This window comes from Dama dama, chromosome 18 (genome assembly GCF_033118175.1).
Source record: "Dama dama isolate Ldn47 chromosome 18, ASM3311817v1, whole genome shotgun sequence".
Taxonomy (NCBI): Eukaryota; Metazoa; Chordata; class Mammalia; order Artiodactyla; family Cervidae; genus Dama; species Dama dama.
In genome coordinates this window covers 24,296,631-24,440,809 of record NC_083698.1, presented here as the reverse complement: position 1 = coordinate 24,440,809, position 144,179 = coordinate 24,296,631, and the positions used below count along the sequence as shown (strand labels likewise).

The 144,179-nt window shown below is 37.6% G+C and overlaps 1 protein-coding gene and 1 non-coding gene across 2 annotated transcripts; one reads left to right on the top strand and one right to left on the bottom strand.

The window, feature by feature from the left end:
* Positions 1 to 64,013: 64,013 nt before the first annotated feature.
* AHR (aryl hydrocarbon receptor) lies at positions 64,014 to 113,730 on the bottom strand. Its single transcript, XM_061165025.1, has 11 exons — positions 113,517 to 113,730; positions 102,173 to 102,360; positions 84,846 to 84,949; positions 79,784 to 79,873; positions 76,994 to 77,117; positions 75,934 to 76,064; positions 73,879 to 74,081; positions 73,094 to 73,203; positions 72,150 to 72,291; positions 69,808 to 71,035; positions 64,014 to 66,968 (listed from the first exon to the last, which is right to left on the bottom strand). Exons 1-11 carry the CDS (start codon positions 113,579 to 113,581, stop codon positions 66,834 to 66,836), a joined length of 2,520 nt encoding a protein of 839 aa, XP_061021008.1. The 5' UTR covers positions 113,582 to 113,730; the 3' UTR covers positions 64,014 to 66,833.
* LOC133073177 (small nucleolar RNA SNORD31) lies at positions 74,115 to 74,178 on the top strand. The gene has a single exon (XR_009696885.1). It is a non-coding gene; the product is annotated as a small nucleolar RNA SNORD31 (small nucleolar RNA).
* Positions 113,731 to 144,179: the final 30,449 nt, after the last annotated feature.

The following is a 144,179-nucleotide window of genomic DNA, read 5'->3' as shown; positions in this document are numbered from 1 at the left end:
ACATACGTACAACACATTTCATCGTGTTTCACTGGTTAGTGAGTTTTAGCAGATTTTATTTTATCCTGTAACAGCACCGTGATCAGGATTAGAGAATATTTCCACTCTAACAGAGCTTATTCTCAGGTCCTTGCAGTCTCCCCATCTCCCAGTCCTTGCCAGTCATTCATATGATTTCTGTCCCTATACTTTTGCCTTTTCTAAAATGTCATATAAATGAAATCATAGAATATGTGTTTTTTTTGTTGTTGGGATTTTTTTCTCTATCATAATTCTTTGGGTATTCATCCAAGTTGTTCATATATCAGTACCTTCTTTCTGCTGCTGAATACTATGCCATTGTATGATATACCTCGATTAGTTATCCATGGAACATTGATGAATATTTGAGTTGTGTCCAGTTTTCATCTGTTATGAAATAAAGATGCTATATAAACGTCTTTATGTAGGAATATGTGTTCTCTTGGTTTAATACCTAGAAATGAAACTACTGGGATATGTGATATACACGCACGCACACTAAGTCGCTTCAGTTGTGCCCGACTCTGTGCGACCCTGTGGACAGCAGCCCTCCAGGCTCCTCCGTCCACGGGATTGTCCAGGCAAGAATACTGGAGTGGGATGCCAGGTCATTCTCCAGGGTATATGATAAGCATGTACTTAATTTAATATAAGAAACTGCCAAAATATTTTCCAAAGTGGCTTTACCATTTTGTACTCTTATCAGCAATGTATGAGAATTGTCCATTGTAGCAATTATAGTGGATATGTTCTAAATAATGTTTGAAGTTATCTTTTCTAATGACATCCTTGCCTGGTTTTTGGTATAAAGGGAATTCTGGCCTCATAAAATGACTGAGGAGGAATTCCTTCTCTTACATTTTCTGGAAGAGTTCACTTTGTCCTGAAGTGTTTATTAGAATTCCCTGGTGAAGCTATCTGAGCCTGGCTTTTTTTCCCCAGGAAAAACTGTTTTCCTTTCTGTTTTATCAATATATGGCTGACGTACAGCACTGTATAAACTGAAGATGTGCAGCATAATGACTTGAGTTACATATATTACAAAATGATTACAAGAAAAGTTTATTTTTATCATCATATACAGACACCAAAAATAAAAGAATTTTTTCCCTTTTCTGATGAGAACTTTCCAGATCTACTCTCTTAGACACTTTCAAATAGATCTTCCAGCAGTGTTTGCTGTAGTCATCCTGCTATACATTCTCAACACTGATTCACCTTCTAACAGGAAATTTGTAATTTTTGACCAGCTTCATCCAAGTTTCCATGAGTTGGGAATCTTGCTTTGGGAATGGGGAGTACTTGTTGCTTTTCTGCCTTGAAACACACCTCCTCCCTTAATTGCAGATGCATTTTCTGGTGTTTGAAGAAAAGCAGAGGAAAGAGGGGTGTGATTTCTTGATTGGTATAGTTAATAGGGCACTAGTATGTGACAGAGGTTGAGATGCCTAGATGGGATCACCGACTCAAAGGACATGAATTTGAACAAAGTCCGGGAGGTGGTGAAGGACAGGGAAGCCTGGCATGCGGCAGCATGACTGCAGTCTATGGGGTTGCAAACAGCTGGACACAACTTAGCAACTGGACAACAGCAATAACCCTCTAGTTGTGGCAGATGACAAAAGCTGACTCTTGCAGAGTTCCTTGAACCCTGTACCCCCTTCACTTCCCAGACCTCCCACTGCCCCTGCCTGGAGTCCACTCCGTTTCAGTAATGGGTATTTCTGTACTCACGACCAAAAGCCCTCTTCCTTTTTGTGAGTGCTTGCAGCCAGTTCCCCACCTAGCCCATGGGAAATGTGGACCCTTTATTTACCAGTGGTCAAAGGAGAGCCCTTTATTTATTCCCTTTGCCTTCCAGGTTATTGCTCTGGTTTGAAATTTTTAGACCATTCCCAGCCCTACACTCCAAAGAAATATGACAAGTTCTTCAAGTGGTTCTTTCAAAACTCTCTTCATTGATTTGACACAAATAGAAAGACTTCCTTCCCCAACCCCATGGGAGAAATACATAACACATTTACTCGTTGCTTCAAAGTTATTACTACCTTCTTCTCCATGAAAGGATTTATTCTATATAACTGGATGTGGGTGATTGGTTGGACAGTTTAACTTGTGCACCTCCATTTAGGATCTTGGGTTTCTTGGAACTTTACTCGTTTTAGGGACTTCTGCCAAAATTTGGCAACAGAGCAGGTCTAATTTAATGTCCTATTCCATGCATAAACTGGAGACTCAGTGTTATGCATGGAATATCTAACGGTCTAATTGTGAGTTATTTATACCATTCTCCTTCATTATTAAAGTTAAACAGATCTGTCTGGATATCTAATTTAAAGTCCTGATTGAGAGTTAGAAATCTGTTCTCTTCTACATTCTTAGAAGTTTATGTATCATTTCAGCCTCAGGCTGAAAATATTTTAGAATTTTTTTCTGTGTTTGTTTTTTGATGATTACTGAGGTTTTCCTTTTTTGTTTACCCAGAATTATGAAACAATTGTTCATAAAATATTTTGCCTTGTATGGCTTTTTACAGCAAAAAAATTTAGGTAGACTCTTTGGAGAAGACCTGGTAAGAATACTTAAGAACTTAAAATTAGTGATCAGAAGTTTCTTTTGTATATATGAGATTTGTCTAAAATGATTTTCGATGCCTTGAGAACTTATGTGCAAAGAAGCATTGCATCTTCAAAGTAATCACTATAGATAAATGCTGTCATTTCTCAAAGTATTTAAAGTCTTACTGCTTCATAGTCATTTCTAATATAAATATGTGATACTAGTAAATATCATGCATACTTCTACAAGTATTCATAACGATCACAAGATTTAAACTAGACACAGTAGCTGATTTTAAAGTTCTTCTGTATTCCAATAGAATATTGTTAAACTTTAGTGTAAAGTGAAAGTGTCAGTCACTCAGTTGTGTTTGACTCTTTGCAACCATATGGACTGTAGCCTGCCAGGCTCCTCTTTCTCTGGAATTCTCCAGGCAAGAATACTGGAGTGGATTGCCATTCCCTTCTCCAGGGGATCTTCCTGACCCAGGGATCAAACCCAGATCTCCTGTATTACAGGCAGATTCTTTACCATCTGAGCCACCATCTTTACCATCTGAGGATTTTAAAGTTCTTCTGTATTCCAAATGGAATATTATTAAACTTTAGCGTAATAGCATTTGATATTTCAGTACTAGTCATATGGCCTTTATTTTGTAAAACTCTGTCCTTGTTTTGCATGACTCTTGAAGCTACCCATGACTGAACTAGGTTATAGTCTAAAACACTTATTTCCATACATCATAAGGAAACTCAGAGAATGACAACAAACCCCTGCCCATTAGCCACATAATTTTTTTCTTATAAAAACATTAAAATGCTTCTTCAGGTATTTTACTTACCTCTTGAAAGAGAAGAAGTCTTCCATTTCTTCTTGGCTAAAATCTATGACATTCAATAGGACACTGTACCAGCACCAACTCTTGGTTTGGTGACTTTAGTTTCTTCAAAATGTCTTAAAACTCAAGTCCCGGACCAACTGTAATTTTTTTTGGTTCTATTAATACTTGGATTTTATAAGACTCTCTATTGAGTTCTCCACAATGCACATATGTGACTTAAGACAGAGCTCTTGGTGTTAACTACTTAAATATTTAGAGAAAATAAATATTTTTCTTAAATTTTGATCATTTTCTCAGTTGTACTGCCAAATCAATATTGAATAGAAGTTGAATAAGAATTATCAAAGACCCAATTATATCTACATTTTTAAATTGAAAGAAAATAGACATGACTATTTCATAAGTTTCTGAAGAAGCAAGAGCTTCCTAGATTTAAAAAGAGTGGAATAAATCACAATTGAAAAAGCAAAAGATAAAATTTCTGAACTTTATATTTCTGGAAATAACTGAAATATATAGCCACTCTATTAAACATAGACATAAGCTAAGTAATTCCAGTGGGAATATTATGTTACTTCTGTTTTAGAACTGTTTATTCAGAATGATGAGAAAAATACTAAAATGTCTAATAAATTAACATTCAAAGAACTAGCATGTACTTCACAAAAGAGAAGATATAAAAGGGCATTTTGCATAGAAGTCTCTCCACTCAATGGAAGGGACATAAAAGTACATATAAAGATATGTTTACCCATGAACTTAACCAATTAAAGTTATAAAAAAATTCAGTGTTAGTGATATGTGGTTACTAGAGTACACTTTTGTGACTGTATCCAGGAACTATAATTTTAAAAACTTTTTGGGAAAACAATTTAGTAATGTGCATTGTTGTTGTTTAGTCGCTAAGTCGTGTCTGACTCTTTTTTGTAACCTCATGAACTGTAGCCTAACAGGCTCCTCTGTCCTTGGAATTCTCCAGGCAAGAACACTGAAGTGAGTAGCCATTCCCTTCTCCAGGGGATCTACTCAACCCAAGGATCGAACCTAGGTCTCCTGAATTATCAGGCAGATTCTTTACCATTGAGCTACAAGGAAAGCCCAATGTCCATTATAAGTCTTCAAATAATCATGTATTTCAATCCAGTAATTCACAAGTCTTGGACACCAAATGATAATTATAGTGCCATTTAAATGACAAAAATAAAAGCAATTTAAATGTCAGTGTAGAGAAAATGGTCAAGTAAATTATGGCACAGTAGCATGATGGAATGCTTTGATTCTACATAAAAAGATACATAATTTTTAGAAATTACTCTGCTTAAAAAGCAGAGTTGTCTGCAGCCTGCCATTTTTCATATCCCCACTTAGTAGCCATATGTCCGTGGGCAAGTGACATATCCTCATAACACACAATGATTGCCTTAATTTAAAAAAGGAGAAATTATTGACGCATTTGATTTAATAAAGAAGGGCATGATATCTGTGCTCTTGAAGTTAAAAATTCAACAGAGGACTAAAGAACAGAAAGAACTATTATTTTGGGCAAAAGATATTAATTACTAGCACAAGGAAAGTAGGGGATTTATCCAGCTGAGGAGGATGAGATGCTTAGCAGGGAAGTAGAATTTAGTTAATACCTGACTGAATTAAATTTAAATACATGGGAAGATCTTCCCTTTTCAGATTGTGACAATAAGGATAAAGGTAAGAATTGAAAGGAACGTTTGCCGGCAAATCGCTTGCACCAGTTGGAACCTATGCTACTTGGACGAAAATTGAAAAGGTTGTTTGGAATCTACAGTGGAAGGTCTTAATTATCTTCTGAAAGCAACTGGGTGTGTTCAGGTTTTTATTATCCACTATCTATTTAGAGGAGGCTATAGATGAAGTTTAACTCTCACTGAAATATTACCTTCTACCTAAAAATATTAAACTATAAAGCAAACAATATTGCCACAGGCCTTTGATTCTTCAAAATGAATAAATTCTTTTTTTTTAAGCAGAAGAATATATAATTACATTTGCTTTCATTTATTTTTATCTGAGGTACAGATTTTGTTTTCTTTTCATTTATTTTTTAATTGAAGGATAATTGCTATATAGAACTTTGTTGTTTTCTGTCAAACATCAACAAGAATCAGCTATAGGTATACATATGTCCCCTCCCTCTTAAACCTCACTCCCATCTCCCTCCCCATCCCACCCCTCTAGGTTGGTACAGAGCCCCTTTTTGAGTTCCCTGAGACATACAGCAAATCCCCACTGGCTATCTATTTTACACATGGTCATGTAAGTTTCCATGTTACTCTCTCCATATATCTCACTTTCTTTTCCCTCCCCACCACCCCATGTCCTTAAGTCTGTTCTCTATGTCTATTTCTCCATTGCTGCCCTGCAAATAAATTCATTGGTACTTATTTTTCTATATTCCATATATATGCATTAGTATATGATATTTATCTTTCTCTTTCTGACTTACTTCACTCTGTATAATAGTCTCTAGGTTCATCCACCTCATTAGAACTGACTCAAATGTGTTCCTTTTTATGTCTGAGTAATATTCCATTATACATATGTACCACAGCTTCTTTATCCATTCATCTGTCGATGGACATCTAGGTTGCTTCCATGTTCTAGCTATTGTAAATAGTGCTATAATGAACATTGGGGATATACATGTGTCTTTTTCAATTTTGGTTTCCTCAGGGTATACACTTAGGAGTGGAATTGCTGGGTCATATGGTGGTGGTTTTTTTTTTTTTTTTTTTTATTGTAGTGGTTTTTGTCATACATTGACATGAATTAGCCATGGATTTACAAGTATTTTATTCCTAGTTTTTGTTTTCATTTTTTTTTTTAAGAAATCTCCATCCCATCTTCCATAGTGGCTGTATCAATTTACATTCCCACCAACAGTGCAAGAGGGCTCCCTTTTTTCCATACCCTCTCCAGCATTTATTGTCTGTAGACTTTTTGATGATGACCATTCTGACTGGTGTGAGGTGATACCTCATTGTAGTTTTGATTTGCATTTCTCTAATATTGAGCGATGTTGAGCATCTTTTCATGTGTTTGTTAGCCATCTGTATGTCTTCTTTGGAAAAATGTCTGTTTAGGTCTTTTCCCCACTTTTTGATTGGGTTGTTTGTTTTTCTGGGATTGAGTTGTATGAGATACTTGTATATTTTGGAAATTAATCTTTTGTCAGTTGTTTCATCAAAATGAATGAATTCATAGTGAACTTGCTCACATTAGTAACTAAGGTCCTCTGGTATCTGATTGCACCTGACTTCCCCAGGCTCTGCCCCTGGTGGCCTACCATCAATCTCCTGAACAAATATTCCTCCCCACATTTCCAACTTTGGTCAAGAAACCCTTCTGTCCTCCTGCTTATCCTTTTGACTGCAATGCTGATTTAAATTTTTCTACACTCAGCTCGTGTGTGCCAGGTCAGTCCTCGGGGTGTCTCTGTGCTTCTTCCCTCCTAAGACATGTTTGGTCTGTTGTGTACATCCTTGAGATCCCTCAGTATTCTTGCCATGAGTGTATGTTTTGGGCCTGGTATTCATTTTGAGGAATCAAGAGTATATTTGGGTTCAGGGTCAGTTGTGATACTTCTTGGTGTCCTCTGTGGACAATCCTTTACACACAGTCAGTGTTCAGCTCATTTTTCCCAGAAAGTGCTTATTTCTTTGACCTAATCCACAAATGACTAAGCAACACTCTGGATGTACAAGAAGAACTCACTGCGTGGGCTCCATTCTGTTTCTGCTCAGGAAATAGACTTAATTTTCTCATGAAATCCATGTCATGTTTAGTTGTTATTAGTGTTTGTGCAGTTTTTATAAAACTTATAACACGGTCTAGATACTTAGCCATCATTTCAAAATAATCGTCATCAAACCAGGTTGGTTTCTAGTCTAAGGTTATCTCCTTGTATGATTTTTAGTGGTAAATGAAAATAATAAGATCTATATTTAAAACATTACTTGTTTTAAATGCACTGGGTATTTTATTTCTTTTTGTTGCAATGGTGAATGGTATTGTTTCCTTAATTTCTCTGTCTGTTTTCTCATTGTTAGTATATAGGAATGCAAGGGATTTCTGTGTGTTAATTTTATATCCTGCAACTTTACTATATTCATTGATTAGCTCTAGTAATTTTCTGGTAGAGTCTTTAGGGTTTTCTATGTAGAGGATCATGTCATCTGCAAACAGTGAGAGTTTTACTTCTTCTTTTCCTATCTGGATTCCTTTTACTTCTTTTTCTGCTCTGATTGCTGTGGCCAGAACTTCCAACACTATGTTGAATAGTAGTGGTGAGAGTGGGCACCCTTGTCTTGTTCCTGATTTCAGGGGAAATGCCTTCAATTTTTCACCATTGAGGGTGATGCTTGCTGTGGGTTTGTCATATATAGCTTTTATTATGTTGAGGTATGTTCCTTCTATTCCTGCTTTTTGGAGAGTTTTAATCATAAATGAGTGTTGAATTTTGTCAAAGGCTTTCTCTGCATCTATTGAGATAATCATATGGTTTTTATCTTATATCTACCTAAAGAAACAAAGGACCTATACATAGAAAACTATAAAACACTGATGAAAGAAATCAAAGAGGACACAAACAGATGGAGAAACATACCGTGTTCATGGATTGGAAGAATTAATATTGTCAAAATGGCTATTCTACCCAAAGCAGTCTATAGATTCAATGCAATCCCTATCAAGCTACCAACGGTATTTTTCACAGAACTAGACCAAAGAATTTCACAATTTGTATGGAAATACAAAAAACCTCGAATAGCCAAAGTAATCTTGAGAAAGAAGAATGGAACTGGAGGAATCAACCTGCCTGACTTCAGACTCTACTACAAAGCCACAGTCTTCAAGACAGTATGGTACTGGCACAAAGACAGAAATATAGATCAATGGAACAGAATAGAAAGCCCAGAGATAAATCCACGAACCTATGGACACCTTATCTTTGACAAAGGAGGCAAGGATATACAATGGAAAAAAGACAACCTCTTTAACAAGTGGTGCTGGGAAAACTGGTCAACCACTTGTAAAAGAATGAAACTAGAACACTTTCTAACACCATACACAAAAATAAACTCAAAATGGATTAAAGATCTAAATGTAAGACCAGAAACTATAAAACTCCTAGAGGAGAACATAGGCAAAACACTTTCCGACATAAATCACAGCAAGATCCTCTATGACCCACCTCCCAGAATATTGGAAATAAAAGGAAAACTAAACAAATGGGACCTAATGAAACTTAAAAGCTTTTGCACTACAAAGGAAACTATAAGTAAGGTGAAAAGACAGCCCTCAGATTGGGAGAAAATAATAGCAAATGAAGAAACAGACAAAGGATTAATCTCAAAAATATACAAGCAACTCCTAAAGCTCAATTCCAGAAAAATAAATGACCCAATCAAAAAATGGGCCAAAGAACTAAACAGACATTTCTCCAAAGAAGACATACAGATGGCTGACAAACACATGAAAAGATGCTCAACATCACTCATTATTAGAGAAATGCAAATCAAAACCACAATGAGGTACCATTACACGCCAGTCAGCATGGCTGCTATCCAAAAGTCTACAAGCAATAAATGCTGGAGAGGGTGTGGAGAAAAGGGAACCCTCTTACACTGTTGGTGGGAATGCAAACTAGTACAGCCGCTATGGAGAACAGTGTGGAGATTTCTTAAAAAACTGGAAAGAGAACTGCCATATGACCCAGCAATCCCACTTCTGGGCATACACACTGAGGAAACCAGATCTGAAAGAGACACGTGCACCCCAATGTTCATCGCAGCACTGTTTATAATAGCCAGGACATGGAAGCAACCTAGATGCCCATCAGCAGATGAATGGATAAGGAAGCTGTGGTACATATACACCATGGAATATTACTCAGCCGTTAAAAAGAATTCATTTGAACCAGTCCTAATGAGATGGATGAAGCTGGAGCCCATTATACAGAGTGAAGTAAGCCAGAAAGATAAAGAACATTACAGCATACTGACACATGTATATGGAATTTAGAAAGGTGATAACGATAACCCTATATGCAGAACAGAAAAAGAGACACAGAAATACAGAACAGACTTTTGAACTCTGTGGGAGAAGGTGAGGGTGGGATATTTCAAAAGAACAGCATGTATACTATCTATGGTGAAACAGATCACCAGCCCAGGAGGGATGCACGAGACAAGTGCTCCGGCCTGGTGCACTGGGAAGACCCAGAGGAATCGGATGGAGAGGGAGGTGGGAGGGGGGATCGGGATTGGGAATACATGTAAATCCATGGCTGATTCATATCAATGTATGACAAAACCCACTGGGAAAAAAATATATATAATAATAATAAAAAAAAATAAAAAAATAAATGCACTGGGTAATGTTTACAGTTTAAAGCAGCCCATTTGGAGACAGTTAAGTTTGGCTTCAGTTTTGCAGCTAATAGAAAAGGATGTATAAAACCAAGAAAAGGTCCAGTTGATAGTGAGAGGATACTTAATTAAGATATGTCATGATAAATGCCCTGAGAAGTAATATTGAGATTTATGATTGATCACTTTTCCTTTTATCCTTGATACAAGCATGCACATGAAACATTTGTAATTTCAACCCAGTTTCATATTTAAAATAGCAATGGCAAGCATTTTTAAATGACAGACCTCAGAGATTGGCAAGGGTGTAAAAAAATGAGCCCTTTCCTACATCGCCAGTGAGGGGGTTGATTGGTCCCGTATTCGGCAGCATAATTGAATAGTTATTGCCAGAGGCTTTGCATATCTTTCAATATAGCTGTCTTACTTCTAGGAATTTTTCCTAAGGAAATAACCCTGGGTGTGCATGCAAATGTAGCTATCAAGATGCTTGTTTTGTTCATTTTTATAATGTTTAGAATATCAAATCTCTATGCCATACACCAGGGAGTCCCCAAAAAACATAGCAACTAAAAGATACTTATCACTGAATGATTAAATAGTGATAAAGTGGCAGAGACCAAAATGTCCGGCATTTGAAATTCTGAAATTTTACAATGATTGATAAAAATAATTTATAACACACACACCATACACTGACATAGTGTTGTAGGTCAGTTATACTTTAAGAATAGACTTATAGAAAAAAAGATCAGATATGTGGTTACCAGAGGTGGGGGATGAGGGGAGAAAGAATTGAATGAGTAAGAGTGGTCAGAAGGTGCAAGCTTCCAGTTGGAAGAGTAAATAAGTACTAGGGGTGTAAGTTACAACATGATAAATGTAATTAAAACTGCTGTGTGCAATATATGAGGGCTCCCCTGATAGCTCAGTTGCTAAGGAATCTGCCTGCAATGCAGGAGACCCTGGTTCAATTCCTAGATCGGGAAGATCTGCTGGAGAAGGGATAGACTACCCACTCCTGTATTCTTGAGCTTCCTTTCTGGCTCAGCTGGTAAAGAATCTGCCTGCAATGCAGGAGACCTGGGTTCCATTCCTGGGTTGGGAAGATCCCCCTGGAGAAGGGAAAGGCTACCCATTTCAGTATGTGATATATGAAAGTTATTGAGAGTAAATCCTAAGTGTTCTTATCACAAGGGGAAAATATTTTTTCTTTAATTTTGTATCTATATGAGATGCTGGATGTTCACTAAACCTTTTATGGTAATCATTTCATGATGTATATAAGTCAAATTATTGTGTTGTACACCTTAAACGTATACAGTGCTTATATCAATTGTATCTCAACAAAACTGGGAGAAAAAAGATTCAGAATGGTTAAAAAAAAAAAAGAAGGAAAAGAAATTTAATAATGGTATACCAAAAATATTGAATTATAACACTGTAAATGGAGGAATTATGAATTTCATTGTGAGATTAGACATAGATAAGTAAGTGAATTACATCTCAGTAAAGTTGTTTAAAAACAAAAAAACTGCTATTTGGAAAACCATGGCCCATGGACCAAATCTGGCCCACCATGTGTTTTTGTAAATAAAATCCTATTTGAACAACAATGTGCAATGACACAAATCCTGTGAAAACAATAGCAGCAAAAAGATGTTTATCACTGAATGATTAACATAGTGAACAATTGGAAAAGACCAAATGTCCAGCATTTGAAATTCTGAAATTTTAGAATGATTGATAAAAGTAATTTATAATACACGCATACACACCTATATATACACAGAGCCACTGGATATAGCCACCTCATGATGTTCTGGGAAAATATTTTCTGACATGGAAAAATGTTCACAGTATGGTCAGCCCAATTAACAGACCTACAAATACTTGCTGAAAAACAAAAATGTGCCTGACGTTGGTTGTAGGCTCAACTGATAGAAAAATGTCAAGAGACATACTACAACCACAACAAATTAATTTCAGGTACTGCTGTGGATTATAAGGAGAATAAAATCAGGGTGATGTGATGAAGAGTGACAGGTAGGCTAGGGAGGGGCTGCTTTGTCTAGACAGGTCAGGGAAGGCCTCTCTACAGAGGTGACAGATGAATTGAAACCTGAATGAGGCAGGCACATGTATATCTGGGGGAGAATATTTTAAGCAGAAGAAACAGCAGTGGAAAGGCTTTACACAAAAATGAGATTAAAGGTCTATAAAGATGTATATCAAAATGCTAACTAGTAATGGGTATTTCCTACTAGTGAGATTGCAGATTCATTTTAGAGCAAATACTTTATTGTATTTGCTTACCTGTAATAGCCTACTTTTTTTCTATAATCAACACGGACTTTTAGTAAGAAAAAAGAAAAGGTAATATAATAATAAAATACCATTTTCATCTACATACTTTAGGTGGCAGTTTCCCAAAATAATGGCTTGCTTACAGTAAAAAAGATAAGGTCTTAATCTTGAAGATAGGTGGGGCATGCTTTTCCAGCTGTATGAATGAAATGGCCTATTTTATAGATCATTCTTATCTTGCTAGTTTCTTTGATTGGAAAGTAAGTCATTGAACCTAGTTAAGTGTTCCTATGGAAGCATGAGGGTAGCTTAGAGCTGCACATTTGCTGAAGAAACTAGTTCTGGACATACCATGATGGCCACACATAGCTCAGGGAAAATTTATTTTGGCTCAGTGTTACGATAAATGAAATGCATCCCACTTTATAAAATCAAAAACGAGTGGGCAGCAGTCTTTCACACATGACTGCCGGTAACACAAGTCCACATTTAGAAGCAACATGCTCAACACCATCTTCTGTATGGGACTTACATATAGTACCGACTCCTAGGGAGGAAAAATAAGACATCTGCTTTCTATTGATTCTGTAGGGAGCAACTCACTGAATCATCACATTTCTTTCCAGTGAAATAAGCACTTTGGTCTTTGGTCCATTTTCCGATAAGAGGTTAATAAATGATCCAAATGAAAATACACATTTCAAATCATGCTGTATAGTGATTCTGAGTTTCTTTTTGTTTAAATCAGTTTGACTTAATCTCTAAACATTGGTTGTTTGCTGTGGCAGCAGAGAGAAATATGATTAGAACCACACAGCTGGTTAATTCACTAAAGATGCAGCAGGTCTATGGAGAAAGGAACTATTCCTTTGCACATAATGTAAAGTTAATAGTGCAGAGGTTCTTTGGCAAAGAAGGAGAAGGTTTTGACCTCTGCTGCGCTAAATTTTTATGAGCAGTTTTACCACAAAATTGAAATTAAGTTATGTGTGGGATTTGGCTTAAGTGTACCTTTGGGGATACAGAAGAAGGGGAAGATGGATGTTTTGGAGGAAGACCAGGAGAAAACTCACTTTCTGTAAAGTTTTTCTTTACTTTGGCTCTGCCTGAGGGATTTTTAGGATTTATCTGATCTCAGAAGTTCTATCAGATTTTACCTTTTAATGAAAAGCAGGTTAGACTTAGAGTCCTAAGGGGCTCACTTGGTAGGAACTTTAATTAAAGTTGAAGGTTTGTAAGAATATTTATATTAAACCTCTCAGTCTTCTCATCTTTCTTTCAGATGCATCTACTATTTTTTAAAAGTTTTTTAATTTCTCTGAAGGAATGAGTCTATGGTTTAAAGCCATTTATAAAGCAGACAGAGCTGTGGGCTTTCTGTAGACCAAAAGACCTCACAGAGTCTTGGTAGGACAGGTAATAAAGAATAGTGTTTGCTTGGATTACATGGAAATCAAATAAAAATGCATCAGCTTAATATCTTGAATAATGGAATTGTCAGAACATTTGCAGTTATTTGGAAGTGCTAAAAAGCATTATTGTAGTTACTGCATTTATAAATAAAAAAGATTAGCCCTTCGGAAGGCATGATAAAATATGGTATCTCGCAAATGATGGAAATTCATAGAAATTGTAGAATCATTAAATAAATTGCTGATTTGGATCTATTTTTATAGAGGTTGCTAGAAATCAGTAAAGATTCAAAAAAACATTTTATTTACCCTCAAAAACTTGTTAGAATTAATCAAAATATTTGGAAAATGTAAACCAAATGAAGTAGTAGTAAAGAGAATAAATAAAACATCAGACCAGCACTAATCAGTTGGTGATTATTGTGTACAGTTATTAAAATGAGCAATCCTGCAAATGTTTTAAACTTTTTTTTTTTTTTGCTAACTGAAACCCTTCTGTGACTTATCCAAGGAGCTCTTGACAGTTGTATGTGAAACTGAAAAACTGACTGCATTTATAGTGAGTCTTTGGATAGTAATGAAAGGTATAGACAGCATTCCTTTAAATACATTAGTAAATACACAAAATATGTCCAGAAGTGGCCTATTCTCTAAATGTCATGAAAGGAGGAGCAATCTTCAGGACAGCCTGAAGTTGTGGACTATTTGTGTCTTTTTGCAGCAGTTGCATATTTATGTTTTCTTTTCAGGCTTGTCATAAAAATGCAGTATTTTAAACACACGTGTCAAATTAGATTTTTCTTTAAATAACTTAAATATAATGAGGTAGTTTGCCCACTACAAAGTTTTTTAGATCTTGGAAGAGGTACAATGATACCTTTTTTCTTTTTTTAAAAAAATCGAGATATAATTGACACAAATATGATTGTTTCACATATGCAACAATGATTCAGTATACATATATCTTGTGAAATGATCATCACAATAAGTCTAGTTCATATCCAGTATCATATCTAGTTAAAATTTCTTTCTTGTGATAAGAACTTTTAAGAATATTTGAAGGCACAGAAGAGAACCTTAAACTCAAAATATAACATTTATTTTAAAAGTTAATAAAGCTCACACAAACTGCAAGTTGTAAAGATATTTAGAGCATTTAAATAAAACAGAGGAGAAACTATAGTTTCAAAACTGTTTTGAACTCTCTTAATGATAAAATTATTAGAATTATGAGAAAAGCAATAAAATCTAATAGTAAAATCAAGATAAATTATTCCAACATCTAGAAAAATATTGTAACAGAAGGTTTTCATTGGTAAACTGAAACGCATCTCCAAATTGTAAAAGGCAGAATGCTGAAGGATGCTCCTGGCTTGTGAGGAGGCCTCCCTGGCCATGGGACACTCACGTGTAGTCCATGACCCGTGACTGCAGAAATGCTCTAAGTACCCAGGCATTGGTGTCAAAGGCAGACCAAATACTAGTAACATGTGGCCTGTCCTCTATTCATATAAAAAAGTAAATTTAATCTAAGTTCTGATATCAACTCCCTGTGCCCTATTGGATCCTTCAGTGCATTTCCTGGGAGGCAATAACAGTGCTTCAGAGCCTAACACTCTTAGGTGTTTTGTGCTTTGAAATTCTACCATCAGGTCACTGTAACATTATGTCCATAACTGATCCATTAGGCTCTGGTCCTAATAAATTTAATTATTCATTTAATTGAGTGGCTAACATTCCTTCTGTGACTAATGGTCAATTTTTCCATAATACGAATACTTAACTTTAGCCAGTTAACACATTCATATTAATCCTTTGGTCTCTGGGGAAGAAAAATAAAGATGCTTGACTGTTTTGTATGTAATTTGTGTGACCACTTCAGTTTTTTCCCCATGTTTAAAATATTTGGGGATATATATATAGAGAGAGTAACATAATTAATAGAAACACATTAATCATGGCAATGTACCACTCACAGAATATTAACATCTTAAAAAACTACATCAGAAGAAAGTGCTTTGGGATGAGTCTTGGATGAGAGGTTTTAGGATAAATCCTAAGAGCTGTGTGGTTAAAAATAGTAAAACCCAGTCTGTTAGACATTCTGCCCAGAAATTCTCAGAACCCTCTACTAATCTAGGGAGTACATTGTTAGAGTGGAGAGATGGACACTCATTCAACTGAGCTTAGTTAGTTCCACTTAAAGATAACCTGTGGTGGAGAGAAGGAGCCTGGGCAAGGGAGCCCTCTAAGTACCTGAACAGGCGGAGCTAGGGAGAAAGACTGGCCAAAGAGGCCTTCTGATCGCCAGCTACAAGAGCCTTGAAGAAACACTCGGACCGGGCCACAGCTCCTGTGGTGGACGCAGTCTGTGTCCCCGCACACTTGGCACCGCCAGGGTCCCCGCAAGCCAAGCAGCTGCGCCACCTTCATGCTCAACTCTCACAGGGGCAGAGCTGCCACAGGAGAAAAAATAAAAAAAGTCTTGCATCTATGCACACAAGGTCGCTTTGGTCATGTCCAACTCTTTAAGACGCTGTAGACTGTGGCCTGCCAGGCTTCTCTGTCAGAAAGGGAGTTCTCCAGGTTATACTAGAGAGTATTGGCCAAGATTAATTGCCATACCCTTCTAGAGCACTATATCTCCTGCTGCCCTGGCCGCCAACCCCCGAGTACCTGGTGCTGTCAGAACCCCTGCGACCCAAGCGGCTGCACCCCCTCCGCACCTGGCCCTCACTGGGGCAAACCCAAGTCCTCAGGGCAGCCTCGGGAGCAAACCCCAGTGGACAACCGACATGCAGAGGTGGAAATAAAACCACAGTTGAAACCCGGGGGCACTGTGGCTAAGGAAGAAGGCCCAAAACCTTCCCACCAGCTGTACAAGCTTCAGATTAAATCCACAAAATCAACAGGGCAGACTCTGTGTCTGTGGAATATATAAAAGGCCATTGAGAGCTCCCACAAAAGAAAATGCATTAGCCTGATAGCCGTGGACATTGGAGGCAAGAACACACAGGAGAGGACCAGATAGGACTCTGAGCTGCCCCCACAGCAGGTCCAGAGATCAGCGCAGTATTGGAGGGCATCCTAGGGAGATAAGGTGGACTGTGACTCCCAGCGTGGGAAAGGACTCTGACAGCAGAGACTCAAGAAAAACATTTATTATTCTTATTCTCTTACTTGTTTTGTAGATTCTTTTGGATCCCCCCCCCCAAATTTTTTCTCCCCCCTCTGTTGTAGTTGTTGATTTTATTGGCACTAAGAAATCCAGTTAACCTTTTGAGCTTTTTAAATTTTCTTCCTCAGTCACATTTTTTATTGTTGTCATAAGCCTCTGCCTGTATGTTGGGCTTTTGCAGTTCTGCAGAGTTTTCCTCATTTTCTTTCTTTTCTCTTTTTTTAATTTTAATTTTTAAAACCTATTATTATTTTTTCTACATTTATTTCTTTGTTTGCTTTTCCTACTGTTCTTTTCCCCTTGCAGTTATTCTTTAACCTATATAAATCTTCTTTATCAACCTCTATTTGCATATCTATTCTTTCTTTCTTTTCTTTATCTCCTTTCCTCTCAACATATTTGTTAGTTTTATTTTCATTGCCTTCTTCCCCAGTTGGCACCTTGCTTTAGTTTTGTTTTCCCATTTGTGCTTTTATTAGTTTTGTTCTGGCAGATGTAATTTTTGGTTTCCTTTGTTCACTGGGTCAATCTATTGTACTTTATTTTTGTTGGACTGTTTTGATTTTGCTTATGGGTGTATATGTATAATGTGTATATTCAGTCACATTTTTTATTGTTGTTATAAACCTCTACATTGTGCTTTTGCAGTTCTGTGGAGTTTTCCTTTATCTCCCCTTTTTTCTTTCTTCTTCCATTTTTTTCTCTTTTCTAAAATTTTAAATATTTAAGCCTATTATATTTTTTCAACATTTATTCCTTTGTTTGCCTTTCCTACTGTTCTTTTCCCCTTGCAGTTAATGTATAAACCTTCTTCTATCTCTGTTTAACTTTGCATATTTATTCTGTCTTTCTTTCCTTTCCTCTCAACATATTTGTTAGTTTCTTTTCTTTGCTTTATTCCCCATGTGGCACCTTGCTTTAGTTTTGTTTTCCAGTTTGTGCTTAAGTTAGTTTAGTTCTTAACTGGTAAATAATAATTTTTTATTTCCTTTGTTTGCCAGATCAATCTACTGTAGTTTATTTTTGTTGGATGGTTTTCACTTTGCTCATGGGTGTATATGTATATGTGTATATTCCATTATTTTAATTGTTATTTGCCTGATTTTGTAACTGCCATTTGTCTGGGGTTCATCTTTGGTTTCTCATTTTTGGATATTTGTTTTAGTTTCACTTAATGCCATAACAAACCACTTGTGGAATCTTCGTTCCTGACCAGAGATCGAGCCTTTGGAGTGGGAGCACTGACTCCAAGACCCTAGACTACCAGAGAACTAACCCTAGGGAGTATCAAATAGTGAGAACTCACACAGAGGAAACCACTTGAATACAAGACCCAGCATCACCCTGTGCAGGATGCCTCATTTAAACAATAAACAAAACAAAAATACAAACCCGATCATCAGCAGACAGGATTACACCTCACTCATCCTTGCCTATCAGAGGAAAAACAAACAAAAATTCAGCACAAATCTCACACTATACGAAGCTCACATAAACAAAACCACTGGATCAACCTTAGAGGTTTGAAAACCAAGAGAAGAAGGAATTCAACCTTCTTCAAGGAAAGAATTCAACTTTCTTTGAAGCCTGGGAAAAGGAGACCTCAAACACAATAACTTTATAAAAAAAGAAAAGGCAAAGATATACTACACAAATGAAGGAACAAACTAGAAAAACAGAGGTTCAAATAAATGAAGAGGAAATAGGAAAATTACCTGAAAAAGAATTCAGAATAATGATAGTAAAGATGATCAAAAACCTTGAAAACAAAATGGAGAAAATGCAAGAATCAATTAACAAAGACCTAGAAGAATTAAAGAATAAACATACAGAGCCAAACAACACAATTACTGAAATCAAAAATACTCTAGAAGGAATCAATAGCAGAATATCTGAAGCAGAAGAACAAATCAGTGAGCTGGAAGATAAAATAGTGGAAACAATAGCTGAAGAGCAGAATAAAGTAAAAAGAATGGAAAGAGCTGAGGATAGTCTCAGAGACCTCTGGGACAATATCAAATGCACTAACATTCAAATTATAGGGGTCCCAGAAGAAGAAGAGAAAAAGAAAGGGAATGAAAAAAATTTTAAAGAGATTATAGGTGAAAATTTCCCCAACATGGAAAAGGATATAGTCAAGTCCGAGAGGCACAAAGAGTCCCATACAGGATAAACCCAGGGAGAAACATCCCAAGGCACATGGTAATCAAACTAACAAAGACTAAACACACAGTAAGAATATTATAAGCAGCAAGGGGAAAACAACAAGTAACATACAAGGGAAACCCCATATGCTTAACAGCTGATCTTTCAGCAGAAACTGCAGGCCAGAAGGGAATAGCAGGATATATTTAAAGTACTGAAAGGGGAAAATCTACAACCAAGATTACTGTACCTGGCAAGGATCTCATGCAAAATTGATGGAGAAATAAAAAGCTTTTCAGACAAAGCAAAAGTTAAGAGAATTCAGTATCACCAAACCAGCTTTACAACAAATGTTAAAGGGGCTTATATAGTCAAGAAATACAACAGAAGAAAAAAGATCTGCAAAATCAACCCCAATTAATTAAGAAAATGTCAATAGGAACATATTTATATCAATAATTACTTTAAGTACAAATGGATTAAATGCTCCAACCAAAAGACACAGATCTGACTGAATGGATACAAAACAAGACCCATGTATACGCTGTCTACAAGAAACCCACTTCAGACCTAAAGACACATATAGACTGAAAGTGAGAGGATGGAAAAATATATTCCATGCAAATGGGAAGCAAAAGAAAGCTGGAGTAGCAATCCTCATATCAGACAAAATAGATCTTAAAATAAAAAAGATTACAAGAGATAGGAAGGACAATACTATTGATCAAGGGATCAATCCAAGAGGAAGACATAACAATTGTAAATATCTATACACCCAACATAGGAGCACCTCAATATAAAAGATTAACACAAATAGACAAAAAAGGAGAAATTGACAGTAAAACAATAATAGTAGGAGACTTTAACACCCCACTCACACCAATGGACATATCATCAAAACAGAAAATTAATAAGGAAACACAAGTCTTAAATGATACATTCGATGAGATGGATCTCATTGATATCTTCAGGACATTCCATCCAAATACAGAAGAATACACCTTCTTCTCAAGTGCACATGGAACATTCTCCAGGATAGACATCTTGGGTCACAAATCCAACCTCAGTAAATTTAATAAAGTTGAAATCATATCAAGAATCTTCTCCAACCACAATGCTATGAGACTAGATATCAATTACCAGAAAAAAACTGTAAGAAACACAAACACATGGAGATTAAACTACATGTTTCTACATAAGCAACAGGTTACTGAAGAAATCAAAAGGGAAATCAAAACATTTCTAGAAACAAATGACAATGAAAACACAACAACTCAAAACCTGTGGATGCAGCAAAAGCAGTTCTAAGAGGGAAGTTTATAGCAATACAATCCTACCTCAAAAAACAAGAAAAACATCTAATAGACAACCTAACTTTACACCTAAAGCAACTGGAAAAAGAAGAACAACCCCCCCCACACACACAAAATTAGTAGAAGGCAAGAACTCATAAAGATCTGAACAGAAATAAATGAAAAAGAAATGAAAGAAACAATAATAAAGATTAATAAAACTAAAAGCTGGTTCTTTGAGAAGATAAACAAAATTGACAAGCTTTTAGCCAGATTCATCACGAACAAAAGAGAGAAGAATCAAATCAACAAAATTAAAAAAAAAGAGAGGTTACAATAGACAATGCATAAATACAATGGATTATAAGAGACTACTATGAACAACTATATAGTAATAAAATATATAACCTGGAAGAAATGGACAGATTCTTAGAAAAGTTCAATCTTCCAAGACTGAACCAGGAAGAAACAGAAATTATGAACAACCCAATTATAAGCACTGAAATGGAAGCTGTGACCAAAAATCTCCCAAAGAAGAAAAGCCCAGGACCAGAGGGCTTCAGAGGAGAATTCTGTCAAACATTTAGAGAGGAGCTAATGCCTATACTTCTAAAACTCTTTCCTAAAATTGGAGAGGAAGGAACACTTCCAAATTCATCCTATGAGGCCACCATCACCCTGATACCAAAACCAGACAAAGAAAACATAAAGAAAGAAAACTACAGGTGAATATCACTGATGAACATAGATGCAAAAATCCTCATCAAAATTTTAGCAAACAGAATTCAGCAACACATCAAAAAGCTCATACACCATGATCAAGCTGGGTTTATTACAGGGATGTGAGGATTCTTCAGTATATGCAAATCAATCAATACAATACACCATATTAACAAACTGAAAGATAAAAACCATATGATAATCTCAATAGATGTAGAAAAAGCCTTTGACAAAATTCAGTACCAAACTCTTCAAAAAATGGGCATAGAAGGAACCTACTTCAACATAGTAAAGGCCATATATGATAAGCCTACAGCAAACATTATTCTCAATGGTGAAAAGCTGAAGGTATGTCCCCTAAGATCAGGAACAAGACAAGGGTGTCCACTTTGGCCACTATTATACAACATAGTTCTGGAAGTAGTAGATACAGTAATCAGAGAAGAAAAAGAAATAAAAAGAATCCAGATTGGAAAAGAAGTAAAGCTCTCACTGTTTGCAGATGACATGATACTATACATAGAAAACCCTAAAGATAGTATCAGAAAATGACTAGAGCTAATCAGTGACTTTAGCAAAGTTGCAGGATACAAAATCAGTGCACAGAAATCACTTGCATTTCTCTATACTAACAATGAAAAATCAGAAAGAGAAATTAAGGAATCAATCCTATTCACCACTGCAACCAAAAGAACTAAATATCTAGGAATAAACTTACCTAAGGGGATAAAAGAACTGTACACAGAAAATTATAAGACACTGATGAAAGAAATCAAAGGTGACATAAACAAATGGAGAGATATTTCATGTCCCTGGGTAGAAAGAATCAATATTGTGAAAGTGACTATACTACTAAACACAATCTAGAGATTCAGTGCGATCCCTATCAAATAACCAATGGCATTTTTTCACAGAACTAGAACAAAAAAATTTCACAATGCATATGGAAACACAAAAGACCCTGAATAGCCAAAGCAGTCTTGAGAAAGAAGAATGGAACTGGAAGAATCAACTTTCGATCTTCAGATTATACTGCAAAGCTACAGTCATCAAGACAGCATGGTACTGGCACAAAAATAGAAATACAGACTAATGGAACAAGTTAGAAAACCCAGAAATAAACCCATACCCTATGGGTATGTTATTTTTGACAAAGGAGGCAAGAATATACACTGGGGCAAAGACAGCCTCTTCAATAAATGGTACTGGGAAAACTGGACAGCTACATGTAAATAATGAAGTTAGAACACTTCCTAACACTATACACAAAGATAAACTCAAAATGGATTTAAGACCTAAATGTAAGACTAGAAGCGATAAAACTTTTAGAGGAAAACATAGGCAGAACACTCGATGACATAAATCAAAGCAAGATCCTCTATGATCCACCTCCTAGAGTAATAGAAATAAAAACAAAAGTAAACAAGTGAAACCTAACTAAACTTAAAAGCTTTTCAACAGCAAAGGAAACTCTAAGCAAGGTGAAAAGACAACACTCAGAATGGGAGAAAATAATAGCAAATGAAACAACTGACAAAGGATTAATTTCCAAAATATACAAGCAGCTCATACAACTCAATGCCACAAAAGCAAACAACCCAATCAAAAAGTGGGAAAAAGACCTAAACAGGCATTTCTCCTAAGAAGACATACAGATGGCTAACAAACACATGAAAAGATGCTCAACATTGCTCATTATTAAAGAAATGCAAGTCAAAACTACAATGAGATATCACCCCACACCGGTCAAAATGGCCCTCATCAGAGAGTGTACAAACAATAAATGCTGGAAAGGATGTGGAGGAAAGGGAACACTCTTGCACTATTGGTGGGAATGTAAATTGATACAGCCACTATGGAAGATGGTATGGAAATTCCTTAAAAAACTAGGAATAAAACCACCATATTACCCAACAATCCCACTCCTAGACATATACCCTGAGGAAACCAAAATTGAAAGAGACACACGTATCCCATTGTTCATTGCAGCACTATTTATAATAGCTAGAACATGGAAACAACCTAGATGTCCATCAACAGATGAATGGATAAAGAAGTTTTGGTACATATATACACAATGGAATATTCAGTTCAGTTCAGTTGCTCAGTCGTGTCCAACTCTTTGCGACCCCATGAATCGCAGCACACCAGGCCTCCCTGTCCATCACCAACTCCCGGAGTTTACTCAAACTCACGTCCATCAAGTCGGTGATGCTATCCAGCCATCTCATCTTCTGTCGTCCCCTTCTCCTCCTGCCCCCAATCCCTCCCAGCATCAGGATCCTTTCCAATGAGTCAACTCTTCGCATGAGGTGGGCAAAGTATTGGATTTTCAGCTTCAGCATCAGTCCTTCCAATGAACACCCAGGACTGATCTCCTTTAGGATGGACTGGTTGGATCTCCTTGCAGCCCAAGGGACTCTCAAGAGTCTTCTCCAACACCACAGTTCAAAAGCATCAATTCTTCGGTGCTCAGCTTTCTTCACAGTCCAACTCTCACATCCATACATGACCACTGGAAAAACCATAGCCTTGACTACAAGAATCTTTGTTGGCAAAGTAATGTCTCTGCTTTTTAATATGCTATCTAGGTTGGTCATAACTTTCCTTCCAAGGAGTGAGCATCTTTTAATTTCATGGCTGCAATCACCATCTGCAGTGATTTTGGAGCCCAAAAAATAAAGTCTGACACTGTTTCCCCATCTATTTGCCATGAAGTGATGGGACCAGATGCCATGATCTTAGTTTTCTGAATGTTGAGCTTTAAGCCAGCTTTTTCACTCTCCTCTTTCACTTTCAGCAAGAGGCTCTTTAGTTCCTCTTCACTCTCTGCCATAAGGGTGGTGTCATCTGCATATCTGAGGTTATTGATATTTCTCCCGGCAATCTTGATTCCAGCTTGTGCTTCTTCCAGCCCAGCGTTTCTCATGATGTACTCTGCATATAAGTTAAATAAGCAGGGTGACAATATACAGCCTTGACGTACTCCTTTTCCTATTTGGAACCAGTCTGTTGTTCTGTGTCCAGTTCTAACTGTTGCTTCCTGACCTGCATATAGGTTTCTCAAGAGGCCGGTCAGGTGGTCTGGTATGCCCATCTCTTTCAGAATTTTCCACAGTTTATTGTGATCCACATAGTTAAAGGCTTTGGCGTAGTCAATAAAGCAGAAATAGATGTTTTTCTGGCACTCTCTTGCTTTTTTGATGATCCAGCGGATGTTGGCAATTTGATCTCTGGTTCCTCTGCCTTTTCTTTTACTCAGCCATAAAAAGGAATGCATTTGAGTCAGTTCTGATGAGGTGGATGAACCTAGAACCTATTGTACAGAGTGAAGTGAGTCAGAAAGAGGAAGAGAAATACCGTACTCTAACACATATATATGGAATCTAGAATAATGACACTGAAGAAGTTATTTACGGGTAACAGTGGAGAAAGAGACATAGAGAATAGATCTATGGACATGGCGAGAGGGGTAGAGAGGGTGAGATGGAACTTATGTTACCATATGTAAAACAGATAGCCAGCGGGAACTTGCTGTCTGGCTCAGGAAACTCAAACAGGGGCTCTGTATCAACCTAGAGGGGTGGGGTGGGGAGGGGATGGGAGGGAGGTTCAGAAGGGAGGGGATATATGTATGCCTATGGCTGATTCATGTTGAGGTTTGACAGAAAACAGCAAAATTCTATGGAGAAGGCAATGGCAACCCACTCCAGTATTCTTGCTTGGAGAATCCCGGGGACGGAGGAGCCTGGTGGGCTGCCATCTATGGTCTCGCACAAAGTCGGACATGACTGAAGTGACTTAGCAGCCACAGCATTAGCAAAATTCTGTAAAGCAATTATCCTTCAATGAAAAATAAATTAATTAAAAAAAAAACTACCTCAAAAAAAAGTGCTAACCAGTGGTGGATGCATGTAAGTATCTGGAGAGCTCACGTGCCTTCATGTTTGATAGAGAGAAGGTAAGAGGACTTCATTATTGGTAACCCTGGCTAACTTTCTTTTAAATTACCTTTTTAAACTTGACAATTTTAATGTGCATTTCAACGTCCTTTAGGTGCATATTCTTGGTCCAAATTTCATGATATTTTGAATAAACCTGTAACATTATGCATTACTGCAGATGTAACTGTGATTTAACAGCCATTAGATAAAATTTTTTGCCTTCAATGCTTGTCATTTTGAATATGGTTTTGATTGTGAGTACACCTCAGAGAATTTCAGTCCATTACAGAGATCACCCCCCACACACACTCCTATTATGAATTTCCCTTTCTGTAAGAGTCATAGAAAGTGTCAGATGGCGTGTTACTGCATGTCATACTTGGCTGCAGAGGGGATAGAAATTTAGCTCTTAATATTTAGCAGTGTTCATTGCTCAGTGTTGAACCTACCTTCCAGTTTAAAGAGATCCATTGTTTTGTGATGTAAATTCCCAAGTGGATAATTAGTTATTTTATCATTTGAGACACATGATCAATAATTTAAAAACAGAACCACGAAGAGGTAGAATGTCCTCTACTAAGCACAGCCCTGTTGTAATTTTTTTTTACTTTGGAAAATGTATCAAGTGTTCCCACTAATATTAGAGAACAGCAAATATCAGTTTAGGAGACACCCTTTGAACTATATGTCACCAATTTAAAAACTAACAATGCCTCAATTCTGGAAATGATAACCGAATGAAAGGTATCTTCAGGTCCTTGGAAGCACACCACCATGAGAGGGAGGGAAGGAAAATAGCTTCTTTGGGAAAACACAAGCACATCCACACACACATGGACATCTGCATAGTAATCATGACAATTCACTCATGTTCCTTCACACATGTGTGTATTTGTGCCTCTGAATGTTCTCATTGCTAAGTTTAGCTATGTATTTTCTATGGGCCTATTCATTTAGCTGTTTATCTAAGTCAATAATTTATGCAAAGCATTTCACTCTGTCTGTAACACCCAGACCAAACCTCTAGAGCACAGAACATTCACAATTAATGGGCTTCATGTACCTTTGTTTCTAAGCGTTGAGTTGTGTCTTGACTGAGGTTCATTTTTACTTGTCTCAAACCTGTAATTATAAATATTACAAGTGTAGTAAGTGTAACCAGGAAGAAGTTTGCTATGTCTATGAAAATTCAGTTTAAAGTTTTAATATGTTTTAAGAAGGGGAATCATTAAAAAATGCTTTTGATTAATTATGGGCAGAAAATTTGTTACAAGAGATCAGGGAATAAAATGTTAACATTTTATGGACATTCTGCACCCTGCTTTCTGTAGAAGTGTCTCTGAGTTCTTACTCCATTTTTTTTTAAAAAAATGGGGCTAGTAGTTAATTACAGATATGAGAAATATAAGAAAGATAGTGACAAGCTCTATCAGTTGATCTATTTCTAAGGAAAAGGGCTTGACTTTATATCAAAAGATCAATTAAAAGATGTATAATTTTTATGTTTTTAGTTAAAATAAAAATTTTAAGATGTGTGTACCTCATGTTTTCAGAAAAGTTCACATTTAATTGGATATTTTAACTAATCAATTACCTATTAGCCTGAATCTCATCACAGAAAAGTGCTTTTAATGTAATTAATTGATGCTGGTCCCATTCCACAAAGTATTTGAATCACCTTACAAAAACACAGATGTTTTTATAAAGTTATAGAAAACATATATATGTAAAACGTACAAAATATCATGTAAAAGTGTAATGTCAAAGCTGAGATTTTAAGGAGAAAAGGGAAAAAAGAGTTGCTTAGGCAAAATGCAGCTTTTTCTGATATTGAGAAAAATCTGATAAATAGCATATCAATCTGACATGGTTGTTTGAATTCTAAAATAGAGCTGAAATAAAATACAATTAAAAAACTCCAAAAGACTTTATGGCATGGCAGTATTTCAGTGTAAACTTCCAAGATAAGCTTATATGAATACCAGGTCCTTTCTGTGTATTCAAATTTACCAGAAACAGTTCATGACTTACATGGATTATCTCATTATTTGTCACTGCAATCGGAGTGTGGTTGGCATCATAGTACCATTTGAAAAATAAGAATCTGATGCCAGAGGCCAGGGTTGGAGGGTTAGCAAGCAGGAGCCCAAGTCCCAGGATGCCACAGCCCTGCCCAACATCAGGCTGACACTTACCTTCTCCAGTATTTTTATTCCATTCCACTGAACCTAGTCCTTGGACAGTTTTCCTGAATTGCTTTTGCTTAGATTTATAATCAAAACTGCTGGCCTATTAGAATCACCAGGGCAGTTTTAAAATATACTTTTGGGCTTTACACTCCAGCCAGAGATTCTGATTCAATTGTCTAGGGAGGGACTTGGCATCAGTATTTTTTTAAATCACCCTAGATTGAGACCTGTGGAGGTGATATAAGCATTTCTTTATTCTTAATGATAAATGATGCTTTGAAAAATAAGGTCCTGATCTGTATCTTCTGGGTTTACTGTCCCCTCAGGGTGTGCCGTAATCTTTTTTCTCCTCCTTTCCCTACCTCATTCCCATCCCAAACACCTCTGTGCCTTTTTATGACTGAGTAGTTGTATTCGATTGTATATATATGTACCACATCTTCTTTATCCAGTCCTCTGTCAATGGACATTTCTGTTACCTCCATGCCCTGGCTGTTGTAAATAGTGCTCCAGCGAACATTGGCGTGCACGTAATCTTTTTGAATTATGGTTTTCTCGGGGTACATGCCCAGGAGTGAGATTGCTGGGTCATATGGCAGCTCTATTTATGGTCTTTCAAAGAGCCTCCATACTGTTCTCCATTGTGGCTGCACCAATTTATATTCCCTGCAACAGGGTTCTCTTCTCTGCATACACTCTCCAGCATTTATTGTTTGTAGATTTTGTCACGATGATCATTATGACCAGTGTGAGGTGATACTTCATTGTAGTTTTAATCTGCATTTCTCTAATAATTAGTGATGTTGAGCATCTTTTTCTGTGCCTTTTGGCCATCTGTATGTCTTCTTTGGAGAAGTGTCTATTTAGATCTTCCACCCATTTTTTGATTGGGTTGTTGTTGTTTTCTTGGTATTGAGTTGCATGAGCTGTCTGTATATTTTGGAGATTAATCCTTTGTCAGTTGCTTTATTTGCAAATATTTTCTCCCATTGTGAGGGTTGTCCTTTCATCTTGTTTATGGTTTCCTTTGCTGTATAAAAGCTTTTAAATTTAATTAGGTCCCACTTATTTATTTTTATTTTTAATTAGTCTAGGAGGTGGGTCAAAAAAATCTTCCTGTGATTTATGTCAAAGACTGTTCTTCCTATATTGTCCTCTGAGAGGAAATATTAATGCATATATGTAGAATTAAAAAAAAAAAAACAACAACAGAAGGAACAAGTAAAGAGAATGAAAACAAAATCAATAGCAGTAATTTGGGTATTTATTACTTTGTTTTTCCTCTAGAATTAATTCTTTGATTATATTTACATTCATTGTAAATGCTGTGATAATATCAAAGAAAATTTATAAGAAAATAAAAAAGATCACCCAAATCTCATATCCTAATGCAGCTATTTTGATTCTAATCATACCTACATGTATATATGTATTTCCATTGTAAATGCTTAATAAATGTAGGCTATTATTATAATTCCAAAAAAAACTTAGTGGTTTTAAACACCACCATCTCACAATCCCCTCGGATTCCATGGGTCAGGGATCTATCTGGACATGGGTGACTTATCTCTGGTCCATGGTGTAGGTTCACACAACTGCAGGGGACTTGAATGGCAGTGGGTGGGAATCATGAAGAGTCATCTTCCCTCAGGTCTCTGGGGCCCGGGCTGGAATGACAAGAAGACTGGCCAGCTGGGACTGTTACTGGTGCCTTCCACATGCTCTCTTCATGAACTCTGGGTGACCCCACAGCTCTGGATTATACGGCAGCTTAAGGCTCTGAGAACAGAGGTTCTACCTGACATTCGGTGGCCTTTCCAGCTGTGGACGGTCACTCTGCCTCCCATCTGGTGAACTCTATTGACTGAAGCACACACAGACCTGTTCGGAGCCCAGAGGAGACCAACACCCCACAGGTGCTTTAGACTCAAGAATAAAGTCTCTTTATGTCTCCCTCAAAGCACATAGGGCATCCCAGATGGCTCAGTGGTAAAGAACCCACCTCCCAATGCAGGAGATGTGAGTTCAATCCCTTGGTTGGGAAGATCCCCTGGAGAAGGGAATGGCAACCCACTCCAGTATTCTTGCCTGGGAAATCCCATGTACTGAGGAGCCTGGCGGTCTACAGTCCATGGATCGCAGAGTCGGACATGACTGAAGTAACCTAGCATGCAAAATACATAATGTCTACCTTAATGGGAACGATATCTAAATATTTGTTGAGCTAGTACTGCTGTTATACTATAGTTTAGAATGATTTTTTACACCTACTGGAAAATAATAAAACTGAATTTTTTCAAGTGCACTTTACTTAGCAAGCAAACTGTCTAAGCGAGCTCTCCCATGTAGTCAAAGCAGAGTATCAATAAAAAGATAGCTACACTATGATCTCAAACCCTTTTTTTATACATGTGAAACATCAATTATAAATGGGATCTAGATAAAAAGAATGGTTCACATCAAGCTAATCTAGAAGACAGATTAAAAGCCAAGGTTCTATGATATTGTTACTTAGCAATATCTTTGATAAAACACAGAGCAAAATTCAGGATTTTTAGGAATCCTTTTTTTAGTTTTCCTTTCATTTCCATGAAACAAGTTACAATTACAGGGCATCTCAATAATCTTTTCAGGAAGCCTGGCTCCTGGTTTTAATACAACAATGAAAAGTCCCAGATTAGTATCAGTACATTGGATTAAAATTAGTCAGTCAATGAATTTTTTTCCAGACCTATTCCTTATTTACTGCAACTGGTTTAGGTAATCAGTTGGCTCCCTACCAATTTTTAACTAAGTTTAGTTTGAAGTTTGTTTTAACACTGCAATACAGTGACTAATACCCCTCCCTCACAAATCCTAATCCCTAGACCCCGTGAATATGTTACTTTACATGATAAGGGACTTTGCAGATGTGATTAAATGAAGGAATTTGGGGTGGAGCGATTAGCCTGGATTATCCTAGGGGGCCCAGTGTAATCATGAAAGTCTTTATTAGAAGCAGACAGGAGACTAGATGGGTAACAGTAAACAGAAGCAAGAGGTTGGCGTGATATGAAGAAGTCATGAGCCAAAGAATGCAGGTGACTTCTAGAAACTGACAAAGGCAAGAAAATCATTTCTCCTCCAGTTCCAGAAGTAACTAGTCCCGTTAACACCTTGGCTTTAGCCCAGTGAGCTGATTTCTGGCCTTCTGACCTCTGGAACGATAAGATAATAAATTTGTGTTGTTTTAAGCCATTAAGTTTATGGCAATTGGTTATAATAGCAACAGGAAACTAATAAAAACATTCAGGATAGACATCTGTACCTTCCATTAGTTTGGTCCAAATACTGGTGTTAATATTGATTCCTACACTATCTACTTCATCACTGTAAAAATGTTAATGCCAGCTTTTGTTGGTTTAGATTTCTTTGACTACTTGAGAAAATACTGTATATGGCCATCTTGGAGAAAACTTTAAAGTCAAAACCCAGGATTAAAAAAATCAGATAAAGCCTGGCCCTTTTACCAAAGGATGTTTTGCTTAATCAAAGGCAGATTTATTGCATGAGTCTTAAACATTGAGCCATACTAAAACTTTCTAAAGTGAGTCAGCTTAGAAAATTGCAACTTGCTTCCCAATTTTTGGAGCATATCTACTGCATAAAGAAGTCAAGCAAGGAAGGAAATGATAACAAAGATAAAAAGTAGAAAAATTTTAAAAATAAATGTAATTCCTTTTTGAGCACAGAGAACTCTACAATAGGCTTGGCATTATTAACCTTTATGCTTTCCTTATATTCCTGAGATATGCTAAGTTGTAAAAATTAAGATAAATGATGTGGTGATGCCTGGCTTAGCATCTGGCACATGGTGGGTGTGTAAGTAATATTAGTAGAGTGTGAACAGAGGTGGTGTGGTGGCTACAGGGCAACAGGCTATTTATTGGAAGGTGATGGACGTCGTCCCCAGCTTAGAGCAGAGAGAGAGACGTCGTCCCCAGCTTTTCCTTTTCAGTAGAGGAGAGGGGAAATAGGGCCCCTTTAATCTGGCCCTGTGCCAGGGCCTTAAGCTATTAATATTAGCAACCATAAATAATTTGTGTTGACACTGACACACTTCTCAGCCATCCCGTTTTCATAATGTTAGTGAATCCACAAGCATGAAGTGAGTTTTTAAGTACTTGACCTATGTGTTTGACTTTAGAGCTCTCTTAACAGTGAGCTAACAAATGGAGTAACAAGCGATGCCTTTAGTAGACCATTGTTGTTCAGCATTTGCCAAAAGGCGGATGTCTGATTAATTGCTCTTTCTCTCTTGCTGTCTCTTTTGTCAATAGAGTATTAGTAAAAACATTTGTCACCAATACTGCAGTGAGAAAGCTTTTCTCAGAATCCTGTGGTGTCTGTTGTAAGCTGACCTACTGTCGCTGAATGTAAGTGCAAGCGGTCCCAGAATTTAGCTGGTTAACTAGAGGGTTGAGAAGCTGTGCATAGTGGGTGAGGAATTTTATCTCGAAGTGATGTTTGTACATTTGCACTTTATGGAAGACTGAAGACATTTCACACCCTAGCTGGATACTTCCTGATCTGGGGACCTGTTGGTGCCTCCACACAGCTCAGGTCTCACCTTTTCTAAGCTTGTACTGATGATGTTGAAGACAAGTACCGATTCCTCCCCACTCCCCACCACAGCAGCAAAGACTCCATCTTGACCTGGATTCTGAGATTTTGCTTAGCTGAAGTTTGAACCGTTAAAAAATGGAATTTTGATAGTATAGTACTTCACTATTGGGACAGAAAGAAATGTGACCAATACTAAAAGGGTCTTTCTGACTTAAATTCAGTGTATGACCTCAAGATACAGGAAGAGCTCTAAGATTCCTTTTAGATCTAAACGTGTATAATTTTATGTTTTAAATGAGTTTTAAATGTTAGTCATCTTTTCTAACACAGTACTATTACTTTTTAAAGCAGAGGTTTCCAGCTTTGGGTGATTTTGCCTCCTATGGAACATTTGGAAATTTCTAGAGACACTTGTTGTCATGACTGGTAGAGTGGGGCTACTGACATCTAGTGGGTTGCAGCAGACTGTTAGTGTCCCCCCACCCAATTCATATGTTTGCATACCTTATTTATTCATTCACATAACTGATGTGATGGTATTGGAGATGGAGCCTTTGGGAAGTAATTAGGTCATGAACCCCTATGATGAAATGACTGTCCTTGTAAAAAGAGGAAGAGTGCTAACCCTTGATCTCTTTTTACCAAGTGAGGATCTGAAGAGATAACTCTCTATAAACCAGGAAGAAAGCCTTCACCAAGAACTTAATCATGCTGGCACTCTGGTTGTGATCTTCTAGCCCCCAGAACTATGAGAAATAAATGCACTGTGTTTCAGCCACCCCATCTGTTATATAGAATACAATGTGTGTGCGTGCATGTGTGTGTGTACGTGTGTGTGTGTATTTCAGTTGTGTCTGACTCTTTACAACCCCATGGACTGTAGCCCACTAGGCTCCTTTGTCCATGGAATTCTCCAGGCAAGAGTACTGGAATGGGTTGCCATTTCTTTCTCCAGGGGATCTTCCTGGCCCAGGTATTGAACCCAGGTCTCCTGCATTGCAGGCAAATGCTTTACCATCTGAGCTACTAGGGAAGCCCCAAGGTATAACATAGGGTATCATGTAATATAGGGTGTTCTATTCTAGCAGCCTGAGCTAAGACATGACCAGAGCCCAGAGATGCTGCTGAAGAATTCTGCAGGGCACAGGACAGCTCCCCACAACCAAGAAAATCAATCCCCAAATGGCAGTTGTGCTGAAGCCTAGAAACCCATGAACGAGAGCCTGCAGGAGAAGGTTAGGGAACGCAACTTGTTATGAGCAAAAGCTCACAGTTGTATTTCCTGGGAATAGTTTGCTAGTTGCATAGCTGCAAGTTTTGCAATGTTGATTATTACTTAAGAGGAAGCAAAGCATGCTCCAACTGAATGGGAGAGACAGACGTGAACTTTCTGAATTACGAGGTTCCTCTGCCAAGGACACTCAGAAGTACAATTTGGGTGCTTACACAAATAGAAGACATTTAAATGTATCCATCCTCTTAATTTTACTTTTTTTCTGAAAAAAGCACTCACAAGAAATTCCATTTACCTTAGGCACAGCAAAATAATTTTCTGATGGGAACTCCTTACCATTATCAGGAAAGAATGAATTCTCAGTGGGAAGTCTTGCATACCTTTCAGCTGAAGACTGAGATACATTCCCACAAGACCAGGGTGTTGTCTAATACACACTTGATATTCGAAACTGTAGGTGGCCTATGTGAGTGCCACCTGGGAACTTGTTAGCAGTGCAGAATCTCAGGCCCAGCCTTGTCACAAGATGTGGGTGGGAGGTGGAGGTAGATGGCTAAGCATGTTCAAGATCAGGATGCACTGCTAGATGATCTTCATTCTATGGTAATCAAGCCCTAATTTTTGAGCCTGTGAATGAAATGCATTTCACTCCTCTCAAAATATGTGGGCATTTATTTATGACCAGTTCTGGGCTTCCCTGTTGGTTTCGATGGTAAAGAATCTGCCTGCAATACAGGAGACTTGGGTTTGATCCCTGGGTCAGGAAGATCCCCTGAAGAAGGAAACAGCAATCTACTCCGGTATTCTTGCCTGGGAAATCCATTGGACAGAAGAGCCTGGTGGGCTACAGTCTATGTGGTCACAAAGAGTTGGACACAGCTGAGACTAACATTTTCACTTTCTGTTGTATTGGGCAAATCAGTTCACCTTTTGGGCTTCAGTAGTCTCATTTTTTTGAAAAGAGGGAGTGACGATGAAAGGATCTCTAAGTTCCGTTCCACTTCTAACATTGTAGGAATTAATATAACTTTTCATCCAAAATAAATATCATTTATAACTGCTTGAGTTATCCTGGTGAATGTAAACTTGAAGAGAAGGTCTCTGGCCAGTACATACCATCAATGCACATAGAAAGAGACCCATGTCAATTCATAGCCACTGAATTTTTATGTAAAATATTCTACCTCCCACCTATTAAAGTCAGGGTGTGCCTTCTCTTGACCGGCACTTGGATTTGCTCTCTGTAGGAGCATTCCTTGCCTCCCTGGTTACCTGTATCCTGTGTAAATGAACCATGACCAAACACCCACCTTGGTGGGCTAGGACAGTAAACAATCTGCCTGCAGTGTGGGAGACCCAGGCTTGATACCTGGGTCAGGAAGATCCCTTGAAGAAGGGAATGGCTACCCACTGTAGTATTCTTGCCTGGAGAATTCCATAGACAGCGGAGTCTGGCGGGCTACAGTCCATGGGGTGGCAAAGAGTTGGAAACAACTGAGCGACTAACACTTTTACTTCAAGTAGCAGCCTTGTCTGTACAAGCAGGCTCCCTGTGCAATTCCTACTTGTTTCTGGTCACCCCACTTAAATCCCAAAGCAGAAGTCACCCAGCTGCTTTCTTCCAGCCTGTTGCACTTGAAAACAGGAAGCCTGGGTTTAGGAAGATCTTGCAAGACAACTCACAAAGAAGAAAAGTGTTTGCAATCAGACTTCTTTCAAGAGCTGCTCCTGGAGTGTGATTTCGGAGATGCTGGTTCGGCTTTTTGGTTTTGCACAATCCAAGAGACCACAAGATCACAGACACCAGCCCAACCACGGACACCACCCCACCTCTGAAGCATAGGCAGGGCGCTCAGAGTCCTTTTTCATCTGGAAAAGATTGAATAATTAAGCGGAAAAGTGAGATTTCTTCTTACTATAAATCAGAGCATAGAAAAATATAATGGTTTTTTATTGTCTAGGTAGCCAGTGCAAACTGCTCCATGATCTAGAGTTGGAAATAATGTCACATTTCTTCATTTCCCAAATCAAATTAGAACTGGGCCTAGCTACCAGCCATTAAATGAGCAAAACATCCAAATTAATGTCCTCACCCAAGGGCATTTAAGAACTCAGAGAGCCTTTGCAGGCGGTGAGGTGGGAGGCTTGGAGGGGTGGGCATCTGGACTATGGCTCCTGTAGACCTAATGATGGTCCTCACGCTGGGCTTTGCTCATACACACTCCACCTAGCCTTGCAGTCACATCCATGTGCAGCTTTCTGCCAGGGCCTGTTGGGTCTCCTCAGATGGGATAACCCACTTCCACTGTCCACGTCAGACCTTAGAGAAGTCGAGCTCTTCTACACCCCAAGCAGGAGAAAATGTCTTTCCTTCATTCCTTGACATGTCCCAATCTGCCTTCTATCATAATAGGTAGGAATTATAAAATGATTATTAATGTTTTGGTGCACCTTTGAACACTGTAGTAGGATTTACATTGCTACAATCTTTTCAGAGGGCAGTTTGGCTGTTATCTTTCAATATTTTAAATGTATATATACTTTATGTTGGATACTCCAATATGAAGAATTTAATAAATATCTCAAAGTATACAAAGATATACATATAAAGATGATTATTCCTTCCTTGTTTGTAAAATAGAAAAAAATGGTAAACAACCTAAGCTTCCATTAATAGGGGATAGTTGGATGATTTGTGGAATGTGTGTACAGTAAATCACTACCCAAACTCCTAGTAAGGAAAAACTGAATTACAGGCACAATCATTCCATAGAAAATACGTTAAGTGAAAAAGTTTCATACACCCACACACAAATGAAACAGTGAAATGATTGCATATTGAGTATGATAGTATATACATCAATGCAGCAGGCTATTAAATTTTTACAATTTAAAAATGGTAAATTCTGGAAAATGGTTTGAAAAAAATGAAACTTTGACTTTTTGTTTTATGCATTTCTTTACTCTAAACACTTTGCAACAGCAGGAACTACATTTGCAAGTATAGGTTTATATTTAGCTCTTTACATTGAAAATATGTTACACCTATAACCTGAAACAAATAATAAAGATGAACATTTTTTCATTATATAGTATTACCAATCCCACCACTGTTCTGTAATGAGCGTACTATCAGCCCTTACTCATTATGCATAATTTTTGTGTCAAAGGCCTCTCTTCTTGGTCTCTGTGTGAATAATTGTCTCCTTTCTAAGTTAACCAATCTGCTTGGTGATCTTTTACAACTAGGCTCCACAGAGCAAAGAACTATTTAATTATTCCAAGGGGCTATTGAAAAAGAGAAAGATACAGGAATTAGGTGTGCTCAGTCGTGTCCGATTCTTTGCGACCCTGTGGACTGTAGCCCACCAGGCTTCTCTGTCCATGGGATTCTCCAGGCAAGAATACTTTCATCTTGGGGGAAAAAAAACAATTCTTTGGTTCCTTCCTCCATTTTTTAATTGAGAGTTTGTGTTTTTTTTTAACTATTGGGTTTCTTTATATGAAATTTTATGAGTCTCATAAAAACTTTTCACTGTTGGGTTACTATCCATGAGTTCCATGTATAGCTTGGATATTAACTTTTCACTGGATGTGGGGTTTGACCTTTAGTTTCTTGATTGTTTCCTTTGGTAAGCAGAAGCTTTGTAGTTTGCTGCAGTCCCACCTGCTGATTTTTACATTTGTTGCCTTTGCTTTTGGTGTCAAATTAAAAAAAAATCGTTACTAAGGCCAAAGTCAAAGACCTTAACCACTTCCATTTTCTTTTAGGATTTTAAGAATTTCAGATATTACTTTCAAGTCTTTAATTCTTGTGTATGGTGTAAGATGGAGGTCCAGTTTCATTCATTTCATTTAGTTGTCCAGTTTTCTCAATACCTCTTATTTAAGAGACTATCTTTTCCCACTGAGTATTTTTGGATCCCTTGAAAAATATTAGTTGAGCATCTATGAAAGGGTTTATTTCATGGCTCTCTATCCTGTACCATTCATCAACAGGGCTGTTGATCAACAAGTATTTATACCAATACCACACTGTTCTAGTTACAATAGCTTTGTAATGTAGTTTGAAATCAGGGATTGTGATATCTTAAATATATATTTTAATCTTAACATCTTAAATATATTTAATCTCAGGATGACTTTGACTATCTGGTGTCTTTTGTGGTTCCATACATATTTTAAGGTTTCTTTTTTTTCTATTTCTGTGAAAAATGACATTTTAATGTTATAGATATTGTGTTGAATCCAGAGATTGCTTTGGGTAGTATGGCCTTCTTAACAAAATTCTTCTAATTCGTGAGCAGAAAATATCTTTCTGTTGTGTCTTCTTCATTTTTTTTCATCAATATCTTATAGTTTTCAGTGTATAGAGCATTCACCATCTTGGTTAAATTTATTCCTAAGTAGTGTATTATTTTTTTATGCTATTGTAAATGGGACTGTTAATTTCTCTGATAATTCATTGTTAGTATGTAAAAACATAACTGATTTTTGTATATTGTGTTTGTATCCTGCAAATTTACTGAATTTGTTTATTAGTTCTAACCATTATTTAGTGGACACTTTTGAATTTTCTTTTTCTAAAAAAAATGATTGCTTAATGGTTGCTTTACAATGTTGTGTTAGTTTCTGCTGTACAGCAGAGTGAATCTGCTAAATATATACATACACACACACGTATATAGACATATACACACACATACACACACATACATATACACAAACATATACTCACACATATACACACACATATATGCACATGTATACATGCACACACATACATATATACACACATATACACACATATATACACATACACACATATATGCACACATATACATGCACACACATACATACACACACACACATACACACTGATATATATACACATATATATACACACACACACACACATAGACACATAGACACATATACAGACAGATGTATATTTATACACACACACATACATACACACATATACACACACACATATATACACACACACATATACACACTCATGTATATACACATACATATATACACACACACACATATACACACAGACACATACACACACATATACACACAGACATATATACACACACACATACATATATACACACATATATACATACACACATACATATATACACACATATACACATGTGAACGCATATACACACATATATACATGCACACACATACATATATACCCACATATATACCCACACATATATACATACACACACATATGCACACATATACACACATAAATATATACACACATATACACACACATATATGCACACATGTACGCACACATATACACACTTATACACACACATACGCACACACATATACACACACGTATATACATACGCACATATGCACACATATACACACATACATATATACACACGTATATACACACACATATATGCACTCATATACACACACATATACACACAAACACATATATACACACACATATATACACACTAAAATACACACACATATATGCACACACATACATGCACACACATGCATATATACACACACATACATGCACACACATGCATATATACACACATATACACACATATGCACACATATACACACACATATATATACACACAGACACATACACACAGACACACATATATATATGTATACACACACACATATATACACACACATATATACACACATACATATATGCACACATATATGCACACATATGCACACACAAACACGCACACACATACACACACATATATACACACACATGCACACATATACGCACATACATATATACACACACATCTGCACACATATATACACACACATATATACACACTCGTATACACACACACATACACACTCATATATACACACATACATACACACACACACATATACACACAGACATATATATATACACACATACACACATACATATATACACACACACACATATACGCATATATACATACACACACACATATACATATATACACACACACACACACAAACACATATATATCTTCTCTTTTTTGGATTTTCTTCCCATTTAGGTCACCACAGAGTACTGAGTAGAATTTTCTGTACTATACAGTAGGTTCTCATTAGTTATCTATTTTATACATAGTATCAATAGTGCATATATTTCAATCCTAATCCTCCGGTTCACCCACCTTTCCCCTTGGTATCCATACATTTGTTCTCTACATCTGTATCTGTATTCTGTATTTCTGATTTGTAGTAGTAAGATAGTCTTACTATGTAAGATAGTATATACCAATATTTTTTCAGATTCCACAATATGCGCTAATATGATACTTGTTTTTCTGACTTCACTCTGTATGACAGTCTCTAGATTCATCCACGTCTCTACAAATGACCCAATTTCATTCCTTTTTATGGTTGAGAAATATTCCATTATATGTATGTACCACATCTTCTTGATCCATTCCTCTACTGATGAATATTTAGGTTGCTCCCATGTCCTGACTACTGTAAATAGTGCTGCAGTGAACATTGGAGCTCATGTGTCTCTTTGAGTTATGGTTCTATCAGAGTGTGTGCCCAGTAGTGGGATTTCTGGGTCAGTGGTAGCTCTGAGTTTTGCTTTCTGAGGAATCTCCATACTGTTTTCCATAGTACCTGTATCAATTTACATTCCCATCAACAGTACAAGAGTGTTCCCTTTTCTCCACACCCTCTCCAACATTTATTGTTAGTAGATTTTTTGATGATGGCCATTCTGACTGGTGTGACGTGATATTTCATTGTAGTTTTGAGTTGCATTTCTCTAATGATTAGTGGACATTTCATGCAAAGATGGATACAATAAAGGACAGAAACAGTATGGACCTAATAGAAGCAGAAGATATTAATAAAATGTAGCAAGGACACACAGATGGACTATACAAAAAAGATCTTAATGACCCAGATAACCACCATGGTGTTATCACTCACCTAGAGACAGACATTCTGGAATGTGAAGTCAAGTGGAACTTAGGAAGAAGCATCACTAAACAAGGCTATTGGAGGTGATGGAATTCCAGCCAAGCTATTTCAAATCCTATATAACTTGCACCTGACTATTTAACTTGCATGCAGAGAACATCATGAGAAATGTTGGTCTGGTTGAAGCACAAGTTGGAATCAGGATTGCCAGGAGAAATATCAATAACCTCAGATATACAGATAACACCACCCTTAAGGCAGAAAGCGAAGAGGAACTAAAGAGTCTCTTGATGAAAGTGAAGGAGGAGAGTGGAAAAGCTGTCTTAAAACTCAGCATTATAAAAACTAAGATCATGGCATTGGGTCCCATCACTTCATGGAAAATAGATGGGAAAACAGTGGAAATAGTGACAGACTTTATTTGCTTGGGCTCCAAATTCACTGCAGATTGTGACTACAGCCATGAAATAAAAATATGCTTGCTCCTTGGAAGAAAAGCTATGACAAACCTAGATAGCATATTAAAAAACAGAGATATTACTTTGCTAACAAAGGTCCATCTAGTCAAAGCTATGGTTTTCCCAGTAGTCATGTATGGGTATGAGAGTTGGACCATAAAGAAAGCTGAGCACCAAAGAATTGATGATTTTGAACTATGGTGCTGGAGAAGACTCTTCAGAGTACCTTAGACAGCAAGATGATCAAACTAATCAATCCTAAAGGAAATCAGTCCTGAATATTCATTGGAAGGACTGATGCTGAAGCTGAAACTCCAATACTTTGACTACCCGATGTGAAGAACTGACTCATTTGAAAAGACCCTGATGCTGGGAAAGATTGAGGGCAGGAGGAGAAGGGGACAACAGAGGATGAGATGGTTAGATGGCATCACTGATTCGATGGACATGAATTTAAGCAAGCTCTGGAAGTTGGTGATGGACAGGGAAGAGCCTAGCGTGCTGCAGCCCATGGCATCCCTAAGAGTCGAACATGATTGAGCGACTGAACTGAATGATTAGTGATGTTGAGGATCTCTTCATGTACCTCTTGGTCATGTATCTCTGTGTTTCCGTAGAAATGTCTCTTTAAGTCTCCTACCCATTTTTTGATTGGGTTGTTTTTCTTTTTTTTCTTTCTTTTTTTTTTTTTTTTGGTATTAAGCTGCATGGGTTATTTGTATATTTTGGAGATTAATCCTTTGTCACTTGCTTCATGTGCAAATATTTTCTCCCATTCTGAGGGTTGTCCTTTCATCTCGTTTATGGTTTCCTTTGCTGTGCAAAAGCTTTTAAGTTTAATTATATTCCATTTGTTTATTTTTGTTTTTATTTTCATTACTCTAGGGAGGTGGGTCAAAGAAGGTCTTGCTGTGATTTATGTCAAAGAGTGTTCTGTGTTTTCAAAACTCTGTGACACAGCTGGTCTGTGGCAGATTGAATTTTCTTTATGTAATAGCACAGCATCTGCAAATAGAGACAATTTTATCCTTTCTGATTTTGATGGCCTTTATTTATTTACTTGGCCTGATTTCTCTGACTAGGATCTCCAGTACTATACTGAATAGAAGTAACAAGACGGAGCATCCTTGTATTGTTCCAGATCTTAGAGGAAAAGTTTCAGCTTTTCAACATTGAGTATGATATTAGCTGTGGGCTTGTCATATATGGCCTTTTTTATGTTGTGGTACATCCTCTCTCCAGCAAGATGCTTGGAAGATTTTATCATGAAAAGATGTGAAATTTTGTGGAATGCTTCCTCTGTGTTGACTGAGATGATTATATGATCTTTTATTCTCCATTTTGTTAATGTGGTGTATCACAATATTTGATTTGTGCATGTTGAACCAACTTTGCTTTACTGGAGTAAATTCCAGTTGATTATGGTATGTGATCCTTCTAATGTATTGTTGAATTCAGTTTGCTAACATTTTGTTGATGGTTTTCACATCTATGTTTATTGAAGAAATTGTCCTGTAATTTTCTTTTCATTTCAGTGTCTTTGGCTTTGGTATGATTTTAACGCTACCTTTGTAAAATGAGTTTAGAAGTGTTCTTTCATTTTTTTTTTAAATAGTTTGAGGAGGATTGGTATTAATTTTTATTTAAATATTTGGTTGAACTTACAAGTGGCTATTTGCTGGAAGGTTTTTGATTTGTGATTCAAGGAGACTTAGTAGCAATTAGCCTATTAAGATTTTCTATTTTTTCATGAATCAGTCTTGGTAATTTGCATGTTTCTAAGAATATATCCATTTCTTACAGGTTGTCTAATTTGTTAGCATAATAATTGTTCATAGTCCTCTCTTACGATTCTTTGTATTCTTTGGTATTAATTACAATGTTCCCGCTTTCATTTCTAATTTTGTTTATTTGTGCGCACTCTCTTTTTCTGGGTTAGTCTGCCTAAAGGTTCAGCAATTTTGTTTATCTTTTCAAAGAACCAGCTCAGTTTCACTGATTTTTTTCCTATGTTTTTTTTAGCCTCTATTTCATTAATTTCATCTTTGTATTTCCTTCCTTCTTTTGACTTTGGGCTTGGTTCTTCTTTTACAATATAGTTCCTTATATTGTAAAGTTAGGCTGTTTATTTGAGATCTTTCTTGTTTCTTAATCTAGACATTTATCACTATGAAATTTATCTTAGAACTGCTTTTTCTGCATAGCATAATTTGGTATGTTGTGCTTTCATTTTCACTTATTTCAAAATATTTTTATTGCACTTTGATTTTGTCTTTGATCCATTGGTTGTTCAGAAGTGTAGTGTTTAATTTCCACATACTTGTGAATTTTTCCAGTTTTCTTCTTGTAATTGACTTCTTGTTTCTTATTATTGTAGTTGGAAAAGATGCTTGATATGATTTCAGTCTCCTTAAATTTATTAAAACAGAAGAATGTGTTCTGCTTTCAATAGAAATATACTGTAAATGTCTGTTAGGTCCATCTCCTCTAACATAGCTTGGGTTCATTTTCTTGCTGATTTTTTGTCGATGAGAACCTTTCACTGTTGAAAGTGGGATATTGAAGTCCCTTAGTACTTTTGTATTGAAATTTATTTCTCTTTTCAGATAAATTAATATTTTTTTAAAGATATAGTGTTCCTATAAAGGGTGCATGCATATTTGTTGGCATAATATCCTCCAGATGAATGGACTCCTTTATCATTATGTAATAGCTTTCTTTGTCTCTTGTTTAAGTTTTTTGGTTAAAAATCTATATTTTCTGATATAAGTATAGGTACCCTTGCTTTCTCTTGGCTTCCATTTACATGGGATATATTTTTCCATCCCTTGAGTTTCAGTCTATGTGTGTCCTTAAATCTAAAATGAGCCTCTTGTAGATAGCATATAGTTGATTCTTGTTTTTTGTATCCATTCTGTAACTCTATGTCTTTTGATTGGAGACTTTAGTTCATTTCTATTTGACTGTTGACAGACACGGATTTATTACCATTTTGTAAATTTTTTTCTGGTTGTTTGAGAAATTCTTTGTTCCCTTCTTCCTCTCTTGTTCTCTTCCTTTGTGATTTGATAATTTTCTATAATGGTATTCTTAGATTCCTTTTTCTTTACCTTTTGTGTATCTACTATAGGTTTTTACTTTGTGGTTAACATGAGTCTTACATAAAATATGTTATATTTATCACAGTCTATTTTAAGCTGATAACATTTTCAAGCCCATACAAAAGCTCTAAATTTTAACTCTCTCTGCATTTTGTGTTCTGATGTCGAAATTCACATATTTTAGCTTTATATATGGGTTTTCCTGGTGGTCAGCTGGTAAAGAATCCATCTGCAGTGCAGGAGACCTGGGTTCAATCTCTGTTTTGGGAAGGGCATGGCAGCTCACTCCAGTATTCTTGCCTAGAGAATCCCGGTGGACAGAGGAGCCTGGCGGGCTACAGTCCATGGGGTTGCACAAAGTCAGACACGGCTAAGCGACTAAGCACAGCACAGCAGCCTTTGTATATAAGTTAGCAAATTATTGAAATTATAGCTATTTTAATGTATTTGTCTTTTAATCTTTGTACTAAAGTTATAAGTGATTTCCCCACCCCCTTTACCATATTAAAGTATTCTGGAGTAAATTGTATATTTACTTTTTACCAGTGAGTTTTATACTATCATCTGTTTTCATGTTATTAATTAGCATCCTTTTGTTTCAGCTTGTAAAATCCTCTGTAACTTTTCTTGTAAGGCTGGTCTAGTCATGTTTGAACTCCTTTAGCTTGTGTTTGTTTAGAAAACTCTTTGTTTTTCCTTCAATTTTGAAAGGGAGTTTTGCAGTAGAATATTCTTGTTGGCAGGTTGTTTTTTTTTCACCATTCTAATGAAATCATGCCACTCCCTTCTGCCTTGCAAGTTTCTGCTGATAATTCTGATCATAGGGTTCCCTTACATGTAAAAAGTTAGTTTTGTCTGGCTGCTTTTTTTTTCTTCTTGTTTTTAACTTTTGACTATTTAATTATGATCTTGGTGTGGTCTCTTTGGATTCCTTTTATTTGGAATTCTGTTGGCTTCCTGAATCTGAAAGTCTGTTCATTTCTGCAGGTTAGGGAAGCTTTCAGTCATTATTTCTTTGAATAAGCTTTCTGCTCCTTTTTCTCTCCTTCTGGGATCCCTTATGGTTTGAATATTGGTCTGCCTATTGGTGTCGCATAAGTTCCTTAAGCTATCTTCATTTTTTTCATTCGTTTTTCCTTTTACTCCTTGCTTGGATGAATTCTACTGCCTGTTGTTGAGTTTCCCTATCTTTTCTTTTAGTTGATCTAGTCTGCTGCTAAACCCCTCTGTTGAATTTTTCAGCTGAATGATAGTCTCAGCTCTGTGATTTTTCACTATCTTAAAATATTTTCTGTCTCTGTTGAAATTCTTCCTTTGTTCATGCATTGCTGTCCTAAACTTGATGAGCATTTTTATGAGCATATTTTGAACTATCAGGTTAGTTACTAAGATCTGTGTCATTAAGATCTGTTTCTGGAGGTTTATCTTGCTCTTCTATTTGAAAAACATTTTCCTGTTTCTTCATTTTTCATGACTGTCTGTGTTGGTTTCTATGCATGAGATAAAGCAGCCCCTTTCCCAGTCTTGACCAAGTGGTCTCATGTAAGAGATAAAACTCATCAATCAGTCTGGCCTGACATCTTGGTTTTCTCTCAAGACTTTGTAGTTAACCAAGTAGCCGTCTTTGTTCTTAGGGATTCCCAGGAGTTGAGGGCATGCCAAAACCTGTCAGTGTCCCTAGAAGGAAGATCACGCTCAGGGCCTAGAATGTGGACCCTCAGGTGGAAGGGAATGTATGGAGTTAAGTCCCTCTCAAGGAGAAACCAGAGATGGGCATTTTTCCCCCTGCTTCCCCTGTATTGGATCCAGGCATATAGTTGTAGGGATTTACCTGAGATTGTCACAGTCTTGTTGGACATGTGAAGGGAGGCCCCTGGTATGCCATTACCTGACATACCAGGGATTTGCCCCTTGGGCAGCAATTGCAAACCCTGGGGCATAGACATATGTATAAGCTCCTGCCAGGGAGATACCAGTGACTTGGAGCAGGCTACCAGGAGACAATGAGAGAGGTGTTTGTTAGTTTCCATGGTTTCTGAGAACTTTCAGCTACCCCCCTATAGGTGCTAAATTAAAAGCCTACATTTTAGGCAGCAGCTTGCAAAGTATACAGATGGACTCCTTTGGGGGAAAGACTAGGAAATGCACAACTTTGTCTGCTCTCTCAGTACCAAAACCTGGGAGAATAGCTCTATTGCAAGCACTTGCACACCCGTTAACTATTTCTTTATTTGCTATATTTTTGTGGATCCAAGCCTTATTGGCCTTAAGAATTAGAAGTTTTAGGGAGTGTATACCTCAGTTGAGAGTTTTAAAAGTTGGGGTATTAAATGTTGGACAAACTCTTTGCTCCTCAAGGAGAATCTGGAAGTTAGGAGTTCCCTTCCAATTGTATGGTGCTGAGTCAGGTTATGGCAAGCATGTATCTCGGCTTTTCCTAGCCATTCTGATGCAGGCTATTTTCTAATTTGCCTGATACATAGGGGTTGTTCCCTAGCTTCAGATTTCTTTCAGAGGTAATCGCTTTTTGTGTAGCCATAGATCCAGTGTGTACATAGGAAGATGGGAATTCAAGAGGCTCCTCTATTGCCGTCTTGGCTTACCTCCCTGTTCATAATTATCTTAGTGGTTTATATCAAACCTTTAGATACTTACGGCTTTTTAACTGAACCAATTAAGGAGGGTTGAAGAATTTGGCTCCTCTATTGTGTATGATGGCAACATTATAAAACTAGAAAAAAATCTGCTATCATGAACTTTGCTGACATACATTCCAAATTGAACTATGAATGTTAACTGTTCACCCAGTATCAGTTAAGTCTGGCACCACAGCTTGTAGTAATCAAGAATTATTCGAACCAGAATTATTTTTCTTGATTTTTTACATGCTTTGTCACTTTATCAAATTACTTAAAAAAGAAGAAAATAAATTTGATTAAAATAAGAACACATAAAATAGTATAGCATGAGCAGAAAACTAAATGCAAAATGACAGCAGAGAAATAAATTGGAGTGAAAAGTTAATACAAGTTAGGGAGAGGTGAAAATAGAACACAAATATGCAGTCTATAGGAGCATAAATCATTGATCTAGCTGTGCCCTGACTTGGCTTTATGCTTCTTGGTGTTCAGAATAAAAAGAGACTCCATTATAATTTGATGAGGTGAAAACATGCTGTTTTCCTAGTTCTAATACTAAAAAAGGCAAATGGATCTTTTTTGAAGGGACTTAAATACAGTCTTTACTGTAATTGCCATAATATAGCTCATAAGACTGCTTCTCCTACTACCTCTCAAAAAAAACTAAAATCAAAACCTCCCAAGATAAGCTCAGTGAAACTCTTTCTGCATATGGTTCAAAGTAATAAGGCTAAACTACAGAGTTTTTCGATGATCAAGCTGGATCAAAAGAAAAGCTTGTGGTATTTTTATAGGTAATATAGAGAAGAGCTCCTATAGTGAGTACTTGAGATGTAGAAATAACATTCAACTTTCCACATAGTAAAAAGCTGGAGTCAACGAACCTGTGTGCTTAGACAGAGAAATGACAGATAATTTCAATGTGGATGGCTGTGTCATAGGTCTTCTGAGTCATATTTGTAAAATAAGGACTCTGAGCCATAGGTACAATCCAAGAGAAGAACCTGGGGTCTTTTACCATAGATCATATTTTTCTCGAAGTACTTTCCTTGGCATACTAACATCATGTAATAATGAGGTCTGAAAATGGTTCCAGTGTCAAATAAGTTTGATAAATATTGCACATCAGTTCCATTTCTTGGAAAAGTAGCAGTAGTAATACCTGGTAGTACTACACACACAAAAAATACTACACAGCACAGTAATACATTAGAGAACCATAATGAAGGAATCTGATTAAATTTTCTTTGGTGAGTGTTTCCCAAACTTATTTGATCATCAAATCCACATGTTAATATTTGGTGTGACTAATATTTTATAAAACAGACCCTGAAAAACATCTCGTAGTTTCTGATGACATTAACTCAATGTGTTATTAAGATTAAAACTACTTTAAAAAAAGTCATTGTGAAGAACATTCTAGGAAACAAAAGAGTAGATATTGATGCAGAGCTGCTGCATACCAGCAGCCAGAACAGGATTCTAGTACATCTACTTCAAACAAGTATAAAATGAACATAGGGCTTTCTCAAAACCCCAGAAGGCTAATGAAAATTTATATACTGGATGTTTAGAACATGGAAGGTAGTGAGAAGTCAAAATTCTTTCTATATGATAAAATCTCTTTGGTAACTTGATTTTTAAATGAATTTTCAAATGCTGTAGTTAGTGAATTCAGGGAAAATATGGGAATCTATTATCTCAGTGTTGTCATATTTTTAAAGTGAAGTATTCTCAAGATTTTTAAGTCCAATTGGAAATTGAGGATTTTTCCTTGATATATATATAAATATATTTATATATTAAATGCAAGATGACATTTTGTCAATGACTTAGTACAGAGGCACATGTTACTTTTCTAGGAACCATGAAGTTCTGTCAAGAGCAAAGAGCCATCTTGAATATTCTAGCTGATGTGACTATTGAGTGGGAGACATTTGTTTCATATCTCACTAGAATCAAGCAGAGAGACCTCTTGAAAGACTGGTCAGTCAGATGGCCAGATGATTCTTAAATCTGGTTATAATAATTTACATGGCAGAAGAAGGTCCTTTTAGGTAGTGCCTGCATGCACGCTAAGTTGCTTCAGTCATGTCAGCTCTTTGTGACCCCATGGATTGTAGCCCACTAGGCTCCTCTGTTCATGGGATTTTCCAGGCAAGAATACTGGAGTGGGTTGTCATGCTCTTCTTTATGGGATCTTCCTGACCTAGGGATCGAACCTGCATCTCTTATGCCTCCTGAGTTTGCAGGTGGGTTCTTTACCACTAGTGCCCCCACATTAGCATTAATTATCTCATTCTAGCTTCAGTTTCCTCAACTGTAGGGATTTCTCACTAGTCGTTCCTTAGCAGATTCCACACAAATATTCCTGCCCTGCTATCTGAAGTTTAACCCACAGTGTAGCAGCTCAACTTCAAGAGAAATTTTAACTGCTTGATGCATGTAGTTAAACCAGTGATTCAATTCCTGTTGTATCTTATTGAAGACCAAACTGAATTACTTTAAAAATTTTTTTGAACTTGGAGGTAAGGTGACTTCCACATCGTTTTTGATCCTACCAGTTACTGGCAGTGTGGGGTTACATAATCTTCTTGAATTCTTCTTTTTCCAAAACAGCACACCTTATTATATAGTCATTGGCAATTCTGATAATTGGTGTCCAAATACAGCACTGTGTGTCCAAATACACTGCCCTGCATTCAGCAAAGAAAAGCTTTCAGACAGTTCTGGGTCAGTTATTCTCTTTGAATGGTCTTTTCTTCAACCTATCTGTGTGATAACATCACGGTCTAGGTAAAAACGTGTTTTTCCCCCATAGAATCATAGATGCGTATTTGAAAATTGCATTCTCAAAATGGCTTTATTAATTTTAAAAGAAGAACCAACACTTAGCTGTTTATCTGATATTGCTTATATAATGTCTAAATTACTAGAGTAAAGCCAATCTTCTCCTCGGAATCTGGCCAATTTTTCAGGTTATTTGCAAAGACCAGACACATTCATCGGACCCTTCTTTAGAAACAAATGCAGGCTATAAGCAATGTATTTCCTGGCCTCTGATATGAGCTAAATATCTGGAAAAGGCAAAGCTGTAATGAAACTGTGCTGGCTGTGGTTTCCCATGTTTCTTTGCCATGCCCAGGCAAAACTGGAGCTTACCAGGCACCACCATCATCCATAAAGTGGAGGTCCTTTTGCAGACCCAGATGTAGCTGAGGTGGAGCGGAGGGATGGAGACTACTGCAGAGTGGCAGAAGAGAGGCAGAGAATGGATCTTCTATTTGTTTCTAGACATGATCATAAATGTAGTGTTAGTCATTCAGTTGTGTCTGACTCTTTGCCACCCCATGGACTGTAGCCCACTAGTTTCCTCTATCCATGGTATTCTCCAGGCAAGAATACTGGAGTGGGATAGCCATTCCCTTCTCCAGGGGATCTTCCCAACCCAGGGATCAAACCTGGGTCTCCTGCATTGCAGGCAGATTCTTTACTGTCTGAGCCACTAGGGAAGCCCTAATTATCATCAGACATGATAATAATGGGAGAGTAATTGTTTTCTTCCCAAATGCCTTCTTTGCCTTCTTAAAATCCATAACCACTGTATTAGTTTCCTATTGATGTAGTTACAGATTACCACAAACTTAGTGGTTTAAAATTTAATTATTTTTATCTTAAAGTCCTGGAGGTCAGAAGCCCTAAAATTAATTATCTTAAAGTCCTGGAGGTCAGAAGCCCTAAAATCAAGCTATGGACAGGGCTGCCTGCCTTCTGAAGACACAAGGGGAGAGTTGGTTTCCTTGCCTTTTCCAGTTTCTAGAGGTTGCCTGTATTCCTTGGCCTGTGGTCGTCTATTTTCAGGCCAACAGCAGAGTATATTCAAATTTCTCTGTCCTTCTGTCATCACCTCTCCTCTTTTGACTCTGACCCTCCTCCCTTCTTCTTATAAGGACTCTTGTGATCACATGAGTCTACCAAGGTAACAGAAGACAACCATCCCATCTCAAGGTTCTTCCCTAATAACATCTGTGAAGACTCTCTTGCCATCCAATCTGGGATTATAATGTGCACATCTTTGGGGGCACCATTATTTTATCTACCGCCACCATCCTGGTTGTTTTGATTGGTTTTTAAAATAGTTTCATTGTGTGTAAAATTGGGACAATGATATTCATCCCCTGGGGATATAAAGCCAATGAGCTAGCCTGGCTTCAGCCATCATAGCAAAACACTTAAATAGTGGCTGTTAGAAGATTTAACTTCTTATGTGTTCTTAATTCAGAGATGCAGAGTTGAGATTCTGCTCTTACTGCTGCCTGTTACCTGAAGAGGCCACTTTGCCCTCGGTTTTCTCATTTTTTAAATGCACAACTTGAGTTTTCACATCAACCTATGAGTAATGACTCAAGTTTCAATATAACCCCACCTATAAAAGAAAGGGGCTTCCCAGGTGGCTCAGTGGTAAAGAATCCACCTACCAATGCAGGAGCTGTGGATTCAGTTATTGGATCAGGAAGATCTCTTGGAGAAGGAAATGCAACCCACTCCAGTATTCTTGCCTGGGAAATCCTATAGACAGAGGAGCCTGGTGGGTACAGTCCATGGGTGGGAGGGTGGGTCACAAAAGAGTCAGACATGACTTAGAGATTCAACAACAACAACTTGAGTTTTCTCATCAGCCTGTGAGTAATGACTCAAGTTTCAATCTGACCCCACCTATGAAAGAAAGCACTTTGAACCTCCTCACAATCTCACCCACTTCTTTATAGGAGTGTTAAGGCACTATCCTGCATATATCCACACACCAGTTCTCCCAAGTTCTTTCTACTCTGGGCCCTTTTGGTTCACTCAAGTCCAGTAAAAAGAGCAGATAATCTGCAGAATAGGAACTCATAGAAGATACAGGAAAACTATGATTGGGACTATAAGATGAGTCAAAAGTCAAGTATTTCAAGCACAGTGCAAATAATTTTAAGTTCACAGTGTCAGAGAGAGTGATCATGATAAAATGTCATCACCTCTGTGAAAGGCAGACGAAATTGAAAATGTAATTTACAGTCATCATCCCCTCATTTGAAGGCTACTTCTGTGCTGAGCCAATCTGTCTCCTGTTAACACTCCCAAGTTTAATTGGCTAATATTTTCTCTAAAAGCACTTGTGGATAGCGTATTTATCTCTATCAGTGCACTCACTGACTGTATCTTTATAAGGATAATTTATGTCCTGCCTTAAAAGAATCTGTGGCAGCTGACATGAAAACCTAAAAAGTGTTGTCTAGAGGGAAGTGATGGATGAAGCAGGGAGAGTAGTCAGCGAGCATGCATGCTAAGTCACTTCAGTCCTGTCTGACTCTTTGGGACCCTGTGGACTGTAGTCCACCAGGCTCCTCAGTCCATGGGATTCTCCAGGTAAGAATGCTGGAGTGGGTTGCCATGCCCTCCTCCAGGGAATTTTCCTGACCCAGGAAATCACACCTGCATCTCTTACCTTCTCCTGCGCTGGCAGGTGGGTTCTTGACCACTAGTGCCATCTGGGACACCCAACGGCAGTCAAGCAGAAGTACAAATAACTTTGCCAGAAATACAGGCCAAGGGAAGCTGTTGTACAAATCTGAATTCTGTGCTTTCTGGCAGCCTGAAGAGGTAGATGAAATAAATTAGACAGGACTTTGCCTGAAGAGAAATCTTTTTTCTCAGTCTGAACTCTGACTTAGTTCTGCATCTCAAAGGTGCCACTGAACAAAATGATGGACAGTGGAAAGGGCCCTAAACTGAAATTTTTACCAAATTAGGTTGCCTTATAATGATAATGATAGTTGTGATGGTCAGGTTTGGACAGAAAAATCTTTTCTGTTACTTGGGTTTCTGTGAGAAAGGATGAACACTTCTAGCCTCTTGGCTTATCCCTTAATTTTCCCCTTGGAGAAAGGCTGGGTGGGAGATGGCCACAGTTCAACTTCCTCAAATATATGAAGCAAATCTCTCAATGGTCCTGGGCATGAGGAATTTGGTCCCTTTTTCCTTTTCTTGCTCTCTCTGGAACTGTAAGAGACAGTGACATGGAAAAGCAGGCTGGCTCTGCCCACTGAAAATAATCCCAGAATAGTCTACACAGGGGTCTAGATTAAAGACTGAGGAATGGAGTGGTCAATTCCCGTTTGACTCTTCTAAGTTATAGTTTCTGATAATGATGACATTTTCCTCTGTTACTTTTTTCTTATTTCTCAATAGCATCAAAATTCAGATGGAATAGAGAAGTGTTATTTTTGGTCTTGGTCCTGTAGGTTACCCACAAAAAATCTATTTCTTCTTTTTCCATAGAAATAGAATTTTTGCTGGGCAGATATTTGCAGCCAGGTATAATGTGAGGACTAAGTCCGTGGGTACCAAAGTTGGGTGGAAAAAAACGTATGCACGTTGTGACTTTAGCTCGTAAAGATCCTTGGCCTGAACAAGGTCCTTTCATCCCTTTCTCCGGGCAGGAAAAGGCAGTGGCTGGAGCACACTGAGGCTGGAAGAGTTGCTCCAGAAGCCTGGGCAGCCTTCTGGAGCAGAGCGCACATGCACTTACATGAGAAAAAGCCCAGTTTTGAAATAACTCATTCTTTGATCTCTTCATTATACCAAGCTGCTCACCTAACTCATTCCTACGGACTCCAAAGCCAATAAGAACTAACAATTCTTTAACACTGTTTTGGGGTTTTTTTTTTTAATTGTTTTATATCAACATGTAGTTGTTTAACAACGTTGTGTTCGTTTCAGGTGTACAACAAAGTGATTCAGCTATACATATCCATGTATCTATTCTTTTTTTTTTCCCCTTCTAAATTTTATTTTTTTATTTTTTTTAATTTTTTTTGCTTTTTATTTTTTTTTTTATTAGTTGGAGGCTAATTACTTCACAACATTTCAGTGGGTTTTGTCATACACTGATATGAATCAGCCATAGATTTACACGTATTCCCCATCCCGATCCCCGCTCCCACCTCCCTCTCCACCCGATTCCTCTGGGTCTTCCCAGTGCACCAGGCCCGAGCACTTGTCTCATGCATCCCACCTGGGCTGGTGATCTGTTTCACCGTAGATAATATACATGCTGTTCCTTCAAAACATTCCACCCTCACCTTCTCCCACAGAGTTCAAAAGTCTGTTCTGTATTTCTGTGTCTCTTTTTCTGTTTTGCATATAGGGTTATCGTTACCATCTTTCTAAATTCCATATATATGTGTTAGTATGCTGTAATGTTCTTTATCTTTCTGGCTTACTTCACTCTGTATAATGGGCTCCAGTTTCATCCATCTCATTAGGACTGGTTCAAATGAATTCTTTTTAACAGCTGAGTAATATTCCATGGTGTATATGTACCACAGCTTCCTTATCCATTCATCTGCTGATGGGCATCTAGGTTGCTTCCATGTCCTGGCTATTATAAACAGTGCTGCAATGAACATTGGGGTGCACGTGTCTCTTTCAGATCTGGTTTCCTCAGTGTGTATGCCCAGAAGTGGGATTGCTGGGTCATATGGCAGTTCTATTCTTTTTCAAATCCTTTTCCCATTTAGGTTATTACAGAATACTGAGCAGTTTTCTGTGCTAAACAGTAACTCCTTGTCGCTTATCTATTTTAAATATAGCAGTGTGTACATGTCAATCTTAAACTCCCAGTCTATTCCTCCCACTCACCCTTCCCCACTGGTAACCATAAGTTCATTCTCTAGGTCTGTTTCTGTTTTGTAAATAAGTTCATTTGTATCATTTTGTTTACATTCCACATATAAGCGATATCATATGATATTTGTCTTTGCCTGACTTACTTCACTTAGTATGATCATCTTCAGGTCCATCCATTATTTCATTCTCTTTAATGGCTGAGTAATATTCCATTGTATGTATGTACTACATCTTCTTTATCCATTCATCTATTGATGGACATTTAGGTTGCTGAAATGGCTTGGTTATTGTAAACAGCCTTGTAATGAACATTGTGGTGCATTATCCTTTTAAACGATGTTTTTCTCTGGACCATATGGTAGGTCTATTTTAGTCTTTTGAGGAACTTCCATGGTGGCCATACCAGTTTACATTCCCATTTCTCTGCACCCTCTCTAGCATTTTTAGTTGTAGACTTTTTGATGACCATTGTGATTGGTGTGAGGTGATATCTCATTGTAGTTTTCATTTGGACTTCTCTAATAATTAGCAATGTTGAGCCTTTTTCCATGTTGGCCATTTGTATGTCTTCTTTGGAGAAATGTATATTTAGTCTTCTGTCCATTCTTTGATTGTATTATTTGTTTTGATGATATTAAGCCTCATGAGCTGTTTGTAAATTTTGGAGACACATCGCTTGTCAGTTGCATCATTTGCAAATATTTTATCCCTTCTTGTGGTTGTCTTTTTGTTTGGTCTAGGGTTTCCTTTGCTGTGCAAAAGATTTGGAGTTTAATTGGTTCTCATTTGTTTTGTTTTATGGCCATAACTTTAGGAGATGGCTCAAAAAATATTGCTATGATTTGTGTGTCAAAGAGCATCTGTTTGTATCATCTTCTGTTTCTTTCATCAGTATCTTGTAGTTTTTGGAGTACAGGACTTTTGTCTCCTTAAGTAGGTTTTTTCTTAGGTACATGATTATTTTTGATGCAGTAGGAAATGGGACAATTTCTTTAATTTCTTTTCCTGAACTTTCATTGTTATTGTGTAGAAATGCAATGGATTTCTATGTATTAATTTGTATCCTGCAATTTTACTGAATTTATTGATGAACTCTAGTAGTTTTCTGGTGGCAGCTCTAAGATTTTCTCTGTAGTATCATGTCATCTGTAAACAGTGACAGTTTTACTTCTTTTCCAATTTGATTCGTTTTATTTCTTTTTCTTCTCTGAGTACCATGGCTAGGACTTCGAAAATCATGTTGAATCAAAGTGGTGAAAATGGACATTCTTGTCTTGTTCCTAATCTTAGAAGAAATAAATACTTTTAGCTTTTCATCATTGAGTATGATGTTAGCTGTAGGTTTGTCATATATGGTCTTTACTACATTGAGGTGTGTTCCCTCTATGCCCATGTTCTGGAGAGTTTTTATCATAAATGAATGTTGAATTCTGTCAAAAGCTTTTTCTGCATCTATTGAGATGATCGTATGGTTTTTTCTTCTTCAATTTACTGATGCAGTGTATCACACTGGTTGATTTGGAGATAATGAAATGTCCCTGCTTCCCTGGGATAAATCTCACTTGATCATGGTATATGATCTTGTTGGATTCTATTTGCTAGTATTTTGCTGAGGACTTTTGCATCTATGATCATCAGTGATATTGGCCTGTAATTTTCTTCTTTTTTTGTGTGTGGTATCTTTGTCTGGTTTTGGTATCAGGGTGATGGTGGCCCCTTGAGTGAGTCTGGAAGAATTCCTTCTTCTGTAATTTTTTGGAATAGTTTCAGAAGGATAATAGTTAACTTTTCTCTAAATGTTTGATAGAATTCACCTATGAAGGCATCTGGTCCTGGAATTTTGTTCGTTGGAAGGGTTACAGTCAGTTTCCATTTCAGTACTTGTGATCAGTCCTCTTTAACACTTAATATCATGTGCCAGTATCTGTGTGGAGCACTGCACGTGTGTTATGTCACCGGGGTCTCAGAAATATCCTCTAAGGTAAAGTCATTACATTCTCTTTTGAGGAAGGAACAAAGACACAGAAAGGTCAAATAAGCAACTTATACCCCACACACAGCAAAGGAGCAGAGTCTGAGTTCCAGCAGTGTCCCCTGCCTCGACTCTTAAACATCATGATGTCTTGCCCTTTACAAGGACTTGGAGCAGAGAACTGAAGGCAGGCTTTCTCTGTTTCCATGGAGAGTCAGAACAATGTAACTTGAGGATAGAAAATGTTTCAGGTTTGCCATGCACCTCCTGGCAAGCCCTGGAGAGGGGAAGGGCTACCCACTCCAGTATTCTGGCCTGGAGGATTCCATGGACTATATAGACCATGGGTTGCAAAGAGTCGGACATGGCTGAGCGACTTTCACTCACTTCACTCCCTTGAAAATAATTGAAATTATTTGAATTGTCTGTGAAGTTAGAACAGGGAGGCAATCAACAGAGGAAGGATGAGAATTTTAGTTAAAAGAGCATGCAGAACCCATCAGGATAAGTGCTGGAGACCACTCTCCGTGGGGCTCTTGTGTTTCTGCATGTGTTTGCAAGCAGAGGCACTGGCTGCTTTTGTTCTGAACCATCTTTTCAAGGAAGTTTGTATAGTGAACAGCTTGAGAAGATATTGAAGGTATTTCCCTTTAGAGCAAAGGGTCAGGCATGTCTACCACCATCTTAAAAGATTTGGGTTCCCTAAGTTCAGGGCTCCTTTCTTGTAACTGTGTGTAGGGATGTTTGTCTTGCCTTTTGGGGAACCAACACAAATGCATATGCTGGCTGCTATTACGATTCTAAGTAATCAACCACCCTTTGCCTCTGACCCAGAAATCATATGTCTTTTTGCAGCTAGTTAATGTGTTGGCTTGAATGTAGGGGAGAGTCTTAAACTATTCAGAGTTCTTGACAGTAAAGTAAGTTTTCTATTCCCTTTTAATTGCAATGAATCACTCAGTATTCAAAGGCAGTTGGTCTGGATTTTCTACCTGTCATTTGATTGAATAAGGAGAAAGGAAAGTCTTTAAAGATAATGGAAATTAACACCCTTGAAATAGATATTCATTTAGTCAGAATTCATGTTAACCCAATTCCAAAACACATGACAAAGTTCCAAAATTAGATTTCAGTACTTTCAAATGTGAACAAATATGTAGTCTAAAATGTTTTGAAGATACAGCATGATGGGGAAATGAAGTTGATAAATTTTGAGACATTCCACAAGGATTAGGATGTCCAACTTTACCTGAAAGGAGGGTGAAACTATAATTCTGAATAGAAAGAAAATAAAAATTTCATACATAGTGGTTAAAAAATAATATTATTTGAATATTTTGATTTCCCTAACTGGAGAATAAAACCAATCTCTTGTGTTGGGGAAAAATTACTGGTTTAGAACTCAAAATAGGTGAGATCATCTTATCAACTAATTGTGCAACTTCCACAAGATAGTATCTGGGCCTTGTTCTTTCTTCAAGCATAAAACAGGGGTCATGAAATACATCATTGTGAGGCTCACACCTAACATGGAAGTTCATGGAATCCTAGACTCAGAAGTAGAAGGAAACAGTAGTAATAAAGTGTAACGTTTCAGAATTTTGAATTATTTTCTCAACATAAATTCTAAGTGGTGTTTCTAGAGACAGGAAGATCATTACATTTCAATGAATCAGTTTATTTCATATCTAGAGATATTTCAATAATGGTCTTCTTTATATTAAAGTAAAATCTGTCGTCGTTATTCAGTCATGAAGTCATGTCTGATTCTTTGCAAACCCATGAACTGCAGCATGCCAGACTTCCCTGTCCTTCACTATTTCCCAGAGCTTGCTCAAACTCATGTCCCTTGAGTCAGTGATGCCATCCAACCATCTCATCCTCTGTTGCCCCCTTCTCCTCTTGCTCTCAATCTTTCCCAGCCTCAGGGTCTTTTCTGATGAGTTGACACTTCACATCCGGTGGCCAAAATATTGGAGCTTCAGCTTCAGCAACAGTCCTTCCATTGTGAATATTCAGGACTGATCTCCTTTAGGATTGACTGGTTGGATCTCCTTGTAGTCCATGGGACTCTCAAGAGTCTTCTCCAACACCACAGTTCAAAAGCATCAGTTCTTCGGCGCTCAGCTTTCCTTATGGTCCAGCTCTCAATCTGTACATGACTACTGGAAAAAACATAGCTCTGACTAGATGGACCTTTGTCAGCAAAGTGATGTCTCTGCTTTTTAACATGCTGTCTAGGTTTGTCATAGCTTTCCTTCCAAGGAGCAAGCATCTTTTAATTTCATGCCTACTGTTACCATCCACAGTGATTTTGGAGACCAATAAAATAAAATCTGTCACTGCTTCCGTTGTTTTCCCATCTATTTGCCATGAAGTTAATGGACCGAATGCCATGATCTTCGTTTTTTGAATGTTGAGTTCTGAGCCAGCTTTTCACTCTCCTCTTTCACCTTCGTCAAGAGGCTCTTTAGTTCCTCTTGTAACTTTTATCATTGATCCTGGATTAACTTCTGGACCATAAATGACAGGAATAATCTCTTTCCCCAAATTCTAGCTTATTAGTTATTTGAAGTAGGTAATCACATCACAGACCTCTTCTCTTTTTTAATCTATTAATCCCTGATTTCTATATATTTTTCTACATATAAGTCTGTGTTCCTTCAAATTCTGGCTGGCTTTAAATTGTAAGCTGTTTCATACAGGCCCATATACTTTAGACACCAAACAGAATTCTGTCCATCACTCTTCCTGAAAAATTTTTCTAGAAGTGGAAGAAATAGTATCAGAAAATGACCTCCAGGGGCAGTGGATCCTGTCCAAGGTGGTGATGGTGGGGCTGGAGGAAGCCAGAACTGATTCTGCCTAGTGGAATTTAAAAGTCTAAACTCATCAGCACAGGAAAGCTAATGGGGCCAAATTAAATTCTATCAAGCATGTGCACATACCAGGGGAAGAGGGCAGTTAAACTAATAAATGTGATTTTCTCAGTTGGGAGCCAAAGGATCAATTGGGGTCACTCAAGTTACAGTGTAGCTTGGGACAGGCCTCCCTAGTCTAATACTTATGTTGTAAGATTATCCTGATGGTTTTCATATATTAATGTAACATACATCTCATCAGAGGAGTTTGTTAAAAGGTAACCCTCAGAAACCATAGATTCATTCTCTAAGTCTGTGAGTCTGTTTCTGTTTTGTAAATACATTAATTTGTATCATTTTTTTAGATTCCACATATAAGAGATATTATGTGATATTTGACTTTCTCTGATTTCACTTAGTATGGTATCTCCAGGCCCATCTACATTGCTGCAAATGACATTATTTCATTCTTTTTAATAGCTAAGTAATATTTCACAATATTCATGTACCACACCTTCCATATCCATTCATCTATCTATGAAACATTTAGGTTGCATCCATGTCTTGGCTATTGTAAACAGACCTGCAATGAACACTGGGGTGCATGTATCCATTCCAATCATGTTTTTCTCAGGATACATGCCCAGGAGTGGGATTGCTGGATCATATGGTAGTTTTTTAAAGAAGTTCCATACTGCTTACCACCAATGTACAATAGAGTTCCCTTTTCACCACACCCTCTCCAGCAATAATTGTTTGTAGATCTTTTTCACGATGGCTATTATGACTGGTGTGACGTGGCATCTCATTGTAGTTTTAATTAGATTTCTCTAATAATTAGTGATGTTGAACATCTTTTCATGTGCCTCTTGCTCTCTCTATGTCTTCTTTGGAGAAATGCCTATTTAGATCTTTTATTTAGGAGAGAGAGGGGGACCAAGAGCAATAAAATATTATCATGTTACAGAAGCCAAGGTAAGAAAGTATCAAGGAAGAAAGATTTCTTCACTTAACATTTCTACAAATTGGTAGTAAATTCACACTGTGAAGATTTAAGAAATAGGTCAGTAATGGAGAAAGTAAGTCATAGCAAGCTGCTCCATTTAGATGTAGAACAATTAAAATGAATGAGTGAATGGACAGATGGAAAAAGAATGAATGAGTAGTGTGATTTATTGTCCTTAGAAGAAAATGGATGATGCTTGTGTGCTGGAGAAACCAACACATTCAATGTCTGAAAATGCAAGAAAAAGGACTAGGGAAAGTCTGAGAGGATAACTGATCGATAAAAACATAAAGGTAAAAAAGGAGGAAACTGATTATCACATCAGACTTTGTTTGAGTCAAGTCAGAGATAATATCATTGGAGAGTGTGAGAAGATGGAGATACCATGGATGGGGGATAGGGGTGGGATAGATCATAAAATGATGGGTTAACCAAGGCAGAAATCTTTTTATCTCTTATATGTAAGAATTCACGAGGTAGGCAGACAGGGTTTATTTTGTGGTTTCAAGTCACAAGGAACCCTGGCTTGTCCTGTTTTCACTTCACCATCCTAGTTTAATGGCTTCTGTCTTCACTGTTAGAAGAGCTGCTGAATCTCCACTGATCACACCCATGTGTGCTGGCTACAAAGGAAAAGCAAAAAAGCACAAAAGACTTGTTGCAGCTGCATTAGGTCTATTTCAGCACCCTTAGAAGTATCACAGAAGTGTTGCTTTCATATACTTGGCCAGATCTTATATTAGCTATACCTATCGATAAAGGAGTCTGGAAAATGTAGTCCTTTTTTTCCCCTCAGTGATCAGAGAAAAGTCAGGGTTCTCTTATAGAGAAAGAAGAAAAGATATTACTGATGTTAGGTAATTGTCAGTCTCTGCCAAAGACATGGTAAAAGTGTGTGTGTTGTTCAGTTTTTCAGTCGCGTCTGACTCTGCAACCCCACGGACTACAGCACACCAGGCTCCCCATCCTTCACTATCTCTGGGAGTTTGCTCAGATTCACGTCCATAGAGTCGGTGATGCCATCCAACCGTCTCATCCTCTGCTGTCTCCTTCTCCTCCTGCCTTTAATCTTTCCCAGCATCAGACTCTTTTCCAATGAGTCAGTTCTTTGCTTCAGGTGGCCAAAGTATTGGAGTTTCAACTTCAGTATCAATCCTTCCAATGAATATTCAGGACTGATTTCCTTTAGGATGGACTGGTTAGATCTCCTTGCAGTACAAGGAACTCAAAAGAGTCTTCTCCAACACCACTGTTCGAACACATCAATTCTTCAGCACTCAGCCTTCTTTCTAGTTCAACACTCACATCCATACACGACTACTGGAAAAGCCATAGCTTTGACTGTATGGACATTTGTTAGCAAAAGTAATGCCTCTGCTTTTTAACACACTGTCTAGGTTTGTCTTAGCTTTCCTTCCAGTTCAGTTTGCAGTGAGGCCATTTTTCCAGTTTTGTCACTTTGTCTAGCAAAACTGCTTATCAGGAAAAGAAGTGGCCCAGCTATGTGCACTGCTGATGAGTTTTGGCCAGGGCTATGGATTGGAGTGTCAGTTACCAGTAAGGAAGTAAGCAATTTCAGGGCACAAGCAAATGCATTGCTGACACCCTGATACTGAGGTCCAGGCTGATGGACTGAATAAGAACAATATGTAGTCACAGGGCTGGAGATCACAAGAAGGGCAAAGAGCTAGTTGAACAAAGAAGAAAGAATCAAGAAAGTGGAAGATGGTGTGATCAGAAAAGGAAATTTGAAGTTGGCAAAAATAAGGCAGTTAGAAATGCTCAAAGTTTGAGATGTGATTGTTTTTAGTTGGAATGGAAAAACAGATTATTATATTGATGTGTAAGAGTTCTGGAAACATGGCTAGAAGGATCATTGATAAGGATGATAATCAGGAGATTAAAATAGAAAGGAGCACTGGAGACTAAAAACCTAGATATTCATGAAATAAATAGGAAACAGAATGAGAAGGAACAGTACCAATGTAGAGACTTACCTACAATTGAGGTTGACTGGAAATCACAGGGAAATAGTAATCACGGACATTTATTCAGTACTTGCTATGTGACAGTTAACAAACTGTTTTTAATACAAAAATTATTTTTAGATAAACTATTTAAGAATAATTTTAGATTTACATAAAAGTTGTAAAGATACAGAGTTCCTTTCTTCTCTTCATTCATTTTCCTCTAAATTTAACCTCTTACATAACCATGGTACTTTGGTAAAACTAGGGAATGATACTGGTCCAATACTACCACCTAAATTTTAATTTGGGTTTCTGCAGGTGTTCTGCTAAAGCCTCTTTTCTATTGCAGAATGCAGTCCAAGATACTCTATTATATTTTGTATTTATCAACAGTTATGTCTCCTTAGCCTCCTAATCTGTGAAAATGTCTCAATCTCCAGTTTTCTTGACTGTAACACTTTGAAGAACACTCCCAGAAATCTTGTGGAATCTCTCTCAAGTTGAGGTTTCTCTGACATTTTCTCATGATTAGACTAGGGTTATGTGTTTTTGAGAAAAACGCCACAGAGCAGAAGTGTACTGATCATACCATTATATCTGAGAGGAACACCGTGACTTATCATTGTCAAACTCAACTGCTTGGTTAAAATGGTGCAGGCAGATTTCTACAATGCCAACTTGTAACTTTTTCCCTTTCTCTACTGTATTCTTTGGAAGCAAGAGGCTGAGTTTAGCCCACACTCAAGGGAAGAGGGGGTATTATTAGGCTCCTTGGAAGCTTAATTATCTATTAGAAGGCATAGTTATCTACACTCAGGATTCTTCTATTTGGAAGAGTTGCCCTTTTCCCCCGTTTACTTACGCAACCCTTTATACCAGCATGGATTCATGGGTATTTCATTCCTTGGTTTGTAATCCAATACTATTATTGTTTTGCTCAAATTGTTCCCATTTTGGCCTCCTGAGAACTGTTTTTACATAAAGTCTCCATGGAATCCCCAAACAATACAGTGGAGCATTACTGTTATCCTTATTTTGTAGAAACAGAAACTCAGGCTCAAAGAGAAGAAGAAACCTTCCCAGTGATTCACATCGTATGTGTGCTAAAGCCAGGAGTCTGACTTCAGTGTCTGAGTGCTTGGCTCTACTCTGCTGCTCTTGGAGGGAAGGATGCTCTATGAATACAGATCAGAGATAAGGTGTCTCTATCACCATTTCAGAGGTAAGATCTGTTTTTGAGAGGAGTCATCACAAAAGTAATAGTTGCAGAGAGGATGTGCTTCCAAAGGGTCAGTATGAGAATGAGAATGAACCACACACAGTGATCAGAAATGAGACTCTTCCCAGGTGGGAGGAGAGAGAAGTTGAAGGAATAATCGGATGCAGGGCAACTAATACCACAGAGTGAATGAAGGAAAGAAATTCATTGAGGCTACAATATATTTGGTTGCAGGGCCACAGAGAACCAGCCTATGGTAAGAAGGAAGTTAAGTGAACTACAACAGAGCAATGTAATGGGAGGAAAACAAGATTTCAGGAGCTTGACATTGTTTTAGAGAAAGGAGGCAGAGAAGTGATAAGGAAAGGGATGCAGAATTAAGTAACATTTTTTCCAGGATAGAGGATGACCTGTACACGGGTAAGCTTATAGGACAGAGAAAAGATTCTGGAAGAGGAAAATACAGTGATTCACAATGTTGTGTTAATTTCTGTTGTGCAAAGTGATTCAGTTGTCCATATACATACATTTTTAAAATAATCTTTTCCATTTTGGTTTATCATACTGAATATAGTTCTCTGTGCTATACAGTAGGACCTTGTTTATCCATTCCATGTATACTAGCTTACATCTGCTAACCCTCCTCATGGACATAAGAGAATACATTTGTCATTCCCAAGGGTGTGGGCGAGGGTTGAGGGAGGGATGCAGTGGAATCTGGGGTTAGGAAGGGTGTTTAATCTTGAAAGGGATCTTCTTCTCCCCCATTGGAGGTTGGCTTAAGAACAGAGGCCAATGGTACTGTCAGGGTCAAAGTACATAGTCTGAGGATATGCTGTGGGGTTTTGACAGTTTCAGTTGTATCAGCGAAATTGGAAGCATGGTCCTCTGCAGACATTGGGAAAAAACTTGGAGCAATATTCCTTAGTCTGGTGAGTAGCTAATAACATCCCTGGTCAGTGTCTGATAGGCTTGATAACAGGGGGACAAGTTGAAGTCATTCATGCTGATGGAAACCAATTAACTAAATGAAAACCGGCATCAGGAAGATGATTATCTGGATTTTTTCTTGGTTCTCTGAGATCAAATATTTGAAACAGAATGTATTACGCACTTTTTAGACAAAAAATAGTGTTAGTCTTTCTCAAATGTTCAGACTCAGGTATAATACGAATTTGCTATGTTACTATCAAGTTGTTATGATTAAGAATAAGTGTAAAATTAATGTAAACAATTGTTACTGAGAATGAAAACTTTTTCTCAGGAATTTTTCTTCAAATAATGCCAACTACAGAATTCAAGGTGAGTGTTTAATAGTTATGAATATAATACCAAAGGCTTAACATGCCATTTATATTTGATAGAGACATAAGTTTGGGCAATAACTTTTCTTACCTAAGCACAAAATAGAACATGGGTTGTATAAAATTTTTTTCATAAATTTTCTTAAAATAATGTCTATTAAAGTGGAATTAATACTACCACCACTAAACTGTAACACTGATTGTACAAGATTTAAAAGAACAGTCCATTGCAGAAGCATTTTAATCCATGCGTTTACTTGAAGTCTTTTTTTATATTCCAGTAAAGCCCAAAATATCCAGGGGAGCAGAACTTTGTAAGAAGTTTAGGAATTACTGACATAACCTATCCTTAAATATTATAGATTGCCTTCATCTGACGTAATTATAATACTATACTATAAGTGCTCATTTCCTTTATGTGGACCAAAAATAATCTGCGTTAAAACATACTATTCATACTTGGTGATTATTTTACTACCATAAATTATTGTATACAATTTTTGATAAGGATGTTATAAATCATATTTTAAACAAAAATGTATGCATGGCATATGTAAGCAGTAACATCTTGAAGGAGAAAACACCCATGAAAACATTTACCTAAAATTTAGTAATACTGAAAAACACTAGATTGTGCAGAGTAATGATTAAAAGCTACATGTAATACATTGGAACACTGGTAAATCTTCAGGTACTGGAGGAATAACCTGGCATAGGAAAAAGATCAGAGTAGAAACATCCACATCCTTAGAAGTGCACGTCATCTAAAAATAAATCCCTCAATATAGCATTACACAAAGATTCTTCCTTTGGCACTTAGCAATGCAGACAAAGGTATATTGGGTTTAATGTGATTTTATTACTAGGTAAATTTTAGTTAGTTTATATAGGTAAAAATATACAATATTGCTTTAAATTTTTTAAGTGTATACTTGATCGTCATCATATTCACATACAGTTTAGAAGCCTGCTTTTTCCCGCACTAAACAGTTCATTCAGTAACATGTGGAAGAGACTAACAAAAATGATTTAGATGAAGACTTTTCATGAAAGGTTTCAATGTAAAAATGGAGTATTAATCTGGACTAATATTAGTCTGGTCTAAATCTTGAGTGATTCCTCCTGCTACAAACAAATTATGAAATGTTTTAGACAAATTTATTTTTTTCAACACTTGAATTCATTGTCCAGGTTCAAAATTCTGTCAGAAAATGCATAAAACTGACTTAGCTACTGTGTCTGAAGTCACTTTTATATACATTGATTTACTAAAAAAAGAAAAGTAATGTATTTTAATACTACATTTCAGTTTGGGATTGCATTGTGTTTTTCTATAATACATGCAAAACATATCTATGCCTTTCAGCTGTCCTGTTTAAGTAAAAGAAACTCAGATGGTGGCACTTTTAAGTCACCCAAGGATGGTAAAGTTATTAGTGGTCTGATTAATTTGCTTTCTTAAAAAGACACAGTGATAAAATATGTTAAGACCCGAACAAGTTATTTATGTGCATATGTAAGATATGCACTATTTTTAAATGAAAGACTGAAAACATTTTACAAATATTGTTGTTCATTATAAACTATACAATGCACCATTTTTTCACTCATACCAATACTTTGCACCAAACGTTGCTATATTCAATCTTAACACTCCTCAAATATGAGAAAAACAAATAGTTTCCACTGTACTAAGAAGTGAAATTTATAAAGTCAACATACTACATTTTAAAGGATTACAGCTCTAAAACAGTTTTTAAAGAATTTATACATATTGAAATGGGTGCTTTACTTACTAAAGAGCTAAAAATAAAGCTGCTTCTCTTCATTTTAAGTTAATACACAGGGTTGCATTTAACAGCAGATTCTTTACAGGGCAACATTCAACTATTAAGGTGGAGATTTTAGTAAAGCTAAATGGTGATATATCTCTTACTTCTGAAAACTCTTGAAATTTTAGTGCTGTCCTCTTACAATAACTAAAAAAAAATTTGGGAAGATATTTCCACTTCCAAAATTTTTCAACGTAAGGCACACGGCAACATTAAAATCTAGAAACAACTAGAGTAAGTAATAAATATTTCTCTTTTCAACCATTATTTGCTCTTTACCTGAAGAAAGTGGGTGAGTAGTGCAGTTGAAACATGCCTAGATTAATAAAAATGACTGAATTTAAGAAATACCAATAATATTTGTGTGCAGAATGTTATTAATTTTAAAAAGAAAAAGTATATTTTATGTAAAATATATACTTTACATAAAATATACTCCCTACAGTGTTACAGGTAGAAAAAAGTGTGAGGCACTTACATTACCAAGGAGGGAGGAGCATATAGAGATTATCTTTTTATACAAGCACCAAACCACTTGTTTTAACCTCTGAGATAAAAGCAGAAGCTAAAAGTAAAAGGAAATAGTTCATATTTGGTACACTAATAATATACAAGTTCAAAACTCAAAGTATTTTATTTTAATCTGATGGAAGTAATTCCACCAGAGAAAAATTTTTCTTATTTAAAAGTGTCATAATATCTCCCTGAAAAAGTTCTGTATATTCTGTGGGATTATTTCAGAATACTGTAAACTGTAGATGGTATTTCACTCCTCTGTGAGAGCATACTATTCTAATGATGGTAGTATAGGTGATTAACTCCTCTTATTACAAACCAGATTTTAATGTTTTTATAACAGTAAAAATAACACGTACATCAATGCCTCCACGTGAACTTGCTGACATCCAACAAGGACAGTCTTATTACTCTGTGATGCTTCACAAACTACTCGAAAACCAAGGTGAGGAGTGGGCTTGGAATTACAGGAATCCACTGGATGTCAAATCAGGGTAAGGTCTGGCTTCTGATGGGTGAAGATGGGTGGCAGGCTGAGTGTTACTCATGCTATTTAATTCAGCTGGATACGTCTCATTTAAAATTGCTCCGTTCTGAAACTGCAAACAGCAACGCACCTTATTAGAACAGATCCTTCATACAGATTAAACCATAAGATAGGTGAAAATGTAGTTCTAAAATCTTTACCCTCCAAGTTATTGTTAAAACTCCTTTACTGCCATTTTAACTCATTCAGTGAAGACATATTGAACACATGTATTAGTTGCATTTGCAATCTTTCAGTTTCTCCATTAGATAGTATAGGTGAGTGATATCCTTGTCTCACTTTAGATGTGGCACTCCATACATTGACTGTCTGATCAATGAAATGCCTTTGGTTTGGGCAGGAACCACTGGATCAGAAAGTACCAGTCACGAACCACAGGTACTATTCTCTGTCCTAAGTAAGTCTGCTTTGACCAGATTGTATCTCAGTAAGATTTAGGTAGCAATAAACTAACTACATTCAAGATCACCACACTGGACTACAGATAACCTAGAACTTTCTGAAAAGAGGCAAGTTATGATTTGCAAGAGGTTTCTTAATATTCCTTACATACCTTACATACTATATACCATGGGTATGATTTCTAGAACCAATTTTATTCATAATATGCTTTCAAAGTACTACTAAAATTATTGTCCTAAGTATGGAAATAAAAGTTACCAAAGTAAAGTGCTTTATCTCACCTTTTAACAATGAAATTTAGTCTCATTTCCCTAAGTGCTACTGGAAAAAAAGGAGGGAGGGGAGGACCTTGAGACACACAGTTCTGTGGAATTACAGGAATAATTCCTGTTACTAATAATTAGTTAGTGATGGACAGGGAATCCTGGTGCGCTGCAATCCATGGGGTTGCAAAGAGTTGGACACGAGTGAGCGACTGACCTGAATAATTCCTAATACTTCTGTAGATTTTTATAGATTATACAACTTTTTGAATCTTAGTATAATTAGTGAAAGTAATAGATTATAATCATACCTTTAATTGCTTCAAATGAAATTTACCTTTCTAAAGCCTATGTAACATAAGGTTTCAGTCCTTCTAAACTTTGTCAAGTTTTCAAAGGAAGTTTTCAATAATTGCCCAGCAAAAGGTAGGTTTTGGATAAATTACTTTCATCACTCAATACAACGCACATCAGCAACTGTCTTTAAAGAGACTGTGTGCTAAGTCACTTCAGTCGTGTCCTGCCCTTTGGGTATGGACTGTAGCTTGCCAGGCTCCTCTGTCCATGGGATTTCCCAGGCAAGAATACCAGAGTGGGCTGCCATTTCCTCCCCCAGGGTATATTCCCAACCCAGGGATCGAACCTGTGTCTCTTATGTCTCCTGCATTGGCAGGCAGGTTCTTTACCACTAGCGCCACTCAAAAAAAGACTGTCTAGAGCAGTGCTAGCCAACAGAAATATAATATGAGCCACAGATGGAGTTCCGATTTGTTTAGATTTAATAACTCCTTTTTTTTTTTTTAAGTTGCTCGGTCATTTCCAAGTCTTTGTGACCCCATGGACTATAGCCCTCTAGGCTCCTCTGTTCATAGAATTCTCCAGGCCAGAATACTGGAGTGGCTAGCCATTCCCTTCTCCAGATGCCCTTCCCAACCCAGGGATCGAACCCAGGTCTGCTGCATTGCAGCAAGATTCTTTACTGTCTGAGGGAAGTCCAGTAACTCCTTGGAGGAATATATAGGTCCAGAATTCTTACTATTCATAAGGAAGTAACACAAAACAGTGGGAAAGAAAACACTGTAAGGAGCTGGTGCTAATGCAGGCCCTCTTCAGAATATAATTTTACATAATTCACTTTTCTACAGTTTACAAGTTACCTATCTGTGCTTATTCTGCAGCAATGTTGTGAGATAGACTGTAACTCATTGTTAAATTTTAATATACCTGAGCAATGTCAGGAGTAAGGATAAGAAAATTTTTCACAGTCTTTTTCTAGGGAGAAACTCATATGTAATCAGACAGACCAAGTGTATAAAAAAGGTCAGGGAAAAAACAGAAAGCTGCAAATGACATTTATAAACTGTTATTACAGTCTTATTGGGATTTGCTTCACAACTAAAATATACAACATGAACTCAATATTTTCTAATGGAAAAGCATAAAGGCAAGCATGAGACATTCCCGGGTGGTCACAAAGAGCAGCAATTATCAGGAAGCACTTTAAGTTATCATGGTGGTAGAAGAGTCTGAATGACACATTTAAATGATAAAGATAAAACATCCAGCTTGAGTCTTGTGATAGAAAGCCAGATAAGTTACCTTTCTTAATTTTCTTAAGATACCAGGGGAAAAAACTATTTTACCTTGAAGGATAAAATGAAGATAGAACACCGAGCCTAGGACTTTTACAGAGATCACCTAGGACAAAACTATTTGAAGGAAACACATGGATACTGGTTTTAACCCAGTTTCAACAGGAAGAGAGTCAATATTTAATAATAATAAGTATAATCTATAAAAACACTGAGTCACTGTTTATATACCTGAAAACGTAAATCAACAATGTCAGTTAAAAAAAAAAAAAAAGAGCTTTGAAAAAACTATTTTTAAAACCTTAAAGCCTTCTAAGTCAACATGTTTAAAAGGTCAGATTTTTAAAAAAATCAACATTATTCTAAACAGTTTACTTTTAATTAATTTTACTTGGTAATTTTACTTATGGATGTATTCATACTGCTTTCATCCTTGATTTCTTTAAAATATGATATACTTGTATCAGTAACGTGAAAGTACCAGCTTACACAAAATAGTCACAAATAAAATTAGAAACGTTCTCCCATTCATGCTACAGATAGAGGTTTAAATCACTGACAGAAAACTCGTAACTCACATCTATTTATAATGTATGAAGAGGCATTTGAAAGGACTCAGTTTGAGACCACTCACCTTGTTTACATATGCCTGTGAGCCCGGCGTGGTTGGGTTGTACGGCGTCTGCGCCAGCTGGCTGTGCTGGGGGTCGGGCTGGCACTGGTACATGGAAACAGCCCCGGCGTAACAAGTCTGAGGAGCTACCATGGCCGCCTGTGGATTCAGTCCATGCTGTTGGTTTTCAGGAACTTGTAAACATGAGACAAAATCTTCTAAATTAGAAGCAGTAGTAGGGTACGGGGCTGGTTCAAAATTGCCCATGGGAAAGTCTAACTGTGTACCCTGAGGCTGACCACAGGGAATCAAGTTCTGGGGGTAAGGCATAGGATCAAGCTCAGGTTTGTAGGGAAACTCTTGACTGGTCCCAGGTAAGTCTGCAAAGACACTGTACTGCTGGAGGTCCTGCTGAGGACAGTTCAAAGGCACGGACTGGTTAGAGTTCCAGTTTGCAAACATGCTGTTAACCTGCATGTGCTTCATTTTCTGACACAGTTGTTGCTGCGGCTCCATGGCCGTGTGCACCTGATGGGGCTGCAGCTGCTGCTGGTCTGATGGGAGCTGTTCCCGGACCAGACAGCTGGGGTTCAAAGCCAGGGACGGCTGCTGAGGGTACCCTGAACACCCGAAGGTGGGCTTATTTAAAGAGTCTTCAACGTAGGTCAGAATTTCATCTGTTAAGTCAATATCTCTGAAGTCATCTTCACTGGAAAAGTCAGTTCTGAAAAATTCCTCATTCTGTTGCATGTGCTGGATGTCTTCAAAATCAATGCCTAGGTGTTTCATAATGCTGTACAAGTCACTGTTTCTGTTATCTGCAAAGAGCCCGGCATGATCTCCAGAGAGAGTTGGGTTCATGTCCTGAGACTGGCTGATCTGCTCATGTTTCAGGATACTGTCACTCCCCATAGGTACAACACTGTTTTGCCAGTTACTGCACTCATTCAGAGAGTCACTGAAAAAATTCCTTTCGATAGGTGTACTAGTTGAAGCAGGACAGAGATAAATAGCCTCGTCTTGTTGCATTATGGCATTCAGGAGGGAATTGGGGTTGAAGGACTCCTTACTTAGAGTTGATGTGGCAGTTGACTCTTTTCCACCAGCACCATTTTTAGTCTTTATTGGTAAGGGATCCATTATGGAAGGAAAAGGGCTGCTTATCTCATATAGAACGGCGTCTCCAGTGGTAAACATAAATGGCAACTTCATATTGCGTTTGTTTAAGTGCTCTGTTCCTTCTTCATCTCTACAATTGGGCACAAGAAAGTTTGCATGTATTAGGAAAAGCTGTATCATAAACATTTCCAAAATAAGAAATTTTAAAAGAGAAAAACTAGCATGCAAAATACACAGTAGTTAAGTTTGCTAGAGGTGAACATAAATTTGAGAGAAATCTTTCTGATGACAAGTACTTAAAATTGTTTAGATAAATTTAGATAGAATTTGTCCCAAAATTTAATTTCACTCTCAGATTCCATCCCTACCTGAAAAAATAAATTCTGAATGGAATACAGATCCAAATATACAAGTGAGGCATGCTGAAATATAAAACTCTAAAGGAAAATTGACATATGAAAATTAAAATTTTTTGCATAGGAAAAGAATTCATAAGTCAGGTTAAGGCATGGAATAAATGTCATAGTTTCATATATACTATGTAGTGTGTATATGTGTAAAATTTAATGTTGGTATTGGGTAAAGAGCTCCAAATGGGTCTAACAACCTAATAACTAATAGAACAAACAAAAATAGCAACTGTATAAAAACATGCATTCTTGACAAGAGTATGTAGGATATTTTTTCAACACTGACCATACACTAGATTATAAAATAAGCCACAACAAATTTCAAAGGACAGAATTCCTTCAGGCTCTTGTCTAATGTTTGACTGTGTGGATCACAATAAACTGTGGAAAATTCTGAAAGAGATGAGCATACCAGACCACCTGACCTGCCTCTTGAGAAATCTGAATGCAGGTCAGAAAGCAACAGTTAGAACTGGACATGGAAAAAAAGACTGGTTCCAAATAGGAAAAGGAGTACGTCAAGGCTGTATATTGTCACCCTGGTTATTTAACTTATCTGCAGAGTACATCATGAGAAACGTTGGGCTGAATGAAGCACAAGCTGGAATCAAGACTGCTGGGAGAAATATCAATAACATCAGATATGCAGATGACACCACTCTTATGGCAGAAAGTGACGTGACGAAGAACAAAAGAGCCTCTTGATGAAAGTGTTTATTTCCAGTGTAAATTCTCCTAGAATTTACTTTAAGGTTTTCATGTAAGAGGATTTCTAAACCAGAGTGTTAAAAATAAAAAACCAAAACATGAAACATTCTAGGTCTTTGTACTTACGTTAGAGGTCTCTGAGTTGCAATGATATAATCTGGTCTTCCATTTTTATAAACTAAGCGTGCATTTGACTGCACCCAAGTCCATCGATTGTCTTTTGTAAGAAGCCTGAACACTATCATGCCACTCTCTCCAGTCTTAATCACTAAAACAAAAAAAAAATTAAATTAGCAAATCTAAAATCAAAACAATAAAGAAAATCTCTGTAATATTTCTGGATGTAATTCACATATCACCAAAGATGATAAATACACTGATGACGTCTAAGCAAAGTATATTAAAATGCATCAAGATAGTTCTTCAGCATTGCTGTTTTTTCCTCTTTCAGACTAAATTTATTATTTAAATGATTCAAGGAAAGATTAAGTCAAACAATTCAAGTAATATGTGAAACTATAGTTGGGGCAGGGGGGGAGAATTGTTTTCATTTTTAAAAGGGAACATGTCCTACAGTCTAATATTTGACTATACAATTTTAAAGTATAATCTGGGCTTCCATGGTGGCTTAGATGGTAAAGAATCGTCCTGCAACGCAAGAGATGCAGGTTCAATCTCTAGGTCAGGAAGACCCCCTGGAGAAGGGAATGGCAACCCACTCCAGTATTCTTGCCTGGAGAATTCCATGAAGAGGAGCCTGCTGGGCTACAGCCTGTGGGGTTGCAAAGAGGCAGACACAACTGAGCAACTAACACTTTCACTATATTAACAAAGCTATGAAATAAATTGGTGAGACAAAATGGCCATTTTCAGAGTAATGAAGCCACTCCACTCCTGTGTGGCAGCTAATGAATTAAGAGTGTAACTCCAGTTACTCACAGTGGTGTGATACTGAATAGAAGCTAATCCAGATAGTTCCCTTAAAACACTTTTACATCAGTAATAATCTGAAACATGTCCTAGCGTATAAGGTATTTTCTCAGTCAAGTTCATAAGAAAATACAACTTACTCCGGATATGGTACTCAGCACAATAGAGCATATCAGCAGCATGGACAAACTGATATCCTGAGCCTCTCATGCACAGCTCTGCTTCGGTATAGCCTAAAACAAGTTTTCCTCTGTTTAAAGGGAAAATAGCAACAAAATTAAAACTTAACAGAAAAGAAGTCACCGACATAAATTCTTTATTTTCTGCACTATGTTGACACTCAGAATTTCCCAACAGCAGGTAGAAATGAACACATTTCTGTAATTGCTCTTTTGCATATGTCTGCAAATTTCAGTGTTAGATAATTTTCATGGTCTTCATTCAGGAGAATAATCACTAAAGATGAGTCTAACAGAGTAGATTATACAGATGAAATACAAAATCTTTAATTATTCTAGAATGCTTTTACTCCATTTGGAGGGGCAGGGTTTCTCAAACCTGTATGCATTCCCATACTAGGGAGGAGAAACGCCCTAACATACTTTAGTTACTGAACTTCCAGGGTTAAAAGTCAAATTTTGTACAATGTAAAAAAGCCAGCAATAAATGGATACTGAGTCTTATTAATATAAACACATCATCTATAAAACAGAAATTGTGACAATACTGTAAGATATAAAATAAACGATCTGTGAATGTGATGAAATTATTTTCAAAGGCTATGCTACAAAGTATGAACTAATAATAGCTACTATAATGATAAACAAAGTTATAAACTATACCATATAGAAAATATGTACATAAGACAGACTTACTGCAATAAAATACACATTTGGTAAAATAAACCCGAAAAAGTTTCACTTACTTGGCATCACAACCAGTAGGTGTGAAGTCGAGTTTGTGTTTGGTTCTAAAGATGAAATTTTTGGTTCGAATTTCAAGTATGGATGGTGGCTGCAGTGGCGTAGCTACTGCAAACAAAGCCAACTGAGGTGGAAGTATTGATCCATCTTTCCCTTTCTTGTTCTGTCCATGAAGATATTTCAATCTCCCTTGGAAATTCATTGCCTTAAGAAACGAAAAGTTCATTGAGATTATTGCTGTATAAAGGTTCCATACCACCTCAGTCTGATCACTATGACAGAAAGATATTTTCTGAGCTGTGAGTTTGCCCTGGGGTGAAAAGTGACAATAGTGGGAAGCTGAGCAGGCATTATAGCCAAAAAGAAGCTTTTGGGCCTGGCTGGTCGTTTCTACAAAATGTCTGTTAGATCTTCATTGCATATGCCTGTCCTCTGGGGATGGGTGAGAGACTTAGTTCCCAATTTTTTCCAGGGGAAAGGAGTAAGCCACATTTCTGCTCAACTCCAGTCTGAAGTTAGGTTTGAAGAGAGAGCAAAGAACACATAATGGAATCCAGCTCTTGGAGAATATAAAAAATGGAACTTCCTTATACAACTTACCTGTTAAATTAGCATACAATCACTTCAGTTTCAGCTTTTTTAAATAAAAGTTTTGTTTTTTTAAACCTTCGAAAGATAAGTAAAATGGTTCCTTTTTAAAGGGTTCAATCAAGGCCATTTTCAGTGTTTTTGATAATTCCACAAAAGTTCACGAGGCTATCAAATGCTATTGTCGTTCCCTTCTTCCCAGGAAGCCCATTAAATATATCCTAAAAGATAGCATGAGACTGTCCTCAAGGGACTGCTAAGAGACCCACTCTTTGTTTTAACAGGTCACAATAGGAAGACCTACATAGTTTTCTGAGCTTGCAGCTGCCCAAGCATCTATGTCTAGCATGGGTCCGTGCACACTGCATGCTCAAAATCTATTTCCTGAACAAATGAATTGTGATAAAGTCAGCAAGTACACATTAATTATAAAATATACATGGGCTAGATTCCATAGCTCAGAGTATATTTCAAAACTCAAGGGGATCTTTTCTGTAGAGAGAAAACACAACTGTTCAAAAACACTAAAATGAATCCTAAAGCCATATAAAGAATGCAGACCTCTATTAAGATAAAGAATACTTTTAGAAGACCGAGGAAACAGACAATCATGACCATGATCAATTTGGTTGCTTAAAACAGTACTGACCAGGCCAAGGGATGACTCTGACGTCAATCTGACACCAGTACAAAGGAGAAAAGACCCAATTACACAAAGAAACTTCACCTAGAAATACAGACTAATTGCTCATCAGTACAAGGAAAACTATATCAAAGCACAGTTCTAATTCTGGGTAAGCAAAATTCAGACATAAACACACCAACAAAAATCATTTTGTTAACAGATCTGTGGTGGAGTGCACTATCTTAAGGATACAAATGAGAGCCTGGACGATCTACCTCCACTCCTAGAGTTCTCCCTTTGCTGATCATCCTGGGAATTCACACAGGATGTTGTGATGGAGTTCACTGGTTGTGATGAAGGTCACTCTAACACGAGAGTTCACACTACACGGTGTGTCTCACACCAGATGAGGATCCTGCAGTGATGAATATACAACCATATTTTTTTCTACATGGCAGTTACTCTAACCATGTGGAAAAGACCATGATCATATTTCCATCTGGCAGGAGTTAAACCCAAAGAGGATAATAAGCAGTCTGCCACCAAAAAAGTGCTACATAATTACCTTATACCTAACAAAGTCCAAAAGAAGGGCAAAATACAATGGCCCATGTTATTCCACTCAGTCTTTGTTATACTGCCTCCTAAAGGATAGAGACTCTGAGTTATGGAAGATATTTTCAAAAATCTAAAAAGACTTTTAAAAAGTTCCTTTCCTTTATAAAACTATTTAATTAAGTAGATTTTTATAACCTAAACTCAAATACATTCAAATTGGTTTCATTTTTCTTTTTAATTTTCTAAAACTTCATAGTAAATGCCAGTATAAGATGCTGCACCTTACCAGAAAACCAGATGAATTATCTAGCAGACACCTGAGTCGGCAGACGAAGCACCTCTCCATAAACGAAGAGTTCTCTGGAGGAATCTGGTCTGGGTTATAATACATGGCTGGCTGGGAGAGTCCATTAGCTTCTATAGAAATAAATAGCAACACAAAATTACTTTCCATTTTGCTAAAAATTAAGTGTTTGAATGGGCTTCTCAGGTGGTGCTAGGGCTAAAGAACCCATCTGCCAGTGAAAGAGACATAAGAGACACGTGTTCGGCCCCTGGGTTGGGAAGATTCCCTGAGAGTGGGCATGGCAACCCACTCCAGTATTCTTGCCTGGAGAATCCCATGGACAGAAGAGCCAGGCAGGCTACAGTCCATGGGGTCGCAAAGAGTCAGACACAACTGAGCAACTTAGCACAACACAGCACAAGTGTCTGAAGAGCTGAAATTTGTGTTCATTTCTAAACCAAAGCTATATTCTCTAATTATAAAAAAAAATCACTTTTAGAAGAGAAGCTAGTGAAAAGAAATTAAAACTTATTGAATACTTTTACTACATAGAACTTTATCTATTCAGCTGTTTTGATTTCTATTGAGCTATCACTGTCAACAATTTCTATATTTTCTAACACCTTTTTTCTTCTTTTTAACATTTTTACAGATGTATGAAGACATGGCTTTTGTTGAAAAAAGTATTTTTTAATCCTTCCATCTGCTAGTTTGCTTTTATATTTGGTGCAATTTAAACACAGAACAATATATACACACTCCAGAATTAACCTTATACATTCCACCCCCTCTTTCACAATAGTGTAAGAATTATTTTTATACACTCTATTACTGAGTATATGGCTATACTTTATCACTTGGAATCCATCAATGGCTGTCATCTCTCGAAGTCCTCCTTAGGTCATCAGGCTTCTTGTGACCTGGTTCTGGCCCGCGGCTAGATAGTCATGTCTTTCCCCTTCTTCCTAATCTTCACTGTGGAGTTCTATGCCCCTCAAGGTTCTCTGCCTCCTTTCAGAGAATTCAATTCCCAACACTACCTTTTGGTAAACATTCTTACCATCAATTCTTTGTCCAGAGTCTGGACACTGTTGAGGGTTTAATGACCAGTGCAGCTGGCGCTGAAATTCAGCTCGGTCTTCGGTATGGATCAGTTCATACACACTCTGATGAATGACATCAGACTAAAGAAAAAAGAAACAAAGAAATTAATAAGTAGTGCTGATTTTTAAAAGGACTTCCTTGGTGGCTCAGTGGTAAAGAATCTGCCTACCAATGCAGGAGACACAGGAGATGTGGTTTCAATCCCTGGATTGGGAAGATCCCCTGGAGGAAGAAATGGCAACCCACTCCATCATTCTTGCCTGGAGAATCCCAAGGACAGAGGAGCCTAGCGGGCTACGGTCCACGGGGTTGCAGTGTCGGACGTGACTGAGTGATACAGCATGCATGCACTGATCTTTAAAAATGTGGTTTATTAATTTCAAAACCTAGCTGCTAGATTACAGGGTGCTTTTTAGTGGTGAAGTATGCAAATCAAACAATTGCAAAGTTCTCCTGGAATTCAAGACAAGAAAAGCTAGAAAGACACAAGCACTCTAGCTGACAAGTCAAAGGTTATTTGCCATCACTTCCCCATGTGAACCACTTTTTAGTCACATAAGTCACCTTCCTGTTCTTTAACTGCAACACATTAGGGTCTGCTGATTTTTATTTATTGATCTTTTAAAATAGAGCCTCTTATACAGAGTGAAGTAAGTCAGAAAGAGAAACACAAGTATCATATATTAACACATATATATGGAATCTAGAAAAACAGTCCTGATGAACCTAGGAGAGAATGGACTTGTGGACACAGCAAGGAAAGGTGAGGAAGGGATGAACTGAGAGAACAGCACTGACATATATATTTGTCATGTGCAAAACAAATAGTGGGAAGTTGCTACATACCATAGGGAGCCCAGCCTGGGGCTCTGTGATGACCTAGCGGGGTGGGCTGAGGGGAGGGAGGCTTAAGAGGAAGGGGATACATATATATATATATAATTATGACTGATTTGCATTGTTGTACGGCAGAAACCACAGAACATTGTAGGGCAATTTTCCACCAATTAAAAATTTTTTAAAAAAATCCTCTTTTGACAAAACTTGTCTGAACATTCAGTTAAATTTGACTTCTCTCAGCCTGAAGTTTTATGTATTTCCTTCACTGCTAACAATTTTCCTGACATGAAATTTTGACTTCTAGTAGATTCCATAAGGCTAAGGGATTATGCCTTTACAAAGCTCAGAGTCTTTCCTCCACTTCTTGCTTCTTAGCATTTACTGAGGCCTTAGCCTTTCCACCATTAGTGTTCTAACTTTTTTATTGCAACTCACGGCAAGAAATATTTTCCATTCATTGTGTTTCCTATTTTATTTTAAGCAGCTAAAAAGAATGACTGGTGATCCTCTATATCAATTTCATCACCCACTCATGAGTCACGACCTACAGTTTTAAAAATGATGCCATAAACCACCATTAATGTCAGATATAAATGTTTTCTTAAAGAATATCCAGGTTAGGTGTACATATGAGGGAAAAAAAAAAACAGATTGAGAAATAGCTAGTCTTTTTGATTTCTTACCTGATATGAATCAATCAAATAATAATTAAGCTAGTTATGTAATGAGGTTTCTAACAGGTTTTTCCATGGACATTAATATATTTCCTTTAAAATTAAAAAATACTTAGGTTTGGTGTCAGGAGCCAGATTCCACCACTTTAGCCATCTGGACTTGAACCTTCCTATGAACCTTTGCTTCTAACATGAAGTCATCTCTATGCCATCCAGTACACAACTACCAGAGTTATCTTGGGAAATATAGACTGGAATACATGCATTCCCTTCAACAGAAGTATCTAGTGGCTTCTATAGTGTGTATGACATAATTTAGACCTCAGGCTGTCTAACAGTGCAGACAGTGTTATTCATCCATCAGTCGTGGCATCACCTGTTGAGCCTGTTAGAAATGAAATACATGGGCTCCACTATGACATACTGAATCAGATTATATGGGACTGAGGCTCATCAATTTTATGACGTTTTTATCAAGTTCTTCAGTGATTCTTAAGAACATTAGAAATTAAGAACTACTGATATGTAAGAATAGCGAGCATTCAAATGTACTTACGAATTGTTCCCACATCGTATTGGATGTTTTCACCCCTCAAATACACAGAACACCTTACAAATCCATATTGACTGTATACTTAGTAACATTAAACCAGACACACTCACCTCCTTCAAGGCCTTCCAGCCTACTGCCTACAGTATGGCTAGCTTTTCTTCTCTGCGTTCCCTCCACAACTGTCCACTCATCCGGACCCCACACTCTTTTCAGATTAAATACCATTTCCTTCAGGAAAACTTTTATAATCCATACAAGTCAGAATTAAAGGGATAAGCCACAGTATTTTGCTTGTACCTTTATATATCACCTCATTCATTTCATAGTTACCACTTGCCCTCCAATTTCCACAGCTGATTTGATGGCACATGTTCTCCTGTCTGCCCCCATCCAAACCCCATCTGCTCTTTCTTATACATAAGAATTCCTTATAAATGAAAGAAGAAACACAAAACCCATGAGTCACATGTACCTTTAAGGAACTTATAATGCAGTAAAATATTAAAAGCATAAAAATATATTAGCTGCAAACATATACTTTTTTATTCTATAACATGTATTTCAATTACATTTTTATCTAAAAATTATCACTTGTGTCCCTAAAGTATAAGATAAATAAAAAGTAGTAAGTTAATTTTCAAAAAAGAATTTTTTAATGACCTAAGAAAACTATATTTACCTGCTGAAACCCCAGGTAATCTTGTATGGTAGACGAAGCATAGAAAACCAAAGCATCTGTAGTGACAACCAGTACAAAGCCATTTAGTGCCTACAAGGAGAAAAGTTAGAAAATTAGTAATGTGACTAACTAACAATATTATCATCCTTTAAGTACTGACTTCAGTTAAGGTTATTACTTTTACTGATGAGAAATCTCTTAAATCATTAAAATGATTACACCCCCAAAATGCAGAGACACCACACCCCTAGTGGTGAAAAGAATCCATTCTTTTGATTTGGCCAAAGAAAATCTTAGAGCTCATTTAATACTCAATCACAATAACTTGAATAGAATATTGATTTCTTCTTCCTCATGCTTTATAGATTTTGTGTTTATTATACTGGACATGTTTTCTAAACATAATTGTATACATATCATTTGCTGCAATCTGTCACACTGCTTTTTAAAGGAAGATAGCATGTAAAGATGTTGATTAGAGCCTTAAAGTAATTTGATAGCAGAAAATCTCTGTGTAAAGATAGTTTAAGCACTAATGCAGTTTGAAATTTAGATACTCTCAATGTATTATAAAACATTGAAAACATTTTTATTTTAGAAAAGGAATACAAATGGACTATACATTAGAACTAATATATACATGTAAGACAAGTATACAGCAAATTGTTTCATTTAAAGTTAATATAATTACTAATATATTTAGGTTTAAAGCTATCATATTTTATTGGTGTTATTTCTATCTGTTAACCTATATACTATGCTACTTTTTCCACTTTGCCTCCTTTGGGCCAATTATTTTTTATTACTCCTTTTCCTTTCTTTTAGTTAAGAAACTATACTATCTTTTCCTATTCTTTTAGTGGTTGTTCGAGTCCTATGTTAATATCTCTATATGGTAATAAAAGTATTTAGATCACCTTAAGAATTAATTGTGATCACATCTTTTAAATCTCAAGCCCTCATTATTGCCTGCTTGAGTTCAACTCAGCACTTGTTTTTCTTCATGCTATATGTGCTGAATGTTAAACCCTCCTGAGACACTCTTTTCTGTGTAAAACGAGACAGGGAATGGTTTAGTTTAAGAGTCTCATATTTGGAGTCAGAATTTGGACTAATTCTTCTGTCTCTTACCAACAGTGTGGTTTTGTTAATTTACCCGTTCGAGCTTTAGTGAAAAACAGGCTCTTTATCAGGTGGATAGGAGGACGGTGTCTCACCTAACGCAGTGCCTGGTACAGATTGGCGCTCAGCTCACGTGAGGCACCATTGTTATAATACGCTGCTGTGGAAATGGGCAGGTCAAGTATTACCAGATCATGCTTTGTGAACTACAGGGACACATAAATGATAGCAAGTAGTTAACACGTAATAAAATGTTACACAGCAGACAGGACACAAGCTCAGAACTGAGATTCGCAAACGAACAAGCCGTCGCCGCTGGGCTCATGATGCCCGCACACTAGTAAATACCCGCACTGTCAGCCGGGGTGAAAGAAATACAGTGACTGTCTTCCTCTTCACTCCAATCCCTTTCACCTTCAGGATCCCTGGTCTACATTATACTTCTGAGAGCCTGATTATAGAGACAACAAACAGCACCTATACTCTTTAACAATCACTTTTCTAAATGGTTTTTATGTATTCAAGTAACTTTGAATTCCCTCAGCAACCCAAAGAAGTAGGTGTCACAGTCCAGTCTGTAAATCGAGGACACGGAAGTGAAGAGCCGAGAGCTAGGAACAAGCTGAACCAGAAGGGAGAGGTTGGCTCTAAAGTTTGCCCACTTAACATCGTACATCATATCATGATCTGCTACCTTTAAGCGTTGCTAATCACCAACTGTTGCATGGCTATAACTCACACAGTTACAACTGGGATCTGAGATCCTTGACTTCACATATTATGCCTTATCATGCCTGGCAATTTCCCTAGGATGAAGAATGGCAATGGCACCCACCAAGAACGAAAATGTCTAATGATTCAGTTCAGTTCAGTCGCTCAGTCGTGTCCAACTCTTTGCAACCCCATGAATCACAGCACGCCAGGCCTTCCTGTCCATCACCAACTCCCAGAGTTTACCCAAACCCATGCCCATCGAGTCGGTGATGCCATCTAGCCATCTCATCCTCTGTCATCCCCTTCTCTTCCTGCCCCCAATCCTTCCCAGCATTAGGGTCTTTTCCAATGAGTCAACTCTTCACATGAGGTGGCCAAAGTATTGGAGTTTCAGCTTCAAATCAGTCCTTCCAATGATAAACACCCCCCAAATTGAGCATTTTTAAATTTTACTTGGTTGTAGTAGGGTTATGTCCATTACTGCATTTTTTTTTGTTTTGAAAATATCTTCCTTCTAGACAACAGTATCCATTGATCATATATGCATATTATTTTGTAGAATATCATGTTTTCTGAAGAGTGGAAGAAATTTAGTACTTTCCAATAAGCTCATTAGTGTATGCCAGGAGACACAAAGATAATTTAGGGTATGCCAGTAACTTTTAGTTAACAAATGTTAACTGTCAGAAATAAATCAAAAAGCCCGTGGAATGAAGTTATACTGAATTACTATCTTAGCAAGTTAAAAAAAAGGAATAAATTTGGTAATTACATACTAACAAGATTATTATTGTTAGTCAAAATTTTCTGAAAATCATGTTGAGCTACACTTTCTATTTAATAAGAGAAATAAACTGCAATTAATACTGTTATTTATGATTTGAACTGCTGTTATTTCAAAAATGAAGCTGTAGATTTTAAAAAGCATAATATTAGGTATCAACAGTCAGAACATAAATACATAATGAAAAGATACAAAAGTTACTTATTGTTTTATTTTTATTCCTTATAAAACAGTAATTTAATCAAGAAAATAAGCATTTTAAACTTTTGTTAAATATTTAAAAATATTTTCTTCAAGTGCCTCCTTTGTTAAAACCAAAGGTCACCAAAGTTATAAGCCAAATAGTGTGCTGTACCTCTGGACATATCCTCTTTGGTAACTAGTTGATAACCACACATAATGGCAACTGTACATAATGAAATATCCCATCTTCACATGTCTACAATGCTTTTGGTCATCTACTTCATATGGGATAACAGGTACTGTCCTAAGTAAGGTCTTCCCAGATTGTGGTCATGCTAAAGAACCCACCTGCCAATGCAGGAGACCTAAGGGACAGGGATTCAAACCCTGGGAAGATCCCCTGGATGAGGAAATGGCAACACACTCTAGTATTCTTGCCTGGAAAATCCCATGGACAGAGGAGCATGGCAGGCTACAGTCCACTGGGTCGGAAAGAATCAGACATGGCTGAAGTGACTTAGCACGCCCTAAGCAAATTATATAGTATGTGATGCCTCATGCTGGAGAATAATCTACAAATGGCATAAAACAGAATTAATGACGGACTATTCATTTTAAATATCTAAATGCTTCCAATTTTTAGAAAATTAAAAAGTGAACAACAGCTTGCAGCAGTATATTTTTATTCTGGGCCCTTGACAGGGGATATGTTGACAATCTATCTAAATGTTCTAGGGGGAAAATAAAAATCACTGGCCCATAATTTAAGTCAGTTTAAGATAAGAAGTGTGAAGTATGCCACATTTGTCTATTTTCACTTGAGATAAAGAACTTCCTTATTACGTTACTACATAAACCGAGACGTGTTCAATCACATTGTGTGTGTGCATGCGCGTGCTCAATCGTGTCCAACTCTTTTTGACCCCCATGGACTGTAGCCTGCCAGGCTCCTCTGTCTATGGCATTTCCAAGGCAGGAATACAGGAGTGGGTTGCCATTTCCTTCTCTAGAGGATCATCCCGACCCAGGGATCACACTGGCATCTCCTGTGTCTCCTGCAATGGCAGGCAGATTCTCTACCACTGTACAACCTGGGAAGCCCGCTATGCTTAATCATATTAAGCAGCAATTATTAGAATGCTTTCCTGTGACCTAAGGGGTCTTTGTGTTTCAGCTAATATAGCAATACATAGAAATCCTCAGACAGAGTCAGGAGGATGACTCATGGTTGAATATATTTAACTTTCTTCTAACATAATGGAAGCAAAAGTTAATTTTCCCTATTAGGGATTTGAACACAATTATAAAATTATAATTTGTTGTATACAATTTTATAAATTGTTATAAATCATAATAAAATGTTATAAATTGTCAGGTTACACTTAAGCATTTACTGAATGAATGGAGTTACTGAAACTTACAGCTACTTTTTATCACAGTTGCAAATTAAGTTCACATCTCAGTTCCCTGGGTAGAATTAAAAATCCTTACGTAGAATTAAAAATTCTGTAGAATTAAAAATCTGTAATATAGTACAGATTACAGCATACATCTTTTTAATTTTGAGTTTCTTCTCTAACATTTTTAAATGGAAGTATAGTTAATTTGCAGTACTGAGTTAGTTTCAAGTGTATAGCAAAGTGATTCAGTTATGCATGTGTACATTCTTTATAGCATACATCTTCATTCTTTAACAGAATAAATACCTGAGAATTTAACTGAGAATCGAGCAGTTTATTGGATCCAAGAGAAAGAAAAATAGGAAAAGATTTAAAATACTTTCACAGACAAATCTACCAGAAACTCTCAGAGTTCTAATGCATGACAATAGGGCTGACAGAGGCTAAAAAAAGATCTATAGCATGTTGGTAAGTCATACACAGCTGCTAAAAGAAAATATAGTTACAAGAACACTGTTCAGGTTAAGAACAATTTTGAACTATTAAAATTATTTTAATGGAGCTATATTCCTAAAAACATATACCTAAAACCAATGTCTTAAATGAGAACCTTTAAAATGATCTAGAATTTCTTGCTATTTAAAGAAATGCAACAGGGAAAGTGATAACTGACTTCTAATAAATCTACTTCATAAAATTCCATTTAATCATGTACTAGCATTATACCACTACTGTAGGTCAGATGAAAGTGGTATGAATCACTGAGTCCTAAAGAAACTAGGAACAGTTAAAAGGCTGTTAACTAACTTTCCATTTATAATGGTTCTAATGAAAAAGAACTATATTTACTACAATTTACCTGTAGTAAGAATTCTCCTTCCTGCAAGTTCAGGCCTTCTCTGAATTTGGTTCTACAGCTGTCCTGGACTCCATTTCTGTCAGCTGGGGAGGACTTTAATGCAACTAGGAAAAAAAGAGGGAAGAACAATGATACAGTAGTTAATTTTTTTTTTCCAATTATTTTTATTAGTTGGAGGCTAATTACTTCGCAACATTGCAGTGGGTTTTGTCATACATTGACATGAATCAGCCATGGATTTACACGTATTCCCCCATCCCGATCCCCCTCCCACCTCCCCCCCCACCCGATTCCCCTGGGTCCTCCCAGTGCACCAGGCCCGAGCACCTGTCTCATGCATCCCACCTGGGCCGGTGATCTGTTTCACCATAGATAGTATACATGCTGTTCTCTCTAAACATCCCACCCTCGCCTTCTCCCACAGAGTCCAAAAGTCTGTTCTGTACATCTGTGTCTCTTTTTCTGTTTTGCATATAGGGTTATCATTACCATCTTTCTAAATTCCATATATATGTTTTAGTATGCTGTAATGATCTTTATCTTTCTGGCTTACTTCACTCTGTATAATGGGCTCCAGTTTTATCCATCTCATTAGAACTGATTCAAATGAATTCTTTTTAATGGCTGAGTAATATTCCATGGTGTATATGTACCACAGCTTCCTTATCCATTCGTCTGCTGATGGGCATCTAGGTTGCTTCCATGTCCTGGCTATTATAAACAGTGCTGCGATGAACATTGGGGTGCACATGTCTCTTTCAGATCTGGTTTCCTCAGTGTGTATGCCCAAGAGTGGTATTGCTGGGTCAAGTAGTTAGTTTTTAAAATAAGCAATTTCAAAGAGCTCTAAGGAAAAAAACCTATGTACACCAAAAAAAGAGACAATTTGAAAAATTTCTATCTACTGGTGCTGCAATGACTAAGTAAATAATCCTTTGCCAATGGGTGGTTTCTAATGTCAGTTGACAGATTCTTAAAGACAATTTTTAATGAGTTCACTATATGATTTTTGGCATATTACTTAAGAAGTTTCAAATAAACTGCTTCCCAGGTGGCATGACTGGTAAAGAGTCCTCCTGCCAATGCAGAAGACCCAGGTTTGACCCCTCGGTTGGGAAGATGCCCTAGAGAAGGAAATAGCAACCCACTCCAGTATTCTTGGAAAAGCCCGTGGACAGAGGAGCCTGGTGGGATATAGTCCCTGGGGTTGCAAAGAGTTGGACATGGCTGAGCACACGTTATCATTATTCAAAGAACTGCATGACATTGCTATACACACTCCTCTGGTTCTCATCTATTTAGAATAATAAGATTCCTCACAACCTAATTAATAAAAAAAAATTAATCTATCTATATATTCTTCTAACTTCTGTGAACTAGGGGTGGTAAGAGAAAGAATCAACCAAAACCCATTATTAAAGACATATATGTCCATTAAAGTTAGGATCCTCTAGTTTTAGGGTAAGAAAACTCAGTATTGTTATTAACTTCATATGAAATGTATAAATCAGCTCATGGAGAATTAGCATCTTTATGATGTTGAATCAGTCTGTCCAAGAACATGTATGTTTCTCCATTTGTTCAAGTCTCTATCTTTTGTCCCACTAGAATGCTTTGAAGTCGTCCACAGAAAAAGATTTGCACGTGTATTTTTATGTCTGTTCCTAGGTATTACACCTCGTAACGTGGCTTCTCTTTCATTAAGTGAAGTGAAGTCACTCAGTTGTGTCCGACTCCTTGCAATCCCATGGACTGTAGCCTACCAGGCACCTCCATCCATGGGATTTTCCAGGCAAGAGTACTAGCTAACTGCTTGTGGACTGCATATGTGAAGGAGAGGCGGATGGGATGGTGAGATGCTTACAGTAGGAAACAGCATGCTCTCAAGCAGCATGTATCACCACCTTCCCATCTCTCTCCTGTGTGTGTGTGTGTGTGTGTGTGTGTGTGTGTGTGTGTGTGTGCACGCATTTAGTCTGGGAGACAGCACAGCTGAACAGAAATAAAAACAGCCACCATTTACTTATTTAAATGGCGCATTTTTCTGAGCACTGTCAAATATTCTCTCAGTTAAAAAATGTGGACATTGGTATCACAGAGAATTGAGTTCAAATCTCAGCTCTGCCATTTCCTAAATGTGGGAGCTTTTTGAGCCTGTCTCCTGGTATGTAAAATGGTAATTTGGAAAACAAAAAATCACCCTGCAAGAGCTATTTCTAGCACAGAAGAACTCAATATTACTTCAGTAAATGGTAGCTTTAATTATTAGCAGTACTTCCCAGAGCTTATGGACTGCCCTGTTATAAAGTATGAACTTTTAAACACTATTATGATATCTTTCTATTTTGCTGATCTTTTTGTAACCTGTGAAAACCTTGACATTCTTTTTAAGATCTCTTACTTCATTAAATTTTAATGTGCTAAGGATAATTGGGCTCAGTGATAAACTAGAGATTTATTAATAACCAGATTTCCTCTCAGTTTGAGAAAAGCGTTCCATATAAAACATTTTCATGTTTGAAGTATATTTTCTGGTAAATCACCAACGCATGTGTCACATTTCAACTTTATGCCAAGTTCTGGCCTTTGCAGAACTTTTAAAACATGTCTCTGAAAGAAGAGGCCAAAACACTGGCCTCTGAATATAACAATTCCAAAAGGCCACAGAACAGATTTCCTTAGGCCAAAACACAGTTTGAGGTAAACTAACTGATCTAACAGTTCGCCAAGACCAAAGGAAAAGGCTCAATCTCTTCTCACTGAAAGGTAAAGGCAGAAAGGTTTTTCTCCCCTTTATATCCTGTTTCTCCCCTTTATATCCTGTAAGTTCTGTTATTTGCTTTCTAGTGGCTGCATTTGCTGGAATCCATTAAAGCCTCACAATGTCAGGGTTAACTACACTCTCCTACTTTTCCAAAAGCTCCAGCGTGAAGGAGAGGAGCACTGACAGAACTTTCTCTAGGCAAGAATACCGGAGTGGGTTGCCATTCCCTTCTCCAGGGGATCTTCCCAACCCAGGAATCGAACCCAGGTCTCCCACACTGCAGACAGATTCTTTATTGTCTGAGCCACCAGGAAAGCCCAAAATATACACTACCATGTGTGAAATAGCTAGCTTCTGGGAAGCTGGCATACTGCACATGGGGCTCATCAGTGGCTCTGGGATGGCCTAGAGGGGTGGGGTGGGGGTGAGGTGGAGGGGGGCTCAGAAGAGAGGGTGTGTATGTGTACTTATGGCTGATTCACTTTGTTGTGCAGCAGAAGCTAGCACAACACTGTAAAGCAATTATACTCCAATAATACAATACAATAAAAGGCAAAAAGGTTATACCAAATATTGGTGAGATTGGTCATTACGAAAACAAAATCCAAACCCTGATATTATGAAAGCAGCAAAGTCATCCTAAAAATAGATATGAATAGTGTCAAATTTACATGTCTAAATTTTATCAGGAATCTTTTAAAACTAACTTTCAATCAAAAGAATCTATGTCAGTTTCCACTAGCATTACCAGACCGCTGAGAAGCTGAATAAGAAATGAAAGAGGCCATTCATCTCAGTAACTTATTTGTTTCTGGTCTTGTATGGGAGATATCAGCCAATGTAATTAGACATTAGACAGACTCTGCCTTTAAGTAGGGCATATAAGCTATGGAAATAAAGAACCAGAAAAGAATGCCAAAAATATTAAGTACCAGCATAGAATTTAATTAAAATACTAGAGAAACTTGAAAAAGACAAAGTATAAACTCTTTCTAAACAACAATACTTACAGTTCTAACTGTTGGAGATAGGTATAACTACTGCTTAAGTAGGAAAAGTGATGAGTGCATTTTGGAGAAGGATCACTAGGGTTCTTCCAAAAACAAGCAAACAAGTACTTCTGTTGCTCTCATGTTTAAGGCTAATAATCACTTAAGAATTTAAGTAAATATTGTGCAAAGATGAGTCCAGGAAGGGCACACTCCCTTCCCATTCTCACCTAAAAAAATACTAATATGACTTTTTAGAAAACTCAGATCCTAGAGACTTGCCCCAAATTATGTAATTTTTGCCCTTCTATGAATCTGTCCTCCATTTCTTTATTTCATACCTACCACCTCTGCCTTCTAGAAGATGTATTAATTAACAATACTCACTTTCACATACACATTTCTTGCCTTGATTAGAAAGCAACAGAAGAGTAAGAAGCAGATGTGGGGAGATAACCTTCCTACCATCTGAGTGCCCTTCAATAATTTCCTTAGTAATAATGTGTGATACTCAGAGCTCACACTCTATGCCAACCTGTTTCCAAGTATTACATCTTATTTAATCTTCACAAGAGTGCTATGAGACTGGCCCTATTGTCCTTCCAGAGATTAGGAAATTGAGACTTAAGGAGGTTAAGAAACTTTCCCAAGGTTATACCTTGAAATGGTAAAGCCTAGATAAGAACCCAGATAGCTAGATGCCAAGGGCATGAGCTATTACTAACCACCTACCAGACTTCTCCCCCATGCTAACCACCTGTCATCTTTCCTTTCCTCATCTTTAAATCAGGACAGTGATACCTCTGGAGACAAATTCTTATGAGGGCTAAAATAGTATGTGGAGTACTTGGGTAATCAATCTGTAACTGACAGTCAAGTATAGAGAGAATAGGCTGTACATTGAGTTTATACACCCTCAAACCATGATGGCCGCTGACACTAAAAGTTAAACACCAGGATGACTGAGTGTTTTCTCATCTCTAACCAGGGAGCATTAATGAGTGTCTGACAGGACTGCTATGATGACTATAAACATAAATTTGAAGGTATTTCAAACTTATAAATTGTTATAAAAATTACATGCATAATCAGATGGAGAAGACACTTTAATCATCACACCCCTGGAATTAAATACATGGCAGTTTACAGAAACAAAATATACTATCTGAAAACAAGTCATGAGTCAATTTTGCTGTTGGGAAATCTCTGCCGTACTACACAGACCTTGTTAAAACCCTTCCCTCATCTGTAGGAACAGCACATCTTCCAGTCTGCTATAAGGCTCTGGCTTTAAGCATTCAGTGGGATATTAAGATAAAAGGCCACCACAATATTTCAACTATTTCCTCTTTGAGAGATCAATGAAACAGCTATACAAGAATTTAATTGATAATAGAATTTAGAGTATAAATATGTCACAGCATTATCAGATTGTAAGATTTTAATTATTACCAACTGATTCAAGTCTTTTCTCCATATTCAAGTATTATTCCCATGTGCACTTAACTGTATCCATGTTTCTTAACATGGCACTTTCTTTCCTTACATATCAAAGCTGAGATTTCCATTTCTCCCTACAAGCCAAATATTTCCTCTTCCTAAACATGCTCTGAACTGTTCTAGGAAGAAATTCATGGGGAACAAATATTGGCATGTAGTAAACTATACTTTGTATTTTGTTACTGTAGTTGGCATTTAAACAGAAGGATGTCATGATAAATGCCTTGCCAGGAAAAAGCATAAGTCTTTTTAATTTCTGTTGATATAAATTCAATTTCTTTTACAATAATATTTATCATCCCCTTTATTACCTCTGGCAGGAAAAGTTTAAGTTCTAGTCCCACATTCGTATGAGCATATAACAGAGCAAAACTATCACCAAAAATTAAAAAGGGCTAAATAATGCAGTATTGCTTGAATATAAGAAATACTATATTACTTAAAACTACATTCCCAAATTGAGTATGGATGAGTATTTACAAATAATTTCCAATCATATATCAGTGTACCTAAAGGGAGTTTTTTCTAGATCCTTTGAGGTAATAAGATATTTTGCTTCAGTAACATGAAGTTTGTTTTTTGGTAAAGGAAGTATTGCCCTTTTGTGAGAAAGAAGAAACTGAAATTTTAAAAAAAACCATGTTATATTCTAGGAGGATACATACATATTATATTTTCCTAAGTCTCCAGGAGACAAAGATGTATACAGTTTGGTCCTTTCTGATGATAGTCACAGATTATTTTTTTCTGACTGGCAGTTTCTACTCACCAAGGCAGAATAAAAGTAAATTTGGTTTTTAAAAATGCAAATGTTAGTTTATAATGAGTGAATGTAGGCTAAAGTGGTGGTTACTGTCTTTTTTTAGCAAATCTAAAAAAAAAACCAAAACACCATCATTCTAAAGTTGAAAAAGTCCTTAAAGTTAGATCAAGTGGAAACTATCTAACTTACTCTCCATCAAATGGAAACTGACTTTGAAAGATATTACTCAAAATTTTTCAGTTTTACATTTTAGCTACATGCAATTCTACTTTAACTACATGTGAGGCCTCTAATTAATGAAACCAACTAGTGCAATTAATTTACCTTTTCAGTGGGAACTGAGTTGCATTTGACTTTCCATGTAAATAGTGAAATTAAAACTGCATTCTAAGTAGGAGAATTTAATCAACCACAGCAGCGATTCTCAAACTTTCTCAGACATCAGAATCATCTGGAAGACTATTAAGACACATTGCGGGATCTCTAGAATTCTGATTCAGCAGGCCTAGTATGGGGCCCCTCAGTCTGCATCATTAACACGTTCCCAAGAGATGCTGAAGAGCAGGTACCACTGCTCCGAGGGACTCAGAAAATCAAGACTGAGGAAGTAACTCACAACGTTCTGGATCTCATTCCCTCAAATCCTCTAACATTATCATTCATCTACTTAAAGAGTTCATTATTAACATGAATGTCTTCAGGAAGGAATTCTCATCTCAATTTTATAAAGATGAAAGTAGAACCACAGAATTGACGACTAAAACACAGGGCAGTGACAAAAAATTCTCTATGTGCAGCTGACCTGTGAACAACATGCAGTTTGATCTGGGCAGGTCCACATATACATGGGTTTCTCCCCAGTAAATAACACAGCACTACATGATCCATGATGGGCTGAATCCACGGATGCAGAGCTTTGGATACAGAGGAACCATGGATGTGGAGAGCTGACTATAAGGTTTCATGCCTATTTTTGACTAATCTTCATGTTGTGCAAGGGTCAGTTCAGTTCAGTTCGGTCACTCAGTCGTGTCCGATTCTTTGCGACCCCATGAACCGCAGCACACCAGGCCTCCCTGTCCATCACCAACTCCAGGAGTTCACCCAAACCCATGTCCATTGAGTCAACTATAAACAATTTTAATTTCAGAATCTGGTTCACAAAGATCTCACTATTTAGGATAAATCCACTACAAACCTGCAACATCAGGCAGGCAAGCATTCATACTGTCCATGCTGAGAATATGAAAACTCTGTGGAACAGTGAGAATACAGGTCTAATCTAAAGCCACCAGGTTAGGTAACTGAACCACCTCCACGTCTCCTTCCTGTTGGTGTTTTCCTTACACGACAATCTCCCTCTACTGGGCCAGGACAGACGGGGGACCTGCCTCTGACACAGAGACTAGACACTATCAACAGCCCAGTGGACAACAGCATACTCGGTAAAGCTGACCATCAAAGCACTCTCACACCATGCGGGCAAACTTAATGCTGAATGAAGTGAAAGTTGCTCGGTCATGTCCGACTCTTTGCGACCCCATGGACTGCACCCTGCCAGGCTCTTCTGTCCATGGGATTTTCCAGGCAAAAATACTGGAGTGGGTAGCCATTCTCTTCTCCTAGGGATCTTCCAGACCCAGGGACTGAACCCAGGTCTCCCCCTTTGCAAGCAGATTCTTTACCATCTGAGCTACCAGGGAAGCCCAATTTAAGGCTAAAAGAATTCAATACAGACAACTTTAGATTCCAGTTGATCCAATTTTACTGTCTCTCCTCTCAGCCTCCCACTGTGGGCACCTGGATGGCTTAATGTTTTCTGTGGACAACCAAGAACCAGAAATTACTTCCTCTAGTATTATTTTTCTGTGGACTTTAGTTTCATTTTAGTTTATACTTTCAGGTGTAATTTTCTCCTTGACCCTCTAAGAACTTGAAACACCAAATGAGGTCATCTTTGAGCAAACATCACCATAATGACATCTGCTGAAACTATATCACAATTTCATGTTACACACACACACACATACACACACAGATGTGCTTTCCTCTCTCTCTGCCCATTCCTAAAACATTTTATCTTTGGTATTTTCCCTCTTATTCTATAGGCTTTCCCCAGGAATATTTTATTCATTTTCATGGTTTAAAACACTATTTCAATGACACTATGGTGACTCCCAAATTTAAATCTCCAGCTATGAACAAATAAATGAATTTGAGCAACAGATTAAAAATGACTGATCACCCCATGCACCTATGGTCAAAATAATCTATGACAAAGTGGGCAAGACTACACAGCGGTGGAAAGACAGTCTCTTCAACAAATGGTGCTGGGAAAGCTGGAGAGCTACATGTAAAAAAAAATGAAATCAGATCATTCTTTAATACCATACACAAAAAATAAGCTCAAAATGGATTAAAGACTTACATGAGAGACTGGATACTATAAAACTATAAAACATAGGCAGAACACTCTGTGGCATAAGTCACAGCAAGATATTTTTGATCCGTCTCCCAGAATAATGGAAATAAAACCAAAAATAAACAAACAGGATCAAATTAAACGCAAAAGCTTTTGCACAGCAAAGGAAACCACAAACAAAGTGAAAAGACAATCCACAGACTGGGAGAAAATATTTGCAAATGATGTGACTGACAAGGGATTAGTCTCCAAAATGTACAAACAGCACAAAATACCATCAAATACCATCAAAACAAATAATTCAATCCAAAAAATGGCCAGAAGGCTTAAACAGATATTTCTCCAAAGAAGACATAAAGATAATCAAGAGGCACATGAAGATATTCAACGTCACTAATTATGAAATGCAAATGAGGTATCATCTCACACCAGTCAAAAAGGACACATGCACCCTAATGTTCCTTGCAGCACTGTTTCCAAGAGCTAAGACAAGGAAGCAACCTAAATGTCATCAACAGAGAAGTGGATAAAGAGGATATGGTACATATATGCAATGGAATATTGCTCAGCCATTAAAAAGAATGAAATAATGCTGTTTGCAATAACATGGATGGACCTAGAGATTCTCATACTGAGTGAAGTAAGTCAGACAGGGAAAGAGAAATATATGCTATCCATTATATGTGGAATCTAAAAAGAAATGATACAAATTAATTTATTTACAAAAATAGAAACAGATTTACAGACTTAAGAGATAGAACTTATGGTTAAAGGGGATGGGGGGATAGTTAGGGAGTTTAGGATTGGTATGTGCACACTGCTATATTTAAAATGGATAACCAGCAAGGCCCTACTGAATAGCACAGGGAACTCTGCTCAATGATATGTGGCAGCCTGGATGGGGGAGGAATTTGAGGAAGAATGGATACGTGTATATGTATCACTGAGTCCCTTCACTGTCCACCTGAAACCATCACAACACTGTTAATCAACTATACTCCAATATAAAATAAAAAGTTTCAAAAAGGATACCACAAAAAAAAGTTGATCAAAAAGACAAAAAGCCATACGAGCATTAAAAAATAATACATATATATAATTACTGAATAAAAATGATTAGTGGTAGTGTTACTGTATCTCATTACAGACCCTCAAGGGATTAATTTTACATTATATGTGAAAATAGTTTCTAAAACACTATAACAGGGCAGACATATATTTCCATCAACCAACAGTGAAGTCTCACAAAAAGTCTCACAAAGTCTCTCAAACTAAAATTTAACTAAAGACATTTAAAACCTGTACTGGGAAAAAAAAAAAGGAGAGAAAACTACTAAAGTTGGGCTGGCTTTAGTATTTCCCCAGTGGTAATCTTCCTTTAAAAAGAAAGCTAACCCGTAAATTTATAACCAACTGGAACTGCTCATGGCCAAGCAAGTAAGGATCAAGGATCCCAGAGTCATATAACACTAGGAAATGATCAAAGAGAAAACCCATTAAAGCAGTAAATTTAAGAGACAAGAAAGAAGCAAAACAAATTATAAAGAACATAACGAGTGCAGGTTCTGATATGCATGTCACTGTGTTTTTAAAGAATACTTGCCAAAGCAAAGAAAAACACTCTAGATAAAAGTATCCTATATAAAATATCATAAAATGATTTTGTCATTTTATTTATTCATAGAATTTAAGGGCTTCCCTGGTGGCTCAGTCAGTAAAGAATCTGCCAGCAATGCAGGAGACTCGGGTTTGATCCTTGGGTTGGGAAGATCCTGGGGAGAAAGAAAGGCAGCCTGCTCCACTATTCTTGCCTGGAAAATGCCATGGACAGAGGAGCCTGGCAGCCTACAGTCCGTAGGGTCACAAGAGTTGGACATGACTTAGCGATTAAGCCACCACACACAGAATTTAATGCCACTTTTGCTGTAAGTTAGACTATCTGTGGAAAAGAGACATTAAATTCCTGACCCATATAGGTCATATTATTAAATATAAGAGCCAGGACTTGAATGTACTACACCCTGACTCAATAAGAAAGTCCTACCATTCTTTTCATGTATCCATGTTTCCATCTGCATGGATCTGATTATATTAAGTTCATAACTTAAAATTTAAAAGAACCTCTAAATTTTATGAGTTTATTTATGGAAGGTATCATGAATGTTAGAGTTTCATGTTTTCCGGTTCTGGGGAAAAAACACATAAATTACCATCTGAATACAATGGATAACGAAACAACACTATTGGATGATTTCAAATGTATTGATCTTTTAGGACATTTCTAGAATTAAGAAATTACACTTGCTATGATACTGGAAGTTTTGTGAATTACTTGGCCTACAGTATTTTTTTTAAAAAAGGAAATAAAGTTAGCATACAAATTCAGTGAATGTAAAAAACACATACAAACACCTTAAACTTTTACATCAACCCTTAAAAAGGCTCTATTACTTAGTTGGTTTTTACTGCTTGTTCAAGTTCATTCCTCAAATATATACTTCAAATATATATATATATACTTTTCAAGATAATGTTCTGAAATTGAGAGAAACACACAAGCTATAGATGAATAAACACAATAACTCTTTTTTGAAAACCTAATGAACTAGAAGTGAATTATTAAATGTCTACAAAAGGAAGACCAAGAAAAAAGCACACATAATTTCTAATTTAAAACAGTCTACCAAGATCCATGGTAAACAATGAGGTTGAATAAATTTTAGACCATCACATAACAGAAGTTAATGCTTCTCATCCTCTCTTCTCACAGCATTTTTAGACTCTATGAATTTAAAATATTCCAATGTGTAAAATGTTTATGCTTCATAAGACAGTGATTATTTAAGCATGCACAATGATTTATGACTCACTGCCCCTATGTTATCCAGTTTTATGTGTTGTGTGTACTAAGTCGCTTCAGTTACGTCGCTTTAGCTTTGCAACCCCATGGACTGTAGCCCACCAGGCTCCTCTGTCCGTGGGATTCTCCAGGCAAGAATATGGGAGTGGGTAACCAGTCCCTCCTCCAGGGGATCTTCCCAACCCAGGGATTGAACCTACGTCTCTTGCATCTCCTGCATTGGTAGGCGGGTTCCTTACCACTAGCGTTACCTGAGAAGCCCTATCTAGTTTTATAATAACCAGAAAACTGTCCCCTGTGACAGCTGCAAATGCAGAACTTTGAAATTACAAACTCAGATCCCCAGACTCACCTGTAGACACAATCACCTTTTTCCTGTTTCTAAGTTTTTCTTTCCACAAATTAAATCTGTACATCTTCACTGTAAAGATGTCATGAAGAGTAACTCATGACTGAGGTATAATGAAGGATGTAAGATTACACAGTTAAAGACTATATTTAAAGGGACAACGAGTACTATGGATATTTTACAGAAGGAACAATTCTACATGCCCTTGACACTTGCTATTGTCTCAAAGAAAGAAAACTTTTCTGCCTTTTTTTTTTTACTTCATTAGATATTTGCATTTCAACACAGAAGTGGGTTAGTCATTCTCATTAATTTTGAGGAGGGTTGTCAAAAAGTAGAATAGTGTAAATGATACTTACATGATGATGAATATTTTTTAAAATGATAATGAAATCTAATTCAACATTGTTCACAAGTTGAAGTTACTCTTACTAAGAATAAAGCATTACCATACTGATTCAGACTAGCTAACAAGCACAATGTCCACTGTTTGATCCTGGCTTTAAGAGATACAATGAAGGAGGAGGCAACCCTTTTCCTTCATGTCAACCAATTTCAAAGACTAGGTTACATGAAACCCCCCAAATCTAAGTTTCTCTTAATAAACTACTATTGATCACAGTCATTAAGTTATTTAACTTTTATTCTAAATATTTTCCATCTCAAAGGTAACATGATATTTGAGTTTAAAACTCATTTGTGACATAGGTCTTCCTTTTACTTTCTACTTTAAAAAAAATTAGAAAAGGACAGTTTAATTTTAACATCTGAAATCTGATAGAAAAGTATGACCATGATGTTAAAGATTTTAGGCTTTCATACTGACTTGCCAGGTCACAGGTCCACTTGGTCATTTTCTGTCCTGAGGCTTGCTTCTCTTGGATTTAATCTATCAAGCAGCAAAAACTGCACTTCCCTATGTTCCTATTTAATTACTAACATCAGAAAACAGCAATTCGGAATTTTTAGAATTTGTTTTCTAAAAATAGAGAAGACTCTACAGAAATGCTTCACAGATACATAATTCAGAAAAGCCTTTCAACCGTTAAGTTGGGAAGAATGGAAGGTAACACAGAAGAGCAATGCTGCTGAGGAAACTGAACAGAACTTAGAACACTTACAATTCCAATTAATCTAGTATTAACATGTCCTTGTTACTCCTTAAACATGTCTAAACATGTCCATTGTGCAGAAATTAAAATGTCACTAGGCTCTGGGATTTTTCATCTATCGAATGTATAAAGAGAATGATGTTTCCTTTTAAGTTCAGAGTCCTATTTGTACATCCCATCAGCGCTGACAAAACTTAAAAATACACCAAGACTGGCAGACTCCTGGGAAGTACAACAGGGACAGCCAACAAGGAAGAAAACGACCACTGGCCCAGGAACAAGATAATAAACAAGTGAAGGCAAAGACGCAAAGAACACAGGGGCTGTAGTGACAGCGCTCAGAAGGCGCAGTGATGAAGGCGCTCAGAGCAGGCTGGGTCCTTCAGTCCGTCTACATGTTTCACCGTATGATTCAGCCAATTGATTACAGACCATGGAAAACTCTCTCACTGCTCTAGCTCCTTAAAACAAACATTCCATGCACCTGTATATTTAGAAATAAGAAAATCAAATAATTGATAGAACCAATCATAATCATTTTAAGTGGCTATTCACAGAGAGATTATCTGGAAATTGCAAAATATTAACATCACAAACCAAGCCCCAGAGACATATTTCATATAAAGTATCTAATTCAGAATTTCAACATGAATTTTACATTGTTTTTCAGATATGTTAATACAATCAATAGACTTTCTGAGTGCCCACTCTGGGGCAGGCACTGTCCTGTATTCAAGGTGTAAAAATAAACACAATATTCTCAAGGAGCTTCTATTCTAGTGAAAAAAATAGGCAATATGTGGCATGTTTAAATGCACCAAAAAAACATAAAGCATTGTATTATGAAAATGAAAATGCTGTGATGATTACTTCATCTATAAAATTAAGTAGAGATTACAAACTGAAAATTCTCTGGGCTTTACTATCTACAATACCAGTAGTTCAAGAGTTTTCAAGGATTAAACATTCAAAGACTTCCTCCATTATTTCCTCAGTTGAAACCAAAACTAATAACTAACAAGCTTCTAATCCTTTTCCCTCCCTTGAAAATACTCCCTAACTGTTGCATTATAAACATTTCATGTGCACATTTTTAAAGGATTTCACATACTGTATTTGTTAGAGTTTATAAGACACTCGATCTTGAGCTATTAGAGGGCAGAAAAGCCTTTCCCCCCTTTTTTTTCTTCTTCATGAATTTAGCACAGTGCACAGTATTTAGAATAAATAAAGCACAATCTTGAATTACAAAATGTATTTAAAAACCATTTCAGTTTCTTAATGGTACAAAACACCTTCTAACTTTACCATAAGGACTGAGTTTTATTCAAGTACGCTAAAGTTATAGTTTAGAAAGTTCTGATTAATTAAAAATGGATCAAGATTAATGTTGTACTTGAAACTTAAGTGCTGCTTTTCAGTCATAGAAGTACAGTCATGGCTTCAGTTTAAGAAGATCCCATCCAAGTTGGATTATTTAAACTTGCAATAAATAGATGTATTTTCTTGGAAAAATATCTATTGTTACAGTAGAACTTGAGTTTCCTTTCTAACAAGATTGTATGATTACTCGTTTATATTGTTCTTTCCGCAGGAATTAACACACCCCCTGTTTGCATCCTGTTATTGACTTGGCGCTTCCCTTCCCTCTAGTCCTTCCCTAACAGTGGGAGAGTGGTTTCACCACACACAGAAACCCTCATCACTGTCCGCATGCTCCACGTGTCCCTGTCTGCACCCAGTGTCTGTTTAGGTCATGACGATCACCTGAAAATCTTATTCTCTGTGTACTTTCAAAATACTGCATTGCCTTCCTAGACCACTGGTGGTCTGGGGGAGACTTTGGGATTTTTCACTGATTATTTCGCTCACCCTCCACCTAACTCTGGTCCTGTATTGAACAACCCTACAATAACTGCTTAGAGTACACACTCCACTGAACCTTAAGCAAACACACAGAAGTCTTTCCAAGACTGTCTACATCTGGGTTTGTCTTTCTAAAGGCAAAGAGAAAAGATTTAAGTAACACAGGGCATAAAATTAGATTAAATCATTGTCTTAAACTTATCTAGATTGCTTATAAAAATACAGATTCCTGGGTTCTGGATAAACCTACTCAGAATCAGCAAAAGAAAGGGCACATCCTAGAATGTGCATGTAACAAGCTTTCCAAGTTATGCTGAGGCACACTGAAGTATAAAAACCAGTAATTCAAAGGACCTCAAATGAAAGATACTGTGATTGACGAAGGAATGACACTAAGAGGGTAATAAGATCCTACTGTCAAGTACACTGAACCAGAATAAACATAAACTCATTAGTGAAGAGCCCAGAAAACCCTTTTTAACAAGTAACAGTTCCATAATGAGCCCTGCTAAACTATGGCATTCTTTATAAGGTAGATTTTGGAAATGCTTCTACTTGGGGGATTTAACGGGATACACATTCAATCATGAAAAAATATGTATATATAGTTTTTCATTAAATATGCATATATTAATATGTGTATGTATATGTGTAAGCATAAACACATATACACACAGAGAGAGAAAGACAGCCTTGAAAGCAGTAAGTATTAACATATTAGTACTTAAATGGCCCACTGGCTAGCCTCTAAGCAGCTTCAATTCTGCCCCACTGCTTCTAAACAGAAAAATCCTACACATTTTTTTTCCCTCTTTTTAACATAAAAGCTGATTTCCCATGAGAGAGGAGCAGGAAACAAAAAGGCAAAATGATCATGTCAGTACATCTTTACCAGAGTGAAGGAATAATGCCTCCTTCTTTCTAGACTATAAACTCTCTAAGGGCAGAGACCACATCGTACGTGTCACAGAAGCCCCACCAGTCTGAAAGCACTGCATGAGAAGAGATGCTGAAGGTCGGGACTGCATCCCAAGAAGCTGGGAGTGCCCTTGAGGTCACAGTCTACAACAGGGCCTCCCAAACTTGCCACTACACCAGAGCATTTGATTTCAGGGGGCTCAATAAGGCTCAAGATCTGTTAGAAATGCCCAGCGGACAACTAATGCTGACCATCTGGGGACTAATAGTTTGAGAGTCACAGATCGAGGGAAAAGGCCTCAGGATTTTGCTACATATATGGTTCCCAGAAGACAGAAGTAACTGAGATGTGGTCTGCAAAAACAACAGAGGGAATCTGGAAAGTTAGTTTCTAGCTCCTGTCACAAAATGACTGTGCAGCTGATACACACACAGACACACACCACTCAATATCTCATAACTCACCGCAAAGATGAAGGGTCTGGAAAATTCAAAGACTTTTTACACAGAGCAGAGAAAATGTTAAGTATCTACTATGAACCTTTAAATACATAACCCTCCCTGAAATTATCAACCTGAAATCAGTGTATACTGCCCAGATTTTCAATGACTATATAGTTTTTAACCCAAAATAAACAACACATGGCAGGCAAAGAAACCTATAAATAAAAAGATGCTCAGACTAAACACAGCAAACCATCTAAACACAAACCTAAAGGGAAATACTGTCTTGCGATATTCTGCACACAAACTGCAAATTCAAGCATCTGTAACTGTGTCAAGGGCAGCACTTGTTAGCATCATCTGACTGTCTGTAAGAAGTGCAAAATCTCTGACGACAGCGAAACCTACTGAATAGGCATCTTCATCTTATTAAGGTCGCTATGTGATTGCGAGCACGTTAAAGGTTAAGAAGCACTGACGTAAGTCATTGAGATTTTATCATTAATTCTCTACTGCTGTTGGTCAAATGGCATGATACATTTACAAGACTGAACAGTTTCTAAAAACTCTGTCTGACATATAAACAGAAAAAGAGAAGACACACAAAAGAGAAATCGAGGAATTGTTTTGCATGAAGAGACACACCAAAACATTATTTTCAAACCAAAACTTCCATTTAAAATATTTTATGACTATGATAGACTGTATGATTAACAAAGATCACCTAGTTCAAATCCCTTGCTTTCGGCTGAGTCAAGCGATGCTAAAAGATTAAAGTACAATAGTTGTCAGTGGCAGACAGGAGACTGAAAGCCAAGTCTACTGCCTCCAAACACGAAATGCTCTTCCCAGTGGAAGAAGATATTTTAATTACATTTTCCTGGAGCAAACATATAGTTAACTATAAAGCAGCAGAACTATACCTAACTTTCAAAGGACAAACAAATGATATATCTATGAAACACAGTGAAGGAAACCCAGCAAAAACATATCGTAGTAGTTAATATGTCTCATTCTTTCCATTAAAAAAAGACTTAAAAAATTTGAGTTGGAAGGAGGAGAACCGGAAAGTGTCATACTTAACATGTGTTATAATTTTCAAAGAATGACATAACGTATCCTTTAAGTGGCAGCATCTGTTTGATGAAGCAATCGGGAAAACTGATATTTAGAAATATTAAAAATTAGGCTTTGCTACCTAAGTTTTATTCTACAGCAATAAACAAAACTTTTTCACATAAGGCTAATTTTTACAGTTTTCAACACAGAAGCGCTCATAGCCATAAGCAACATAAATACTTGGTAAGCGATTATAGAGAAATTAAACCCTCCTGTCTTACCATCAAAGAAGCTCTTGGCTCTGAGATAACTGACGCTGAGCCTCAGAACGGAGAGTTTGTCCAGCTTGTTAATAACATCTTGTGGGAAAGGGAGCAGGCTGGCCAGACGGTCTAGCTCTGTATTAAGTCGGTCTCTATGCCTCTTGGAAGGATTTGATTTGACTCCTTCGGCTGGGACTGGCTTGACACTGAAAAACAAACAAAATTCCATAAAATACATGAAAATCTAGAGAGCAAACATTTTTATCACATTATAACATCGCCTCAACTATTTTTCTAACAAAACATCTAAAACCTACTGCAAGTTTGTGTAAATCTTTTCAAAATGCTTCTTTAATATCTTAAGAAAAACAAAAATAATAGGTAAACTCTTTTGTAATGTTTTATTAAAAAGTATGAACCCATCACAGGAAAATGCCAAGTACCTCTTCCATACCTCATACATCTGTGGTACATGGTCCCCAATTAACAAATCTACCAGGATTTTTTTCTCCCTCAAACACAGCCATTGTTAGGGGGAAGAAAGAAATCTTCCATAAGTTATGTAAAATTATGCCTCCTTTGCTGTCTTTCACAAGAATCATCTTGGCATCATTTAGGTTGTAGATAAACAGAAATGACCTTTAAGAAGCTGTTTCTTCATCACCCTCAGTTTCCTGTATTAAACACTTTTCATCCTGTCAGTGAGAACTTCTCAAAGCCATTCCTGCATCTCCACAAGGTCCTCCAGCCATCTAATGGGGTCCTCCAATATTAAGGCAAGAAAAATTTGACCTCAGTTATTAGTATTTGTTGACTGACAAATATTAAAGGTTAACTGCTTACCAGCAATTACTGGCAAATTTTATCTTTATGACATAATTTGTGTCTCAATTAGAAAATCCAATGAAATTCCAACATTTAGCATGATTTTCATCTGAGAGAAAAGATACTGATGGGTAGGAGTAGAACTTGAGTTCAGAAATGAGCAACCGAACTTCACACAAAGGCCTTACCCAGGATTTCATAACAGAAATCCATGAAAGTAAATTTACAGATCATCAGATACCCAATGTTAAAATATAGAGAAGACATTAAAAAAACAAAGTCATTTTTAGATCATGTCTCTGCACCCTTCCATTTGCCAGAAAAAATAAAGAATATTAAGAGCATTCTTAAAACAAAGACTTCTTCCTCCAGTTTTACTGGAGAAGACAAAGTATTTTTGATGGTTCAAATTACAGTATTTTAAAAAAGATAAATTGTCTTGAGCATAATGCTATTAATTTGATTCAACCAAAACATTTCTAGATAACATGCTTTCAATGTTACATGAAGTAACATGAAGAAGTACTTTTTTTTAAAGAAGTAATACTTCATGTAAGAATATGATAGAAAGCAATAAGAAAATTCAGCATATTTTTTACACTGTCTCTAATGGGTAATTTCTTCAAAACTTGTCTATTTCTTTTTGTTTCTGTTATAGTTCATGTCATTCCTACAAAAAGTAAGAGTACAAAATTGGTAAAGTGGCATAGATACAAAATAAGTCACAGATACTTTCCTCCAGACTTTGTGCATAACTCCATACCTAATCGAAATTGGTGACTATCTCTCTAGCTATTTTCCCTAATCACATGTAAAATGAAACTCAAGTCACATCTAGTTACTGCATTTCTCCAATTAATCAGCTGAATTTCAACTTTTACTTATAATGCATGTCCACCCCATTGAATAATTCTCTACCAACCAACCGCCTGTTAAACATTTGTTTGCACCTATCATGTCCTGGGCAGTCCCAGAAAACATTCTTCTCCTCTATACTGAAAAAGTGTTACAGGAGCTGAGGACAGTGAGCAACTGCTTGAAAAAAGATTTTTATACAAAAGGAGGCATATGAGCTGAACCTTGAAAGGTGAACAGGATTTCAGGAGGTGGCACAAGTGAGAAATGGTGAACAGTGAGAGGAACTACCTGAGAAGCTCAGAGTGCAAGAGAGACAAGGGGAAGCGGGTTAGGGCCAACTCCCTTCAACAAATACCACCCACCACGCGCCACAGCCAGAAGACGGAGCAGTGAACAAAACATACTAAAGCCCCTGTTCTCCCGAAGCTTACATTCTGATGGGAGGATCCAAAATACATAAATGAAGAAAGAAACAAATAAGCACATAACTTTCCAGGCTGGTAAGTGTTGAGAAGAAAAATAAAGCAAGATAAGGAAGTAAGGAGTGATGTGGTGCTGGTTTTGATCAGCAAGGAAGGTCTCTTGATGCGATGGTTTAGCACAGACAAGGATATGGTGAAGGAGTGAGCCATGTGGGCATCTGATGAAAAAAAAAAGTTCTTCAAAGAGGAAACAGCAGGTTTCCCCACAGAAATGGTATGAAGTTGGCCCTTGGTATCGGGAAATCAGCTTCAGCTCTCAGCTGGGGTTTACATGACCAGACTTGGGCTGCCCTGACTCTGGTGATGGAGGGGATGGGATGCAGGACAGATCACAATATAGCCAGTCCTTTCTCAAACATAAATCTCTCTCTCCTCTGATCCAAACCACTCAGCAGCTCTGCACAGTCCCTGTTCCTTAACCTAACAAACGAAACCCGCTCTTGATCTTTCTATGGCCCCGAACTCTGCCTCTGGTCTCTGATCCCCCCAGGCAAAACCTTCCTTGCCTGTTACTCTCCAGAGCAAAGCCAGGACTTAAGTGACCAGACACACTCTGATGCTCTCATACATGTCACTCCCCAGTACCCCGTGTTCTGTCACAGCAGCTGCAAAGTGCTGCTCCGCTAGATCATGTTTGTTGTCTTCCCTGACCCGCTCCCACTGGATTCCTCCCACCCGACTAGGTACTATGTGCATCTTATGCAAGTGCCTTCAATAGCCGTTCCACGAGGGAGTATTCTGGGCTGACAGCATTTCCCACAACTGAAAATAAAATCCAGTTGTGTGCTCTTGGGAGCTTTCCAGTAATGGTTATAAAACACTGAGGAGAAGACAGTAACACAAACACTGAAGCAAGACAGGCTGCTAAGACACAGAAAGGAATAACAGAACAGTGGGAGAAAGAGGTTCAGCGGTGCTTCTACACGTGATATCGCTGCCTGTCTAGTACTGGCTCCTTGCAGAAGTCAGGCCTGCCCTGGCAGAGACTATTTCTTTATGCACTGCAAACTGTCCACAGTATTAATGTATTATTATGCACATACTGGAATATTTAGCAGAAGATCAAATTTCCTAAGTGTTATGCAACCTAGGTTGCATATACTTATGTGTTACTCTTACTACGATGTAAACTTCATCATTTTGTATCTCCAATGCTCAGCATAGTACTTGACACAAAGGGGACTCTCAATTGATGGCTGATGATCAGAAGAGTCCAGAAAGGAAATGACTGGAGCCTGACCGAAAGGAGTGATTGTGGGGTAGTAAGGATGGCCTGGCTTGAGATTTTTTAACAGCACTTTGAATCCACCACAAAGCTCATACGTAGCCAGACTCAAATGGTCACTCAACCAAACTGACTTGCTGACTTCCTAGGTATAGGGAGTTATGGGGGGAAAAAAAAATTGGCAAGGAGAGGTCACAAATGACTGGGATTTGGAGCTTGGGATAACAACCATATTTTCTAATGGAAGGTATGCCAAACAGAGAGAAGATACTCAAGGATAGACCTCAGTGATGTCAACACTTAGGTATAAAGTTGAGGAAAGGCAGTGGGCAAAAAGAGGACAGAGAAGAATCAATAAGGCAGACAGGAAAAGAACCAGGGTAAAATATTTTGCAGGTCACAGAACAAGGTCAAATGCACAAAGTTACTAAGGAAAGTCAGGGCTGAGAAGTACCTACTGAACTTGGCATTTCAGATCCACTGTTGTTAAAGCTGAAGGAACAGATCTGACAAACCTTTTCACTGATTTTGTGAGAAATATTCACAACTATTTTGTGAAAATACTTCACACTTATCTATACCTATTTAAGATGCACCAAACAGTAAAAATAGAGAGCAATTCTACATCAGTCACACTTGACTTGAGTTATGCAAGTATTACTTCTGTATTCTCTACAAACCTATGCCAAAACATACTGCCAACCATCTATTTAAACAAAAGGCTAACATTTGAAATATAAATAAATGTCTCCAAAAGATTGGATTTGAGATATTTTGAATTCAGACATCTTCTGAAAGATGGTAGATGCTGATCATGTAAAGGAGTTGATTTATTATTTTTTTTAAGCCTTAACCTCAAAAATCTTGTCCCAGCCTGTAAACCAAAACTGTTGTGAAAGCAAGCCTTCAGCTGACTGCATGCCATGCTTCGCTTTAGAAGCCGTGAGTGCCGTAAGTACTGGTGTAACAGGCCCAGGGGTATGCCCAAGGCCAGCTCGCATGCTCCTTGTAAAGCCTTTTTAATATCCCGAGCTAAACTGTCTCTTAGGCTCAGAATTTGTGCTCAGTATTTGAAACACAGTTAAAAAAAATATAAGGACCCAGTTTAACCATAAAGTATTGTAATCACAGATGTTCATATTTTTATGTGACATTTACCATAAAACCTCAAAATGACATGCAAAGACAGTTTCAGTAATCCTATGAGATTAAGGTGACATTTTCTAACGGAGATTACCTATCACAGGACTGAGTCTGCTCTATTAGCTTTTTCCCGTGGATGATTTAAACTACTCCCACTGCTTCAGGCTACTTACCAATAACTTGTTTATTTCCAGTCTCTGTACCTGAATGTCCTTAAGTTCATGTTTTTCAGAGCTCTGAGCATCCCTTCTCTGCATCTACAATGGTATGACTCTCATTCCAACAGCTAGGATATTGAAGTATTTCTCGATAAATGTCTCTACCATATTCCATTAAGCCCAGCTCCAAACACATTCATTCTTCATTCCCTCCCTATGGCTTCAGTGCATACTTATTTATCTCTAAATGTTGAATATTTACCATCATAAATTATATGCTTAATGTGATACTGGAGAGGGGAATCTATGACATGAATAAAGTCAGATTTCACATTAAGCTCAATACAGCTGGATATCTACTTCCCTATGTGAGGCAAAAAAGGTCTACAAAAACTTCTGAGCATTCTGACTGGCAGTTACTTGTGAGGAGTCTGAATTTCTCACTCTCCTATTCCCACTCTATAGCTATGATGGCCTCTTCCCTTTCCTGCTTCTGCTATGCTTAAGAAGCAGTGATGAGGTACAAACAGCATGTAATCTTTAGCACAAGACAATGGAAGCCAGAACATGAAATATGCCCTGGAAACCACTCTTACTTCCAAAATCCTTAAAAAAAAAAAAAAAACTAAGGATGATCCCTTTATCCTCTTCTGTTTTGAATATGCACTTTTTTCTATGTATTTTCCTTGGAACCCATATAGAATACATCTACCATACGTAAAGCACTAAAACATGAAAAATTTTAAGTGGTGGGCAATTGTTAAATTAATAAATAGTCTCAGATATCTACACTGTGCATGGTACTAGGAAGCTGTGGTTGCTACAAAGACAAAGAAAATACACCTATCTTTACAGAGCTTGTCTTTCTTACTAGGAGAAGATGCACTCTATAACATGGCAAAAATCAAACATAACGTATTGTTCAATAATGTAGGTGCCTTAAAAGTTATGCTGGAGAGTTAAGGAAGGTAAGATTCAGCTACAGGTAGAAGAAAGGGGGAAGGTTTCATGGAGATGTGGCTTCTCAATCAGGTCTTAAGAGATAGGTAAATTGCTTCCAGTTCCATGAAGGCTGAGTACATGGCTTTCTGCAACCATCCTTCTCTTCCAGAAAACTAGGCCAAACAAGGAAATCAGAGACAGAAACACAAAACCTGTCTTGGATTAAGCAAAGACATAGCTAAACCCCGATATAAACGATATGAAGATGAAAAATAGGTAAACAATGAAATCGATGACAATGGAGAACAGAAAGGAAAATGTAATCAGAGTGTATCACTTAACTCAGCAGTAAAACAATATATACGGTTTAAAAAATAATGAAACACTGCAAGTGAATTGAATCCAAAATTGTGATAAAACTATATTGGGAGGATGAAGAAGACATTAAATAGCATTGACAACCATAACTACCACAATAAAAGATCATCAGATAATGCTTAGTATGCCAAACTTAACAATATATATGTATTTTTGACTTCTTAATGTACATGTGTTGTTTAAAATGAATATTTTTCAAAATAGTCTTTCATTAAAAATAAGGTAAAAGAGCAAACTGAAAAACATAAGACAAGGAAAACTAGTATGTAAAAGACATCTCTAACAGAAAAATCTGCAAACATACTATTATTCCACACATACAATCTCAACATAGAAGTTCAATTGCCCACCCCATCTTTTTTGCCTATGAAGTTGACAATTGATATTTGTAAAGCAAAAATGCAAGGATATAGGCTTTCCTACGGACTACCAACAGGAATATATATTTTTTTGTAATCTGACAGTATATTTCAGAGCATAATATCTGGCTCAACCTTAAAATTACATATCTTTGTACCCTAAATTTCCACTTACAGGAATTTTTCCCAAAGGAACGAACTAAAAATTCATACAGAAATTCACAAAACTCAAGGATATTCTTTGAAGTACTACTTGAAGTATTTAAAGAAAAAAATTTTTGCCTCAAAATAAATTACAGAACATTAGTAGAAGGGACTACTGTGCTGCCACTGAAAACAGTGTCTTGCAGGAGGTGAGGCTGGTAGTACCTCAGTGAAAATAGAAGGAAAGGAACCTAAGAAGACAGGGCATGAATGTACATATGGCGTGAAAGCAGCACGCCATCAGGTAGGGGCAATGTTGAGTAATTTATTTCAGAACACTATTCGAGAAAAAACAGTGAGCATGATAAGGAAATCTCCATATATGGGTGTACCATACGCATCACTGAACATATTCACCTGGACAGTATTGTGAAGCTGAAACAAACACAAGTTTTGGAGCCAAAAGACCTGGAATCTGATATTCAAACTCTGCCTTTCATTTACTACCTAACAACTGTGAATCTGAACCTTAGGTCCCTAGAGAGAAAACTGAGATAATAATAAAAACTTTTCATATTACTACTATAAAAATGAAATAAAATGAAGTCTGTAGAGCACTGTGCATGCCTGTGTCACAGTAAACACTAACAAAGAGGAATTTTTTGGCACATTAAACCAGTATGCAAAAAAATCAGTTTTCAAAGAAGCATAGAAGTAGAAAGGTACTGGTGTCAAAGATTTGCATGGCATTAATTTCTAAGTAACTGTCTTAATTACGTGCATCAGTAAGCACGTGCTATGTTAAGTTTTTCACTAGTGGAGAACCACATGTCATCACCCACAATTGAGAACATATTCGTAGACTGCCTCTTACTGTTTCACAGGAGAAATGGTTATTCTGTGACAGTGTAGGCTAAAAGTATTTAAGAATGAAATTTAAGAGTTTCTGTTTCATCTCTATCATTAGCAGCCTTTACAGATTATAAAACACTTTTTTCCTGCTAATTTTAGTTGTGAGATTGGCAGGATGGGTATGGACTGCCTTGCCTTATTGATCAATCACTTGCCCGGACCAACAGAAGCAAGGAAATCAGACTGCACCTTTTGCTTTAGAACTAGTGTTTTTCAATTTATATCTCGCTGTTTCCTCTTTTCATCATTTTGAATAGGCTGCTGCTGCTGCTGCTAACTCACTTCAGTTGTGTCCAGTTCTCTGCGACCCCATAGACGGCAGCCCACCAGGCTCCTCCGTCCCTGGGATTCTCTAGGCAAGAACACTGGAATGCGTTGCCATTTCCTTCTCCAATGCATGCATGCATGCTAGGTTGCCTCAGTCATGTCCAACTCTGTGCGACCCTATGGACAGCAGCCCACCAGGCTCCTCTGTCCACAGGATTCTTTAGGCAAGAATACTGGAGTGGGTTGCCATTTCCTTCTCCTTAAATAGGTTACCTATAGCTAATCACTTTCACTCATTTATTTCATAGTTCCAACATGTAAGAGCCTCTACAGCCACTACTTGTAAACTATCTGAAGGAAGATATTTGAAAGAAAAACAATAGTAGAGAAATAAGTATGTAACTAAAAAGACCTTTTTTTTTTTTTTAGAAGTTACTTAGGTAATTGTATCATAGTATATTTATATCAAACATTTTCAAGAAAACACTGCAAAATTTTATTCAACTAAGTAGGCATCAATATAACTGAGTTTCATTTAGTTTAGATAGAATGAATAGCAATTTTGTAAACACAGTAAGGAAGAGACTGCTTTTCTATTACTGTTATTAGTGTGTTACCAAAGTTAAAGGGTAAACTAAAGGCTGAGAGCTATTTCTAATTCTGACACTTCATGATGGCTGGTTTGATCATCACTACTGTTGATATCATTTTCAGGTGTAGATTTTATTTACTCAACACCTATTATTTGCCAACATTCAGCACTAATTTTCTGCAGAAACGGTAAACTGAAGTACCACTAAAACTTTTTATGTATTAATAAAGCTTAAAAACTACAAAAACACATCCAAAGTTATTTTCACTGGGGGGGGCGTGGAATACAGACTCTAAGTCAGGACTGTGTTTTTCATCAATCTTCATGATACAAAGTAATTAAATGAATAGCAGGTCTTTCACCACTAAAGAAAAACACTGATAAAAGAAGAAGAGGGTTTAAGTAAAAACACTGCTTTTTCTTAAATTTAAGGGTTTTTTTTTTTTTTTTTTTGAGCAGGGTTATCTTAAGGAACATTTAAGGAAACAGAGTAGAACCTATTCCTAAGATATCTTTGAAAATCTCTTTTGGAACATAGATTGGATTCAGGGCTGCTTCAGGTCCTTTAATTTTCTACCCTTCATTACCCCAAAAAGAAAGGAAACATTTATTGAGTGTCTACTATGCACAAGATACTTTAGTGGGATTAAACTGAACACGTTTAAAATCATTTTGTACTATCAATAATGATAATTTTGAATGTTGGTCTTCGCCACTAGGGGGAGTTTATCTTGTTTAATAAATACCATCGAAGACAGGGAGATCTTCAGGTTAAAATGATGTCACCCAGTTGGTTCCAAAATTTTATAGAATTCTATATTTAAATGGTCATTTTATTAATAGTTCTATGATTATGGTACAATGTATTTTCTTCTAAGTAAAATACAGTGGCTAACTTACAGGGTCAGAGTTAAACAGATCTTAATATCATTTTCAGCTCAAACAAGATGAATTTCTCTGACAATGTTCCACCATATTAGTGTGTCTATTAGTTATAAACTAGTAATTTAACTTAAAAAACATTAAATTTAATACTGGGTTTATGGCTCCATTCTTGAAATGGACTCTAACTGCATTTTAAGTTCATCATTTTTCATTCAGTTAAAAACAATTTATAAACTTCCCGTGATTATGTAAATGTTAGCACTAGGCTTTTCTTATGGAACAGTGACATTTTAAGGCGTTTGTAGGATTAGAAGCCATGCCCGATGCTCAATAAAGATGTGATAAACATCTCTACTAACTAAATAAAACAAGGGTGAATGTGGAAATGCTTTGGTTGTATTACAGGAGATATTAAACACAAATATATTAAAGTCTTAGAAAGCATATTTAAGTGCTAAGATCATATAATAAAAGGTACATCTTTAAAAAAAAGAAAATGTGCAATATGTTTAAAGGGAAAATCTTTAAGAAAATGTTAACCAAAGCCCAAAATGTTAAACTTTAAAATGAATACAAAAATTAAAGCATTTCATTGAAGTCGTCTAGGTCCTGTGTAACACACTTCCTGAAATGCAATAACTTACCAATTCTCAGGTTTTTTAACTATACAAATAAAACCCATGATATACATATATATATTATACATTATGCCAAGTGTACTATTGTATTAACTAAAATACACACAGGTGTCTGTGATGCCTTTCAATTTTAAATAACCATCAAGGACAAAGTCAAATTAGACAAGCACATTTTTTATAAGAAGCCATTCTATAAAACACAGGTATTGTAAACCAATGTCAACAGAATTGCCAAGACAAAAACTGCTGACTTGACAGTATTCCTAATGTCAACCACACTGCAGGATAAGTCTTCCAAATTTTAATCAGTCTATTTATAGATGAATATCCTCTGTTAATGCCAAGTCTAGATCTGAAGGACTGCAATCACTGAAATTCTAAAAGGAAATTAAAACCCCAGAATACTGAAACCTTTAAACTGGTCTTTAATATTAATCTTAAACTGCTATTTTTCTGGTTTGGATTAGTGACCTAAATTTAGTCTTAAGCCACATGCACACTTCTGATTTGTTCTGAGTAACCGTTTAAAGTGTTCTTAAAATTGTTTATGAAAGTATGAAAAATGTGAAGTAAAATAACTCAAGGATAATAATTAGGAATAAACACATGAACATTGCCAACTCGCAAAAGTAAATCTGTGTTAAGCACGGATTTTTCTTTTTTTCTGAAAAAAAATTAAAGTATTTGCCATAATCACACATATATCCCACCAAAACAAACAAACCTAAGTTTGTACTTTATCAGAATTGAACAAACTTTGAAGTAGAGGGAAAAGGGAATTAAGAGAATGATGCTAAGAATGAAAACGTCTGTTTCAATAATTCCATCTCCAAATCATTTGCAGACCCTAAAACCACCTCCAAAGTGATAAATCTCCCCCAAAAGATGACTTAAAATACAAATCTTCTACTGTATTCTGGCTACTACACTCACTCAAAGCTGCTACCACCTCTATACATTTTATTGATACGTTCACGCTGAGCGCTACAAAATTACTGCCAAATAAGTAAATAAGAGTAAAACAGAAAGCCAGTTGCAGGGAACCAAAAAATACCTTCAGAGGCACTCAGCCCCTTTCTTGCACACAGCACGTGTTTAGCTATTTAAAGCATCTCGCCCTACGGGGAGTAAGAATGGTGACCGTCCTCTAACCTAACAGAGGAGGATATTAAATGTGAAAGGGGATTTCAAGACGGGCTTAGGTTAACTAATCCACCAGCCCCAAAGGGCAGAGGAGAGCTGTCAACAAATTAGGACCACAGCACAGTGAACAGCGCTTCAAATGGCTGGAAGTGTGAAAGAGTGCGCTGGAGAAGGGGTTGGGGGGCGGGCAGAGAACGGGGGGCACAATTTTTAAAATGTAATCACTAATCACGGAAAAATCCAAGGCCTGGGTTTCTCCACCGGCCTCCAGATCTCGATTCCACAGACTGCACAGGGAAGGGACCTAATCCCCCGGCCTCGGGGATTTGGGGGCGGGGTGCGGCAGCGTCCCGCACCCGCGCGCCTGAGCGCCCACCCCACCACCGCAGAGGACTCGCTCCGGAGACTCACGTTTTCTGCACAGGCTTCCGCCGCTTACGACTGGCATAGGTGATGTTAGCGCTGCTGCTGTTCATGGTGCCTGGCTGGCTGCGGCTCCTCCCGGGCGCGGACCGCCCTGTCCCCGGGACCCGGCGGCAACTGGGACGGGGTTCCACGTAGCCGCGGCTGCTCCACCTGCGCCCTCCCGGGGCGATGGCGGAGACACAGCACCACAGGAGCCGCGCGGCTCCTGCAGCCCCGCTGGTCCAGGTGCGCGCCCCGGGCCTGGCGCCGGGGGGCGAGGGGCGGAGACCGGGGACACCGGAGGCGCAGGTGCCGTCTGTACCAGCAGAGGCGGCGCCGCGCTGCCCGCAGGTGAGGCGGCGCGAACGGAGGAGGAGCCTGGGCTGCCTGTTTGAAATCCCGGCCTGGGTCGCTCGCTGTGGCGGCGCGCCCCGTGACCGTCGCTGCGGCCCCTTGGGTGAGGGAGGCGCCACCGCGCTGCGCTGCTCCCGGGACTTCCCCGATCCCGGGTGCTTCCCGCCTGCGGAGCTCGGACTGCGGCCGCCGCTCCGGGTGCCACCAGCTTCCGCTTGGCTATGCGGCTACCTCTGGTCTGAGCCGGTGGTCCCAGTCACGCTCTCGGAACCTAGCGTCAACTGGACTCGCCCGGCGACGCCTCCCGCTGCTGGCTGCACCGGCTGAAGAGCAGAAGCGCCCCCGACCCCTCTCCGGCCCCGCCCCGCCCCTCGTAGCCCCGCCCCATCCTACTTGGCCCCGCCCTTCGCTATATTTCCCTGGAGAGCCCCACCCTCCCGGCACGTGATGACGTAAGGCGTAATGACCGACCACCCCCACCCCCTCCAGTAGCCATGTTCTTGAGGTCAAGGGGAGGAATCTGTGAACACGTTTCCAGCCCAGAAAGACATGTGACAACAAATTATGTGTAGCCAAACTCTTTGTAATTAGACAACCTCAAGGAAAGAAATGCCAAGTAGTGAGCTTAAATTCACCTTTGCAAGAAACAGTGAGTCAGCTAACTTTTGGCTAAGAATAAAAGTGAGCTGGCAAATAACCAGTGGAACTATAAATCTTCCTAGAGGAGAAGGCTTCAGGAGGCCACATCTGAGTTGAACTTGAAGGCCAGGCGTTTTCTTGTCTATTTGTTTTGAGTTTGGTTTTTGTCTCTGTACAAGACAGTATAGTATCTTTTCCCCAGTCAGAATAACTGTTACTCTATAGTCAGATTTCAGGAAGGTGGGAAGGCAGGCAGGCAGCAGGGGGCATTTAAGAATAAGCAGTCTGGTATAGCTGGAGAGAGGAGCTGGAAGGGAAATCCACAGTCTGGTATAGCTGGAGAGAGGAGCTGGAAGTGAAATCCAGGAATCTAGGGTCAAATTATAAAACCTGATCAAGAGTCCAGATTTTATTCTGCAGTCAGTGGAAACCTTTGAAGGATCCACAGCAGGCAAGTGACATTCTGGTGTTTTGGAAGTTTTAAATGACAGTACAAACTGGATTACAGGAGAAAAAGACTGGATGTAGAGAGAGTAGTTAGGGAGTTGTTGAAGTAGTCCAGGTGAAAGTCCAGGGAAGTGACAGTGGGATGGAGGGAAAAAAGGGCAGATAATAAGGAAATAAACAAGAGAGAGCAATCTCAAGTACCTCCAAGATTTCTGACTCCTTCTGTGCCTTTAACCAGAATAGTAAACACAGGAGTTATGTTTTGCTTGTCAGGAGAAGGGCAATCAGACCAAGAAGTCTAGATGAAATCTTACACCATGTCCATTCCTACATTTCAAAATGTCATCAAGCCATTTCTATCTGGTGAGTTTGTTACCTCACATTCAAAACATCAGTAAATTGAACATTGTTTTCTTTAGTTGAAACCTTGCTGTCATATACTCAACCATTCTCCTATCAACCCTATGAAATATCTTCAGCTCTTCTACAACTTACATCTAAATATTCCAACAAATACTATTAAATTTTGTGTATTGCAACATCCCTAATTCATCTTCTGCCAAGTTATTCTTCAATAATAACACAAAAGTTGCCCAACTCAAATGCTTTATCATTTGAGATTCCTACTCAAATATGGTGTGCTTCCTCCTAGCTCAGTCAGTACAGAATCTGCCTGCAATGAAGGAGACCTGGACTCGATTCCTGGGTGGGGAAGACCCCCTGGAGAAAAAAACAGCAACCCACTCCAGTATTCTTGCCTGGAAAATCCCATGGACAGAGGAGCCTGGTGGGCTACAGTCCATGGGGTCTCAAGAGTTGGACACAACTTAGCGACTAAACCACCACCACCACCATACTCTCCAGGAATATTGTAATGGAGAAGCACATGATTAAGTATGGTGTCCTAGTAGAGAAATTTGACATAGTCATTGAAACAAAGGTAGCTTTCCCAAAATCACGATGGTGGAGTTGAAGTCCGATGGATAAAGTCTTAGAAGAAAAGAGGGGAAGACATTGAAAGTCAATGAAACAGTACAAGCAACAACCCTTTAATGGAAGGAGCCTGGCAAGTTGTATGAGGGACTAAAGCAAGTTCAAGATGAGCAGGGGAGACAGGCATAGATGATCAAATTTATCCTTCAAAATATCACAATATCTTCAGGGTGTAAAAGAGGTAGGAGCAGAATGCAATGGAAATGATATTCCATAGGAAGCCATTAACAGTAGCCCAGCCAATAGATGGTAATTTTTGATACAAGGGTGGAGGTGATAATGTAGATGGAAAAAAGTGAATAGGTTCCATAGAATTCAAGGAGGTCTTAAAAGATAGAATGGATGGACATATGACACTGAAGGAAGAAGATGTGTCAAAAACAACATTTTTTGGACTATGCATCAGGCTGTGTGAAGATGGCATGTAATGGTAGGAAATTATTAATTTAGCTTGGATCACTTATAGTTGAGGTGGCTCTGAGCTATCTAAGGTGTCAAGGAGGCCACAGCATATATAGGTTTGTAACTCAAAGATTATGAGCTGGAGATATCAATTCAGAAGTCATCTGCATTTAAGTGACAAGAGATTATGAAAGTTGTAGGGTGTGGATATATACTAGAAAAGGAAGATGGGACCCCAAGGAACTTCAGTTTGTAATATCTAATAACTGCAGAGAAGATGCTGGTCCTGTAAAACTGTCTGAAAAAGAGTTTCCAGAATGTTAACAGGAGAATAAAGAGACTGTCTTGTCATGGAGGCCAAAGTGGAAAAATGTTGGAGTGGTTCACAGAACTGAATGCTGTTGAGAGCTTCAAATAAGATGAGAACTGAAATGTCCTTTTTGGCTTCCTACCATGGGGTAATTTTGAGACTTTAGTGAACACTGTTGGTGGGCTGATGGACCTACAAATCAGATGGAAGGGGAACAGAACTGAATTGGAGATGAAGAAGTGATATCAGCAAACAGACAATTCTTTAAGAAAAAAAAAAAAAGTCTGTGATAGAGACCTAGGATGGCAGCTAGGGGGAGTAAAGGGTTAAATTAGGATTTATTTTTTATTTTTATTTTTTTTAAGTGGGTGATATTTAAGCAGATGAGAAAGAGGTGAGAGAAAGATTGAAATTGACTGTGTAAAAAAGACAAAAAACACGAAGAAGATTAGATGCTGAAAATAGTAAAGGAAGAAAGGAAAGAATGCTAAAGCAGAAGAGGAGAGTGAGGATTACTACTGTAGTTTAAACAACAGCAGAAACAGCTCCTCTAGTGCTGACTCTTCAGAGTGGTTCACAATTGAGGTTATAAGAAATGCAGTCTCTGGGTGTCCTTACTGACTCAAAATCTGACTCTAACAAGAACTCCCAGGTAAGTGAAATGTACATAAAGTTTAAGAAACATTCATCTACAGCAGCTGGGGGACAGAAGGGTGGTGGGTGAGATAGAACAGGCTGGTAATTTTGGATCAGAAAGATAAAGAAGGTGTGATAAGGAGGGATTTCTAGCATGACCTACAAAGGTACAGGTGCGTTTTGTGGTTGATAGTTTATGTGTTTTGGTTTGTTTTTTTTAATTTTACAAGACTATGAAGTAAAAGTGATCCAGGATGTGGCAATAGGGCACTATGGGGACATCACCTCTATATCTTGAATATGTGATGAGAGAAAATAAACATACTATTTGGGAGATGATAGCTTTGGGAAGAGCTAGCTTTTAGTTTAAGGGAAAAGATGAAACAAGTTCCCAAAGAAGACAGTGCATACAGGGGAGTTTGCTGTTTACAGATTAGCAATTCCAGCACAAGATCAACCATCTTTATCTTACCTTCTCTTTTATTTCCCTGTCTCTGTATTTTCACCCATAGTCATGCTGCCTAAAAATGTATAAAATATAATCAAATAATCTTCTCTTTGCCTAAAAGCTTTAAGGGTGAGAAATGCATAACAAAACATAATTTACCAATACTGTATCTTAAAGCACTTTTCAGGAAACAGATATACTGAATGCACAAAATTGATGAATCAATCTTAATTTACTATTTTTTTAAAGTCCACCTTTTTTTAAAGTTATAGTTATTTAATGCAGTTGTTCACTATCTTACTTTGTCCTACACCCATATCCTTACTTTCTGTTCACTTTAGGATTCTGTTTGACTTCAGTAGTTGATTTTTATACCAGGATGAAAATAGAATATTAATAAGATTTTCAGAATTCATTTCAATAGTGACATCATGCACTTCCCTTAAAATTTGTGCTTAATATGTCAATAAAATCAGGCTTTGTAGTAGAGTGTCATTAAAAAAAAAAATAAGTTGCCATTTTCTAGAAACTATCACTTTTCTACTTCTGATATCACTACTGTAGAACATGTTTCTCAAAGTGTGGTCTGGACCTTTGATAAGATTTTGAAATTTTGTATGTGAGCAACTTTTATGAAGTAATATAACTTTTTCTACCACAAAACTAAATATAGATCAACAGAATAGGATAGAAAGTCAGGTACACTATGAACCTGTGGGAACCTTATCTATGACAAAGCAGGCAAGAATATACAAATGAGGAAAGACAATCTCTTCAATAAGCAGTTCTGGGAAAACTAGGCAGCAGCATGTAAAAGAATGAAATCAGAACTTCCCTAATGGTCCAGTGGTTAAGAATCCGTCTGCCAATGCAGGGGACACAGGTTCAGCCCCTAGTCCAGGAAGCTTCCGCAGACGGTCCAAGGCAGGACAGCTAAGCCCAGGCACCACAACTGCTGAGCTCCCAATCTAGAGCCTGTGCTCCAGACGACAGAAGCCACTGCAATGAGAAGCCCGCACACTGCAACTAAGAGAGTAGCCTCTGCTCACAGAAACTAGAGAAAGCCCATGTGTAGCAACAGAGCACCAAGCATAGCCAAAAATAAATAAAGTTTTTAAAAAGAATGAGATTAGAACACTCTCTAATACCATACACAAAAATAACTCAAAATGGATTACAGACCTAAATGTAAGACCAAATACTATAAAACTCTTAGGGGACAACACAGGCAGAACATTCTCTGACATAAATCACAGCAGATATTTTTGATCCATCTCCTAAGAGTAATGAAAATAAAACAAACAAATGGGACCTAACTAGACTTAAAAGCTTTTGCACAGCATATGAATCCATAAACAATATGAAAAGACAACCCACAGAATGGGAAAAAATATTTGCAAATGAAGCCACTGACAAGACAGTAATCACTCAAGTATACAAATCATGCATGCAGCTCAATATCAAAAAACAAACAACCCAATAAAAAAAAAAATGGGCAAAAGATCTAGACATTTCTCCAAAGAAGACATACAGATGGCCAAGAGGCATATGAAAAAATGGTCAGCATCACTAAGTACTGCGTGCGTGCTAAGTCCCTTCAGTCGTGTCTGACTCTTTGCAACCCCATGGACTGTAGCCCACCAGGTTCCTCTGTCCATGGGATTCTCTAGGGAAGAATACTGGAGTGGGTTGCCATGCCCTCCTCCAGGGGATCTTCCCAACCCAGGGATCAAACCCACATCTTTATGTCTCCTGCACTGGCAGGTGGGTTCTTTACCACTAGTACCACCTGGGAATCCCCACTAATTATTAGAGAAATGAAAATCAAAACTAGAATGAGGTATCACATCACACCACTCAGAATGGCCATTATCAAAAAAGTTACAAACAATAAATGCTGGAGTGGGTGTGGAAAAAAGAGACCCCTCCTAAACTGTTGTTGGAAAAGTAAACTGATACAGCCACTATGGGGAACAGTATGGAGGCTCCTTAAAAAACTAAAAATAGAGTAACCATATGATTCAGCAGTCCCACTCCTGGACATATATCTGGGGAAAACCATAATTCAAATAGATACATGTACCCTAATGTTCATTGCAGCACTATTTACAATAGCCAGGACATGGAAGCAACCTAAATGTCCACTGATGGAGGAATGAATAAATAAGATGTGGTACACATATACAATGGAATACTACTCAGCCATAAAAAATGAAATAGTGCCATTTGCAGCAACATGGATGGGCCTAGAAATTGGCATACTGAATGAAGTAAGTCGGAGAAAGACAACTATTGTATGACATTGCTTATATGTGGAATCTAAAGAAAAGGGTATAAATGAACCTGATTACAAAACATAAAGAATAACATATATAAAAGAAACAGCTACTAAAAAGGAAAGAGAGGAAGGATAAATTGGGAGATTGGGATCGACATATATACACTACTATTAAATATATATAAAACAGATAATAAGGATCTACTCTATAGCACAGAGAACTCTACTCAATAGTCTGTAATGGCCTATATGGAAAAAAAAAAAACCTGAAAAGCGTGGAGATATATGTATATATATATATGATTCATATGATATATATATATATATATATATGTATGATTCACTTTATTGTATGCCTGAGATTAATACAACAGTGTAAATCAACTATGCTCCAATAAAAAATAATTTAATAATAAAACCACACCTTGCAAAAAAAAGAAATTTTCTTGTAGAATTACTTTGCCTATAGGAGTTTATGAATATTTGACTGTTTTATCCAAGGCAAGGTTATGCTTTTACTTAGTTTAGATGAGATTAGTTTCTGAGGTTTCCAATGTAGCTTTATGTGTATGGGTTCCTTTTCCCTGATAAATATTGTGAGAAAAAGAAAGTTTTAGGAATGCTATTTTAGATTCTAAATTCTAGATTCTAAATTCTAAAAAGCAGCTGTTTTAGAATTAATAATTGAATGCTAACCTTATTCTGTCAGAGTATGTGCACTTACTCATTTCATCCGGCAAGGTTTTAGCTCCTATAATATACTGGACTGATACCAGACATATTCTTAGCCTCTTAGAACTTAATTCTAACTAGAGAGAGAAGAATTCATCAAGTAGTTATGCAAATAAATGTATAATTTCTGCTCTGAGAGGTGGTAAGAAATGACTACTCTGAATAGGTTAATTTGACTTGCTTAAGGGAGGTTGCCCTGAGGAATTTTGAGCTGAATTGTGAGGCAAAGGTAAGCATTTTGTAGGTGACATGGGGAGGGAATGTGTGCCCCATGCAGACATTTATTACTATTTTTACCTTCTCTTCAGTCCTGCAGCTTCTTAACCCAGGTCTTCAGAATGATCTATTCCACTCATTCTCTGTTTCTACATCTCAGATCACATATTGTTAGTTACATTAAATATTTAAGAGACTATAGACCATCCTTCACAAACTGTGTATTGAGGCACCCCAAGGGCATCACACAAAGAGGCACCCTCATGGGATATTTAAAATTTTCAAGGCCAACAAAGTGACATCAGCTCGACAGTATGCAAAACACTACCTTCAATTAGCTTAGAACTTTAACTTGAAACTGTACTCAGTCCTTTTGATGACATCTTATGAGACAGAGTTTTGTAAGCTGCTGCTATAACACTCAAGAACCATGGGAAAATGACTGTGGAACAGGAAATGAAGGTACTGGTTTCCTATTCAATTTAAAGATTTCAGAAAGATGTAAAGTACCCAACACACATGCACATACTGTTAAGAATATAATAAAATTTTTTTAAAAAATGTACGTGCATTGTTTTGTGAAATAGCAACTAAGTAGTTAGGACAGATATACATAATAAGTTCAGACCTAACTACTTAATAAATGGAGTTGTTAATAATAGGTTTATCTTTTAGCCTCCATAACATGAAAACATTTCTGAGACACTAAGAGAGCCATGAACAGGAAAAATTTGGGAATCTTTGGCATAGCTAAACCTTTCACTAACAGATGAAAAACCTCAGGGCCAGCAAGATAAAGTGGCCTGCTCATCAGCCAAGAATTCAGGTCTCGTGACCTCTATTCCAGTCAAAAAATATATTTTATCTCACTGTGAACTAGCTTGATTCATTTCTTAAAAAATAATCTGTTTACAAATCGCCTGCTTTGACTCTAAGACAAAAGAACAGATATAAACATCTAAGGGCTATTTCTAAATGCTTAATGCCCTCTTCCCTTGCTTGGATATTTACACAATGTCATAATCAGAAGCAAGAAAAAAGTAACACCTTTTCAGTTAATGCTAACCTGAACACTGATAAGGAAACTAAAATAACATGTAGGAATAATCTGCTATTCATCAAAATTATTTCTGTTTACTTAGGAATAATGCTTTGTTGTCAGGAATGTTAAGATTTTTTGAAAAAATGTTATTTGTAAAAACATGTATTAGGTTCAGATTTTGCCTTTTGCTTGCTGGGTCTTTTATTCTTATGAATGTAAAATTTGATTATGAAAAAGTTATGAAGTTTTATAATTTACAGGCCAAGACTCATGTCTGACATTAAATTTGCTCGAGCCCTTGATATTCCAGGAAACAGATGGAAGATAAGTGAAAGAAGACTCCAATGAAATTTCTGCACTTCTCTGTTTTGAGAATATGTCCCCATTTTGCAACATCCACAGATTGAAGAATGTATCTGTACAGTAGTTACTTGTGCCTTTCGAGAATTTAGCTGCTTTAAGCTAGCATCAAATTATTCATTTTGCTGTATCCACTAGCTACTTACATATACTAAACTGCTAGTAGCTTCCATTACCTTACAAATATTTTTCATTTGTTCTTGTATTGCACAAGACAAGAAATTTCTTCTTTATACACTTTTTTGCATATACTGCCTGACTTGCATAAAACTGTATAATGCATCAGAAGTCAGGATTTATATGTGTAAGACGTATGCTAAACTAATTGCTTTAAAAAATCTTTTGGGAAAAATGTTAACTTGCACCCCAAGTTAAATCTTCTCACATTAATGCTACGCAATGATGTGAGGGTTCAGAGACCCTTCCTAAAGCAAAGTCTATAGCAAGCATCAGAAACATCTGCCATTACCTGACTGGTAAGTATATACTGATAAAGGAGATCTGGTTACATAATTAATCAAGGGGATGTTGCTGAGGGTGGAGTGTCCTGTGTAACAGTGGGTTCTCCACCCTTCCCTCCCAAGGCAGGGTGAAGGAATTTCCCTTGTAAAACTTAAACTTTAGTTGAGCTTCTTTCCTGCCTGAACCTAGATCGAGTTGCCATCTGCCTATACAGTGGCGAGGAGGGAGTAGGTTAGAAGGATTCAATTTATTCCCAGCTTTTGGATACATCTTACTCTTTACATCCCTGCTTTAAGTTGAATCCATTCTGGTTATCTGGGTCTATAAATAATAATATAAAGCAAATGGGTTTCAGAAAAAAAGCATGGAAATCAGTAATTGTTTTGGAGTACATTGGTACTTAATGAAATGCCAACTGGTTATTTTATAGTGTAAACAATTCTTATCTAATTTCTTCAGGAAATAGGACTTTAAGAATATTTATTAGATACCGTGTCTTTCCATGTTTCCTCATTTAAACTAAGATTTTGTGATCTCAGATTTATGTCATTTTTTGCATGACAAAGCACCTCTACCACCACCACCAAAACATACACCTGCGTTAGTAAAAATACCAATCTAAATCCAGCTGGAGTGTTTTGACAGTATATAAAAAGCATATGAAAGATTGAAAATGCAAACTTCAACTCATTTTTTCTTGAATAACTCAGAGCTGAACACTAACTTTGCAAGAACTAGGTTTTTTATGTAGTACCATGAATTTAACCCCTTCTTTTAATTGTAACACAGTATTATTAATAAACCTAAACAGAGATGTCTAAATAGACATTATCTAGTAATTTATATTTTAATGTATAGATAAGAAGTGTCTGTACCTCAATCATTAAATGTACATATAAAAAAAAGTTCCCAAAGTTGGTTTAAAAAGCATGTGGGATGAAAGTTGTGATTATATTTATATTAATGAGATATTAGAGATACATTAAAATTTTTCCATTTATCCAAGTATTTTATTGTATATTGCATATTTTTATTTTAATATTGAAGTATACACTTAGGAGGATTTCTCAAAGTGAAGTTTCAGCCTTCTGTTTTTCTTTTATGCATGGTTAAAATTCAAGAGAATTTAGTATCCCAAGTTTTTTCCTTTTAAATGTTTTCCTGGCACTGTTAGCAGAATATGCAAACAAATAAAGATAAGGGACGAATATCGCCAGATTGGCTGTTTTACCCAGTAGAAAGAAAGCCACTAATGTACTCTAATGATGTCCTTTCCCCCATTTTAATAAGAAGGTTTGTGTTGTTCTGACATTAAATGGATTAACCAGCAAGCCTGCTGAGAAAAATACTCAAAGGTATTAAACCCTTGCAGTGTTGGTTTAACTGTAAGTACTGTAAAATAAGATTAAGTCTGAGTTTGGAAGAAGAACTAGATTTGACATAAGACTAAAAGGTAACAATATTCACAGATGCCTGAATTAATGCTTCATTGAAAAATATAATTAGCACAAGATTTGAAAATATGTCTCCTTTGGCAAATGTCTTCAGAGAGTAATCAGTGCTAGAGACTGATGTAGTGGAAAGAGCACTGGGCAAGTGGCCAAAATCTCTGAACTCACATTTACTGCTCCAGCACTCGCTAGTTCTGTGACCTTGGATGAGAAATTTCAAAAGCCTCTGAATCGCATAAGGTGGATGTGGCTGGTTGGCAACCATTCCCCACTTTGTAGTGTGCATCCCTGGACTGCAGTAGCTCGAAGGCTAAAAATTGCACTTCCCAGATTCCTGCACAATTAAAGTTGCAGATGCAAATGATGTTCAACCAATTAGATGCACCGGTTGAGATTTAGAAGGCAGAAGTCAAGTGGAGGTCATCTTCCTGCTGCTTGTATTGTTTTCTGCTAATAAGTAAGATGGCAAAGACACGACTTCCGTGTGATGGGGTCCAGCATCCAAGTTCTACACTTCATGGGTTTCGAGAGGCTGTTGTGGCCGCAGTGGCGGTTTCCTGATTCCTTAATTGTAGCTACAGCGGGCATTTGTGAACTCAAATTCTGTAGTGACTTCTGGATTCCTCACCTTTCTGACTGAAGCAGAAGTAGAGGTCCCCTAATAGGTCAGCTCTGCAGTGATCTGGAGCATACAGCCACCATCTCTAGCCTTTCCAATTATTTTGTAAGCTTTTAATTCCCTGTATTTAGTTTCCATCTCCTTAAAGAACCTGGGGCTTATTCTGGTTCCTTTCCTGATACATACATATGCATATTTCATTCAAACCTCATAGGGTCGTTGAGAAAATCAAACTGTGCTATTCAAGTATATTGAATATTGTTTCCTCTTTTTAAAAAAAAATAATGGGTGTTTATGACATTACAAGCAGCTGTTAAAAATGTCTCATGGTACTTTCCTGTCATTAATTTTACTTGGATAATATTGGTCTAAACACATTTTGTGAAATATTGGTTCTGTTGGGCAAATAACACAGAAACAGCAATTGCATATTCTATAGCTATCTAGGTATTATAAATCTCTAGTTCTAAGAAATCCCATGACTTTGAATGGAAACTTTCTTATGAGTGAAATGAAAACAATTTTATATGTTCCTGTTATTATTATATTTCTATGATGATAATAATTAGAAGCACTGTGGATGATTGTATAAGTGGAAATGGACTGACAGTCAAGATTTTGAGCAGATTTAGAAAAATTTGGCTCTGTGCTCTCTGACCTCATACTTTTCTAAAGTAATAAAATAGCTTAACCTTTTTCTATCATCCTTTTCCCCACAGGAAGTTTTTGCTGCATCTATGGAGCCAAGAGAATTTTTATCTTTAAACCAGCCCACATGCCAAACCCCCATGAAGGCATCAGTATTTTTCAAATCAGGTATGTATTTCCTGACTTTGCTTCACCTCTCTCTGATGTCGGCCTGGCTACTGACTCATCTCCATTTCTGTGTGTGTCTTTTTCTGTGCCCTTGAGACAGACAGACACACACACACAGACCCTTACACATCAATGTATACAGATAAAGCTAGGAATAATTTTGGTCACTCAGGACTTAAACTCACTTACTTGGACCTCAATTATGATAAACACTCTCCAGTTCTCCCCAGTGGGAGAATTCAGAAAACAAAAGAATTACACTGAATATTTACAACCTTCTTATATTTTTTGGGCTTGTGGCTCAGCTGGTAAAGAATCTGTCTGCAATGTGGGAGACCTGGATTCAATCCCTGGGTTGGGAAGATCCCCTGGAGAAGGGAACAGCTACGCACTCTAATATTCTGGCCTGGAGAATTCCACAGACTGTATAGTCCATGGGGTCTCAAAGAGTCAGACATGATTGAGTGACTTTCACTTTATATAATTTTAAATATTGGACAAAATCACTTGCTGACTTCAGTCGTGTCCAACTCTTTGAGACCCTGTGAACTATAGCCTGCCAGGATCCTCTGTCCATGAGATTCTTCAGGCAAGAATACTGGAGGAGTGAGTTGCCACACCTCCTCCAGGGGATCTTCCCAAACCCGCGTCTCTTCTGTCTCCTGAATTGGCAAGCAAGTTCTTTACCACTAGCACCACCTGGGAAGCCTATGGAACAGAATAAACTGCATCTAATTGTCTAGTGTGCTGTGTATAAAAGCCTGTTTATTTACCCCCATATAGGTAAAATTCTATCATATAAACCCATTTTCTTGATTGCATGTAAAAGTTTGTTTTTGGCCAATTCTAAATCTTAGTAAAATAGTTCCTAATGTTCAGATTTACCTCGAATTCCCCATTCCATCTTAAATACTGCCACAAAGTTTGTTCTGAAAACACTTTGTTCTGAACAAATGTCACTTCCCTTCTCAAGAACCTATAATTTCTTCTTGTCCACAAATCAAGTTGAATTAGCCATACTAAGATATCCCAGAAACTAATCTATCTTTACTTTCCTATCTAATTGTTTCTTCCACATTCCCTAACACATCTACACTTCAGTCAGACTAATTTACTTGTGATTTCCTGAATATGTCAAATTCATACTTTTCTCTTCATCATGTTGGAAAACCTACTCTCCACGTATTCAACTTGAACCTATCAGTCTCATAAAGTACTTCCTTGTACCATGTGTTTGTTCTTTACATGAACTTCTATTTTATCATATTATTTATTTTTTCCTTAATAAGCCATAATTCTCATGTAATTGAAAAGCATGTTGGTGAAATGTTAAGTACTTCTATTGTGTTTAATTGAGTTGGATTTATATACTAAACACAACAGAGCCTAGACATATGAACTTAAACATCCTAAAAATTACACTTATGTTATATTTAATCATTGGTTTGGTAACTGGCAACTTTTCTCAGCTACAATATTTCTGTTTTTCAGATGTCAGTAACAAATTTGGTATATTACCTGTAATTCAAGATGATCTAGGTAACAGTTTATATGTGAAGCCAGATCATTTCATTAATTGTACAGTATGATATTTATGTAATTGACATAAAGGATGCATGCATTCCACATATAGTTAAGTACCTGAATGCACTGAGTAAGGGGATAGCATCAAGAATGAGACATGGTCCTTCTCTTGCTTTCAGGAAATGTACTGAGTGTTAGGGTGAGGGGAGTGGACAGGAAATCACAATGGAGTGTGATGAGTTTGAGGATTATGGTAAATACAAAGTACTCTGAAAACACATAAAAAGAACATGTGATCTAATCTCAGGGGTTCTGAAGTGATAAGCTAAACTGCTGAAAACTCGGCATTACCCAGCAAACAAGGCTTGAGGAAGTCAGAAGAAACCTCGGTCAAGGTCTGAAAGGGAAGTCATGCTTGGCTCATGAAAAACTTAAAAGTTAGAGGCAAAATCAATTACATTTTTTCTGATGACACATTTCATTCTGATTCAGATTTCACTTGATTCTAGCTCATATTTTAAAATCTAACACAATTACCTCAAACCGAAAGAACATGCTGGGAATAATATTACAATAATATTTCATTCATAATTATTATTCCTAAACTGTTCAAAAGGGAAAAATGATTTTCTTTCAGTCTTCAGGCATGTTCCTAAGGGCTTTCACAGAGGGAGTGCTTGCAGGAGAAGAGCATGTGAGAAGCAGGATGCAGAGGGGGAGGACTGAAGCAGGAGCCCAGGGCCAGCCTCGTCCTGTGGGCCACAGTGGAGTGTGAACTGCATCACAAAGAGTTGGTCCCACCCAGAGGCAAGAAGACCACTGGTGTCAGGGAGGAAGGAAGTGGGGATAACTTCCGGGATGTGGGATGCGGAGGCTTCCATAAAGCAGAGGGAAATGTTAAGGAGATAGGGAAGCGGTGAAGCTGGTCAGCCAACACTCAGAGCACTGGGGGCATGGGTGCCATGGGCCTGTGGCAGCTGGTAAAGAAGATCTAGGTGGGGAAGCAACAAGACCTCTAAACCTTCTTACATCTTAGGAATTCTGAGTTCCAACAAAAAATATGTGTTCAAATGTCTAGTATACATTCATGTTTCATAAAAATTGGTTTTGCTGATTTTTAGAAAAGTTAAGCAAATAAAGAAGGTAGTGCCTCCTATTTATAATAGCCAGGACATGGAAGCAACCTAGATGCCCATCAGCAGACGAATGGATAAGGAAGCTGTGGTACATATACACCATGGAATATTACTCAGCCATTAAAAAGAATTCATTTGAATCAGTTCTAATAAGATGGATGAAACTGGAGCCCATTATACAGAGTGAAGTAAGCCAGAAAGATAAAGACCAATACAGTATACTAACGCATATATATGGAATTTAGAAAGATGGTAACGATAACCCTATATGCAAAACAGAAAAAGAGACACAGATGTACAGAACAGACTTTTGGACTCTGTGGGCGAAGGCGAGGGTGGGATGTTTCGAGAGAACAGCATCAAAACATGTATATTATCTAGGGTGAAACAGATCACCAGGCCAGGCTGGAGGCATGAGACAAGTGCCTGGGCCTGGTGCACTGGGAAGACCCAGAGGGATTGGGTGGAGAGGGAGGTGGGAGGCGGGATCGGGATGAGGAACACATGTAAATCCATGGCTGATTCATGTCAATGTATGACAAAAACCACTACAATACTGTAAAGTAATTAGCCTCCAACTAATAAAAATAAATGAAAAAAAAAAAAGAAGGTAGTGCCTCATATGTAGCCTAAGAGGGCTTCCCTGGTAGCTCAGCTGGTAAAGAATCTGCCTGCAATGCAGGAGATTCTGGTTCAATTCCTGAGTCAGGAAGATATCCTGCAAAAGGGATAGGTTACCCGCTCCAGTATTCTTGGGCTTCGCTGGTGGTTCAGACAGTGAAGAATTCACCTACAACATGGCAGACCGGCGTTCAATCCCTGGGTTAGGAAGATCCCCTGGAGAAGGGCATGACAACCCACTCCAGTATTCTTGCCTGGAAAATCCCCATGGACAGAAGAGCCTGGCAGGCTACGGTCCATGGGGTCGCAAAGAGTTGGACATGACTGAGCAATTAAGCACATACACGCATGTCACCTAAGACACAGCTATATGACAGTATGAACTCAGTCATGGTGAGATCAGAGTCGTTTCTTTTTCAGTTTTATTATAAAGTAGAAACCTGCCAAAATAGCCATTGGCCATTTTTTGGAAGAGAGCTCTCACACTATCATAAACTGTTTTATAGATGTTTTTTTAAGACAAATCCTTCTTTTCTTTAGTTTTCCTTCCTATGATTTTTCTTCTGTGTTTTCTTATTCTATTTTTCTCTTTTAGGTTTTTCCTTATTTTTTTTCCTCTTTCCTTTTTCTCTTTCCCTTCCTTTTTTGCTTTCTTTTCCCAATGTTAGAAACTGCCTATGATGGAATAAGCAAAGCTAAATCTGGAATCAGAAGTAACACGGTGTCTCAGGAAATTAAGTATTCTTTTTTTTTTTTTTTTTATCATTTTTCATTCACCCAAATCTCTGTGAACCATTTTATGACTGTGGCCTTTTCTGAATTTTAATCTCAGACATCCTTCAAAGTACCTCCCTGATAAACTGAGTAAAATTTGTTGCATTTCATCATCATTCAATGTTGATGAATTTACAGAATGTCTTTTGAAATGACATTCTTGAGAAAGGTAAGTTCCTTGGATATTCCATAGCCTAGGGAGCAGGATTTCCTAAAACTGCTGCACTTAGCTAAGCTGCACACCTTTTTCTGTAGAGAGTCAACTTGTCATCAAAACAAAATTAATATTGCATTCTCTTTTGGTCAAGGACACATCAAACATTTAGTGTAGCACATATCTCTCAGGAATGCAGGATCATAAACAACTAGTTGCATATACTTCTTATCAGATAAGGTAGCTTTTACAATATGCTGGGCTACTATTTAAAATTCACTGCTGACCACTAAGTACTACACCAATGAAGACACTAGCAGCTGGCATAATTTATCCCTAATAATTCTGAACTTTATTTTTGCTACTGGTAGTGGCTCCATTGATCACAACAGCAAACTCTGATTATTATAAATTATAAATTTATTATAAATTTATTATAAATAAATGATTATTATAATTGCATTCTATATTTAAATATCTTGTGTAATGTATAGCAACCAAAATATTAGTCACAATGGTAACTCAGTAATTGGTTTACTCGATTGTTGGATGGGCTGTAGTGTGTCTATCTCGAGGCCAATGACCAGACGTTGTTATTGTGATGGAACTTAAAAGGAGCATTAATAGCTTGGTGCATTGACTTCAGGATAAACTGTACTAGTCGGAAAAAGGCTAATTAAGTGGTCTACTGTCTTTCTTAGGATTTATTAGCTCGGTAAGTAGTGTTTTGATTTTAAAAGTTTTAATACATTTGCATTCACTTCCCATATAGCTTTTGTATATGTAAACTACAATTGCTTTCAATTCTCAAAAATGAATAACCTCTATCTTTTCCACTTAATCATTTTAAAAAGTGTAAATTAGTGTTTATCAGATATAGATTCTGCACATTTTACATACTTTCATTTAGTCTTACAACAATCCTATGAAACAAGTGCTTTTAAAAATAATTCAAATAAAATTTACATACCATAAAATTCACCATTTTAAAGGATGCCAATAGAGTGGTTTTTAGTGCATTTACATGGTTATGAAACCATCAATATGCACTAATTCCAGAACATTTTCATCACTTCCAAACCCTATATTCATTAGCAGTCACACTGCATTCCCCTTCTTGCCAACTTTTAGAAAACATTAATTCACTTTCTGCCTCTAGGGATCTGTCTGTTCTGGACATTTCATATAAATGGAATCATACAGCATATAACCTTTTGGATCAGCTTTGTTCATTTGGCCTAACATCTTCAAGGTTCATCTGTGTCCTAGCGTGTATCAATAGTTCATTCCTTTTTATATATAGTGTTGATATATCTATCACATTTTGTCTATCCATTAATCAGTTGATAGGCAACTGGGTAGCTTCCATTTTTTGGCTATCTTGAATAATGCTACTATGAACATTCATAAACAAGTTTTTGCATGGATATATGCTTACTCCTTGGAAGGAAAGTTATGAGCAACCTAGACAGCATATTAAAAAGAAGAGACATTACTTTGTCAACAAAGGTCCATCTAGTCAAGGCTATGGTCTTCCCAGCAGTCATATATGGATGTGAGAGTTGGACTATAAAGAAAGCTGAGCACCAAAGAATTGATGCTTTTGAACTGTGGTGTTGGAGAAGACTCTTGAGAGTCCCTTGGACTGCCAGGAGATCCAACCAGTCCATCCTAAAGGAAATCAGTCCTTGGAAGGACTGATGTTGAAGCTGAAACTCTAATACCTTGGCCACCTGATGCACAGAGCTGATTCATTTGAAAAGACCCTGATGCTGGAAAAGATTGAGGGCAGGAGGAGAAGGGGATGACAGAGGATGAGATGGCTGGATGACATCACCAACTCAATGGACATGAGTTTGGGTAAACTCCGGGAGTTGGTGATGGACAGCAAGGCCTGATGTGCTGTGGTTCATGGGGTTGCAAAGAGTCAGACACGACTGAGTGACTGAACTGAACTGAACTGATGTCTTCATTTCTCTTGGGTATATATCTAGAAGTAAAACTGCTGGGTCATAGAGTAATTCTATGTTTAACTTTCTGAAGAACTGCTTTCCAAATGGTTGTACCATTTCATATTCTCACCAGCAATGTATGAGCATTTCAGTTTCTCCATATTTTTGCCAAAAATTTATTTTTATTGTTCTATTTTTAATTACAGTCCTCTTAGTAAGTATGCAGTGGTATTTCACTATAGTTTTGATTTTAGTTTTACAATGGCTAATGTTAGGCATATTTTTGTGTGTGTATGTGCTTTGCCATCTGTATGTCTTCCACGGGGAAGTGTCTGCTCATTTCCTTTCCTCATTTTAATTAGGTCATTTTGCTATTGTAGGAATATTTCATATATTCTGACTATTACACTCTTATCAAATAGATTTCATTCTGTGGACTGCCTTTTCACTATCTTAATAGCGTCTTTTCATGCACAAAAGTTTTAAATTTTGATGAAGTCCAATTAATCCACATTTTTCTGTGGCTGCTTATGCTTTTGTTGTCTTTTGTTGAAAAGACTATTTTTCCTCCACTGAACTGTGTTGGCACCATCCCTCTATGGTCTTCTTTTTGAACAGATTTGCAAGGGCTTTCTCAGATCACTTCCAAGATTTTTCTTACTTTTTATTTTGACATTTCTGAAATCTCATCTCTTGCATAAAACAATTATCATACTAAGTAAACAAGTTAGGAAATACCATCTTACTGTATCCCCTCATGGGGATTCCTCAATGGCTCAGCAGGAAAGAATCGACCACAGTGCGGGAGATGCAGGTTCAATATCTGGGTCAGGAAGATCCTTGGAGAAGGGAATGGCAACCCACTGCAGTATTCTTGCCTGGGAAGTCCCATGGACAGAGGAGCCTGGCGGGCTACAGTCCATGAGCTCACAAAGAGTCAGATACAACTGAGCACACACGCACTCGTATCCCCTTGTAACAATCAATTTTTTCTTGAGACGTGTGTCAGCTTGTCAGAGTTAAAGGCAAACTTCAGGAAAATAATGATCAGTGTAAATTCTAAAGTTTCATATACTTTATATATATATACACACACATACATATGTGTGTGTATATATATATATATATATATACACACACGTGTATACACACACACACACATATTTATAAAGAGAGAGGGACTGGTCATATCAAAGGTAAGTTCTGTTGTGGTTTCTTCTCTGTATAAAGATGTCTGATCTCAAAGGCAGATAAAGACTGAATACCATCCACTACACATTTATTGAATAGCTACCATGGCACTAGCATCACTGATGCTAGGAAAACTAGCATCTCTCCTCAAGGGACTTAGCTAGGAATGGAGAAGGATCAGTACACGTAAGATACATCCCGGCCCTGTGGCAGGGCACAGGTGCAGGAAAACAGAAAGCAACTCTTCCTTTCTTGGGGCGTTACTCAGAAGGTGGCACTCAATGAATTGATCTTGAAAATAAAAGACCTCGAACAAGAGGGAAGGGCATATGATTTTCCAGTCAACTAAACAACATACAAGGCAGAGAAATACTAGAGGGAAGCATGGCATGTTGAGAAAAGGATCAATACTTTGGTGTGACTAGATGCACAACTGAGGACTGAGAGGTAGGTTGAGACCATACTGTAAACTGGGCTGATGGGTATGGACTTAATCCTCTGGCCAGTGGAAACCACAGGCATTTTAAAATAGGAAATGATCCTGTGCTTATCATATTTTATGTTATTGCAGTGATCTGCTTCCAACTCTAAAACTGCTATTATACTATAAGAGAGACTGTGTAACAGTAGTCTAAAACTTGGACCCTATAAATACAAAGGGCAGTTCAAATTGACTCTTTTCAACTACATAGTTAGGTAATTATAAGTAGGTCTCATCACTTCATGGCAAATAGAAGGGAAAAAAGTAGAAACAGTGGCAAATTTTATTTTCTTGAGTTCCAAAATCACTGTGGACAGTGACTGCAGCCATAAAATAAAGACTCTTGCTGCATGGAAGGAAATATATGACAAACCTAGACAGCATATTAAAAAGCAAACACATTACTTTGCTGATAAAGGTTCGTATAGTCAAAGCTATGGTTTTTCCAGTAGTCATGTGACAGTACCATAAAGAAAGCTGAACACCAAAGAATTGACACTTTTGAATTGTGCTGGAGAAGACTCTTGAGTCTCTTAGACTGGAAGGAGATCAAACCAGTCAATCCTAATGGAAATCAACCCTGAATATTCATCGGTAGGACTGATGCTGAAGCTGAAGCTCCAATATTTTGGTCACCTGATGTGAAGAGCCAACTCACTGGAAAAGACCCTGATGCTGGGAAAGATTGAAGTCAAAGGAGAAGAGGGCGGCAGAGTATAAGAAGGTTAGATAACATCATGGACTTGATGGACATGAGTTTGAGCGAATTCTGGGAGATAGTAAAGGACAGGGAAGCCTGGTGTGCTGTAGTCCATGGGCTTATAAAGAGTCAGACACAGCTTAGTGACTGAACATACACACACACACACACACACACACACACACATATAATCTCTCTGAGGCTCTGTTTCCACATCTATAAACCTCACAGACTTGTGATAATTAAATAAAATAATACAGGTGAAACTTGGAACATATTACATGCTCAAGAAATGATAGTTATATAAAAATGTCTTTGACAACTGTCCTGTCTTTCCAGTGCTAAATGCCATGAGTGGGACTTCAATCATTATTTTGGAATGACAGAATGAGTTTAAGGGGTTAGTCCAGTAGCATTTCAAAATACAGGTCTGAAGTTTAAGAGTGAATCTGGGCCTTGTAGCTAATGGCCATGAATCAAGATTCATCTAAAGATAAATAAGAAATGAAGCTCTGATAGTTGCAAGGCTTCACCAGAGAGAGCAGTATATAAAAAGAGAGTATTTCTCAGGAAGGAATGAATTTTGAGAGAAAAGCAACTCTCATTGCATGGTGTAGGAGCACAGAACCTATGTAAAATTTCTGAAAACTCTGTACCCTTTTCCATCCAAGGAGAATGTGCACATATGTTGAATGTTTTGCACGCAGTTTTGGGGGTTTATAGACACCATACTCATCCCAAGATCTCCTGATTTAAGAAGTAAGGAAATAATAAAGAATCAAAGTGTGAGACTTGGAAGGAGTATATAAGGAAAAAATCCACACTGGAATATATATTAACATAGATTGTATCTGTGGTGATAATTTAAGAACCTGGCCTTTCTGCTGGTGATGTGGAATAGCAAATCAGAGTAACTGTTTAGTGTGTGGATGGACATCCTTATTTATCAACATAGCAAAGTTCAAATCAAATATCTAGCAATTGTAAACTAGGCAAGAATAAGCCTCTTGCAGTGCTGACAACCTTCTGGTCAAACATTTCATGGATTTCCTCCAACTACACTACTAGTCCAATATAAAGTTGACACCAAGCCAAGTGCATTGTATCTATATTGTTTTTCAAATGCATGTTTCTCATCACCCTAAGAATGGCAAGGCCATAGACTGTCCGGACAACAATGCTTCCTACTTCCTAAGCTTATGAAAAAATTCTATTTAGACATAGTGGTTTATGTAGGCTTCCCAGGTGGCGCTGGTGGTAAAGAACCCGCCTGCCAATGCAGGAGATATGAGATGTGGGTTTGATCCCTGGGTTGGGAAGATCCCCTGGAGTAGGAAATGGCAACCCACTCCAATATTCTTGCCTGGAAAATTGCGTGGACAGAGGAGCCTGGCAGGCTACAAGTCCATGGGGTCGCAAAGAGTTGGACACAACTAAAGCAACTTAGCGTGCATGCATGCAGACATAGTGGTTTATATAGACACAGTGGTAGAAAAATCTTCCTAAAATTCATGTTTCTTTTTAATTCAAATCTGCTTTCCATGCTTAATCTCCTTATCTCTTTCTAAAGGAAATGGAAAGAAAGGTTAAAAGGTCCTTAGAGTTGTATTTCTAACTAGCTCCTATTGATGAAGTGAGGTCATTCTTTTAGAGTAATTAGATTCTGCTCATTTTTTAGGCTAGAATGCTTTTGCATCTTATTTTAACTGGTACTAAAGTCTAAGGCTGGATGTGGTTTTTGCTCTGCCTGTTATGCACAACTAAAATGAACTAGTCAAGGAAGCTTGGGTAGGGGTGGAGGGATACACTAGAGACAGGTATGTGTTTTCCTGTGTATTTCAATAATTATACGATCTTTATTAAGAACCTACTGTGTCCGAGGAAATATGTTAAGTGTTGAGAAAAAAAAGATAAATATGACATTTCCCGTTTTCAAAACCTCCCTCTTAAGCTAGTTGAGGAGTCAACACATAAATAATAATCCACAGAGGAGAACAAATTTATCTTCTTTGGACCTAGTGGGATGGGGTGGTGTCATGGAATTCACAAAGAAAAGGTAACATCTGAGAAAACACTTGAAAGATGAAAGATGAATTTACCTGAAAGATAAGAATGAGGAGGAGAATTCCAGGTAAAGGGAACAGCATGTTCAAAGTCAAGGTGGCATAAACAAATATAGTGTAATCCTTGAATTACAAGTAGTTGAGTGTTGTGGTATAAAAAGTGGGAGGAGGATAACCGAGCTGCCAAATATTCTGCATTTTATGAACAAATTCCCATATGTTTGTATTAACAGGTGGAATAGTTGTTGTTTAGTCGCTAAGTCCTATCTGACTCTTTGTGAGCCCATGGACCGTAGCCCACCAGGCACCTTCCCTGTGATTTCCCAAGCAAGAATACTGGAGAGGTAACCATTTCCTCTTCCAGAGGATCTTCCTGACCCAGGGATCAAACCTGCATCTCCTGTATTGGCAGGTAGATTCTTTACCACTACGCCACCTAGGAAGCCCTAATTAGGTGTTTATTATAATACAAAAAATAAAGGCTATTGGGAATTATTTTACAGGACCCCACTTTAATGTTATGCCATGGATTTTTTTTTTTTTGACAAACACCTTAAGAAATAAACATAAGTTATGGAATATGCCTCTGTATTTTTTATGAAAAATTTGTATATATTCTTTAATATTCCATAGCTTGAAAATTACTCCTAGAACTCTGAACCAGGGGAAAAAAAATTTCTTTTCTTGAACTGTATGATTCCTCAAATTAGATGAGTCATTTATCAAGTTAAAAAAGAAATCAAAGAGTCATATAGACTGTTCCCTCTCTAAAGCCTGTGCCTATTCTAAAATGGAAAGCGGGTGTGTGTGAAGCTCTTCTTGTCAGCTCAGGGCTCAGAGGCTCTGGTCCTGGCTGCTGATCTTGAACCTTCCTTTTTTTTTTTTTCCCGCTCAGTCATGTCCGACTCTTTGCAACCTCATGGACTGTGTAGTCTACCAGACTTCTCCGTCCATGGGATTTTCCAGGCAAGAATACTGGAGTGGGAACCTTCCTTAGGGAGAACCAATTTGAGCATCATTGTTCCAAATGGTGAAAATGAATTCATCATCATGTTTCTCTTTTTCCTGTATGAAGCAGTAATTTCAGATCTAAGGTTTTTTTGTCTTACACATGTTACTGTCTGGAATTTCTGAATATAGTTTTTCTCCTCTTTCCCTTTGTTTTCTGTAATTATTTTAAGTTAGCATATTAAGGCTGAAAGAGTAGAAACAACCTCAAATTAAGTTGACTGTATATATTCATTGATCAGTCAATTGTTTGCTCTCTCAATTTGATGAAAATAGGTTCGCAGTAACAGTTTCCCCAATAGTTAGAGGCTTTCCCAGCTTCCACTGCAGCTTTCCATAAAGCACATGCTCAGCAGTGGCACCGGTGGTAAAGAATCTGCCTGCCAATGCAGGAGACGTGGGGGATGCACATTCGATCTCTGGGTCAGGAAGACCCCCTGGAGTAGGAAAATGGCAACCCGCTACAGTATTCTTGCCTGGAAAATTGCATGGACAGAGGAGCCTGGCAGGCTGCAGTCCACGGGGCTACAAAGAGTCAGGCAAGACTGAGCAACTGAACATATATACACAGAGGCAACTATGAAGGGATCCAGGGCAAACAGACACTATACATCTCCAATAGCCTCAGCTGGGCTCTGGGATTTAAAATGAGCATACAAGAATGTGAAAGATTATTCTTTCGAGAGAACAGCATCAAAACATGTATATTATCTATGGTGAAACAGATCACCAGCCCAGATTGGATGCATGAGACAAGTGCTCGGGCCTGGTGCACTGGGAAGACCCAGAGGGAGCGGGTAGAGAGGGAGGTGGGAGGGGGGATCGGGATGGGGAACACATGTAACTCCATGGCTGATTCATGTCAATGTATGACAAAACCCACTACAATATTGTAAAGTAATCAGCCTCCAACTAATAAAAATAAATGGAAAAAAAAGAAAAAAGAAAAAAAAAGGTTATATGGTTAAAATACCAAATTGCTTGTGACTTCTAGTCTGTGGCACAAAAATGAACTGGTGCATTTTTTAAAAAATGCATTCTGAGGAAAACATTCGCCCACACCAGTTTCTATACCCCAAACCAACAGATGACACACATACCCTGAAGCTAATAAAACTGATGACAGATATATCTATTTAAGACTATGGATTGTGACTCCCAGACAGCTGGAAAATGATTTACCGGAACAGTTTCTAAATACAGTAGCTGCCTTTTCCATACCAACATTACAACAATTGACGACAACTGTGTCCACAGAAGCTTGAGCTCAGGAAACTGGCAATGTCATGTCCCAAAGCTAGGTTTGGAAAGGGCGCTATTTCATGTTAGATCAGATAAATGCCAACCTGAAAATTCATTGGTGTGACAACTGACTCTGGAACTTTCCAGTTCTCTTTAGATCGACCCACACATCTGCAATAGGTACTTATTTGAAGGAGGGAGAAAAGAGCTTAAAAAATAAATCTCTTCAGCCTTAACATGTTCAATTCAACATTTTGTTGTTGTTCAGAACCTAACATTTGCTAAATGCTGTATTAAGAGGTTCAAGGTTTACAAGATGAGCAGGACATTTAGATAATATGTAGACCTTTCATGGGAAATGTAAGAGAAAAAAGCAAAAACATCAGAAAGTGAAAGTCACTCAGTCATGTCCAACTCTCTGCGACCCCATGGAAAGTAGCTACCAGGCTCCTCTGTCCGTGGAATTCTCCAGGTAAGAATACTGGAGTGCGTAGCCATTCCCTTCTCCAGGGGATCTTCCCAACCCAGGGATTAAACCCCATGTTGTCAGATTCTTTACCATCTGAGCCACCAGGGAAGCCAGAATTTAGGCATTTATTTTGGCACTGTTCCTCATTCCACAACTACTGAGAGGATCAGAACCATGACCTTCTCTCACCTTCAATTCTCTTCTACTTAAAGTTATTGTTTTTAAGCACCAGCTGGAGCATTGGTATTAAACTCTGACCTCCTGCAGGAGGTGGTACATTAAGCCTACACATTTAGTAAGACTTTCAGGTGGATCTCCGTAGTAGCCGGTTCAGGAGGTGAGCTGGTACTTCCTTATTCCCTGGCTTTCTGCTTGTGGGATATAGAAAATGCTAGAGTGCTGTTAACTAATTAAAACTCAAAAATTAAAGTTTGAGAACCTTTGGTACCCCAAATTAGATTTACTCTGATACCTGATTCATCACAATTTCATCACTAGTCCACGCAATTTAGCTAGTAGGAAACAGTATCAGTGGTTCCTATGTTAGATTACTGATGTCATGCAGACAGGGGACCGTGCCTGTGGGTCAGCATGCTGCCTTCTACATATGTAGGTTTAGGATAACCAACTGTCCCTATCTACCCAGGACTGTCCCCTTAGCAGGTAAAAGTCTTTGGCAAACCAGGAGAGCTGGTTACTCTAAATCGTAACCAAATGACCTCAAATGGTATATTTTTCTTTCTTTAAAATTAGAGCCTGCAGCTAACATGTAATCACTAGTATTACAGAGTTCTCAATATGTGCCCCATTCTATTCTAACCATTTGAGGAAGATACTATTATTAACCCCACTTTATTAATGAAGACACCAGGCACTGAGAATTTCAGGAACCAGACCAGATTTTACAATGAAGATAGATTCCAGCATCCTCAATCTTAAGGACTTTGTATGAGGGTCTAGGAATAAATAGCACATAGATGTATTCCTCAATGTGCCTACTTTTCTTACTGGCAAAACCGTGTATGTTGTGGACTGTATTGTTAGAATGAACTAGGACTGTGCATTTCTAAAGCTAGCAGAGTATTCAGCATAAGTACCATTCTCAAGAACATGACTGCTGTCATTAAGAACATTTTCAAACTGTCATTGCTTGTATAATATAGCCCATTTTTAAACTGCAATAAATAGCATTTTTGTCAGCAACCTCATAGGGCAAGGAAGTAGAAGGTTATTATACAGACGATATTCTGAGTTTTAAGATTAATCTTTGCTTGTTTTAAGATCTGGGGCTCTAGAAGGAAGCCTAGTATTTCCATGATATTGGAACTGTTTTGTTCCAGTTTCACACCCCACATCTTGTTCATCATTGCTCTGATAAAAGACTTGTCTTTCATCATTAAGTGTCTTTATGCACATGCTGAGACATTCTGTCATCCTGTACTTCTTCATGGGATGATTTGTTCAATGCCCATGGGCTGAGAACACTGTAAGCTGCCTCAGGGCAAGGATCCTACTTGTTGTGCTCAGTATTTTATTATCAGTGTCTGACACAGGGTCTGGTTTACAATGGGCGACCTCCCCTGCTCCGTCGCTCAGTCATATCTGACTCTTTTTACCCTATGGACTGTAGCCCAGCAGGCCCCCCTGTCTCTGGAATTTTCCAGGCAAGAATACTGGAGCAGGTTGCCATTTCCTCCTCCAGGAGATCTTTCCAACTCAGGGATTGAACCCACGTCTTCTATACTGACAGGCAGTCTCTTTACCCATGAGCCACCTGGGAAGCCCATAGAATGGGCACCAAATACATATTTGTTACATAAAAGGATGAGGAACTTCATAAGTGAATAACCATCTAGAAGCTTTATAGACACTGAGTCAGAAGTAAAAAAAAAAAAATATATATGGATGCTGGGAATTTAAAAAAAAATGAATTAGAAAATTTAAACTTTAGAAATAGAAATGAACTCAATAAAATGGTGTTGTAACATAAAATTAATGTTATCTCATTATGGCAGTTAACATTTATTGGGTGCTTACTATGTGCTAAGCACTATACCAAGTGATTTTTTAAAAAATTTAATCTCATAACAAATACACGAAGCAAGTATTATTACTGGCCACAATTTTACATATGAGGAAATGAGCCTTTGAGAGGTTAAGCAACTCTATTAAGCTCTTGCTGCCAACAGGTAGTGGAACTGAGATGGTAATATTAATACCATATGCTTCACAGAACTCAGCACTTCCTTATCGGGATACTCCTCACACTTCCCTGTAACTGCTTGTTTAGTGTTTGTTTCCCCTCTATAAAGGCGGAGCCTGTGTCTGTCATATCTAACATTTTGTTCTCAGAACCAAAGTACCTGGCATTCAGTCATGGTAGCTCAATGTGTGTGTATATGTGCTCAGACTCTCAGGCATGTCCAATTCTTGGTGAGCTAATAAGACTGTAGCCCTAGACAGCTTGTTAAAAAGCATACTAAACCTAGATAGCATATTGAAAAGCAGAGGCATTACTTTGCTGACAAAGGTCTGTCTAGTCAAAGCTATGGTTTTTCCAGTAGTCATGTATGGATGTGACAATTGGACCATAAAGAAAGCTGAGCACCAAAGAATTGATGCTTTTGAACTGTGGTGTTGGAGAAGACTCTTGAGAGTCCCTTGGACTGCACGGAGATCAAACCAGTCAATTCAAAAGGAAATCAGTCCTGTATATTCATTAGAAGGGCTGATGCTGAAGCTGAAGCTCCAATCCTTTGGCCACCTGATGTGAAGAACTGACTCATTGGAAAAGACCCTGATGCTGGGAAAGATTGAAGGCAGGAGGAGAAGGGGATGACAGAGGATGAGATGGCTGGATGGCATCACCTACCTACTCAATGGACATGAGTTTGAGCAAGCTGGTGTTGGTGCAGGAGTTGGTGATGGACAGGGAAGTCTGGCATGCTGCTGTCCATGGGGTCACAGAGTCAGTCACAACTGAGTGACTAAACTAAACTGAAAACTGTAGCCCACTAGGCTTTTCTGTCCATGGGATTCTCCAGGCAACCAGGGGAATCTTCCTGACCCAAGGATCAAACCTGTGTCTCCTGCATTGGCAGGCTGATTCTTTACCACTGAGCCACTTCTGAAACCCTAGTAGCTCAACAGTTTTTGTCAAATGAATGAATCCATAAGTTGAAGAATCAGTGAACCCATGAGACAATAGGATTTACAAATCATAGAGAAAAATAACTGAACACTGACATTCTTCAAGAGTTACAGTATAGATTCCTATTCCCTGACATGATTATCACACTTGATTTTTAAAACAGATCACAGCTATAACGACCACACAGTGACATATGTTTGGCACAAAAAAATAGACTTTCTAGGCAGAGGAGCCAAGTGCTGTGTTGTTGGAAGCTGAGCTGCAAGAAGGGCAGTAACTTTTTGGCAAAATGTAGATATGAAAACTAGAGATCATGAATTAATAGTTCTTACAAGTAAGGATGACTTTGGCATAAGGACATTATTAAATAAACTCTCATTGTGGGAGGATATGTTTTTCTACCTTCTTAATTCCTCATGGAGTTACTCCCAACCCAAATAAGAACAAACAAAAGACAGATGCATTTTTGTTGGATTGATCCTACCCTTTTGTAACAGAGAGGGCGGACGGGCACATGGTGACTGATTTAGAGCGAAGCCAGGTTAAAGGCAGGTGAGGACTAGCAGTTCTACCGAGTGAACTATTTGATATACTCTTGCTAAGTCACTTCATTCATGTCTGACTCTGTGCAACTCTATGGACTGTAGCCCGCCAGGCTCCTCTGTCCATGGGATTCTCTAAACAAGAGTACTGGAGTGGGCTGCCGTGCCCTCCTCCAGCTTAATATACTTAGGACCACTTAATCAACCTAATCCTGTGAAAACTGCACAGAATTTTTCTCGTACAGACCACTCATACGTAAATTTTTCTGGAAGAAGATTCAATGGGGGATGATGGTAGATGAATAGATGGATGGATTCAGGTGATGACAGTGGGCATAGAAATGAAGACATTCACTATGAAAATAGAATAAATAATCAAAAAGCTGTGATTCTTCAAGTATGTTTGTAAAGTAGGAGCAAAAATTTATGTTTGAAAAGTAAAAAATTAGAAATTTGTAGTTTTAAAAATTCTTTTTAATGGTGTATCAGAAAGGGAAACAATGTAACCAATGTGATGATGATTTTAGTTTTAAGATAGGGCACGAGATCTAGAGAACAGTTGGAATTACAAGATTAGAAAGCTCATTTGAGATCTGGATTAGAGACCAAGATTTGGGGATCAACACCATGGATGTGCCCACTGAGGCCATCAACGTAGGTAAATCTGTCCCGAGATAAGAGTGAGAAAAGCAGCAAACCTTAGGAACATCCACGGAAAACAGAAAGATGGTGTAATCAGAGGAGTGGTCATGAAGTTTCTTGTTTAGGATTCTAGAATTCAAGTGTTGAAAGAGCAGGGAGGGCAATATTCAAACTTGTTTAATATAACAACGGATTCAAGAAGGAGAAGATTAAGAGAAGACATTTGAATTTGTCAAGAAGGAAAGTCCCTGATACAGAGAATATTGGTTTATGGAAAGCAGCCAAAAGCAAATTAAGGGGTGAGAGGTAAAGTGAAGGGAGGTGGTAAGTGTACACTTTTCAAGGAAGGACTTAGGGTATAAAAGGAAGGAAAGAAGTATAATGGCGGGAAATGTTAGGGGCACAAGGTTAACAAAATAAAAGGGCACTGATATAATAAAGAAGAATCTCCCTGAATTCGAAGCTATTCCCTCATGGTAAATTAGTAGCCCTGAGAGACTCATTAAACTCCGGGAGGGCACAAGGGTATTGTTCCACGCATTGTAGCTGCAGCCTGACAGAGCATAGAGGCTATTATTCATGGCTTTAGGAAAAGCACTTCCTGTCACATCGGAGAGACTCCCTAGGAAATAAAGATACCATTATAAGAAACAGAAGCAGCACTGTCTGCTTTTCCAGAAGGAAGATATATTTGAAGGTAACTGTCAAATCCTTTAGCATAAAGCTCATCTGCCATGATCAGAGGTTTAAACCAGAGGTTTAAAATCAACCTTACATCTGTCCTGTATCATCTTTACATCCCCATTTCTTTCAG

Bases quoted from the DNA above. Each gene is read 5' to 3' on its own strand.
- AHR (XM_061165025.1), bottom strand. From the start codon at position 113,581: ATGAACAGCAGCAGCGCTAACATCACCTATGCCAGTCGTAAGCGGCGG. The intron at 84,950-102,172 runs GTAAGACAGGAG...TTTTTTTCCTAG, and splicing joins AGCCAAGAGCTTCTTTGATG to TTGCATTAAAGTCCTCCCCA. The intron at 79,874-84,845 runs GTAAATTGTAGT...TTCTCCTTGTAG, and splicing joins AAGGAGAATTCTTACTACAG to GCACTAAATGGCTTTGTACT.